At 44.8% G+C, this 138,361-nt stretch overlaps 3 long non-coding RNA genes across 5 annotated transcripts; 1 reads left to right on the forward strand and 2 right to left on the reverse strand.

Annotated features, from left to right (window-relative positions):
- Window positions 1-30,059: 30,059 nt before the first annotated feature.
- Window positions 30,060-45,585, reverse strand: LOC124176788. Of its 2 annotated transcripts, none has more exons than XR_006869464.1 (3): window positions 45,016-45,585; window positions 38,930-39,105; window positions 30,060-30,236 (listed from the first exon to the last, which is right to left on the reverse strand). It is a non-coding gene; the product is annotated as an uncharacterized LOC124176788 (long non-coding RNA). The 2 variants fall into 2 exon arrangements; XR_006869465.1 differs by lacking the exon at window positions 45,016-45,585 and adding an exon at window positions 39,361-39,440.
- Window positions 45,586-54,139: 8,554 nt separating this feature from the next.
- On the reverse strand, window positions 54,140-58,522 carry LOC124184027. 2 transcript variants are annotated; one of them, XR_006871114.1, is made up of 6 exons: window positions 57,951-58,522; window positions 57,583-57,798; window positions 57,013-57,387; window positions 56,379-56,576; window positions 55,301-56,161; window positions 54,140-54,382 (listed from the first exon to the last, which is right to left on the reverse strand). It is a non-coding gene; the product is annotated as an uncharacterized LOC124184027 (long non-coding RNA). The 2 variants fall into 2 exon arrangements; XR_006871115.1 differs by having other exon boundaries at window positions 56,223-56,576.
- A 943-nt stretch (window positions 58,523-59,465) lies between these two features.
- LOC124176229 lies at window positions 59,466-104,406 on the forward strand. The gene is made up of 3 exons (XR_006869334.1): window positions 59,466-59,612; window positions 64,801-64,839; window positions 104,275-104,406. It is a non-coding gene; the product is annotated as an uncharacterized LOC124176229 (long non-coding RNA).
- The last annotated feature ends 33,955 nt before the right edge of the window (window positions 104,407-138,361 follow it).

The following is a 138,361-nucleotide window of genomic DNA, read 5'->3' on the forward strand; positions in this document are numbered from 1 at the left end:
CTATATGTATAAATATAACAATACACCGATAATGTGCGATTGTGTTTGCGTGAATGTGTATATGTATCATACATAGGGCGAATAATGTTTTAGTGCGTGCGCGAGAGTGAGAGTGCGGGAAGGAGTATGAACAAAGAAAGAAAGAAAGTAAGAAAGAAAGAAAGAAAGAAAGAAAAGTTTAACAAGAATCACGAAGCAATCTGTCCAATCCGTAAATATTTGTATATGATGCATATACAATTCGTACATGTATAGGAGTAGTAGTTCCTTCGGTCTTTATAATATCCTGTACGACGAGAAAGAAAAATTTATCGCATTAAGTAATTAGTGTGATTAATTAGTGTTTCTTAACCATTCTCGTGTATTATCTGTAATTAATTAGGCAACTTCCGGTCGGGCAAATCCTCCACCCACATCCCCATTTTTCTTCTTCGGCGTATATGCAGGGTCTACATGATGTACCTTGTGATCAAGGATCACGAGTTTATATTTTCGCGGCTTTTAGGGGCAAGAAAGACAGACAAGAAATTAATTCAGCCCTGCACGGCAGGTTAAACGATATTATTATTATTATTATTATTATTATTATTGTTATTGTGTAATATTACCCCAAGTACGCTTTGTTGTTGAGTTTCACGTTGCGTCGATTTACGAACGGATCTTCGAGAATGAGAAATTGACGAGCTCGTGTTTCGAACAGATTTTTGATGTTTTTTTTTTTTTTTTTATTACAACAGACGAAGATTGAAAGAACTGTTTCCAAATTAAGAAAGGACAAAAAAAAAAAAAAATTCCCGCGCATTAGCTTCGCTTGAAAATTACCTTCGAATATCTTGCGAAATGTGATTTGATCTGATATAGACACGTAATTATTTTAAATATAATTTTGCCGCGTGCTTGTTGGTAATAATTGTCCCGGTGAATTTAAAATTCGTGTGATTTCTGGGAAAACGTCAAACCTCTGAGACTCGAGAGATCCGGGAGTAAGTCGCGTGTTTGATAGATTAATGATAGCAATGATAACAAACTATTGATTGAAAATCGTAAGGACGTGCAGGCGAATGTGTGCAGAGTTGGAGAGAAATTCTTTTTTTTCTTAGTGATAATAAAGTATGGGATGAAAGAGATGAGGTGTAGAATAAAGAAAAGTAAAATAAAATAATGTAAAATCAGGATTAATCGTTGGATGGAGAAGAAAAAAAAAAGAAAAGAAAAAAATAAGCAACAAACAAATACGGAGATATTATTCGTTATTGCTCCTGCTGCAGTCTCCGCGAAAAAGTAGAAAAAAAAAAAAGAATCGTCGTACTCATTGCCTACCAAGGATCGCAACTATCGTACCTACCTATGATTCTTATAATTATATTATGTAATAAAATTAAATGAAAGAAAAACGAGGAAAGAGAATAAGAGAAGAGACGCAAAGAAACAAAAAAAAAAAAATAATAAAAAATTTAGACTAAATTTAACCCTATGCAAAGTCATTCTCTGATACACATAACCCCAATCATAATAGTAATAATAATAGTATGATGATAATAATAACAATAATAATAATAATAACAATAGTAATAGCAATAGCAATAGCGACATAGAAAACATAATGAAAAATAAAACCGATCGTTCTAAATTCGAGGTAATTAACATGACATCGAAATTTATTTTGCAGAGTTATTAGCTATTATTATATTATACAATTAACCGAAACGTCATAGCTATTTATAATTATGTACATGTATAATACAGCAACGTGCATTTAGAAATCGGCGTTTTTTTCCCCCCACGTACGTTACGTTATCATTTACGGGTGAAATTCATTGCTCTGAAATGAAAAATTTTCATATGCGTATATTTGTTGAATTATTAAATGAACACAATTTTTATACGAAGCTATAATTTTGAAAATTAAGCGGATGGTATTTCGGTTGGTTTAACTGACGAGTAGGTAATTGATTTTTGAATTAATTACACATGACTTTTGACGAAGACGAAGGGACAAAAGAAGAGTAAATATATTAAATAAATATTTGCGAACATACGACGTGTGAAATAGATTCAATTTTTCCAATCAATTGGAATCCGCATCAATTGCCGCACCTTCGTTAAATCGGCACAGTTTAAAGACGTTGAAACGGCGTTTCTAACGCCAATTTATTTTCTTCAAGACCGCCGAGGAGCCGAGGAGAAGTAAGCACGCGTGATTATGTTCGTTTACTCGTGAGAAAAAGAGTGTGATAGAGAACGAATAGGAGCAAGGTGGAAAGATGAGCTCTGCACTCGGTTCCTCCAGCGTAACTGTACAATTCCGTCACGGTACCGAAGTGTGTATGAATGATGTAATAACTGTTATGTAATAATAATAATAATAATGATGCTAATAATAATATATCTATAAACGCAGTTTGTTTATGATCCGAGAATTGCGAGGAAAGAAGGGGAAACAAATTTCGAGGGAAATTACAACTGTAGTAATGATAATTAGTGATTACGTTAGACAAAAAATAAAAAAAAAAAAAACAGTCAACACTCAAATCATGCTGACCAAACTTGACGAAATAAAATTTCAACTTTGCAGGAATCGAAAATGTTTAAGAAAATTGTAAGCGTTGGTTGTTCTTCTTATTATTATTATTATTATTACTATTATTATTATTACTGTCATTATTATTGTATCGCATTGTATCGGAGATTATGATTATTAAGGTTATCATTATTATTAAAAGCATTATTATTGTGAGCGTCACGTTGATATTATATTATTATTGTTTTTGTTGTGTGTTGTTCTGTATAATGTATAACTCCATCACCTTATTATCATTATTATTATTATTATTCTTTTTATTATTATTATTATTATTATTATTATTATTATGAAAGTATAATCCAGTCGTAAAGAAGGGATGCGAAGAAAAAAAAAAAACCCAATGCAAAGAGGATTAAAAAAAGAATATAATGTTATTAAATGTGTACATAATTAACTCGATCCGTGCTCTGTGAGACGTTTTATGATATACCGGTGTGTAGTCACCAACTCCATCACCGCAAAGACGCTTCTCCATTCTCGATGATGTATCACTTTGAAATATTATGAAAAAACACGAAGACAACATCAACGAGGCATCGGAATCCAAATCCAAATCCAAATCCAAATCCAAGTCCAAGTCCTTGAACCCTCGTCACCGTCAATGTCGCAATCCTTATTGATAATGTATGTACAATAATCTAATTATTATGAGCTAATATTTCAAGCTAGACGTAGCATGTAATGTACTATACATGAATAATATTAGAACGCTATAGAAGTTACATAAAGTCCAAAGCTCGCGGGGGCAAACCCTCTAGAAATTCGAATTTACCGGTAAAAAGGAATATTAGGTATGTAATGGAACTTCGGTCAAGGCCGGGCAAATAAGAAACGTGTGCATTTTAACGTCCCGCGTAATTTCGCAGCAATTTTTTTTTTTTTTTTTTTTTCATTACATTATTTTTCATCATTTATCGCCCAATTAATACGTACCGCGATTCGCTTACAATTAGTTAGCATTTTTGTTACACTGTATAATTCGACACCACGCAGCTGATTAGAGATGACTGATTATAGAATCCAGTGGCAAAGGGCATGAGAAAAAATCAAAACGACATTAAAAAAAGAAACATTGACGGAATGAAAAAAATGTAAGAGATTTATTAGCTAGCTGCATCATCTTCCTCGTATTTTTTAAAAATGTCTAACAACTCCTGGTTAAAACCAGTCAAGTATAAAGAAATTTTCAAGAAATTAATCGTCGATTCGGTTTTCCTCTATATATATATTCATTCTTTTCACGAAGTGAACAATCGTACTAATTACAACAATAAAGAAACTGCAATGATACGTACTTAGTTTTTTCTGTGCCATTCTCATCTTTGAAATTTATACACAGATCTGTTAATTTGTGGTCAAGATTTCATTATTACACGATAATCGGTTTATTTCTGCAGAGAGGAAAGAGAAAATTTTAAATTAGATAAAATAACGATATTTCACGTGTGATCTCGGTTTGTTATGTTTGAAATAGAAACAAAAAAATAATAATTATTTCAGTTTTAATATTTTGATCCTTTTACTTCGTATGTTACGTATTTTCTGTTAATTTTTTATAATTAGCTTAAAATATTCAGGTACGGTATTGTTATACTGTGGCTAAACAGTTATTAATTCCTATTATACATACATATACTATACCTAATTACATACAATATCGAAGTGCAATAATAAGATATATGTATACTCGTATAATGTTGTTAAAATTAGTGCCAAAGCAAGCGCAAGCGTTGCAATATGAATCGTCGATGAATAAGATTGAATTATAAACGCGAGGAAGAAATCATTCGATATTTAACCCAGTTATTTTTGTTTCTGCATTTGTGTAACATTAGAAATGTCTCACGCATTCGTAAATTCTGTCATTTTAATAAACCGCGGCGAGTTATATACACTGCAAAAGGAAGTTCAAAATCGAAACGCATAAGCATTTCAGTTATTCGTACGTCGTTACTCACGATACGTTTTGCCGAAAATGCATATCCACGAAAAAAACTTGCCCAGCGTAAACATCATAATGTTAGAGAGGATAAAATTTGTGCCATAAACAAATATAAAACTGATATATCTATACAATACGAATAAAAATAAATCTGCGTAAAGATCAAACATCCGTAGATTATTATTACTGCATTATTATTGTCCATAATGTTATTATCATTATTACATACTATACGTTACACGGTATATGATTACATACATATATACAATGTACAATACGCCTGTACATTGGCTTGATCGTGACGAGAGACATTACGATAATTATTACGATAAAATGATGAAAATTTCGTAGACATTTTACATTCGTGCATTAAGAAATTCGAGGAGTCTTAAAACTTTGGCTCATTGTCAAGCGAATCTTCCTCTTTAACACCGTAATTTCATCTCTCCGCGAAATCAGGACACTCTTCGAGTTTCACGGCTGCTTTTTTCATTCGTCATTTTCACCGTCTACGCTGATGTTTGGAATAAAAAAAAAGAAATATTTATAGATTCCGCTTGCAGTCGTTGTTACGTATCATAGAGAGTTATTTGTATCTAAAACTAAGATAAAGCGAATACTCCAGTCTAGTACTTGATGTTGGCTTAGCTTGGTGGAAAAGAGAAGGAAAATAATTTAATCTATCTCTCTCTCTCTCTCTCTCTCTCTCTCTCTTTCTCTGATCACTGCAGTACTGAATTAGGTCGGTTAAAGCGCAGTTTATACGCAACGACGCAGATATAAAGAATAATATGTCAATTAGAAAAATTAATCTGTCCATACTTCGGTATATTCACAATTTTTCGCACCGTTTTAAAAAACGAATATGAAAGTTACTGAAATTGTTAGAGTTATCGCTGTTACATTAGTTCATAAATTTCATTGAACCGCTATTATTTTCAGTCAAAGACATATAATTGAGAAAGCTGGACTTGATTTGATTTCCAGTTCATTTTTCTTGATTGTATTTTCGAAAGTCCATCTCGGATCGATACCGCGATAGTAATACTTGTTTCTCAAATCGATTATCCGACGATTACTAAGATTGCCAGGTTGAAAATAAAAAAAAAAAAAAAACGAAAAATAGAAAGTGAAAAATGAAAATCGATTTTAAAAATAGAATTAAAAAGAAAAAAAAAAAACAACAGATTTAGTCACTTTGTAAATATATCGCAGGGTACATACAAAGAAGTTGTGTAGAAATCGTACTTAAATAACAAAAAAAAAAAATAAAATAAATAAAGAAACACTGTTGCATGTATATATTTATACATATATACATAACTACGTGTAAGACATACCAATATGCTATTCAAATCAGCGCATATATACATATATATATATGAACAATTAATTAAATAAATAAATAATGACGAGGTTGAGAACGCGAGTGTGACTGGAAGATTTTGAGTTTTTTTTATACGGTATAGCAGAAAATGAAAAGTACTATAATAGCTGAAAAAAAAAAAAAAAAAAAGAACAAAAAAGAAATATACGTGTAACGCGCCTATATGCATAACCGATCCATGTTCCCCGTTAAGTAGATATATAATAATAAAAAGATCAGTAAGATTAAAATTAATATTAAAAATATAATTGTAGCTGCCCAATTTGTGTATTATAACTGTATGTGTATCTCTGTAAATAAAGGCCTATCTTATTTACAAAATTGATCCTGCATCAACTGCGAAAGTGTATACATATAAAAAAAAAAAAAGAAAACAACCACAAGAAAAAGCGAAAAATATTAAAGTAAATAATTTAACTGTACGTGTAATATTTTGTACTCGAATAATCATCGGTAGAGCCTGTTTAATTATTTCTTGTGCATTGTTAACACGTTTCGCCATAATATTGCAGCTGTCAAGAGAAAATCGACGGCGTTGCACATCGCGGCAGCAAAAGGTGAGAGAAAATCTACGATACCTAGTGTTATACTTATACACGGTGAATTATATTAATTGCGTAAATTCTCCCGAAGCCTGGTATTATTATTATACGTTTAGAAATAACGTTGGTTAAATTTTATCGCCGTATATGTTACTTTATTGTTTGAGTTGAAAAATTCTTACTCCGACGATCCGATTCCGTTTGAAAAAGTTTTTTTCTTCTTACAAAAAATACTTTACCTACAAATATATCAACTAGATACGAAATTATTGATCAATTCCTGTTTCACCTCTTAGCTGGGCACCGACAGACTTTTAACTTCCCGACTCCCGAATGCAGATACGTCATCATCGGATTATATGCGAGATTTGGAGAAATATTTGACTTGCAAATCGAAATAATTAAAATAAAAATTTGAATCAATAGCTTTTCCGTTCCATGTATCGAAGAGGCTACCCTTGTTGTAAAATTTTTAAGCAAGCGATTATGGTTATCGAGTCCATCATCGACCCTGTAGGCTTGCAGACGGGCAACACCGGCTGCTTTCATCTCTCGTTTGGCTTAATCTGGGCGCAAACGACGCCTGACCTAAAACGTGGGAGATAAAGAGCTGGGTGGTCTGTAACAGGGCAGCAGCAGCAAACGGATATCGAAGGGCTGTCCGCCCTTAGGATGAATAAAAATTGTACGGATTTGGGTAATCAGCGTTAGATAATTGTTTGCAAATTCGACACCAGGAAGCGAAGCAATCACGAATACTTTGAAAATCGGCATAGAAATTCGTGTGTAACAAGGGGATTTGATTTCTCTTCTCACCGTGATATTTCCTCTCGTACATACACGTTTACGGTGTTTGACGGGAAGGTTTTTTTGGCGCGAGAAAACCGATCGATGCTCGAAATGTGGGACGACGCCGTCTCTCGGGCGTTACAGGGAATAATGGATAATTGCTGCAACTGTGGTGCGAGTCGGTGATTATAACGGTATTAAAACTGAGTGGATAATCGTCTGTGAGTGTCAATAGAGGAGCGGGCATTCGCTGTATATTCCGCTATAAGAAAATGTAATTACAGACGCCTGCTCGGCAGCACGGAACAGGTTGTAGGTATGTCTACGATATACCCGCTCGTAGAGATAATCGGCGCATCTACCGTTCCCTCGAGTTCGCGGATGCGCCGGGAATAAAGAAACGCGACGGCCACTGCGCCCATGGGGTTTCATTTTTGCAAGCATCTGCGTCATGTATTTTCGTCCTTCCTGTTTTACCCTGCATACGTAAATACGTATATACGTGTATTGTGACAAAGGTTGAAATCACCATTTTGGGGTCTCCCTTTCTGATCTAGTAATCGGTCGTTACAGACAAAAGACGCCGCTGTTAAAATTTATTATTAATTTAATACCCGTTTACTACACGAAAGATGAGTCGACGATTTATAATTTCGGCGTATTTGTCCTTAAATTTAAAACGAAAATAATTTATTTTACCAATATTGTGCAGTAAATTTATTGTGTTTTTAAATTAAATGAACGGTAAATGTATGGTGAATTCATTGAACCGTATCCGAATAAAACTTCCGATACAGTGTAGGAAGTTTCGTAGGGAAGTTTTTAACAGAGTGACATTATAAAAGCTTTCATATGTCAAAAGATAAATGAGGTTGCTGCGTTAACCAACATTATTCCAAAAACAGTCTTGTTTCTGACTCCTATCAAGGAGCACGGATCGCTAATAAAAGCATTTTGTTTTCTTTTTTTTTTTTTTTTGTTCAATTTATTTGTGCCTGTTGGATAATTTCTTTACTCGTACGGGACTTTCGACGCGGAATTCGATCCTTCGATCGAATTTCATTGCGATTATTCATTACCAACCGATAATTCTGTATGCTCACGGTTTTCTCATCTCCTTAAGTCGGACAACATCCGCAATTACTTATAGCGCTGTATTATTCATTTGCAAATACTTTTCCGACGTTATAATTATTTTCCACGAATTTGGGGTTATCGAAAGACCAACGGAATCCTTGGCCCTTGACTTTATTTTTCACTTCCCTTCTTCGACTTGTGGTTTTTCTTTTTTTCTCCTTTCTCTTCTACCTCTTGATTGTTTTTTTTTCTCTTCTCTCCATTTTTTCCTTTTGCTTTTTTCACAAATCCGGCGGATAAAGCGTGGGATTAGTCGAAGATTGTAATGACCAACCCGCCGAGTTCTTCGTTCGAAACGTTTTAATTCCATCCGCAGCAGGTATCCTTCCCCCCCTCCCCCGTGGGATATTCTCTGCACCGGATTTTTCACCTGAGAACTCTCCGCGGTGGTCTTCGTGCATTCGAGTGAGCTGAGCTTGATTATTGCAGCGGAACTTTGGAAGCATCGCGTCAGCCTCGGTCTCACAAACGTGATAACGTTTGAAAAACAGCACGGGAATTTCTGAAAATACTTTATAAGCTTACGCATACACCGAGGAATACGAGAGCCTCGGTTATTTTACGACGACGCGGACATCTACGCTTCGAAATTTAAACCTCGGGGTGATATTATAATACCGCGCGGATTAAAAGTCCAGGCTTGACGTTAACCGCCTCTCCAGAAGTCCGGCTGGATGCTAATTTTAAAATTATTCAACCATTTCACCAGTCGAATTGTATCCCTCGCAATGTTCTACCGCGTGTTTACACATCGTCGATTATTCTAACTCGCTACCGTACTTATCCGAGTCAATCAGCGAGCCGCGGTTCGATTTGGATGTGAGATAAATGCGGAATAGAGAGAACAAATGAAAAAAATAAAAAAACAAAAAAAAAAGAAATAAAATGAGAGAAAAATTCACAAGGACCAGGGAAGGTGGAATTCGGCAGAGAAATCGCTTTTGTGGCCACATAGACTCGGCGGTACTGGCTAGACAAATATCTAGGGGAGTGGCAGGCTGGACCCACGTGTGCGCAGCGCTGCGCACGCGCATTCACCGTCAAATTCTTCCGCATCTTGGCCACGATGAAACAAAATTCTAAGAAAAGAATTAAAAAACAACAAATCAAAAATTTGAGCACAGAATATCGAGGAAAACTGTTTTTTTTTTTTTTTCTCTGTATTCTATGAATACTTATTCGTCGCTTGGATTCATCCGTCAAATTTCAATTCTTCATTCTTCTCTTCAATTTTTCGCACTCTGTACGCTCGACTCAATAATTCCTCTCGCTTAGATCATACCTACTCGTATTGGCGAATATTTATTCCGGCGATTCAACGTCGCTCTGGATCGGCAGTCGAACTTTCCATTTTCGTAGGAAAAAAAATTGAGCCTCGACCTTAGACCGGGACAATGGTTTTACGGCGGTGGGTATGGTATATTAGGGATTCCCTGAAGGAAGCGAAGCGCAACCCTTCCGAGGGTTTCGAGCCCCGTGGCAGCCAGAAAAAAAAGGAGAGCACGGGTTTCCCTCAAACTTTCTAATCCGAATTTTGACTCGGTTGGATCGGCAGTCTGCCGCGGAAATCCTGAGAGAAATGTCGCCTCGCGTTTTGTCGAAGCTCTAACGCGTAAGAAGCGACAACCGAAGTGGAATCTGGATCGGGTGTGAAAGATTGTTAAGATTTTAAGTGCGCGACGGAGTAAATCGGTGATCGAGCTCGCCTACCAGGCGAGAAATTCAATCGGACAGCTTTACGATTGTTCTCAATAATTATCAACTACCGCAGCTTTCCGATAATTAACGTTGCACCGTTTCACAATATTGTAATCTCGTCGGTTTCTTATACGCGTTCAGCTGCAACGGAGCGATTGTTCGAGTCGGTGTAATTGCCGGATACATTGATCGATATATTTGAAAGTGGTACGACTGGTCCTGTCGCATTGGAGAACGTAAACGTAAAATATTAATAACACGTACGCGTATCGGTAAGCCGTGACTAATCGATTCTCGTACGACCGTGACTCGTATTCGCTCTTCATTCTTTACATTTTGCGAGCAAATCTAACTCCTTCGCATCGAGTATACACGCCTCGTCGATCCGACTTCCTGTCCTCATCCCCACACCTCGATCCTGAGAATCAGAGCGCGAAAATAACACGGCAGATTCTCGCCGTTTCCGTACAAATCGTGGCGAAGAATTTTCACGAAACCAGTAATAAACCCTCTTTGGCGTTAAACGCGTTGCGTGCAATACGATCGTGAAAAGGCGTTCGATCTAGAAACCTTGGCGCGTCGGATTTACATTTTTTTTTTTAAATTTTTTTTTTCTATTTTATGCCTACATGGTGTACGATATATACACTTACGACAGAGTATTAAAGTAGACACAACGGGTAATTGGAGATATGATTGTTATTATTGTTATAAATGAAACGCGGAACGAGGGATACTTTGCATACTCGCGAATGCAACGTCAGCTTGTTGCAAAGGCCGCATAAGCATACATACGCGCATTCACGCGAGCGAATCGCGTGTAGTTTGAATAATGAACGCTCTTAATTACGCGCTAGCCGCTACCGCGCGGCGTTTAACTTTGTGCGGTTTGTACGAACGCGCCTCCCTCGGCAATCGCTCCTATTTCCATACCGCTTATACACCTGTGAAACGCAGCCCGCCGACTCCTCGTAGGTACGGACTCTCGACGCCGGCTGCAGCGGTTCCTCCGCCTTTATACAGATAACCGGTTGCCGTCTCACCTCCATTACGATTCAACTAACTGACAAGGGTACCCGGTTGGCCGTCGCGGCTCGTGATCCTGGAGAAAATGAAAGATCGACACCCCGATTCGCTAATGAAAACGAGACGCCGACCGCTTTGCGGCCGCGGCGGGTTTCTTCACGCGTTGCCGCTTCTCCTTTTGTCTCGTGGCTGTAGCAGCGTTGTTGCACCTGAAACGGGAGTCAGATGATGGATAATAATAATTAGCTACACCTATTTCCGCGAAAAAACAGTACGATTATACGGTTCCTCCGGCAAAACTTCCGCAATCTCGTTTGGGAAACTAAAGCTCGCGTGCTTTTATCTCCAAGGGAGTAAAAGGAACGCGACGCGGTCCGCGCGCCTCATAATCTCATCCGCCGATTCGATCGACCCGAGTTATTTCATCGGGATTGAATTTCATCTCGGGCGAAGGATCGGTGCCTCCTCGGAGAGTCCTCGGGGCGCGGAGCTCTGACCCGGGAATCCCGCGAGCCGGAGCTCCGAGTCGACGGGCGGTCTGAGGAGGGATCGAGGGGACGAGGGGCAGAGGTTATACGGATTGTTGGGATAGAGTAGAGCAGCGAGTTTCTGCGGAGGATTACGCCGCACCGAACGGAGTGCCGAGGGGGATGAGAGAGGAGAGGGGAGGAGAGGAGAGGAGAGGAGAGAGCGGAGGGCAGCTCGTTTGCTTTTATTTAAGTTGCCCCATCCTCGCCGCTGCAGATATAGCCCAGCAATTCCATTAGGAGACAGACGCCAGGCGATTCGTACACGCGCGGGGCTATCTATCCGAAGATTATATATGTGTATGTATTTATTTATACGTGTATGTATACACAGACACGGTAATAACGCACGCGTGTCCGTGTCGTGCAGGTATTATGTGTATATGTATATATGTATATATGCCTGCGTAGGAATACGATGAATTAGCTATACGATTCGGGAGAAAGAAAATTTTTTTTCCCCCTCTCCATACCTCGAAACCGCCCTGGTTGCCGAAGAAAGTCACCCCCCGTTTTACTGCGACGTACTTATCGATACTCTGTTTCTGAAAAATAACGTTTCTTCTTTCTTGTTTCAACTCCATTCTCATGGGAATCAAACATGGCATATGAGCGTGTCTTACGCACAGTAAAAGATTGATGGGAGAAATTTTTGGTAAGAAGAAAGGAAGTTGAAGGAAATCCGTAATCCGCAATCGCGATGTAGTCGCAGACCGAATGCTGCTGTATATGTCTTGACGCGGAGTGGTTGAATGATCCCCGATAACGGCACGGAGTACGGAAGGTACCCGAGCTTGCGGATCCTCCTCGCCCCTCGCTTATCTCGCTGCACGGATTTAATTTTAATCGTAACACTAGCCGGCAGGCATCGTGAATCTTAAGGTTAGTCCAGACGAGGCCGGAAAATCGCGCCCGGTCGAACGATAATTCCAGGAAAACGGATATCGCGTCGGGTGATTCGCGGAAATCTACTCGAAAGCGAGTGTGCGTGGGTGTGTACAAAGGGTTGCACTAACGGAGGGTTAAATCCCGGGGGAAAGGGAGGAGGGAGCGCGGCGAGTCTCTCGCTAATGGATATTCCCGTACCCGGCGATCCTCCTCCACCTGGGAAGTTGATATCTTCCTTTGTGCCGGGCGAGGGAGATTCGAGGGGCGGAGGAGGATCGGTCCCGTCGTTTTTGGCCTTTAAGAAATCGCCCAAAGATCGGTCGGAGGACAGAGCGGAATATCGCCGAGCCTCGACGCTATTCTTAGAAAAGAGATCGGCACAAAGTATAACCCGGTATTTACAATGTAGGTGTACCGCATTTAAAATATTAACCATATAACACGGTGGCGATACACACACGCCGGAGTCCGTAAGGGGGGCCTTATTCCGCTTCTTCTGCTTCTTCTCCTCCCCCTCCGCCACCTCCTCGCCTTCGTCATCGCCGGTTCAAAATTACCTACCAGCTCCTCGCAGGCGGCGAAACGCGTGCGTGTGTGCCCCGGGTGTTTAATACGTTTTCGCGCATAAATTGGCGAGTATACGGGGCAATAAGGGGTGGGTGGGTGGCTGGCCCTCGGGTTCCGTTTGCGGAGTTCGCGTCTCGAGAGGTGGATCTCGCCGTCTCCCTCCCGCCCTGTCGATATCTCTCTTCGGTCGCAACGCGTACACGGATACAAAGATGTATGTATGTATATACATACACATAATATACAAATACACGCACACGTACGTATGCATGACACTCGAAGCGCAGCAGGCGTCACTTGTATTTCAGGTATATATACCGGCTATATTCTTCTGGGAAGATGGCCTCGAATTTATTTATTTCACCGGCAAATTCCACTCGCGTCTTAGTCCTCCTCGAAGGCCTTCCTCCCCTTACCGCCCCTCGTCTAACGCCTCTACGCACCGTCTCACGCACGCTTTCGAACACCTCGAAACATCCGGCAAAGCAACGCGAGACGACCGCGAAGTCAGCCTGCGATCGGAATTCCTCGTACAAGAGCCGATAACTGACGGCAATGCGAGCTGGAATTTTGGCGACGATGCATGAACCGTGCTCGTCGATGCTCGTACTCCCCGATCATCCCCGTCGGAGAGAATTGACCCCGGTTACTATCCCGCGGGATCAGGTGCGTCCGGGACGCAATCGTCTCGATAAGAGCGTCCGACTCGCGTCTCAATCGGGCGTATTTCCGTTCCCGGGGGTTCCTCTTGCGACAAAGGAAGAGGATCTCCGATCCTCGTCCCGTCCGGTGTAGTCCTTAATTATTACGCTCAAGACGCGCGTTCCGGGAGGAGATAATCAGCCCGGAGGGACGGAGCGAAGGTGAATCCCACGGCCTCTTCGCACCCCCGAATATTCCCTCGGGGTGAGAAATGGGATTGAGATTGACGCGAGGATCGGCCGCGATGGCGGCGGCGGCGCCACGTGACGGTCGTCGAAGGCGCCGCGCCCAGGAACCTGCGGGTGGTTTATCCTCCTCTTCGTCGATCCGTCGGAGCGAGATCCTTGCCGATGGTCGTCGGTCCATGTATCGCGAACGCACGAGGCACACGAGGAGGCGAGTAATGGCCGCGAGTCCGGGGTAGGAGGGTTGGGGGATGCAGGGGTCTGGGGGTGCACCGTCGCCCCTTCCTTCTCCCCTACGGGCGAGGGGAGCTAGGGGCGCCGACGGCGGGAAGGGACGACGGTCGACGTCGACGTCGAGGAGGGGAGGAAGGGAGGAGGAGGAGGAGGAGGAGGCCGGCGTGGAGGGTGTTCGCAAAGTGTCCCTAAAACTTTTACAATCGCTCGCTCGCGCTCCGCTAGGGCTATGCTTGATGGCGTATCTTCCAATGTGAGTTGCCCATAACACTAAGATGTACGGCTGCGCCGGCAGGGGCTCTCCTCGCTCTCTTACTACCTTATAGTATAGCAAAAGGCCCGGCTCGTATAGTGCCAAACGCCGATCCGTAGCATCGCGTCCGCTGCACACGACGCATCCGATTCTTCTCTAATATTCCAACGTCACGCGAGAGCAGCTCCCGCTTAACGCGAATTATCGTTCGTTTGCATTTCGCGCAACGCCCGACGATCCGCGTTACATCTTCGCACGCGACCGAATCCTTCGTTTCCGAGTTATCGTCGTCAGTGATGTGTGCAACGTGTCCGGGTACCGATTACTCCCTCCGTAATCACGCCCGTCGTCCTGTCGGATTTTCGAAACACCGGGACGCGGCTTCCTCTTCCCGATTCGCACGGTCGGATCGTGTGTTTCTTCCACGTTTTCGGGCAGCGCACCTCGGTCCGCACGTCAGTGAGTCTGTTTCGGATCCACGGCCGTCGCTGGGAGTCGAGATCCTGAGGAGAGCGTCGACCGGAATCTACAAGTGGTAAGCCAGATCGAGTTCCGATATTCTAAAACGCCGGAGGTCTGGCCCTCGCGAAAATCACCCGGTTACAGAGGGCGTCATCTGTGTCTTGGGCTTTTCCACCCTATCGAGGAGCTTTGCCCGAAACGGTATCAGAAAGCGCGCATCTCTGCGTCGCGGTCGAAAACCGTAACCCGCATGCGGCGTCTTCGTGATACCCGGCAGTTTCGCATTCACCCAAGGATCGAAGTCGGCAAAGGTTCGAGCTTGAAGCCAGAAATCGACTCCTCAAGACGTCGTCGATTACGCGAGAGCAAAAAACGAATCCCTTGCCACGCACTCTCTCTCTCTCTCGCTTGATACGGAGCTGTGAATTTTCCCCTCTAATTTAACCGCGTCCACGCGGCTCGCGATTATTTTTTGCACGCGATTTCGCAGACCGCGAACAAGGTGGGGAGGGGGGGGGGGGGGGGGGGGGGAAGGTGGAGGACGGGGTTATCGAAAATTCCTTCTCAGGATTAGGCTGCCCGAGGGATTTGGATTGACCCGTGAGTCGTATAGCGTGTATAAACTGCACGCTGCAGCGTCGCGATGCCGGGCGTCAGTCGCGTGGGAGAAAACCGGGATCGATTGGAGCAACGCTCGTAAAACTCTCGGGGGCGACGCCTACTTTTACCTAACAGCGCTGCAGCGAGTAAAGTCTCGGCTCCTCGGAGCGTTCCGTGTATCTCTATACATACCGCCATTTGACTCCGCTGCATCCGAATTATTATTGTGCCACGAATCTCTCCCGCCGCGGCCGAGCATCCCTGACTGCACTGCCGGATTATCGGAGACTGCTGATTTTATATTTTTATTTCAGAATATTTTTTTTTCCCCCTTCCTTGTTTCAACGCGATAAATATTTTCACCCTCCCTCCTCCTCCCCCACCTTCAGGGTCTCAGCCCAAGGATCGTTCAATTAGGGACTCGATTCTGCGCCTCGGAACAGACGCGTAGCTGTAATTTTTTTTCAAAAAAATTATTATTGCATCTATCTTTTTCGACACGCAGCTTGTATCTTCAAACAATATTATAAGAATTTTTCGTTACATTCTTTATATCGGAGACTGTAATTTTGATATTGATTGCGAATGTACATGAAATTTTTTTAGCTTCTTATCGTACGAGCAACACATAATTATTTCCACAAGGAACGATGGAAAGGGACATGATAAAATTAAAAGAAAAAAAAAAAAAAATTGTACGTCACGTGCATAATCACGAGCGCTTTGGGTTAGATGTCCGGGTTTTTTCTCCTTATAATTTTAATCTCGAGACTCCGTGTGGTCCGATCTAGTCTTAACGTGTAAGGGAGCGAGTCAAGGAGCAGGAATAAAGGGGAGAGTTTCTTCCATATAAATCAGCGTTTTTCAGCCGCGTAGAGGCTTATCTAAGCTGAAGGGGGAAATGGCTGCTATACGCGGCGCGTGAAACTGAGACGGGAATGCGATTGTCCGTGAGATTGTCGGACGGTGTTAACAAGATTCAACTATTTAGGCTTATAGAGGCCAGCGGACCAGTCTCTCCCTCGCCTTTTCGGGTCACGGAGTCCAGCGTCTTCTCCTCCGATTGTCTCACTCTTCCACTTTTATATAATTTCATACATTCGTTCATCTCGACGTTGATCGCACCGTTTGCCCAAGCAGCAGGGACTCGAAACGCACCTAGAAGAAATTTTTCTCTAGACAAACGAGAAATAAAATAAAAAGAAAAAAACCCCAACACTTGTTCGTTGTTTTTTCAATTCCAAAGAGAGAGAGAGAGAGAAGGGGGATTTCTCCGTGTTCGGAGTTACAAACGCCATCGGCCTACAAGTAATTGAGCATTCTTCATATTACTCTCCCTCGAATTCGACAGCGTTCACAAATCGGATGCTAAGCACGCTTATAGGCAGAATGCGAAGGGCGCGGATGCGCTTACAGGATCTATCTCATCGCTATGAAAAATTTCCGTGAACGTGACAAGCGAACGATTTCAAGTGTGTTTACACACACCCACGTGTACAGCAATAATAAAATCAAGCATACACGCGACGTGTGTTTAGGCAAAGTAGTCGTGCCTAGAAATAAACACAGCTCTTCCGGTTCCAACAATTTATTTACTATTTAGTCTCGCGTTTGTCTCCGGTGAATTATGTAGGCAGGGAAAAGCTGCGCAAAAGCTCTTCGCGGCAGACCCTTTGATAAGCGCGGCTCTAGCAGCCCGGGCGTGTTTAAATAAAGCGATTACAATCGTTCCCCTCACCTCTCGACTCCGAGACCAAGTCGGAGACGTCGTCGATTCCAATCTGATCCATACGTGATCTCAGCCTTCGACTTAAAAAAACGTCAAGTATTTTACGTTTTCTCTCAGGCCTGCGCAGCATTCGAGATCGGTAATTCACTCGCGTAATTATTTTAGTGAACCCACCGACGACTGCAGGCGTCGCCTAGAAACGAGTAGCAGGGGCGGAGGGGGGGGGGGGGGGGCAGGAAATTGGACGCATGACCAGTGATTTTATCCGTTTCATATACATACATATATGTATATATATATATATATATATACATACTTCCAACGCGTTCCTGCTCCGAATATTAACAACCCCCTGGGATTTTTCTGGCTCTCAATGCGTATAACAATATGAGCTGCGAGGTCTGTAAGCCTAAATTTTGAGTTCAAACTGGGTCTTAAAACCGCTGTATATAGAAACATTTGCAGCAGGGTCAGCTTTCTCTTTGATGTAACAATTCCCGGTCAACTCATCCGTCAACCGTGGGGTTGTTTTTTTTTCCACCACCGGTACGCTTCTCTCGAGTACGGTAGCCTTCAACGGATTGCTGCTCGGGACTTTGTTCAAACGTGAGGCAGTTTTCTCCCCGAAGTGAAAGTAGACCCGATTATAGTCCGCGGTAGTTCGAAAGCTCTAGTTTAAAACTAGCGTATTATACGTGAAAACCAGTTTTGCTTCGTTTCCGTTTCAGCTGCAATTTTCGATAATTGTAGGAGGATTTTTTCCCAGATCGACGTACGGATCACACGTTGAATTCTCGGTATTTATCTAATTCCAGGCGTACCGAACCCGGTGACGTATCGTTCGACGGAGAAATCTCCGCGTCGTTAAGATTTATCAGTTTGATTTGCATCCCTTGGTTCTCTAGTGGCGGCCGGTGCCTTGAGAAACAAGAAGGTGCGCGTGTAAATTATGCATAATCACGGCGATTGGTCCAGTGCCGCATTGCCGAAGAATTTACCGTTGAACTTGGAGCCGCAATAGAAATCGGAGGACCAAAACTCCTGCGTAGCTAGATAACGAAGCGAGGAGGAGGTGAGGAAATTTTCCGTTCATTTATCTCATTCCATTCAATGGGGCTTTTATATAATAGAACGTCTCGTAATCGTAAATTTCTTTATTAATAGTCGGACGAGATATTATATATAACATTATGTACACGTTGCGAAACCGGGTCTCGAAAATCTTTACACACGTGCTAGTTTTATTTTCAGTTCTGATCAATCGATCCAGTTCTATTCTCGTATTGGTAATCCTATACAGGCACAAGCCTGTCGAATGATGTTGCAGAAAAATTATAATGAGGGGAAAATTTTCAGTGAGATTTACACGTACGGTTGTTTTTGTGAGAGAAGGGAAGATTCCAATGAAATCCAGTGAAATAATCGTTTAGTTTGTTTATTCCTTGTACAGCTGATGATAATATTTACAATAACGTGTGATAATCGTACTATAAAAATTTCAAATCGACATTGACCTCTGTTCTGTAGTAACCCCGGTGCTGAAAGTTGTGAAAAAAAAACGTCGACTTAAAAGCTTTTAATTAGCCAGTTTAAGCAACGTCGGAAAAAATTTTGTCAATATTTATTTTTCTTCGTTATAAAAAAAGCGAAGAATGTTACGTAACGCAAGTCGACCGGAGCCGTCGGACCGACGTCGGGATGTCTTGGGACAAAATTTCTGTCTCATCGATCGACGCTGCGCAGCTGTCGGTGTTGAACGAAATCCAAGTCAAATAAAATAGAAAAAGTAAATAAATATCGGAAGTAAAACGTGTTTACGAAATGAAGAATAAAAGCAAACAATATGGCGGACGTTTTGAGAGATTCCTCGCACGGTATCGTGATCCACAATCATCGTACGTATGCGACAAACAGTTTATACCTGTCGCTGGGAATACATTTTCCGTACGATCAGTGCGTAACCATATAAATATAATTCATACCATTGAACGAGAATTCATTGCGACGAGTAGATTGTCGTGAAGTTTGTTTACATCGAGGTACATTGACGAGTCGAACAAGAGGCAAGCTTCAGACGTAAGTCGAGTCAGTTGTAAACATGGCACGTAAGCGCGTAAACACGAGCTGTTATAAATCGATATTATAGTCAAGGATCCGGGCGTTTCGGCTTCTGCAATTACGATCAAACGATTCGTTTCCGCGATCGGAAATAGCCGGCACCGATTCATTCCGAGCTTCGGATTTGCCGGCGAAGCGACAGATTTCGACGCTACGCGATTAGTCGAGAAGTTTTTCATCTTCGATCAGCGCGTCGAGCTCGTCGCTCGTCGCCATTTGCGCTTCGTTCGCCCGGTGAGATCGTTCGTGCTTACCTTTTCGGCCCTTATTTGTCGCGTGCGAAAAAAGTGTGTGTTTGTAATTGTTTCGGTGAAGGTTGCAGTGCAGTGTGCCAGTGGATCGTTGATCGTGCATCGGACCAGGACACCCATCGGCTCGTCTCGTCGCAGATCTCATCCCTGGTGAGTTTAACCTCTAAACTAGTTGCCGTTTTCTCGTCTCTGCGACGTTCTTTTTCACCGCTGAAAGCTGATCCGCCAGCCTTTTTTCTGTCAATCTAAGATGGCGTTGCGTCACAAAAATACGCGTGAATTCAGCGTTCGACGATCACTGATCGTTCTTTTTCTCCCTCTCTCTCTCTCTCTCTCTCTTTATCTCGTTATTATGATTCGGTTTGCCAGTTGCTATTATTTAGAGCTCGAGGAAGCAATTCCAGCCACGATGATGGACAAATTTCGGTGTATAGCCAGAAGACACGGACGAGCCTCGGTTGCGTTTAGTTTTCGCCCTGGTCCTCCCCTCCCTTGTCCCTGTAATATTCCTGATTTCGGGAGGGAAGCTATTACATCGGTCGCTCGTAAGATTCGGATTTTGTGATCAAGTTATCGCTTGACCTCCTTACGAATATAGACTGCATGAGATGGTCGAAGGAGAGAGAGAGAGAGGGAAAAAAAAAAACATCGAGGAATAAAACTTCGGAGCCACCACTCGGCTAGGATGGAATTTCGAAACGTACACATTGCATTGATTCTTCTACCGACAATAGATTCCACAAAAGCGATCTTGACGAGGCGGGAAGACCGACTTGTAGTAATTGATTGCCCCTCGGGCGAATGACGACGATAATAATTCAACTCTCGTTTCAAATTTACGAAAATATTTACGCACAGGCTAGAAGAATTCCGAATGATTTATTTCGGATGATGTTGGATGTTGGATATGTACCTATATTTTATACCCGTACCGGCTTACAGTGGAAAAATCCTCTTTATGATCGGGACTCGTGAAAGATTTATTTTACACGTGTATACAACGCGGGAACAAGTACACGCCGTGCATCGAATCTGCCTGATTATCGCACGCGGCAAATACACGCGAGTATTCACTAAAGCTCATCGGGAAGCGAATTATTTATTCGATCGAAATCGGAGGATCGATCGACGTTCGTTTTGCGACATTTTGTCATCCTTGGCCTGTGGCTAAAGCTCCACGAGGCATTCTTAATTTCCTTAAATAGAACAACATTATCTTATCTCACAGCTTACAGTTACACTCGTAACTGATTTTACCATATTTCATGCTGAGAAGTGTTAAATAATTACGTCACGGAGCGAGGCCCTCCAGTTCGATTAATTTTGTTTGCAACGACGAAAAGAGACAAAACACTCTTTGTTGATACGCAATTCGAGGGGAAATGGTTTACGTCTGCGGTGGGAGTTGCGTTGTTGCGTCGAGTCTGGGTGTTGTACGCAGGGATAATAACACCGCAGGGTCAACGGTGTGTTCGAAGGTGTCGAGCCGGTGATGTTGATGGTCGGAGGTGAATATTATCTGCACGTATCGGGTATTTATGCGTTTCGGTGCATATACGGGTACGATATATGTGTGAGCACCGGTACGTACGGTTCGCTTGAAATGAACCGGTATTCCAATTAATATTTCCACGTAATGAGTCTGGCCTCCGGGTTATTACAGAGCGGAGAGTACACTGAACCCCGAACCCGTTGTCGGGCTGTGAAAATTTAATTAAACCTCCAAACTTGCATCGGTGTTGTTCGAAACAGGGGTGGGAGAATTTCCGGCAAATTTTGTTGTTTTAGTCGACTCGATTAACGCGTCTAGTCTGGTAAATCGCGTCAGATTTCAATGCGTTGGATGTTTTGTATCGATACACGTGTGCTTTTAGCCTAGAGTGAATTTTTCATCTCATTCTTCCGGCGAGAGAAAAATATTCCCGGCAGTGTAAAATGTCAAACCAGTTTCTTTCATCCTTTCGAATCACTTGATTTTACTTTCATTGAACGCATGAATATTCAATCGATCATTCTACTTGTAGATGCATCAATGAAAGTCTTTCACTCTTTTCACTTTCCTGCGGCGGTTCGTTTCGTTCAAAATGTCTTTAATAGCTTCACTTTCGGATACGTAAGTTTTTCTTCCGAGAGTAAATTTGTTTGGATACTTGACTTGATTTTGCAACACATTTTTATCGCTTCTTAAATTTGCTTTCAAACTTCAAGCTAGAATGTTGATATTTGTCTTCTCGATTCAACCTCGATAACAATAAATTGCGGAACATTCGATCCATAAATCTAGTTTCCAACAAAACGCGCTTACATACGTAATCCATATAAATGTAAAAGTAAAACAAAAAGCGAAAAATTGGTACAACAGCGGCGCAATTAAAATTCCAAGATCACTAAAATAAATATTATACGCACAAGTAATTGAGACCAAATCACGAGGCGATTAGAGACGCGGGATAATCGACTCGATTAGAGGAGCACGTCCAATTAGTAACCGGCGTTGAAATCAGCTCGCGACATTAACGACATCGTCGTTGATATTTTCGGGTCCATCCGATCGGCGTTAATTATCCGAAGATTGCGAAGGCAAGAGAAGACGAATGAGGTGAAAAGAGGCGCGAGGTGAACGATTGACGCGGCAAAGGGAGGCAGCGAGGGGACGTCTTTGCGGGCATCGTCGGTCATGCGCATGTTTGCCAATATTCAGACACAGAAGCAGAGTGAACGAGGGACATGACAGCGGGGTACTGCAGTCGAACCGGCATGGCACCAAGTGCATCTCGGCGTTTATGACCACGGTACCTCGACGCAAAGTCGCGGAGTGCATCGGAGTAGCGAATCAACTCGACTCGATCCCGACGGCGTCTCGGTCGATCCGGTTCGCGAAGATGCCCGTGTCATCCAGGAAATATAGAATAATCGCGAAATGCAAGCTGATCCAGAAGCGAAGGGCGACGGAGAATCGGAAGTAAGTTTGTGCACGGCGACGTGTGTGGGTGCGGATTGAGATACTCGGCTGCGCAGGCGCAGAAAGGAACCTCTTTGCGAGGAAACGATGGAAGCACATGGTTCGCCTCGAGTCTATCCCGAAGCGATACTAGGATCGGATATACCCACCAGCCAAGGACCGCGGGGAACCTAACTGCGATTTTTATTCCTGCGCGTACAATGCGGTCGTCGATCCTTCCGACACGAATTTTTGTCACCCTCCCACCTCCACCCCCACCCCCACCCCTCGCCCCGTTACCCTTTCCGAGTTCCTCGCCCTGCTCCTGTCAAACTGACAAGGCGCGACGCGTGCATCGCGGGGGTTGAAAACTGCGAGCATCGACTTGGAGTGTCCCGTTCGTGATGCGGGAATTGTGTGCGCAGCTTTAACCTGTGATTTGTGACGTCGCGTGTTCCGGCTCGAGTACCTCCCTCTTCAAACGGAACGGTGAGTCTGTGTCTATATAATTATTTTCTCAAGCCCATTTTTACGTAACTAATACGAGTCTCACCGAGCAACGAGAGCAACTCTGTCTTTGCGTCTCGTGAGTGTTTTTCCACATCTCGATGTCTCCGCGTACTCGACTCCAATTTGCTCCGCGACAATCCTTCATCCCCTCTCCGAGAGGATATTACTTTTTTTTATTTGGTACCGGATCTTCGATCAGGGACCACCACACGCGTCTCTATTACCATCCCCAATTACACGTGTGTGGCACACGGTGTATGATACGTTTATATATATATTGTATATCCACATGCAAGCTACCGTGAGAGGCGCTCATTAGTCACTGACGTTAAGCAGCCTGCGGACTCTGCACCATTCCTTGGCCCTTATCGTCTGTCGTCGGTATCTCCTTCTTCGACTTGAACCCTCGTATCGTTTCTCAAGAACCAAGCATCCTGAGTATGTGTAACCCCAGGTATGCGCGATGTGTGCAAGGTGCCGATAGTTACGTGTGTCGTTAAAAGTTGTCCAGAATTTGACGATGAGATTCTTGAACGTCCCGACGACTTTACAGAGGATTTTTTCTCGTTCTTAGTCTCTGTCGCGGAATTTTTGCCAGTTGTAATTGTCTCACTAGTCGTCGTAATTAACAGGAGCTAGACGCCACGTGCGAGGGTCAACCCCTAATTACTTGCTCGTCGCGCGTGCCTTGCTTACCTCAGTTTATACATATATATATGTATGTAGCGTCGTGAAAACATTTATAGCAAAATCCGTTTTTTGGAAAGTTGAAAAAACATGGTTACCCCGACGACATAGCGTATAATTTTGTTCGAAAGCTCATCCATTATTCACGGACTCGCGAAATATTCAATTATGTGATAAAATATAAAGCAGTCCCAAATTGCTGGAGGTGAATAAATTTTGTCAAGGGTGAATATTATCGTTGTAAATTTAATAATAGCCGGTGGCATATTTTGCCGTGTAAACATCGTTGGTTAGTAGATTAATTATTGCGCTCGTTACGGTGGGTTGTAAAAGTCGTTTAGACGTTTGTCACGCGTCACTAAGGGACGAGCTAATGAGGGAATCGAAAAGACACCTCACCGTTCTAGGTACATCCCGCAATTACACGTCCAAAGTTGAACGCGGATGGAAGATAAGACGAACGCAACCGAAGTCTGCGTTCAACCCTACATTTATGGATTCAAAAAAAAAAAAAAAAAAAACTGAGCTTGCAACGATTAAACCTGTTGTAGGTACCCTAATCGAAGGATCGTATCGTTGACTCTGCGGAGAAACGTAACGTCAAGTGAGCTTTACGAATATTTTAATTCGCTGTGAACCGACGACTCTTCCGATTTCTCGATGATCAATGCGATCCATCAACGACACCTGATCCCCGATCAATCTCCCGGATATCTCTCGCTCCGGGATCCTCATCGCGTGGAAGGGGGTGAATCGGGTGAAAGGGTCAAAGGGTAACGGGGTGGTTCCGACCTTTTTGGAAAGACGAGAGAGGCGCGCAGCCACCGGGGCAACCGATCCGATACCCACCTACCCGACTCCTGTGGGAGTCGAGGGAGCAAGGGCGTCGGCTGCAGGAACGAACCCACCGCGGTTATTCGTTTTACGATTGAGCCACGGCAGTGAACGAGCGACTTCGGGCACGGAATAGAACGAGAGTGTGTAGCTAAGCGCATCTCGGTGGTGGTGGAGGTGGCGGCGGAGGTGGAAGGGGGGAGGTATGCATGCGGCACGGCGGCGGGTGTAACTGCCGCTTCGGCGATAAAACTTTTAACGTCTTTGCGTCCAATAAGCGTGACGTCCTTCGAGCTTTATACAGGGCGGCGTCCCGCGGCCATTATTCCGTAACGAGCCAGGGGCGCGTCCCATTGGTCCTACGGCCAATATGGCCGACCTCGAACCCAGACCCCCACTCCGCGGCGCCCTTCGACCCGCCAACAGGTCATCCCTCCGAGGGTGCAGGACAGGTCCTTCGGGTCCTTGGAGTGAGGCGGGCTTGCCTGCATTCAGGTGCAGTCGGAGCGAGATTCGTATTTCTAAACGAGGCCGCAATTCGCCCTGGTTTACCATTCGAGTTTCGCTTGATGTATTCATAGAATGATCCGTTTTTTCCATGTAACGATTCCATTCTAAATTCACCTCTCGTATCGCCTGACGTTGCAAGTATTAAACGTCTTTTCGAACGATAGAACCAAATAGGAAATGAATTGTCCCATAGAATCCGTCAGACTCCTTCCAATCCCCGATGGGATCCTATATTGTAATCCTGAAGATCCATAAGGACTTGGAACGAATTTGTACTGTAGAAATTATTAACAGGGCTAGCTTTGAAGATCGAAATAATGGTGTTTTGCACCGGTCGGTAACCGGTACGCGGACCCGCGTTGCAGGGTTACCGACGGAGCACGGAGGGAAGGGTCGGTTGCCAAGGAGCGCAAGGACTCCCAGGCGTCCCTAGCAACGGGGTCCACGTGGCTTTCGACTCGTGGTTGGAAGTCTTATTGGCTTGTTTATCGTGCGGCAATAAACGTCGTTCGAGCTCAATGATTACCAGCCTCTCTTGACGGCTCGACTCGACCCTCGCACATCTCCAACCCTGCCCGGGCAGCTTCTTTCTCTCTCCTTTTACACCTATGCGCACAGCCGTGCACGATCCTCCTGTACAATGACACGTATGTGGTCTCGACTGGCTCGGATGTGTGCGTAATCCACCTACCTACCTGCACCGGTGCACCAAAGTTCAACTCTGAGAGAGTCGGCAGCCCCAGCTGCTGCCCCTCGACGCACTGTGTACATAATATCCTGCAGCACCACGGCGAAGCTGTAAAATGTTGGTTGGTTACGAATCCATTAAAATGCTGAATAGTCTTTATTATAGACATAAAAGCTCCGTACATGTAACACGGCCGACCGACCCCGGCAACAATTTCACCCGTGCGGCCTCGAGCGCTAGTCTAGACTCTGTGTTCATACGTGAAGCATGATGTTACGTCGTGACAGAATCACGCGTGAATGCAGACTTGTACTTTGTCGCAATTACAATCGAGCCCGTGACGTTGTGCAATTTCATTTCTTATCATCCTCGTCGCTGATCTTGGATTACAAGATCCGTTCGTTCTCGTCGATGCATCCGCAGTGTCGGAAAGTGCATCCGATGCTCTGATATTTAAACTGCGTATCGATGGTTCTTCGGACTGCAGTGCTTCCGGTGAAACCTTGTCCTAGCATAATAACGCATCACGCACTATTCGTATGCTGGGAACTCGCTGCTGGCAGATCACGGTACGTTCATTTCGCGATACAAGTGTAATTATCACCCGACTTACTTTCTCTAATTACCCTTACGGATCGACGTTAATTGCAATCAATATCTAGCCACTTGACTATAAATTTATTCCACCTTACCCAGCCACACACGTTCACGGCGATTCGATAGCGCAACAGGTTGTACCTGCAACTTTGCGTTAATTACAGTACACCTAGTCATCCGTGAAACGAATAAAATCATGGGACGACTATTTTGCAATTGCATCGACACCTTGATTAGGTATAAAATAGGTCGATTTTGCGTGTATGGGAATAGCAGGTCAGTTGTTGCAGGAACTGGACCAAATTGCAAGTCGCAACGAATATACTTTATCGTTTTCGAATTTCAACGAGATTTTCGACACACGTATTGCGTCTATTTTGTAGGGTCGGATTTTAAGGCCAGTCTTCTCCAGGTGTCCTAGAAATAGACGTTTACTAGCAGCAACAGCAGCGCCTAACGCGCGGCGAGTCACCCAACTCGCAATACGCTCTTGATCACCTTTTGCCTATCATGGCTGCCACTGCTGGGTTTTTCTTTACTTTTTTGGCAAGGAAAAAATGTTGTTTGCACAAGTTTATTGACATACCCGAGGTGATTTACACCGGTAATACCTTACACGTGGTCGGTATGTTTGCAGTGTAATCAAGATTGGAAATGAAAATTTGCATCATGTATTTACTGCTCACGTTTATCGCGTAATTGATTGATTTGAATTTCTCAAAGGTCAAAGATCCCGCCCCGTCTGCATAAGCATACCGCTGTATTATCAATATTGATAATCTATAATTACAACATTGCGTAATTACACATTTCTTAGTGTACAACACATTGTCTCTTCAAGTTTTTTGCCGATATTTTTTTTTCTCACGGTCATGAGGTCGAGCATAGAAATACGTGAGTGACGACGTGAAAAAACATGCACATAATAAAAAAAAAAGCAAAAAAAAAGAATGCTCATTGCGACTCGCGAGTTGTTCCAACACTTCCTGTAATAACTTGCTGTCATTCGTTGCAACTTTGTACTGCAATCTCTAATAAGCGTGGCAAGGATGGTTATTATCGACACCTGTCTACCCGCCTAACATGATAACAATTCACGCTACTGCAGCGATGCGCAAGTTTATGCACGAAGATAAATGCCTGTACGTCAGTTTTCCGAACATGAAACAACGCGTAATTAGTCACGCTTTCGCGATGGTATTCAATATACACGATGCAGTGTGTACCTCATTCCGAATCTCCGTATATAAGCCGTGCGGTAAATCATCTTATTTAAAGGAGCAGAATTTATCATTAGCAACGTCTATTTTGTCATTTTGCAGCATGCCCAACAGGCTGTGTTAAAATTACCAATATCTGTGTATCGCATTCTTCAAAAAAAAAAAAACAATTTTATCAATAAATCTGCACCAAGCAATGGAATTTTTGTGTTGTGGAAAATTTCGAGATCCTGTAAAATAACGCCGATCAGAATTTAGTGCGAGTTTGTAACGTTGTAGAGTTTGAGGGTAGGGAGCTACGGAATGCCTGAGGTTTGTGCACAGCTGTCTTCCTGACGTCACTCCTCCTCAGACTGCGTCACTGGACGGGACACCATTACGGCTGACGAGGAGTGACGCAACTTCTCTTCCGTCCTTTACGCTCTCTCCATCTTTCTCTCCCTCTCTCTCTCTGTTGGGTTATGGCCGCCACAACCACTCGGGGACGATGGAATGTCGCCCATATAGAACCGCAGTGGGTTGCGTAGATAGAGCGACGATCAGGGTAACTTTCCACTAGTTTTTCCAATCCACGCATGAAACGGCTGACGAAAGTTGGCACGCCCCGAATATCCGCTTGGAAAAAATAGCGGACCATATCGCGCATCGACTGCGGACATCAGAGGGATGAAGCTCGGGGGTGGGGTGGATGGAAAGAGTGAAAAATGCATCGTGTCGAAGTTGGCAAGATTATCGCGACGATTTACGATGAGGGAAAATCTTTGTTGTGGAATTAGAAATTTTTGAACTGTTTTTAAATTCGGTAAATCGTAACGACAAGAAATAATTAATCATATTTTGCTGTCCCAGTTCTGTCAGAATCGTTGTAAAAATAAGAAAACAGCAGGGAACATTTTCTCAACGTATCGATGGTACAACGTTACTTGATTCAAACTCGTAAAAATGCAGGGGGAGAAACCTGGCCGAGAAACACATCGATACACCTGGTCGATTCGATGTTCGAGGGTTGGTTCTACCCACCCCGTGTTTGGGGGGAAGGGAGGAGGTCTCGTCGAGGAGACCATAACCGAGAAGGATACGGGCGAATGCAGGAGCACATAGGATGCAAACCCATAAACCGCGGGCCCCCACTTTATTCCAACGATGATGCAGAAGCCACCGGGCACTGCGAACCGCAGTCGCTTCCGCCGCCAGGTACTCGCTCTCCTGCACGTCACGCAGCCGTCCTTGCGATTCGGCAACTCCTGCGGGCCGCAGGACGAGCCTCGAAGGATCCTCGTCGCGACCTACCCTCACAGCCGACGCCTCTTCAACCCTGTTATCGAGGTTCGCGCCTTCGCCGCTATCGTCGCCACCGGCTTCTCCGTGCGTGAGCGAGTTAGCGAACGCGTGAGTGAGCCGTGCCGTGTATAGGAAAGTGCGTGTCCCGTGACTCGACGGCGTGCAGCAGCCATCATCCGGGTCGTTCTCCCCCCATCGACTTCAGGTTCGTCGCTCTTTTTCCTTCCTTCTCTCCGCAGCCTTCGCAGCTCGGTTCTCTCCTACTTGTCGGTAGGGCGGGGGGGGCTTCCGAACTGGTTTGTCGCCTCTCGTTCTTCTTCTTCTTCTTCGTCTTCTTTTTGTTGCTCGTCACTCGCCTCCCTCCTACTTATCCAAAAAAGTCATCCAGCCAGCGAGGAACCGAGATGGAAAACATCCCGACGAACAGCGCAGACGTCCGAAACTCGCCTCTTTGCAGAGGCTCTCTCACCTAAACGAGGACCCCCCCCTACGCTCTGCATCCTCGTCTTCGTCCTCGTTGAGGGTTATTAGCGATTCGCTGGTTTCGCCGACTGGCATTGAGCCACGGACGAAACTACCGTACACTTCGTCGGAGATGCTGCCGCGTATGGACGTGAGATTGATCGTAGAGTGTGAGAGTAGAAATTATACTCTTGGGGTTATTTTAGGCCTGACCCCTCCCCCTCACCACCCCACCCGCCGTATAGCTATGAATTACGACTTTTAATACGTACCTTCTCGCTTTTCGTGTCTCTCAATTGAATGAAAAAACTAACCATTTGCTCCGTTACAATTACGAAAGTATCGTCGTGATTTATAGAGACGTTTGAGATTATTCAATCAGATGTATAATAATAATAGTAATAATAATAACAATATTCTTACGCCACTGTACGTACGTAACGACCGTTTATATTTGGAACAAAAAATCTCGAGTGGGTGATATGAACTTTACGCTAAAAGGGTTATAATTCTCAACTAAATGTCTTCACGTTTTTTTTATATACTTACATAGATTCGATCGTTGGAACGTCAGCTGCTGCTGTTCGGAGTTGTTCTTATACCGTGTGTCGCATGTTATAGATTTTTGTAATACTGTATACCGAAGGCTTTTGTGAATTTAGGTTATTTATTTATTTTTTATCAATTATCAATATAACTTGCGTCTTAAATGTTATTACACGTGATTGTCGTAGTATAAAATATATTGAACGGAGTAACGAAATTCCTGCAAGATTCATTCAGATCCAAGTAGACCATCTTGCCAAGTTTGTGTCAGAATAATTGAGAAGCAAGAGTTTCATTAATCTTCTTTTTCATCGTCACATGCAGATATTATCATCGCTCCTGTAACAGATGGAAATATTCGTTCATTGTTAATTCCATGCAATTATCGTATACGCAATTAATTATATACAAAGAAACTTGCGATTAATTATTCAACTCTGATTCGGTGAAAAAATCTTTCGGTTCAATTATAATGCGAAAAAAGTTACGCTCAAATCGTCGTTTGAATCAGAGGATTATCAAACTGGACGAATCAAATCCTTATAACTTAATTAGCGTTGATTTGCGAGAATAATATCAAGTATACAGCCAAATTGTGTAATACGCCAAAACGATAAACATGTTCGAGAGGCTTAAAATATCTAAAAGTTAACGCCGCGCCGCGATTGCCGTTCAAATTCGGTGGCCCTTATACTTTATATATATATATATATATATATATATATATATATATATATATATATATACACGTAGGTACTTAATTCTGGCAAAGATTATACCTCAGCAGCTGAATCTTGATGCGGAGAGGAGGGAGAAGAATTTTAGACGAACAGACTACAATGTCGTCGCGACAGGATCAGAAACGGGATGACGATAATCCACCGTAAAGCGCACTGGCTTGCGTAAAATATTTCGTCGGCATGAATAAATCCCCTTGCATACCGCGTGAAACCGCGGACCTCGCAGACAAACAAAAACACACAGACGGACATGTCTCTCTGCCCTGAAAAATGCATGCGCCTCCCTCCTCCTCCTCTTCCTCCTCCTCCTCCCCGTCCCACAGTCTTCTGCATTTTCGGTGCCTTCGTCTGAACTGATCCTGTGCGGTGTGCAGCAGTTCGCAGAGAGACGGTCGAAGCTTTCATTTTATTGCAAAAGCTGGAGCTAGCTTTTCGACTCTCTCTCTCTCTCTCTCTCTCTTTCTAAGGATGGTTTTTCTCTTTTTTTTCTTTTTCTTCTTGGTCTTCTTCTTCTTCTTCCTTTTCTTGTTTTCTGGAAGAAGTCACCCTGCACCCACATGCAATGCAGTTCGCTTGTACAAAGAGCGATGCTGGAGGCGGTTTTGCACTCGCATATGACGCTGGTCGCACGTAAAACGGCGCAGACGGTTGCCATCCTCCCGTAGCCTTACACTTTACTTTGTGGGATCAAGACGCGTTCCCCGCCTCCGGTGGTATTACATACATTTTAGCAAACCGCCTTGAAGAAATGCGCTTACTCCTTGCTGCCGCTGCTGCTGCTGCAGTGCAGTTGCAATTCCAGTCACTGGGAAAGATATTGCATTCCTTACGCTTGAGTTAAACCGCGAGACACGACCAATGAAACGAGGCGATTTTCTGTTACGTTAAACCTCTCGTCGTTGCTGCTGCTGCTGCTTCTTCTTCTTCTTCTTCTTCTTCTTCTTCTTCGTCTTCTTCTTCTTCTTCTACCGCTACCTCCTACTTTTCTCCTAATTTAACCAGCTCGCCACGCGCTTTTGCAGTAAGCGTTCATAAGACACGGATATTTATTGTTTAACGTAAATTTTACTCAAACGAAATTAATACCTGCGTTTATATTCTCTTTGCATTCCTCTAGCAAGTACGCGTATTCTCATTTTAGAACCAACGCGCCGATTTCTCAATTTCAATTCTCTTTTTATCTCGACATATTTTTTCCTCATCGCGTTAATCACGCTTCACCCGCACTCGTAGAATTCATAACGCGGCAACAAAAGTAGCGTTTTCCGACTACCGACAACCGATTATTCCAAAAGAACCTTTAACCCAGCCCGAGTCGTCCAGTGTTTTTTTTTTCTTTCCTTACTCCATTTCTCCCAAATTCTTCCCGACGTTAGATTCCGACTCAATCAAGCCTCGCAAATTAGCTCCGCAACTATTCGCCGAAGAAGCAGATCGCACAACACGTGCCGAATACGTTCGTGCCACGGGTGTGTAAGGTATAGACATAAACCGTCCTGCTCTTGGTCCCTAATCTGGAAAAAATTACCCAGTGTACGTAATCAGCGGGGGGTAAACAGGCCGTTGAGATTCCCAAGTATCTCGTGTTAAGTACGGCTTCAACAACCCTGAGAACAATGTCCACTCGAGGGTTCACCGTTTCCTCTCTTTCTCTCTCTCTCTCTCTCTCTCTCTCTCTCTGTGTGCCAAGTGTCCATCACGAATGAGACCGACTCCGCATTTCGCGTGGGTTAACCGGCCTGTATCGGGTTTCACCTACCGATACACACCCCCGCCCCCGGGGGTGTTTTTGGGGCGCGCAGGGCGCAGGCAGATAGCTGCTATTTTCACGGGGAAGAAAAATCCAATCTGTGGTAATGCCCGCGGCCTCAGCGGGTCCAGCGATCGGCTCCATCAGCGGTAACAACAAACTCTCTCTCTCCGCCCGCCTCCCACCTCACCCTTTCACCCCTTCTATTTATACGGCCGTTCGGGGAGGGGGAGGAAAAAAACAGCCTCAACTTTTTCCGGACTACCCCAAACCAGCGCGGCAGCGGCCGAAACGCGACGGGCGTGCAGGCGGCCGGACCGGAGATTGAGTAAACTTTCCATTTAACCCCCCGACCCCCGTTTGGTCCCCTAGTCTTCCGGTGAACCTATTTATCTCCCTCTCCCTCGTTCCCTTGGGTCATCCAATCGGGTCCATTTTCTTCCGGGTGTGTCTTGGTGCGCCGATATACTGCAGGTGTGTACATGTTATACGTGGAACGATATCGACGGGTTTGAAACGCGGTATATCGATGCAAAGGAGGCGCGCGGATCGAGAAGAAGTGAAGTGAGCAAAGAAAGGGGATAAAAAACTGCGTGCCTTCTTCTCGGTCGGTTGGACCTCGTACCGAATATTCCGCTTTTACCCCCTTTTTTTTCTCTCTCTCCCTACGACTCTCGGCTATTGTCGTGAAATCGAAAAACGGGTTTTGCGACAAGCGAAGCAAAAAAAAAGAAAAGGGCAACAAGAACAAGGCAACGAAGATGGAGGAAAAAAAATTTGTGCGTGTGGGTGCTAGGTATATAACCCGACCATTTTTTCTATTCTATCTCTATCTCTATCTATTTCTCTCTCTCTCTCTCTTACTTACGGATACATTTTATACTATGATTTTATATTTTTATTTTTATTTTTATATTTATACTTTACATTTATATGATTTTATTTTATGATATACATGTATGCTCTGTAATTTGCCTGTGGCCCTTAGAGAGCATCGCTCCAGAGTCAAATAAATGTTCTCTCTCTCTCTCTCTCTCTCTCTTTTTCTTGTTGCGTGCAGTAGGTATATACTGTCCGGAGCTATGGGGTTTGGGGGTGAAAAAGAACCGTCCCACGGTGAACAGAAACGTTCGTGGATGCAACGGAGAATTCAAAAATTCAAGATATATATCCACCTTAATTATACACACGTATGTTACATACGTGAAAGCAGGTGTAAGAAGAAGCCATGGACTAATTGGACAAGTTAAGACCTTCTGGTATCAAAGAGTGTCGGTGGTAAAAAAAAATTTACCGGATATCGTAGCCGCTGGGAAATTTGTTTTGTACCCAACAACTCGTATTAATTGTCCAATTAATTACCCGCGTAATTACGTCTTGCGTAAGGCGCCGCATGCGGTCAATTTGTAATTGTATATATTTTAGTTTAAGCTCCGTCGATTCGCGTTACCCTTTCGCGATAAACCCGATCCACTTGCGAATACATAATCTTTCTCCCTCCCCCTCCCACCCCTCCCCCCTCGTGTTTACGTATGCCGCCGGCATACCCGCCACTCACTTAAGGAGTTTTTCCCTCTCATTTCTCGTTCCTCGCCTACCCTTGTAGATATATCGCCTCCAGAGAGCGACGAAACTCTTTCGGAAAATTGAATTTTAGAACGGCGAGGGGCGAGTCGGCCGAGTTAGCTTCGTGTGCCGTTTGAAAGCCGTACCTATTTCAAACAGTTTCTCTACACCTCTTCCCCCTACCCCCTTCCAGATGAAGGGATGAAGAGAAGGAGGGAGAGGTGGTTGTTCCCGCACAAACGTGTATCTATCCCTCCTACTTTTACGCCTACAATCAATTTTTGCAGTCGCGTTGTTCTTTTCTTTGACGTCTTTTTTTTTTTTCATTATCCTTCTTTCTTCGTTCTCCATCCGTATTTGTCACTAGCGTGGAAAACTGGATTCACGCGTTATCTACAATCCTAATAAATCGTGCAACCCGCTTTTACGTCACATTCAAAATATCCGCACAAAAGTTCTTGGTTCGGGTTTTTCGTTTTTTTTTCTCTTTTTTATTTGTTTCTTAAACTCTCTTCTTTTTCATCCGCATTAAAAATCGACGACGAATTAATAAACGTGATAGAAAAAGCAAAAAAATAAAAATAAAAAATTATTTCGATCCGTCCACTCCTCGGACCGTAACTATTACTATTATTATTATCATCATAATTACAACATTTTCTTCGGGCCTGTACCTACAAGGATCTCCGATCTCGCCGCCGGCAGTTTTCTTCCTACCCGTTTGGCTCGGTGCCCGGGTGAGCAAGGGTCGGTGATCATATTCTTCATTTTCCCCGACTCGAGATGCCATTCGGACGCGACAGAGTCTGCGGAGATGCCCCATTTTCCTCACCCATTCCTGATCCACCGTGCGTATCAAGGGGCGGGTGTCACGTGTGTGGACGGCGGAAAATATCACGTACCCAAACAACCATTCGCTGTGTACCGATCGCAAATCGCGCTAATAACGCGGACGGCTCTCGTCGTATGTAGAAAAACACCAATCAACAGGGTGGAGAACACGTATTTCACCCGATATCGTATACCCCGGGTACTCGCCTCACATCCTCCTCCCTCCTACGCCCTCCGGGATATACATAGTCGGGATTTCGTCTCGGATATAATATAGCGCATGACACACACGCACGATCATCGGTGCTTGTTTGCTCGGGTTTTGGTTACGTGCCAACGCTATTCGACGTGTGTAATCAACGCTTGTACTTGTTCAGGAATACCTTGTTACGCTACGAGGAGGCTTAATTATCGCCCCGTGTACTAAAATCACCGCAAAAATTGCCACATGTGTGTGTATACACGAAGTACGAAACGTCTCGTATATAACCCTGCGTTAACCGTTAAAAACATTCTCTCTCGTACAAAGTTTCCAAATTATTATTTTATACGTATGATTTTGTTCCTTTTTTCCACATATCTCCTTCAATACTTCATGTATAATACGGTTTGTAATATGCGCGGATGATGCGGAGAGGAGATTGTGAAAAAAAAATAAAATAAAAATTATTTCGCATGTACGACGTGTCCAACATCCGTGCGTATAATAATAACGTAAATACTGCGAATGTCGAGATTGCACCGACAGAATTCGACGTCCAGCAAATGCACCAACTGCGCGTATCGAAGCGCGGCGGTTGAGTTTGAAGCTTGCATCCATAACCGAACGCCACTCGGAACGGAGTTCTTAATTAGCCTGAAATCCTGCGCGAGAGAGGAAGAAGAAAAAAAAACGACGAGGATGCCGCGTCGTTCTCTTCGCTTCGAGCCCACTCAAAATCGTAAACAAATATATTTACGCCGGTCCCCCGTCCTCCACCTCTTCCTCCATCCTCGGCCCTCCTCTCTGCACCAATCGCAAAAAAGTTGATGGGATGACATTTTGCATACATTATACTATACATGTACTCCGTGATCCTTATAAGCTTTGCTCAATAGCGCCTGCACGCATTTTTGCACTGTCCACCTCGTACGTAATGCCATTTTTTAAGTCCATTTTTTGGTCCGTTTTTTGGTTTTTTTTTTCTTAACCGCATGTCCCTTTTGCGTATTTTATTGTCTTCCGAAGTTTCGTACTGAGAAAGAGAAACGGAAACGTTGAGGCGATTATTCTCGCAGAGGATCCGTTCAACCGAGTTTTCGTATAAGGATAACGATCGTTTTAACCTGGGAGTAAAATTTTTGCGATAAAAATGTCGGCGGAGTTGCAGTTTTGCGGCATCGGTAAATATACCAGTTTTCAGAGCTGACGATGTGCTTTCGGAATTCAGCTGTCGCCTACAGAAATGTTGCATCTGCGACGACGAGGACGATCTTCGCCGACATTAGACAAAGTTTCAAATGGATATGGGAAAAGTTTTAGAGTTCTACGAACTCCTTTATAACCCGTGCCTTTTGTCTAAACGGGAATTCCGAATTTCGTTTCTTCCACTTCTTCGTTTAGAATATTTAGATGTTCTGATAACGTTTGGAACTTTTACGCTCATGTAGCGAACGAAGCATCTTTCCCTTGATTGCAAGGCATCATAGCTAGATGACGCAACTGTTTTTCTAATGCCGCACGATTTTCTCTAATCAATTTTACTCGCTCGGTAAATTCCTACGTCAGTCTAGGTTTCTCATGCGGCATGGATGATCAGGCTTAAACCGATACGCCATACTCGTATATTAACTCTTGTTATAATCTCTCCATATTTTATGGTGAAATACTACCGATGCAGTACGAGTAAAGCGTGTACTTGTTGGTTATTTGCCTGTATGCAAATGCGGGATAAATTCGAGATTACAAACGATCGTTCAGAGAATAGAACAGCAGGAAGTGAAACGAGACAGAGAGAGAAAGATAGAGAGAGGAAAAAGAAAATACTTCCGTCGTCTAGGTATAATATAATATACTTGTTAATATTTGTGGATGCGGTTTCTTTGTTTGCAAGACAATGAATGTTTTATCCATCCTCGATAGGGGGATGACGGAAAAAAGGGTTGCCAAGCGACTTTTCTATTGTCAATTTCTTTTTAAGATAATCTATCAGCGTGGTGATATGAATATGTATACGTATGTCTATTGTTGCATCCGAAAGTCTTGCATGATGTTTGTATACCGCAGGTGCGCGAGGTTTGTGCAGTGTCAAAGACAGTTTATAATAAATTTGAAAATGTACAATCGCATCGATGATATACGGTATTTATCTATTATTTACAACCGAAAGCTTTACGGATTGTCGTTGGAATACGAATTGCTTTTTATACCGGATATACATACGTCACGAGGACTCGGCGTCTTCGACTCAGACTCGCGGTCGTCGATATTATCAACTGAATATAATGTTCGATGAAATGCCGGATACAAGACGCGGTCGGTGGGTTTTGAACGATTTATAGGAATTCACCTTGCCGGATAACACGTGCCTGAATTTCTGCCTAGGAGGATATTTTGAGAGATGGAAAAATTGCGGAAATATACGAAGGAAATGGAAGAAGAAGTGAAGGTGGTATTATGATACATATAAAAAAAAAAAAAAAAAAAAAAAAAACACCGAATACAACGCGCGCTTGGATACGTTGTCTTGTGAGGCTAGAATCTTCAGCAAGGTCACGTGCCTCGGGGTCAATTTAATACACTTTTCACGGGGGGGGGAGTGGCACGCGCATCGGGGAAAATAAAAAAGAAAAGGATAAAGGAAGCGAGGAAATCCCTAAAAGGAAGGAAAACCCGACTCGGGAGAAATTGAAGAACAGGAGGGTGGCGCGTTTAGGCCGGTGGTCAGGATTCTCTCCCGTATGGGAAGAGGAGGATTTGGAGTTTGATACCCGGGGCACGACGCGAGCCTCGGATGAAGATATGCTGCAATTTTGTGGATCGTTGGCCTCTAATAGAAACCGTCGTATAATAATAAAATAACCGCGGAGAGAGAGAGAGAGAGAAGGAGAAGAGGAGGGGCGGAAAGAACTCGAGATATCTGGTATACCTGCCTCAGGGTGGAGGAAAAACAACAACAACAACCGTACAAAGGATGAAACTTCATAAAGTTCCGCGGTACACCGTATCCTGCATCCTTCGTCCTTCGCGACGCGTGACGCGGTGTTTCCGTCCCTCCTTCCCGACAAATTTAATCTCGGAAAAAGTCTCCCGCCATCTCTCCGCGAGCGGAGTAATGTCCGTGTGTAAACGCGGAAGCCGAAGTGGCTTTCGCGATTTCGCGGGGTGAATATGCGCGCCTATTTCCTGCCCTGTATAAATATATATATATATATACGTATGTATATATAAACGGGCGGATCGTATCCTTCCGTTCCCCTTATAAAACCGGTGGCGCCGACTAACCGGGACCCAATTATTTCCCGGGGCTAATCAGCATTTAAAAAGTATTTTTCCCGACCAATTAACTTTTTGTCTTACTTATTACCGAGGAAGAGAAAGAGAGAGAGAGAGACAGAGCTCAAGGACTCATTATTTGAGCCTGAACGGGGATTGCGACGTAAAGGGTGCCACGGTTTTTTCACCAGCTATATTTTGTATCGTACCCCGCTTTCGCCAAGGGATGGTTTTAAGGGTTCAATCTTGGCACCGAGTCAAACATCGCGGAATTCGAGATATTCGGAGCAGCAGTATTTTTCCTTTCCTAACTAGCCTCGAGCATCTTGGGTCGGCTGTTTATGTGCCTTTCCTCGATGGTATTGCGAGCCGTGGCAGCTCCTTGCGTCGGTCTATAACCTAGCTGCGCTGTCCTCGGCTACGCCTGCACCCCTTTTAGTTAGCTGATTCTCATCAACGTTTAATTCTCACCTATTTCCCTGACTCGGCAGTTTGAATAATTTCAACCCATTCGCGCGCCCCCGAGGGTAAGAAATAAAATTTCTACGCCGGTATAATTTTTATGGGGAAAAAATTCTCGGAGGGTTCTGGTCTTTCAATAACTGGAGATAAAATCCTGCAGCTTGTTATGAAGTTAATGAAAATCTATCGATTTGCATCGTTATTTTACCGTTGAAACAGCGACTTGATCCAATCCAATTGAGATACGCTGCAGGAACGGCTAGGCTGGATGTGTAGTCAACTTTTGTCATCGCAGTTCCCGGCCATTTGGCAAAAAAAACTTTTCCTCTTTCCCGATCCATCGAATCAGAAACTTTCGCGTTTTCATCCACGGAGGATTTATATCTGGAACGTAAAAACGAAGCGATACCTGTAATATTGAAAGCCAGCTTATTTGTAGAGAAATCAGAGGATAGAAACATTCTCTTTATTTTCGCACAATACTGGCCGTATAAAAATCGCACGACAGCTGGTTTGCATCAAGAATTCGTTGAAAAATTCGTTAATTTTCTAAGGCCTAGCTATTCGTTAAAAATTAAGACTCTCCTCTCACGGGTACCGGGAAAAAAAATTTGTGCATTAACTTAAATTTTGTCTCACCACGAAAGTTTTCACTGCGAATTTTGCGCTCCGATCCGACGGCTGGGCGTCCCGACGCTCGCGTCGTTTACGCTTGCCGACGCCATGATGTCCGTCGGTCGGAGCTCCGGCACAAGTATAAACGCGAAACGCGCGGGCGCAGAATCCGATCGATAGCCACTCCGCCCCCGTTTCCAGTTTCCAGTTTCCAGTTTCCAGTTTCCACTTTCGAGTTTCAAGTTTCTCCTTTTCTCATCACGTCCCGCGACGTTTTCTACTTCTTTTCATATCGTTCTTTTCTTTTTTTGTGACGTCCCGCTGCTGATACGCACACTCCACACCCCAAAGCGTCGGCGTCTTCTTTGGAATTCGTTTATCCCGAAGGGTTTTTTTCCTGGTAATGAGACCGACGAAGAATATTCGAAAAGAATTTTCAACTTCCGTGGAACCTGCACATATCGATCTGAGACCCTTTTTCAAACAATCTTATCCGACGCTCAGCTTTGGCTTCAACTTATCTTCACCGTTGACCAGGAATTTGAAACTGTCAATTATCACTCTCTCTTCGATTTTGTCTTGATTAGCGAATTCGAGTTTGTATAACGCAAAACATGTTGAAGTATTTATGGACTTTAGTCATTTCTCTCCGTGATTCTTTTCTTCTCAATCGTTACGTTGTTTTTTGTTTTATTTTTTTCTGGGTGCGGTTTGGTTTTCGGAAAGCCAGCGATTCCGAAGTTTGGACGAAACTTCTTTTATCTACCTTCAAGGCACCGAAATCACTTACTTTACTCTCCGTTTGACGAGTCACTGCGCGATTCCCAATTGGTTGGGTATTATCCGCAATGCAGAAGGTATTATACGAGTGTCCCTTTGCCGGGCGTGTGTCTTTTTCATCGAGTCTCAGTCTCGAGTGGATGAGACATATCGCAAAGAGGTGCACTTCATCTTCTAAAACGTCCGGACGATTCATTTTTCCTATACGCTTCTCGAGGGATCAATTCGTCCGACGAATTGCTGCCAATCAAACAAATATGACGCTTGTTCCATTTTACGTCGCGACGGGATTCTTGCCCCCCCCCTCCCCCTCTTTTTCCATTTTAGGTTACGAAGAGAGAAACACTCGGATATTATATACCTACATAGATATGCCGTGTAATGCTTCGAAATTTTAACTTTCTCGTATTTTACGCATTATATTACGTACGCGGCTGTCTCAGGGTGAGTGGAAAATTCGACAATGGGGTCGAACGGATTTCGGACGAAATCTGTGCGCGTGTGTTACCCAAATTCTAAACCTTTCTCAATCGCACCTTCACCTCTATGGATACATTCGTCGCGCTCAGGTGGTTTGGTACACGTTTATGCCTCTCGTACCTTACACCCTACGCATTTCATTTCATGTCTATACGTAAAAAAGTATGAGAATTGTATATTCAAGGAGTCGACCCTTTCGCAGTGCAGTATAAGGTATGGAGGAAAGGGAAAATAGCATTAAAGGGGAGGCTTTTCATCGCGTTGTTTCCGCTATTGTTCTTAGGTAAGTTATACGTGTGTATAACGTTATATACGCAGCTTTTACTAGCCAACTCTCCAACCATAGAGCGAAGCGGCGGGAAATGAAAATTTTTATTTTAAACATACAATTTGTAAAACTCGTTCGCATCCGTCGTATTATAAGAAGGAAAAAAAAATAAAAATATGCGTACGGTTCCTGTCGAGATAAAAGAAGTGATATTCACGCATAGCTGTAGGTACTTGAACGCTACTTGACGCAAGCGCGAAGGAGACAAAAAAGACGAGAAAAAAAAAAAAAACTCTAAAATTAAGTTAAAATTAGCGAAACCGCAGATGATCCGGAGTTAATATTACGCGTACGGCAGACGCGGCTAAGGAAAGTCGAGGAGATCAGCCGTGGGCAGCAAGTTAGGTCCTATATCCTTCGTCCTTGTGATCAAGAGGGTTGCCGCAATTGAGGAGAGAGGAAAGCTTTTAATTCGCGAGAGTTTTGGATGCTAGTCGGTCCTAAAACTTGCGGGGAAAAGGCGACCCGAGCCGCTCGCGTTAGCCAGCCGGCTGATATAAGTTTCCAACTAATTTTAGGCTTACCCCTTTTTACGGTATGGCTTGTAATAACCATGGCGGGCGAGCGAGCGAGTCGGAGGATGGGCTGGGAATGGTTGAGGATGGGATGGAACGAGATGGGACGGGTCCCTCGGTCTAGGTATACCTACCGGGTCTAGCTCCGGCTACGCATTACACGACACGGGATGCCGAGGCGGAGGTGGAGTAAGTATAGACCCCGTAGGATAGACCTATAAGGTTTGAACAAGGTGCCGCCCTTCGACGGTCGAGAAGCCCGCGCCCTCTTCCCCCGGGATTTTTAAGCCGCGTTCACACCGCGGGTATTAAAAAAAAGGTCCGGGTCCGAAAATCGCACGAGTCTCAAGGCGGACGAGATAATCCGCATCGCCTTTAAAGAGCACTCGCATCACCGTCGTCGATGGAATTTTTATCGCCAAGTCAAATATTCGTCAAATATATTCGTTAGCCGTTTTTGTTTCTCGATGTTATTTTCATTCGTTCGTTAACTCGCTCGATTATTTTCACCATTTGCCTAATTGATCAGCTTCGTTTCGCACACCGGCATGCAAACGATGAAATTAATCCTTCTTCGGCGCTGTCGATTATTTAAATACCAGAGGAATAAACGAAGCGAAAGTTTTATCGAAAGGAATTTAAATCCGGATTTTTCGCGCGCGTCTTTGGTTCGTATGACTTGGCACGATGTGCACGGTACCTTATACGTATACGACGCGTCACGATCCCAGCTCGCTTAGCCCGTTTTACCCGTTTTGCCAGTCTCACCACCACCACCACCACCACCACCCCGACCTTCTCCTCTATCTACCCTGGGAGTTGCCCGGGGGCAGGATCGAGCGGGTGCTTCGCTCCTCCGGCGAGCCTGGTTCGCGGGAAATCGGCGAAGAACCCCATCAATGCAAATGAAGATATTACCACCCTGCTATACTACCGCGTATATACCCTCAACCAACGATCCCCCGTGACCTGCCCTCGAAACCTGCCGCCCACACCTCTCTCTTCACCTACATTTGCATTCACACACGTATGAATTAAAAAGAAAGAAAAAAACCCGAGCGACCATTAACCACCCTTACTCTTTGAACCCTTCGAGTTTGTTTCTTTCTTCTTTCATCGAAAATAAAATCTCTTGTACGGTACCGGAGAAATGAACGAAGCTCGTTTATCGAGTGACGCTGCAACCGAAATTATTTTTTGACACTGTCCAAAGGTGTATCGTATAACGCGCGTTTAATCAGGAAGTGAGAATGTCCTCGGAGGAATTTCCTACTGCGGTGAAATGGGACGTAATATAGCCTAAGAGGGTAAGTTGGTGAGTTAAGAGGGCTCGTTCAACGTTCCTCTGACACGTGTGGATAGTGATGGGAAAGTTGAAGTTTCGTTAAGATCGCTATACATGTATACCTTGGCGAGCTTTTACTCGACTACAAATTTCTGACACGGATTTGACACGCGCGTGGGACACTCGATGCGGAGAAGTTTATGTGCGGAGTCGCGCGTATGCGTGCGATGTACGCTTCACATCCACGGACGCTTTGACAGCAAAACCTGCGAATCCAACCCGACCCGACACGAACGAAATGGTGAACCAGCCGAAGTTCTGACGCTGGGGGTAGGCACACTTTGTACAAACTGCGAGCTCAGCCCGTTTCTCCAAAGTGGTATATGTACCCCTAATTTGCGTGTAACCCCTGAAATACAGTCGTCATGGGATTCGCGTTATTGAAGCCACCCCCGCGTGTATAACCGCGGAGTGCCGAGTCGCCGCCTAAATGCAAGGTTAATTATACTTCGCGTTGGAAATTGGACGAATTGTTGTTATGGTTGCTTTTCAAGACCTTGGCCCATATATCTAGTCTAGATTCGTGTCGCGCTGGTCACGTTTCGAATAAGGCAACTCTACCGGTTATTGACCATACGCTCAGACCCAATTATTGACCCCTTTACTTTTCAAATTGTAGACTTCTGAACGACTGAGACCAATTGCTCGAGAGTTAGGCGAAAGAAATGTATTTTTTGGAAATTTTAGAAGTAACGAGCAAACGGATGCAACAAAAAATCGTCAATAATTGGTACACTCACCTTAGTCACCAGATTCGTACACCCAACTGTTCGGCTTGTCAGGTTCTTTCTTTACTTTTAGTTCCATTTTCGAGAAAGCGGACAAATACGAGGGCGTGGCAAACGTACCCCAAGTATTGCACCGTTAGAAAAATTAATCAAAATTTAACTAAACACAATGTTCCAACAGATCTACTTCATGATTAAGTGATTTTTTACATTTCTCTTAGTAAATCTCAAACAAATTATTGTAATTTTAACATTTAAATTGTCATATTAACGTTTAATTCGTACTCTGTACTTTGTTTTTTTTGTCACTTACAATTAGTAATACGTTAAAAAGTGGTTGAGTCTATCCAAAAATTTTAGTCGACCTGCCGGGACATTTTTTTCCCAACCGCGTATACACCGATACTCGTGTTTGCATTTACGCGCGGGATTTAACGCGGGGATCGGGAAAACTTTTCCTGTACACGCCTAACTGACGAAGAGAAGGGCGTTATCGTGGCCCTCTACCTACCGCACAGAAATATCTCGGTGTGGGTGTAGCTTGTACGCATATCTGACTCCGTACTTCCGCGGTTATGGTCGCCATCATCGGGGTGGTGTATGGCGTTTGGGGTGCGATGCCGGACGCGGGGAGGGTGACAAAGCTTTGTATTCTATCGGGGAATTATGAAAATATAACGAGGACCCTTCAACACCAGCTTCTGCTTGCAACATTGTCGCCATTCGTAGCTAAAGGACCCCAGAATCTTAACTTGGTCGGATCACCGCGCGTTTACCGTCGTTATAACGACGCGCGTACATGTCTAATACCTGTAAACATTACACGTATACCACACTCGATGCTACGTAAATTTAACCCTCGACGTGCGGGGAGGGGATAAATTTCCCGAAGATTTTTTACTCCTCTATATTTTCCGCTAAACTCTTCTTCAACCCCGCGTTCGACTCGAAATTACGACGCGTCGCATCACAGGCTTGATTTAACACGAATTTGGGGTTCATAAGACACCGAAGTTGAGCGATCTTAAGGTTAGTATGATCGTTTGGATTTTTTTTTTTTCTTTTTTTGATCCGCTTCCAACGAGGTTTTTTTCTTCTTCACCGATCACGTTCTTCCGTTTCGCATCACGCGATGTACCTACCCGAGTTGTTTTTTTGAGTCTTCGACTACAGAACTCACTTTTTTTTTTTGGCACTCGAAACGAACGAGCACACAGACCGTCGGTATAGGAAGAAGGGAGAAAATAGTCGCCAATTTAATCAACCCGATGCCGAATAGGATGCGGTTAAGTCGAGCTAAGACTTTTAATCAACCGGTAGGCGTCGTATCGATCCGAAGTTTAAACTTTCCGCGGTATCGTAAGGATTAGGAAGTACTTATGCGCGTTAAGGACACCGAAAACTTGCACCAATCACGTCCCGGGCGTTGAACGAGAATCGCGTAACGATTACCGGAAGATTTTCCTCGAGTAAGTAAATATATCCATCACTGATTTATCGTACCTTGAGACACTCGCTGATCGGAAGTCACGGAGTCTGGGAGAATCGAGGCGTCGAGCGTTGACTGAGAAATGATGGGCATCCGCAGGAGGACGACGTCCTTAGGAGAGCCGATCTTACCTACCATCGACTTGTAACGGTATCCCGGGTCGTACCTCATTGCCTGACGCGATGGGCAGCCAGAGGAACGATGAACGAACGGAGGCGAAGGCTCAACCCTTTTTTTCCAGTGTTTTTTCTCCTCGTTTCGTACCTCGGCTTAACTCTTATTTTTTTTTTCTCTTCCTACCATGCGGCATACGGCAATCGTAAAAGTGCCGGTGGTCGCGTTTTGTACTACCAAGCACTGCGGACGCCTCGTGCACCCAGAGGTGTGAGTGCAATACCCGTACGAACATGCGTGTGTGAGAGAGCTTCGGGAAGAGAGGACGACGAAGAAGCACGCGGACAGAGAGCCGGCTAACGGCACTTTGTGTCCAAAGAAAGTAATCCTTTTGCCAAGAAGGTGGAGGCTGTCCTCGTAAAGTAAGGACCTGCGGGGGGACAATAAAATAAGCACCGAGGGCTGTTTTTGCTTCGGGCCTAAGCGGAAAATGATAGGAAAAAAAACAATGTAACGGGTTGCGGTAGACGATGCGGGGTCCTTTGACGATATGCACGGAGAGGAATAATATTCCAGTAGCTATTCGGCATACGTGCGTATGATGATGATACAAAGAAGAGAAGATTTTTCGGGGGTGCGAACGTCGGAGGAATTACTTTTTACGATCTAATTTACAACTTTTTGACTTTTCTTTTATTTTCTTTTTTCTTTTTTTTTTTCTTCTTCTTACTCAGACTATTTTTACCGCGCTTACAAAGTATCTCTATTTCCCTCACGATATTAACAAAAACGGTTTGAAACATGGTCGAGTCTGGAACTGAACCCAGAGAGGAAATAAATGGTGCCGAAACGACATCACATTTAATTATTCCCACACCTATAGCACTTTATAATAGTACAGGTAAACGCTTTACGGTTGTAACGTTTTAGTAAATTTGAGGTCTTCTGTTTTTGTTAGCTCATTAAACAAGAGGAATATATACATTTTTATTTATTTTTTTTTCTTCACCTTAAACCGAAATTTATCTTTACGGCGTAAAAATTACCGCGGCACGCTTAAATTGTACTAAAGTCGGGTTAAAAGCTGTTCCTATTATAATTATAATTAACTAAACTGTCGTTTATTGCTCCGTAACCGCGTTACTTTAGAACGTTTTAGTGTTACAGCGTGTGTAGATTTAATTTATAAACGCACGTACGTCTCACCTCTCCCCATACCTCGAAGGTTCAATGTTACCCGAGTCTAATAATTTATCCACGGCTTCGTTGGTGGTTACGGTTTGAAATTACCTTCCAGAATTTAGAACTTAATCGCTGTCAGTTTTAAACTTCCTTACCTGCCCACTTTGAATACACGGAAACACAGACGTTGTAGCAACTCGGACGCAACGCAAACGCGTTTTCAAACACCAGCTTATATACTCTCAGGGTAATAAAAGCTCGCCTGCAACACCGCGTGGCCCGTCAGAGAGCCAAAGGTCAGCCGGCAATCGCTGATCGCGATCTTAGACAGCGCCTTACGCTCCTATATTATATTTACTCTAATATTGTTATATGACGACTTGACCTTGTCACATGATGATAATTTCGAGCTACCGGACCGCGTCTCGTACACCTCGTTTGTATTACGCTCTACTACCGATCGACCACCCTGTCTTTGCCAGCAACAGGTGATACTCAGCTTTTTACCGCACGCAAACGATACTCGCTTTCTCGCACTTTTATTTTCATTGCTTCACGCTTTTTCTATGCTTCAATATTTATACTTTGAAACATTTTTTAACGTCACGATTCACACCCGTTATTGAAAATTTTTAATAATCAAAGTCAAACTGTATTCAATTAGTCGGAATACGGAATATAATATCCACAAGAAAATTCAGATAATTATAGGCAATGTACATCGTATGTATGTGGAATATTGCGGGATGAGGAGAGCGATATTATCTTCACATAATGGTCCCTGTTACCCGAGCTAATTTATATCCACCATTACCTAGTTAACGCGTGACATAATTCACAAAACAATCTGGAGCCTCTCTGCAGACACTTTGGAGAGACGAGAGGGTGGTCCTATCGTCTTTGAGTACGGTGAACTGTTTACTTGCGCGTGTAGATACACGGAGAGGATATCGTCTTATCAGCGAGAGACCCTCTGAGGTAGCCAAAACTGATAAACAAAAATTCGTGCCTGTGAGAAGCGTGAATTTCGACCATTGTAAATCCTCAAAATATTTCCACGACCGGCCTTTGAACAATTTTCCTTGAGTTTTTTTTTTCTGCCTTCTTGGGTTTTTCGTTATACCTACTGAAACTTGAGCTGCGCTGCAGAGTCTGACACAATGCTTCGATAGAAATAAAAAGGAGAAAAAAATTGGTGTCGGGTTGAATGCTGCAATGTTTGAGTAAAAAAATGGTTGTTGGTCTCTGGGCTGAGAATTTTACCGAAAACGCTGTGTCTTTGGGTTCGGTAAACCAACCGTAACGAAAGAGTTTTCTCAACGTTTTCGTTCAGGGTCTATCGCTCACGTATACTCAGCCTGTCAATATGTTATGGAACCACGTGTTTGATACGCATGGTCTCCGATGGTTTAACGGATAGTTGTTTTATTACATGAAAAATGAAGTCATTGGGTCAAGTGCCTTTTTTCGTGATACTTTGTCAGATCTGTAATTTTTGACGCCGATCATTCCACCCTCATTCTCGCTTGATAAACGGTGGAATATAAACAAGTGTTTTATGTTTTGGAAAATTTAATAGGCAATATCGCCTCCTGATCTGATGCGTTTCCTTGTTCACGAATAAGGTAATATGTTAGGCTAAACTTATCGTTAAAACAAGTCTCGCTGTACCAGAAAGGAGCGACGATACTGAGAAAAAAGAATGCTTTTGTATTCAACTCGAATCACCCTTGACAGGTTAATGACACCCAAGTTAATGAAAACGTATTTCTTTAGTGTCCTGAGTTTAGATTGGTGCTCAGCACAGGTATTGCTCGAAACTTTTCTTTAATTCGTTTTGTTACCCTCTCTCTCGTTCCAAAGTCACGGTCTGACATCCTCGAGTATCGCAACCTTTGATTCCTTTCTTGAAACTGACCAAAAAAATTTTTCTTCATTATCAATGAACGCTTATGAATTGATAAATTTTCATTAAAATGTACCATCACAAAAGTTCTTGGCTACCGTGAGTCGAAAATCGGTATTTCGTCTCCTGGTTCGTAGTGAGGTTTGAAATTCAATGGTACATATGAATAATTCCTTCACCTTCTCCGATGAAATTTATGGGATTCGGTTCAACTAATGCGAAGAATTTAAACACGTCGGACAAATTTATGCCCAATAAAGCTCATTTTTTGGTATCAACACCAGTCGCGATTGATCCCGAATATTTCACTGACTTATAATTAAAATAATTGCAGCAAATCAATGAACGTATTGCTACAATACCGAAATCACGCTTATCTTGAAAGAACTATTTAAAAAAATAAATAAATAAGAGTAAAAAAACAACAACGAGAATCACGGAGAAAATAACATGTCGGTAAATCGATGGTTCAAAGAAGTGCTTCGTCATAACTATGTTTAAAACAAGCGCGTGGCTTAAAAATCGAAACACCGTTAGCGTAATCCCGGCAATTTGCGACTGTAAAAAATTCCTCGGGTTGTTTATACGTATAATGCAACGTAATACCCCTACAGTAGCGAAGTCATATAGCGGCCATAAGCGGCGACCGCTTTACTCGTCCTCTGGCATCATTACGGAGCTCCGACTTTACGATGTCTCACCATTGGCTGCACGAGTCCGACGACAATCTTGCATACAATTTATATAAATTATGTTGCCGAGACGGAGTGTCTGTCACAATGGCAGAGGGGGAGGAAGAGGAGAGGTGTGGCGGCTTGTTAACCGACGTGGTGCATGTTCGGCTCGTTGATGCTGTCTCTAATTTCAACTATGTAGCAGTACGTCGTATCGACTCTCGGGAGACAGCAAGGGTGCCGTACTCCGTTCCGACGCGAGATCGCAAGGATCTTCATCGAGTTTCGTTGTTTCAATTTATCAAATTATTCGCGAGGTTAGATCGGTCCGCGAGAATATCGACACCGAATACCGATCCTGCTGTGCAAAGGTGCCCGTCTTTTTATACTCAGCTCGAGGTGAACGCTCGCTCAACGTTGATCCAAGGTAATTATCCAACCCATCTTGTATACTCTGCGTTAAACGTTCGACCACCCAGGTGCAGGATTCTTCTTGCTTCGCTTGCAAGTCGTCCGCCTGCATCCTTTCCACTTGTCTCTCACGTGAGGTACGAGGAAAAGCAAGGTGGTCGGCCAGCCGAGTAACCGGGCACGTCGAATTGCACCTCCGTATTCGAATTCTACCCTGTGCGATGCTCCGGATGACTAAAGTGCCCGATCATCGAGTCTGATGAGCTCAGAGTTCGTTAAGCTCTAGCTTGTTGCGAAGTCCTGGAAGTCGCTCTTTCTCATTTTCGAACCGAGATCCTCTCTGCGCCCTCGGCTCGTTTCGGCCCTGGTGGTACTACGATTCCGGTCAGACGGGGTGGGTTCCCTATTCCATGGTTCTGGAGAGTAGGAAATGGAAAATCGATCGGTATGTCGGTAATAATGCTAGCAGCCTCGGTTCCCTGTTCGTGGAAGTGGAACTTACCGACGAGGCTGCGGAGGAGTCTTTGAATAGCTTCTGCAAGAAACGACCCCCTTGGAAAGGACGCTGTAGACCACGCGTCTTATTGCCCTGTGATAAATGCCGATTTTAATTAAATTCATTAGTCATTTATCGGCCTACGGAACGGCTAGATAAGTCGGTTTGTTACAGTCGTGGAAAGTTGGACCAGAAGCAGCCAGCATTAAGTTGATAAGAATTATCGCCTTTTTTATTTACACAGTCGTTGGTATACATTTGGATGTGAAATAATTATTCGGCGACCTTTGCTTTTAATTCAATAAACTCTGCAGCGATAAATAACGAAAATCAACTCACGCTGGAAGGAAAAAACGAGATATACGTACAACGATTAATGATAAATTACAGCGTTCGCGGAATGCCAGAAACGGTCTGTTACAACATCGAATCATAGTACGTCGGTGTGCGTCGGTCCGACTCCGCAGGCGACGAAACGCGATGGAGAATAACCGAAACTTGCTGGGGAGAAAAGGGGGCCTTTACACGCATGCTCCGGCCTTAGAAAGGCTCAGCAGCCACGCCTGAGTCATTTTCAGGTTTAGCAGAGACTCAAACCCCGAGGGCTGCCGTTACCGTTAGCAGAATGGACCAGTCAACCGGCCATACCTTCGACACTACCTATTTCCATGACCGGCATACAGATGCCGCTGCGATAATGATTGAACCGGGGGCTGTTTCTCGAAGGAATTACATTTTTTTTCACGTATCCAATACGAAGACGACCCCACCTTACGGCCTTACTCTCCGCAACTAGTGTGTGCAATTGTACCGCCCGTTAACATTCAGTGATTATACTTATCCGTAACTCCGGGATGCGTTGAAAAGAGCTTGTTCGAACAATCGAATCGCAAAGTACAGGAAGAGAAAAACAGGACGCGAGGAAGAGGAAACTCCTAAAGAGAAAAACCTGAGTAACCAAGTCGAATTACTCGCATCGGCAGTCAGCTTCACACTGTGAGCAGTTTCTAATCACTTTTTGTACAACGCGGCATCTTTGCAGGCAACGAATTAATTCTGTTGTATAACGTGTAAAAGCTTAACGCGTTTATATGCCCAGAAATGCAGTAACATTTTAACCGCAACGGATGAGCTTCTTGGTTCCATTTGATGCAAAAAAAACAACCTGGACTTTTTGGTCTGAATTGAATGAATAAATAAAATTCGATGACTCGGTAATCTACTGGCAGATTAAGCTTGGACCGAAGAGCTTTGAGCTTGCATTGATTCTAGAAAATTGTTACGATTGTAAGACTGCTGTGAATTTTCGCTGATACAGATGGATCGAAGACGTTCTAACCGTAACGCAAAAGTCTAAATGGAAATATACGTTACGGTGAAATTGATTAAATAAGGTAAAAGAGAGAAAGAGAGAGAGAGAGAGACTAGATTTGAGGGAGACGGAAAGCTTGCGCCGCGAGTTGGGAATGAATTTTCTGCGGTAGAGTGGGAATTTATATTATTACAGATCACAATGTGGCCACAAAGTTTTCGAACCTGAGCACCGGCTCCCGGGTATATATGAGGAGGCGTCGCGACGCGGTCGTCCTCCGTGCTCTTCCAATTCCATAAATATCACTGAGTTTTATTATTTTCTAGGGGGAACAGGGGGAGGTTGGAATGGTATGGGAACGGGTATTACTCCGAGTCATGTTTGCGCCGATGTGTACTCAGGTCCCCAAGTACAGAGTCTGGAGTCTGGAACATTCCGTCTCCTTTCCCTTTCCTTTCGACTTTAGCTTGAGGCTCCTCCACGTTTATCAAGGGGATGCTATACTCGAATTTGACGCAAGGGTAGATATCTTCAAGTATCCAAGTCCACGGATAACGAACGCAAAAATGGATTCGTGTGTTTTTGCCATTAATTTCAATTGCATTTGCATTTTTGCGTTGCAATGCAGAGCCTCTTATGTCGGCAGGAATTTACCGTATATACTCGGCATCGCCTCGAAGGCTTTCTTCTCGCGTAGGGAGGATCTCGATACGCGGAACTGTTCCTGATTTCCAAACGGTCGGGAACGCCTGGAACGACATTGCGCCTTGGGGAAGAAGACGAGGGCGCATCACCTCCGCTGTTGCTCCTAAAATGGCGACTTACACAGACCTTCCGCACCGTGCTCCGGGTATACGTTATCACTAAAACCTGCACGATCTCTGCTCCCGATACATTTCGCCCTGAAAATGTTTCATGGATGTCACGACGCCGGGTACTCGCCTATACGCGCCCACCTTTCGTCGTAAGACTTACCGGCGCTTTCCTTTCGTCTCCTCCGTGAGTGGATTTTCTACTCAGTTATACATACCGACATGTATTTATTCATTTTTATCTTATCTCCGGCTGCAGCCTCGAGTTCTTTGCTTTTGCAGTCCTGTCGCGTAGCGATCAACCGGAAGGCGGTGTCTCTATTGGTTTTAACGGCGGCTTGCGTCTTTCCGATAAATAGTACATTTTTTTATCGTGTAGCTCGTAGTCTGGAAGTTTTATTTCCTGACAAACTTGACCTGCGCTATAATTACAGTTGAACGCTAATCTCGACACTCGGAATATCTTTTCGCGCTGACTGTAACATTGTTTTTTTTTTTTTATTTTTTTTTATTCTGATCTTTGGGAGGGGGAAGGGGAGGTATTAAAAAATTTTCAGGCCTAGAAGTATTTTTTATTATGCCATAATGAGTCGACGAATACTATTTCCAACAATTCCGTCCAACGCAACGCCAGAATTGAAGCGTGCGGAATTGCGAAATAATAAGGATCTGGGTCGTGCTAAAATTGGCATAAAAATCAAGTACATTGTTTGCGAGACCGCGTTATTTTCGAGGGGAGCACGATTCAACGAATATTATACACCAGAAGGCTCGAGTCACATTTTAAATTGAAGAACATAACACGTGGAGAAGAAAAATAAGCGTATAATAATAGTGTAAAATGTAATTATATATTTATCATACGTTATTTCGCACTGTTACAAGACCTTGACCAATTAAGCCGTTTTTTTTTTTTTTTTTCCTCATTCCCCAATTTAAAACAAATTGACTTCAATACACGGAGCATAATATGATAGACCACAGAATATAAATTATCTGTTCATTAATTTCTATCGTATTTATTATAAAGTGAACAATTCGTACTGCGACGAATAACAATTAATTCTGTGAAAAAAGTAAAGGTAAATAGATAATCAGTGATTCAATTTTGAAAGACGAAGATTGAAGGATTGATTTCAGAAGTGAATCTTCGAAGACGTAGCTACGTCCGCTCATCTATCAGCGACGACGCGTTGATTAAGATATTTAAATTTTCATCACGGATAGAATTCCTTTCTCCTTTTTACGTCTTCTTCCTTTCGATCCAACCTTTTTCTCGCCTCCTCTCTTTCTTTCTTTCCCCTTTTTTTTTTCCTGACGTCTGAACCGGTATATGAAATTGTGAGGCAGGGATCGAAATGGCTCCCGCACCATGGCTTAGCACGGGAGTTCGTCGATGGGGCGGGGAGGGGGGAGGGGGGCGTTACAGGACCCAGGGGGGTTCGTTGTCCGATTTCCTCTCGGAGCCATAGCCAGCCGGCTAGCCAGCGGTGGCCATGACTGTCGTTGGGCAGGGCTTTGGGAGGTTTTTTGTCCGATACCTAGAGAGAAAGAAAGAGTGTCAGGTGTCAAACACCATTGGCCGCCGGGGCTAATCTAAACGCCGGAGGCCATTACCGCCCCAAACAAACTCTAAACTGCAGACTTGGTATACATATATATATATATATATATATAAAACGAGCGGGTGAACCGGGTTCGTTACTCGTTTCGAATGTCGCGAAAAAAGTCAACGAAAAAACGGTAGAGTTATTCCGATAGGGTTTCCAATTCTCGACAGAATTTCAACGAATACGCCAGTCAGTCGAGATGATTGAAAGCTCCGATCTGCAGATCATCAGGATTAAGCAGGCATTATTTTTACGATAGAGTTAAGAACACCACGCGGCAGATCCTTGGACGATAAGTTTCAGGACGTACCGCATCGGCTGTAGCTGTACGATGGTTTGTAACCAGGATCAGACCGATTTCAGCGATTAGCCGATTTGCGGCTGCCCCGCAGGTCGGTGATATATAGCGGGTCGTAAAACACGATCATTGGTTTACTGCCGGTTGTCTGTCATGCGCTAATTGTTGAGCACGAAAACGCTTATCTACCACTTTGCTCGTCCTTCCTACATACGACGTTTTAATTGTCAGATTTTGCCAGGTGCTATAACTACACGTTTTATCCGTTGTTTAACAATTTACATCATTTTAATTACACTCCAATAATTTTACACCATCGTGTATTAACTACTAAAAAATTTATCCATCTCTCGCATGATTTTCACTACCGATTATTCTTGGGCGACAAGTGCTCGGAACCAAGGATTCAAAAATATGGATTTTGATCAGAGATAGATGATGATTTATTTCGTGTTACAAATGTTTAATACCATTTAACAGTCTGGTATTTTCAAACATGCTGCTTTCGTTATCAGGTGTTCGAACATCTCTCGAAGATTTTTCTTTTCTCACAAAATATTCTGGATCTGTAAAAAATGTGGATAGAAAAAGATTAATTTGTGTACCTATAGTTGCGGCTCGTGCAGCGTTGTCGATTAGTTCAAGGCAGCTGTTATACACGTGCGTAAAGATTTTATTCCCTGTTAATGTACGAGATGCGATATATTTATCGATTCTTTTGGCTTGTTTTTTTTTCTCTCTCTCTCTGTCTCTCTTTCTCTGTTTGCTACTAATCCTCTCAGCGAGAAATATGGCGAGTTATTCTAATTTCAGAGCGTAACGAAGTTTAAACGGTTGAATTCTTGCCAGATTTTACGGACCGTCGTCTTACAGCTCGGGAAAGTTCGATGCATTAATTTGAAACCTCGTGGAAAAAAGCACGATGCGTGAACTTTGTACACCTACCGTGCGAAAGAAAATCCCATAACTTATTCCCAGCTTGAAGCTGCAGCTTGTGCTACGCGTCAGGAAAAGGCTGAGTTCGGACTCACAAATCGGCTGTTGCTTCGACGAGCGACGGTGACATCGTATTATTTGTTGGTTTCCGCTCCGTGTTGACGACTAATTTGTTTCTTTTTCCCAAAACTAATGAAGAACGAACGGAAAAAAAAATGGAAAAATTTGTCCGCGGCATTCTACAAACCGCACTGCGTTAATACGTTATTTGCCTCTTTGAAACCGGACGCCCATTCATTAGTTTTCAGACACCGCAACGCGTTTCCTTCGAAGTTTATAAAGAATGTCTCATTGTCAATCTCACTCTAACGATATTCTCGACGACAAATTTACTCTTTTTTTTTTCTACATCTTGGAACCAATTTGTGTCACAATTTAGTCGAGTAGGTTTTTAGCGTAACGTAAATTTTTATTCTTTTTTTTCTATCACATTAAATTAGTTATCCAAATGAAATCAACTACTGTATTGTATAAATATATGTACATACCTAACTGCGGTAGCTTTAGCACGTATTTAAGTGCGGCTACTGAAATTACGACGGTTAGTGTTTTTACGGCAGTCAAGGCTGTAACCCGGGCGTAACATTCGGCCGGTGCTATTAGCGCGGTAATAATTATATCCTCAGTCTCGTTCCCGACATTCAAAATGCTGCCGAAGCGCCGTTGCGACGATATTCAGAGTCGAAGTTCTTACGGTCCCGCCTCGATTTCCTCTCGGCATGATTTTCACGTATCGAAAAAAAATGGAAAATAGTTACAAGGGAGTAAAAGAAACTGTGAAAAATAGAGAAAGGAACAAAGCGTAGTCGCGGTGCATCGAGCGGCAGCTGCATCTGTACTATCGATTGACTTGACTTGAAAAGCAGTGTTGGTAGGCAACGCGACGCGTGACTCGAACTTTATATGAGTCCCACCTTGAGGCGCACCACCAGCCACATTTCGGTGTCCTTGGCGCAGATACCATCGTCTTCATGTCCGCATGCTTCTTGCGCGAGACCTCCTTATGTAGGAGTAGAAAATAAGGTAAATGGGTAGTACCTACACGGTTGCCTCGGCGCAGGTACCCACCCATCCCGGATTCACCCTGGATTCACCCTCGCGTCAGTAGTCACGTAGAAATTTTCGTATTTGGTAGAGATCACGTATGGATAAAATGGCGTCACGAAAACCCTGCTGACTCCGATATCCTCCCCGAGCAACGAAAGACCAGAAACCACCACCTCGAGCCCTTCTATTCGGTCCCTCGGCCCCGTTCCTTACTTTCTTCCTTCCTTCCTTCCTTCCTTCCTTCCTTCGGTCACGTCTCGCCGGGTCTGAAGACCTAAAAGGAAAGGTAGCACACGAAGGTGCTGCGCCGAGGGGATCAGCCTACGTATCGTTGTGTGTTCCACTAACGATTCGGTCGTTTACCTGCCCGGACGTACTGTCCGTGAGATTTTTCCACCGCTTGGTTATCGTGGATCCAGGATAGTCCTAAACGCGTATCATGGAAAATTCCCGCGGGAAGGAGAGGACAAGTTTTCTCGGTATTTTTCGGAGTCCAGATATGCAACCAAGTGCGCTTACCTCTTACAAAGTAGAGGCTGAACGGCGTCTTCCTATCTTTTTGTCGCGGCCTTCGCTCGGCGCCAGAGTCTCGGTCTTAACCGAGACGAGATACGACCACACTGTATATCCTGGCGCGATGTGTGCACGCCGTTTTTACTCGTCTCCTTCCTGCCCGGATCCACCCTCCTTTCCGTGCCGAAAACGACCACGACTTGTCTGCGAAATTTGTTTCAGCTATACGTACGCATCTGCACCCCTCATATATATTCGGTTTGCCTAGGCCTACTTTTGCAAAAACGGTGAAGGAGTATGAAGGAAAAAGAAAAAAAAAAGAAATTTAGGTTCACTCGCTCTTACGTCATGCTTTATGCATTGAGCCTGTGAGGCTGAAAAAATTCCAGTTCTCCGTAAGGTTTTCAGGAGGAAGAAGAAAAAAAAAGAGAGAAAAAGAAGAAGGAGAAAATGGATGAAGAATTCATGCGCGTGTCGATAGACGCATCTTTTCTTCACCGAGCACAGGTGCAGAAGCATAGTGATAAAAAATTGAGCTTCAACGTTCCTCGTGTCGCGGCAAACGTTACGGAAATCCACGCTGGTTGGTACATTTCACCCTACGATGGTACCTAGGTGGATGAAAAGATGTACGACGTACATGTACCCAAGTCGCGTTGCGCAGTATACTGACTGCAGAGGTACAATTTATACGGGTGAACCAACGTGCAGGCAACATCCTCCTCTTCCTCCTTCGCCAATATCATATCACTCCGTATTTCCCGAGGGACAAAAGCTGCCGAGCTGATACGGTGCAGATGAGGATACGTTGCAAGCGTGGCTCGACGGCGTAACGTCCAGGAGCCGGAAACCTGCGCCGGCATTACGCATCGGTGAAACGTGGAGGATGAGGTGGAGGTTTGCGGAGACGAATAGCCATCGTCAACCAGCATCCTCTCCGCGGAATGAACGTACTTGTTATATTCTGCCTCCGAATGGACTCGTCAGAGAATTTCTCCACGGCTTCCGTTATCACCTGCGATAATTACGAGCAGCGGAACATTAGCGTGGAACAACATTAATTACGTATTTCTATGTATTCGCTAACTTCTCGGAATACAGATTCCTTCGCAGCGTGTATATGAATTATGTCAGCGTTACAAGTTTTTCCATTTTTGTTGCTTCGCGGTAACGATCGGTGAATTTTAGAACCAAGGTGTTATCGAAGTACCGTGTCTTAGCTGTTAGTCCGGCGTATTGGAACCGCTGATCTCATGCACTCTGTGTTTTCCTTCGTACACACTGGTCCAAGATTAGCTCGACACGTTTTCGGGTCTCTCCCTCACTCTCCGCCCACTTTTCTCCCTTCCCGACTCGATTGGTTGCCAGGCTGCTTCTGTTTGTCTTTTAGTCCTGCACGGACACTCTCGTTTCTTCTATCAGAGATCTGTAATCAGTTTTATTCAAATACAAGTTCTACGACAAAACAAGTTTGGACGTATTAATATATGCAGAGAAGTGTGTTATCCACATTCTGATGTCATCGCTGTTTATTTTTTTACCAAACGAACGATTCCACTTCAATTTAATTATAATTACCGCGATTTGTTATTAAATGTGTAGGTTCATCGTAATCTGGGGCATAGAATTTTATCGAAACTACTATTCGACACTTTAACCGTCGGATTTCTCGTTATTCACATCTGACGACGTATATATCAAACTACTTTCAGCTCTGCGATGAAACAGTGATCGTTGAAAAATTTTGAGATTTAGAGAGGAAAAATGAAGTAGATACGGTCGCTGGTTGGCGTAGGTCAGTTGACCCTCCCAGTCAGCTGTCCGCGACGACGAATGCGGACGGGTTTTATTCGTTGTTGATTTATCGCTTCATCGGAGGAAGAGGATTAAAAAGAAGTGGCAATAAAAAGTCACTCCTCTCCATCGATCAACGTGAGCTTATTTTTGTCGACAGGTGATCGAATCCACTTCGAGCCGGTAAGTAAACGGCGACAGTTAATCAGCGCCGGTGTTACAACCCTTTTGGACGACATTGCGCACCGTCGCGTCGGGCCAATATTCGACTTAGGTCAATGGGTCATTGGTATAAACCCGAACGGGGAATCGAAGAAACGAACGAATAACGTGCGGTGCAATAACGGTCACTACGCAGTGCGAGAAAAATCTGAAACTAGGTTTACGGTGCGCAGCTCTTGCCGCGGTGTAAGTCGAGTCTAATTAAATTGCCTTTTCGATGCGGCAAGAAATTACTTTTCAATCATCGCTCGTGCCGCTCGAGGTGGTTTTACAGGTATTAGCACTAGCCTTCGCGCCGATCAGCAATCGATATTGGACTTACACACCGCGTGTCATTCCATGGTCCACCCGATCCCGTTATCGGTTCGATATCGGTGCCTTGGCTACAGGCTTCGGTCTCCGACTATCGGAGTTTTCGCCTGTCCGTGAAAACAATCATGGAAAAATGGAAGAAAATAAAATAATAATAAGAATTCATTCCCCGTCGCATAAAGTCCCGATGATGTTTTTGTTGTTTTTGTTTTTCCCTGTATTCGCGCGAAACTTTCTCTCATCTCAGAGAATCGCTATGTATACTCATACCTTCGCGTATAACATTTTTCTACGACAGATTAGATAAGGTGAAAAAGTTTTATCAATACCCTAATTCGTTTCCAACTCCCTTCGAACACGATGTTCATACTCGCGACTGCCTGGCTCCGGATCGCGATCGGAGTAACGTAACGAGCGGGGACCAATAAGGGGGCATGGATTAATTATCCCGGGCAGATATCGGCGGCCCCTCATTCGATTGTTTATTTTAATTCAATCTTTGCTCACAATGGATACTTTCCACGGCTTACTTGCAAACGGTTTATCGAGTCGGACGTTTCTTGGGAGGTAAGAAGGCAAGGGAATAGGGGGAAGAGGAAATGAAAATAAGAACAGGCCAAGGAAACAAAGCGGTTGTAGGGTAAATCTCTCTCTCTCTCTCTCTCTTTCTCTCTCTCCTCTTTGTACGATAAGAACCTATACGAGTTTGTAAACGGCGTATGCGTTACCAATAAGACTTAGGCACACACGTTACTCGATTAGTTTACCTGCCACCATAACTGCATATAAGAACTCCAACTCGACCCTGAGTTCTCGCAGTTAGTTCTGAACTTCCGTCTGCTCTCGACTATACCGGGAATCGTCTATTTTCCCGGATTCCCAGGCCTTATAAATCGTCTCACCTCTGCAGGGGTAAGTCGAACGAAGATCAGCTCCGAAGTGTTGTATTATACTATTACACCGACCATATATATATATATATCTCCTATCTTTGCCTGGAATCTTATCTTCTTCTCTCTTGAGCTCGGCTCTGGAGGTGCGTGCTGGCGGCATATATATTTTCACCTTTTTTTTCCATCTCTCTACCTTGCTCTCTTTTGTCCCAGTTAGAGCCGTTCGACAATTAGACTGGTCAGTCGACTCAGTCGTGTCCAGTCCTTCGTGACCTAACGGTACACGCATCGAGACTTGCCCGATGGTTTATGGGCATAAAAAAAAAAAGAAAAAAAGAAAGGGATGCTACCGGACGCATTGTGGCTTACGGACCTCTGACGATGCGGTTCTACGCCTCTGACGATTTTTTGCTCCATTTTTGACGCTGATCCTTTTTCCGAACGGTCAACTGCACCTTTTCGAACGGGGTTGGTTATGCCGCTCGGTTCTCTCCGAAGGTATTTTTCCGAAATTGTTCGCGCAGCTGCGGATCTTACATTTCGACCAAGTGTTGGAAACCCGTTTGGCTCTGTATAGGTATCGCAATATTCTTGGGAAATCGAAGGGACTATTTTCCATTCGTTCAATTTCCCATCTCACATTGAATTGTAAATTTGAAACTCTGTTTTTTTTTTGTTTTTTGTTTTTATTTGTTCTACTCGTATACCTCAAAATCAACGATCGATAATTTTTTTTTTTTCCCTGTTTCTCTTTATCAACCAGCTGCTCAGCCCGTAGGATTTGCTCGTAAAAGTAGCTGAGGATACGTTTTCAAGTCTTATTATATACTTAGGAGCCACTGCGGTAAGCTAAAAGGCGAATAAAGGAACCTCTACTCGTCCGATAGAGAGGTCGAGAGTGATCAGTGTAAAGACAGAAACCACGGCCGAAGCTTCGCTACATATACCTTACGAAGAATGAGAACGGGGTACAGATAAAGAGAAATACCGAATGCGGGTGGGTATATTCGTTTCGGTGCCGCCCATACGAATAACGACGAACATGAGACCGCGGACCCTTATTTATCTGCTCGAGAATAAATTGCCATACACGTTTGATACAAGCGCTGTATGTCTGCAGTTTTTTCGCATTTCACAATAGGAATGTTTCATCCATCTTTGCACAATTCAACGAATGCCGTGTAATTTCGACGGAATTTCGATATCCGAATTATCGGTAGTTTCGCGTTACTTTGACGTGTGCCAGATTCTACATGCACGAAAATCGAGCAGAGGTTGGATTTTACGGCTTTCCCACGAAGAGGTACAAAGAGCTTCTCGAAGGCAAGCTTCCGGGGCGTGTTGAAAATCAAGGAACTTAATTTCGAGAATATATCGTTCGCTCTGAGGATTCTTCACTTTCGTCGTATTTTGAGCGTGGATCGAATCAGAGAGACGTTTTACCATCGATGTTGCACCACTGCAAGCTCTCTCGTGTCTTTGGTTTTATTTCATTTTTTCGCGGTATATACGACCGGATGGGGGATCGTTCTTTGCCCGAGATGAAACACGTGTAGGTAGGGTCTATTCCATTTTCTATACTTGGGGGAGTGTACGAGGAGGCTTGCGGTGGCGCCATAAGGTGTGTAATGAAGGTGATACTGCAGGGGATGACACGGCCGCAGAGCGAGAACGGCTCTCCCATCTCACCGAGACTGGGTTAGAGTCACGGCTCCAGGAGGTCGGGATTTGATCCTAGGTAGGCCGTTCATCTCACGGGATGTGATTTCATCTCGGCAGACAACACCCGTCTTACGCGGCATTGCCATACACGTATAATACGCTTCTTCCCATCGTCTGCGAGAGACGCACAGCCAGCTGCTGGATCGGTGCCGGTGTCCACATAAAACCACATCGTGGACCAGACACGCGTCTCCATCTCTTCCTCCATTTTCTTGGACAAATTTTCCCTTCCCCCTCGCCCTTTATCCAGCCTAAGGAACTCGAACGATGTTCGTTATCTTCCGGGGAAGAAAATTGTTCCATATTTTTTTTAGTCTCCTCTTCTTCGCTTCCTCTCGAATGATTGACCATAATTATCGATATAATTATCGCCTACGTGGTCATCAATTCTTAACAAGGCAATCGCAATGCTGTCTGAAGGTTATATCGAGTGTAATTTCAGGTACGTTTCGTCATTCGTGTTTTACACCCGCATCATCGTGTGTTGCGCACAACGGATTATTTTCTACGAATGTGTTTAATATCGCTCAGCGTAATAAACCTCAACAGGCGATGTTGGCCTTTCGCTATTTTGGAGTAACCGATCTTTGCGGGATCTTTGATCTACCTCGTCATTTACACATTTATGCATTCACCACGTATATCGTGATGTTTACCGACGACAGATCGTAAATCGAAACTGCATATTTTTGCTGTCTGCAGAAAGCCGCGGGAAGAAGTTGAAACCGTGCGTGTGTAATATTATCTTTATTTACCTACATATGTGCGCTTAACCGATCCTATCAAGGTTCTAGACATCGCAGAGCCACGTAACCTGGACATAAATCTTGGTATTATTTGAATATATGCCACGATATATTTGGAATAAATCGATACGTTGATAACCGGACCTTGACGGTAATCGAAGAAGTATAAAGGTGTACATATATTGTGCAGAGAATGCACGATGACAAGTTATTGAACGTAAAATCATGCTTACAGAGAAAAATCTCTATTAATTTTTGTCCATCGACGTGAATTTGTGTACACTTAGGCAATTCAACGGGCTGCAATTAGTGTGTCTACAAATTGCGAAATTATCACACATTGGAATAAAGATACAGGGAGGCATTATATTTGTGCAATAAGTTGCGAAATAGAAGCGCGACACGCCATCCGAGACTTTCTCTCCGCCTCTTCGATCCTGTACACTGCACAATTTCAACTCAGGAATTTTCTTATACTTACAAATATTTTTCTTACTAGTATTCGTGCGAAATATGTGAAAATTTTTACTTATTCACACTTTCGGGGTAACGTGATTCGTCTATTTGTACGCATGTACACTGAGAAAAATTTAATTTGTTGCAGTAACTAAAAATGAAAAATAAAAAATGAAAATAGTTTAGGACCGAGCGGTAACCGGAACTAAAAATTTCTCTCAGTGTAGTATCGACGACCAGATTTTTAAGGCTGGTGCAGCAGGTAGAGCCGATTGGAACTGGGCGGCGCCTGGAAAATAAGGAAAACAGGGCGTCGAGCTGCAGACCGCTTGTATAAACCGTGTGTATTTTCCTCGGTTATACGCTGGTATTTTTACGCCGCGTCGCAGCTCGGGAAACGCAATGTCAGTTTTGATTTTCCTAAAACTCTTAGCAGCAATACGATATCGTGAATTTTTCTTCCCTCATCAGTATATTTCATATCAGTAACTAAAGGATACCGAGTACTTTTCACTGCGCAAATTATTTTCAGTTTTTGAAAATGCGACGGATTTAAATCCGCCGTAAAGTTTTTCGTACCGTGTTACCGTTGCTTTGTGGATAAATCGTCAGGATGCTCGGAAGCATAGAGTGTTGAAAAAACTAGCCGTAACTGATACCGTTCGGTAAAGTGTCGTGAACCGTTTTCCAGAGATTCCCTCTTGAGTTTCTAACGGGAAACGGGATCGCGAGTGAAGACGACCTATACTTACACCATCAACCCCGAGTATTCGTCGAGCCAGTCCGAAGTCATTTGCCTTGGATGAAAATCGAATAGATGAAAATCACGGAATATCCCTAATCCGGTGAAAAAGTCGTTCGAGGCCTCTCGCCGCTGATCTACAACCTACACGCATCCGTCCATCCTTCCGTTGATCCAAAATTCCGAGCTCGACCCTCGGCTAAATTCGAGGGATGGAAATAGTCGGGTTAGATTGCAAATCGCGAAAATCAAATCGTTCCGGTAAATACGTTCGGGCGCTCTTCCGCCACCAATATACGCACATGGATCTGTATGCTCACCGTTGCGTACATACATACACATACCGATATGTACCTATGAGGTATCGTGTGTATCCACTGCCCTAGGCAAAGAACCGCATAAAATCCTGCTTGCCTTGCTCGTATATATCCGGCATTCGTATACCTCTGTACCCGTAATACCTCTTCACTCGGTGCCGATGCCACATATTGTACCCATCGGAACTATCTCCGCATGTATCGCAGCGAAATTTTTCTGTAACCAATGCGTTGCATCAACCTGCTGATATTTCGCCAGCGCGGTTAGGTCACCCGGTTATCCCGTCAAGTTTCTTCACCTTCCACAGCTGGAAACGAGGACGACTTTTTCTGGGTTGACTTAATCAGATCGTTTTCTAATTAAACGAATCTGAATTGGTCGGTCACTTAACGCGTGATTTACATTAGTTACATTCTAAACAAGAAACTTGAGGAATAACTAATCGTTTGAAAATGTTTTTATCACTATGACCATGATTCACGATTCTAAATACGTAACGTGTAACGCTTCGGGGAACTGTACGATCCTTTTCCATTTGTCGACGTTCTCCTGATCAGTGCAATCCGGTTTTCGTTGGATTTTCACTGGTAAAATCGTCGAGAAAAGGCGAGGGAAGTCTTGAGTGTTACTTTTGCATCGAGCGATTATCTCTCCAGGTAATGAGAAAATTAATGGGCCTCAACGAGGAGCTGGAATGGCTTACAGTTGGCGGCTCGTATCAGAGCCGAACAAGGGGTACAATTTTGTCCACCCGTTATGCAGTGTTTAACTGTTGTTCACGTTCTTGCGTATGCGTGTGAAGCGAGTAGATTTTGCGATTAAAAGTTCCGCCAATCATCCAATCTCCGTTAAGAGAGAAAGAGAGAGAGAGAGAGAGAGAAAATGACCGTGCAGCGTCGCTCATGCTTCGAATCCGTCACGCGCACCATGAATTCGTTCCGTATTTCATAAAATCATAATTTATCCCTCTGCAGTCACGGTCTCCTTTTATTCAGCACGGCAGTTTCATTGCTCGAGGCGGCCAAGAGCCGATAAGCCTTATCGGCTGTGCTGAGAACAACCGAGCGAAGCTTCTCCTTCAGCCTTTTTCATAGTCTCTTTATCGAATCTTGGCCCCTTTGATGTACCTCGTTTCTTTGCTGTTCATTTATCGTTATACTTTTCTTATGTACCACACACCGCGGATTGTTTTACCTGTTTTAATTTATCTTCTTGTTTTACAGATGCGGAAGAAGGCGCAACGGCGGCCCGTCGCTCCTTGGGTGAGTGATAATTCCTTACAGCTACTTCAATTACTTCAATTCCTCCACTGTTTCGCCTCACTTTTGTCTACCATTCGTATTTGTCTCGAGATTTTCTGCGCTCCGGAGGAGCCGATGGTACCTTCTATATTGGGCCGAAATTAGTAGTGTGTGAAAATTTGAGCGTTAATTGGTACGCTCTTGGCGTCGATGTAATTAAAACCGTCTATCTCTAGTCTTATTAAACGCCAGAAGTCTAGGCCGCGGTCTAATTGTACCAATCAAAAATATTACATGCAGTCAATGTATTGCGAATGAAGCTTTACCAATTCCCACGGTAACTTAAGGCCGCGACAAAATTCTCCTGCGAATCATCTTCCTGCCTACCTTCATTTCTCACCAATCGCACGACGGAAACTGACAAGCAGACACACACGTATGACAAATGGACATCAAAGTTTATGAAAGTAGGACAAAGAAGCTGGGGAAGGGGGGCTAGGGCTGCTAAAGAAATTGAGTGAAAACTTCAAACTGCAAACTGTACGGGTGGGTATATATGTATGTACCTATACTGCAGTCGAGTTTCATCCGATACGCGTAAAACTTCCGAAGCTTTTAACTTTCCGTGTGTACATCGATACATCGGTGTGTACGTACCGTATCCCCTTCTTTCAAACTGCTAACAAGTTTCCGAAGCTGCAAAATTTTTACGGGACTCCGAGATGAACCCGTACACCGGACGTCACCGTATAACATATTGACGGCGAAAATCCATACAACATCTATTCGTTGTGACTATAATCGTGCCGGAGGAAAATGTTTTTCCTTACGATTCACTTCGTTTTTAAGAGATTCAAAATACCGCGGAACGAAAACTTTATACTACGCGATTGTAATTAAGTGGAACTGACTTCTCCCCTTCGACGATTGGAAGTTGTGGTAAATTGGTGCTACCAATTGAGGAGGAAAGAGTTCGTCTCAGTCTTGATTTTTCGACGCCTTAACCGCGGCACGCCATGATATTTCCCATAGTTTTGGGGTGGTTCGTGCTGAGGGTTTCCGGCAGGTGGATTTATACCCTTCGCATCTAAGGTGGCTAAGGCCAAAATCGTCGGGGACTTTGGTACAGGGTCGAAACAACGAAAGAGAGAGGTTCGAGTGTACGCGCGGAGTAATTGGACGGAAGAGAGGATGAATAGTAAGGGGGGGGGGGGGGGGGGGGAGGGGTGAGGAAAGATACGGGGGATGAGCGGAGAAACACTGGCTCTGCTCTAAAACGTCTGGAAGAGACGACCGACACAGATCCGTATCTTAATTTAATTTGCTTTTAACGCTCGCTATTCTCTCGCTCTCTTTCGAGGCTGAAACGGGAACGCGGCGGGAGTAAATTTTGAACATCGCTTCTTCGCACTCTGGTTCGTGGACGCTTTTATACCGTACTCGAAGGTAAGAAGACGAAGGGGCGAATTAAGGAAGAGTACAGAGGAAAGGAAAATGGAGATGAGCCCGACGAGGAGGAGACGCGACTTACGGGCGATATTCTACTTTCGGATTAATTAATCCGATTATCGTGATCGGCTCGACGCGACGTGCGGACGACGAATCGTTCTCTGTATCCGTAAAGGCATACCGAAAGCTCGGCTGAAACCCAACCCCGACTCTCACGGTTCGTGTCTTGGGGTTCGGCCCACCCGACCTAAGGGACAATCAAAGGGAAGCGAAGAACCCTTCGGAAGCCCGAATGGAAGGAGCCACTCTTCTCGATGGAGTTCACAAAATGAAGAATGAAACTCCAGAGACATCTTATACCTACCGGTAATTCCCAACCCCTCAGGCCCTCTCGGCATCTATATAACCCGCCCTTTATAAAACGTGCCACTCTCCGCCCGAAATTCGACCTTGATGGTTACCTGCCTGTAGGATTAATTTAACCTTAATGAAAATCCATTACTCTCGAACCTCTCGACTCGCCTACGTGCGATCCGACTTGGGCTTTTTGCCCGAAAGTATCGATATCAGTTCATTATCCATGCACGAAGAATTGAAATTAAAGAAATATCATTTTATTCATGATCAATCGTTAGCTGCAATTGGGTCGCAGGATTGTAGAAAATTTTTAGATTTTTCTCGTGATTTTCAGTCGTCTCATTGGATCGAAATTTGCGTCGATTGTTTAGTTACAACTTGGGTATAGATGCACAAAAATGTTTCAACGATGGAACTACACTAAGAGAAATTTTTAGTTTCGGTTACCGCTCGATCCTTAACTATATTCAATTTTTACCACAACCGAAAAATACAGTTCCAGGTAGAGAATGAAAATTCGTTTTCTAGCTGTTACCAGAAAGTCTAGTATCCGTTACTATTCTTTCTCATTACGATCACGGTTACTATATTTTCTTGTAACTCTTGCGAAAATTTAATGCTCGTGCAATGATAAATTGACGTTAAAGTCTTGTTTAACTAAAAATGTAGAGTAAACCTCACACACTGATTTTGCGTTGCAATTACCAAAAAAGGATCGACAATAGCGGAAAATGGTTGCGGTGTACCTCGTTTTTCGCAATTCCAACAATGTTCGAACAGTGTTTTTAACGATATCTGTTTTACTGAATTTTTCTAGTTACTCTAACAAATGAAATTTTACTCAGTGTGGATGAGACTTGGACAATTTTAAAAAGATCCAAGCTCAATTAAAAAGCGTGAGACTTGATGGAGTCGGTAAAAGACAGGCGCGCGTTCTTCTTCCGTCGGGTGCGACTCGTGGATCACGATGGTTGGGTTGGGTTGGGTTGGGTCGGAACTTCCGTATGCGGTGCATGTCGGTACAGAGAGCTCCGCATTGATCGACCGCGTCGGAGAAAAGCTGGGCTCCGATTGGCCCTCGCGATTCTGGGTTCTCATTTGTTTTTTCTTCATCCCTTACTTCGCCCCGTTTCCCCGTATCCTGCACAGACTCTCCGAAAGATAGGACGGCCGAAACAGAGGTTGGTGTACGTACGGTGCACCGGAGAGAGACGGATTCAAAGAAAAATATCGTATCTCTTTGCAACTTACGCGAAATCCGTACAACGAGACAAAATCTTGTTTCGAAGGATCGTCGCGCGCCACTGATTTTGTCGGGGGTGAGAAGAGACGCGCACATCATCCCCCAATCACTCGTACCTTCGAACGAACCCTTTCAAACGTCACGGTTTCTTTCCTTCCCTCGTGTAACCAGTATCGCGTATATATATATATATATTGGTTAATTTTCCTCGACGCGGAATTAGTCGACGAGTTTCCTGCGGTTTTTTATTGGGCGTATCTCAGCGTCTTTCAGCAAATTTCGCGCAGATCTTCTCCTTTTTCTTGCTTCAGCGTGGTCGCTTTAATTCCGTGACTCTGTACATCCAACGATTTATTTTCTTTACGTATATATACGTAGGTTCTAGTGTTCGTTTGCCTGGAAGAGAAACAGGCGAATCGGGTATAATAGCGAGGCACGATTAACTGGTTGAACATCTTCGGCTAGCTCGAAGCTCTGGCAATTTCCTCGAGTCGTGGCTTCGTCGCGAATACATGTACCTTGTACAGTGTGCGTTGGTGTGTAAAGGTATACATATACCTGTGCACATCGACGGTTATTCGCATTACCGACGTTTACGTGTATTTTAAGTATTACCTAAGGCGTAGGTATGCTAATCAGGAAGACTGCTCGTCGGCGCTCTTTGTTTCTTCTGTAATCGGCTTATTTTATCTCGTCGTTATGCATGCCTGGCTCCGCCACCCCAATTTACTATTTCTTCTCTTTAGCCGAGACTTGTGATAAGTATCGATCACTATCTTCCGCGTATTTTATACGGTTATTGGTAACTCGGTACCGGTTATACGGATAATGTCGAGTTTTTTGTTCTTTTTTTTCTCCTTCGAGCACTCAGCTGAAACTATATCGATAGTGTATAGAGTAGTTTATCATTAGCCGTAGTCTGAGTGGAGAAAAAATTCCTCATTGTTTTTTCCGCGATTAAAATATGCTCACGTAATATCGTAAATATTGTGACGATTGTGGTTAATCTTTGATTTTAACATGCAATTTTTCTCACGCTAATTACTCGTTGTTTCTTTCACCCGAGAGTAACGAGATCGGTACTTGTGCACACGTAGCTTTTATGGTGATGATATTTTAAGAATTTTTCAAGTAGATACAGGAAAGTTGCGTTTTAAGAAATTATGGTTTATTCCTAATCTCATGTGATTTAGTGCGCGCCAGTGAAGAGGTACTCGAATTAAACAGACCGAACTTTATATTCCTCGTTATATGTGTACACTCAAGTTACTCGGAGTGGCTACTTGTACGCTGCACGTTGTGAGTAATGGAAAACGCGTGTCTGCATTACGCGTTACGGGATAGAATTACTCGACATAATTAATTAATCAATTCGATACTACAGTTGACGAGAAATAGCGAAGAGTGCAATCGGTTCTTTACATCTCGATTTAGATCATAAAAAAGAGATCGTTGAACGATTGTCACTACCGTGATGTCACGCATATTTTATTACACACGTTTAAAAATTCTCCGTACTTGGGAGCTACCGTGCTGGCGCATGCACTTCTCTCCCCTCCCCCATACTTCACGAATCACCAAAGGTAAGAGCAAGGCTCTTCCGGTCTAATGGAAATATACACTTCGTAACGATACGAAGAAGCTCCGATACAGGAGCGATCATTCCCGGGTCGTTAACCCTACGTGTATCCGAGGTCTTCTTTCCCACATAAAATTCGAAAGCTCACACTACCGAAGATGAATAAGAGGATATAATACACGTGAGGAAAATATGCCGAGAAATCAGATGAAGAAGAAAAATATTCTTTTCGGTATACGAAGAATTTCGAAAGTCTTTTAAATTTTCGGAACAATTAAAAACAGGCATCGATGTACCGGATTCCACGAGCAATTCGATGCACCGCCCGGTGATTCAACAGCAGAAATAAATCGTCAACGATAGTGAGAGTATTTTTATTTTTTTTCAGTAGCTATCCCCTTACATTACGTTTAATTCCCATGTACGTGTATATTATGGCACATAAAATTTGATTGTACAAATAATAAATAAAAGCACCTAAGCTTAGGTTGCCTAATCGTGGTAGGTAAAAGATGGAGGAGATACGGTGCGGCAGATGAAAAATAAAAAGCAGCGGAGGAATTCTATTGATTGGTCGTGGTTGAAGATGCGAGGATTCGGTGGCGCCATCTCTGAGTAAAGGTTCAACTCGATTTACTCGCTCCGAGTTGCCGGAGGGCGGGGGCGGTGGCGGGGGTCGGGATCGAGGGCAGTCGTGGGTGGTCCAGGGGGTGAGGGAGAGGACGAGTCGTCTTTGCCCAACCCCTCCACCCACCAACGTCGGAGCCGAGCCGAGACTCGAGAGGTAGGGGTTGTCCATTGGGGGTCGTTTCGGCGTATCGACCCAAAGGAAACGTTACACGATGCCGGGGCTCTCTCGTTCACAGACACAGAGGCAAAAGGGCACGGATACCTTCGCCCATGCAGGTGGCGAGGTTCTACCTGAGGGACCGCAGCGGACTTTTAGCCTCCGCTTTAGGCGACTCCTCCACTACCTGGCCATTTATCCGTATCGTGGGATATATAGGCGTTCCTTCGTTTCGTACACAACAGATCCTATGTACTCGGGCAAGTGGATACACTCCGTAATGTTCGGACCGCCGAAACGGACCCCAACGTTCCTTTTTATCTTGGACTGTACGAACTGACCAAGGAATCTTTCTGCGGCTCGATACCCTGACCGTGAAAATATTTTACTCCGCTCCAGTGACGCGTTGATTTTACGAGTCACGTCGATTTTTGTCGGACGAGAATTTTGTAAATAACTTATCATGTACGTGTATTGCGATTTTTAGTTTTTTTTTTTTTTTTGTGCTCGGTCGTATTTCGTTGAGATAAATCGACCTGCGATACCGTGTATGGTTCTTCTTTTTTAACCAGTTAGTATAAATTTATTCTACGTTCAAAGATCAGGATTAATTGCAACGCGAATCGAGATGCTGATTGAATTGACGATGAATAATGAAGACTGAGAGGAAGGTTAACGTCTCGTGCTTGTGTGACATGTCTGAGTATAGGTGAATAAATTTGATTACCAAAGACGAACTTCTGTCGTATCAGATGTATTTACAAGTTGAAACATCTGACATTTTGGTTTTTCTCTAGAGTTCTGTATCTATTCGTCTTTTCTGTTAAATAATTTGAGATGTCGAATCTGGGCTGTAATACCTGGTGAAGAAAAATGTTGACGACTGTATGAAACTATTTGACTTAGTGATATTTAAAAACTGAATTTTGCCTGTACCGGACAGAGAGATGTTCAAAATTTATATCCATACCGTACAAGCCACTAGAAAATTAATTCTGTCATCAGGACTTGAGCGAAACCGAAGAAACCGAGTTTTAAAACCAATGTTGCTGAATGTTGACGGAAGTTTGATTGCATAAGTGAGCAAGTGTGAACCGCGAAGACCGCGATGTTGCCTTGAAACTATTTCTCGCATAAAAAGCTAACGCGGTAATGGCGAGAGAATGAAATAAAACAAAAATACGATGGTGCGTATAATGTTGGTCGATTGGCTTGGCCGGCACTAAGTAAATGCGTGGTCAAAAAGCGGAGCAAGGACGTCGTAAAGCTTGCGTGAGGTGTAATAATAATTGTTGATAGGACCGTGTCGGGGTCCGACGACGGAGATGTGGAGTGGGCGTACTTAACGCGTCCAACATCATGTGGCATGGACTTTACATCCAAGAGCTTTGGCCACGTACCAGAGATGGCGCCATCGACAGACCGGCCTCGTGAATGGCTCTGTTCTCATCGAATCAACCGTACAGCCAACTCTCGCCGCTCACTTGCCGTCGGCAAACATCGCATCGTCCAGTATGGCCACGGACTTTGCGTGTACACCAATGCCCGGGCACTGCCATCCATCCACCGGCGACTCTCCTCTCTCACCAAAAACGTATTTCTCGTTTATTTTAACTGGGGACGTGGGGGAGAAGCGGAGAGAGAGAGAGTAAGGAGATGTATTTATACCTTGGGTACCTAAGAGTACTCTCAAAAACAACGTCCTTCCACACTCGGCGACGCCACGAGGCAAGCTTCAAATTTATACTCTGCTCAAAACACACGGAATCGAAACTCGTATGCTGCGGATAACCGTTGGGTTCGGAAGAGGTTGACAATTTTCTCAGAGATTATGATGATGATGAATATTGTTGAAAAAAATTTCTGCTGATTAGGTTAAACGAGTGTTGGGAAGAAGTGGCTGGCAGCCTCTCAAGTATGGTTGTCCTCTCTCTTTTTTCTCTTCCTCCTTTTTTAGGAATAAGTTTTCTTGTCACACGCCAAGCCGCAGTACAGAACGTCGATAAAAGATGTGGGTATACTCGAAGATATCGGAACGACTCACGCGATAATAAAGAGAAGAAGAAGAAGACGGAGGAGGAGGAGGAGGAGGAGGAGGAGTAGTAGGAACCTGTGTATCGTGGCCTGTCTCGGTTCAAACGGAAAGATACGATACGACGGTGTGTAAGAGGACGATGCGCATAAATTAGACTCACTTCAACTCTGCAGCATCATATTTACGACTATAGGACAACGGGTAAGAACGATAAACTAATCGGCTGTCAGCACACCGTTGATAATCGTTTCTTTTACCCGACTGCATCGCGTATCCAAAAGTCAATGGACGGGGTCGATCCCACGATAACAATCGTACTGTATCAATTTTGAAAAACACCGTGCAAATGATACCGCAGGGAACGCGGAATGCCGCCGGAAAAGGAGTCATTCATTTTGAATTAAAAAGTTCACCCATAGCGTTACGAATTCAGGCTGAGGATCATGGGTTGAAGCTGCTGGAATACCTGGTAGGAAACCTTGGTTGCGAAAAAGTTTGCGAAACTCGTCTATTTCTGGTAAAAAAGTAGGAAAGAAATCTAGAGAGTAGCTAAGAGAGAGACAGGGGGAGGGGAAGGAGTGAGGGGAAGCAAAAAAAAACACGAGGAACTAAAAATAAATGAAAAATGCAAAGAAAAAGAAACATGAACCTCCAAAGCCTCTTGGCTGAAAACGAGTTGCGCATAACTGATGTTCCTTGGCTCTGCCCCAGCTGCTGGTTGAGTATACTCGTGTACATTACTCCGCAGATATAGGTACTTCATCGAGCAGCTAGGCGAGCCAAAAGATTTTCCAACAAAATTTTCGCCGCTCAAACATATACATGATACAGCCATTCGGTGGGACGGGGGAAATACTTTGATCGCATCTGCGGCCGCGATCTCCGATATTTCGTAACCCTGTTTCATTTTGGCGTTTCTGGTCAAACGTGTATATATATATATAGGTGGATGAATGTGGTTGAAAAAATTGCTATTGATACCGGGCCAGAAAGTGTCGAGGCTAACAATTTTGTTCTCCGTTTGAACTAAGAGGCTGAAATCGAGGAAGAAGGGAGGGAGAAAGAAAGGAAGAAAAAATTTGGGGAAAAATTTTAAGTCGACGATTTTCACCCAAGTCATGGATATCCGACAAGCCAACGCATATAGCGTTCGTTGAGGGGATTTCCGGGAATATATCAGGAGGTAAGTTTCACCGTGCGATGAGGCATCCACCTCGCTCCTCCCCCCTACCTGCCCCCCTACAACCCTTCTTATTCCAACTAGCGCTAAAATCACGAACGCTCGACTTCCCGGCAACATCCATCCATCTTTACGTTGGAAAAGGAAGTATACATGTCCGGGTTCTATACACACCTATGCTGGTATTCTACCTACGATGTACCTTATACCTTGTATTACAGTCGTGTCGTGTAGTTTGCGTCGGGATGAAAAGACGTCTGAGCTTCTCCTATCTTGGCTCGGATGCCAGGACGCCGAATTAGTCTCCAGGGTATTTTTGCCGTTGCACCGTCCCGTCAGTGGTAGTACCATGCTCTCTGCATCCGTACTCTAACCTCTACCGCCACATACCGAGACTCTGGGGATCGCCTCTTCCCTCTCATTCCCAGAGCCGGCATGTACAAGTGTATGCATGCATCAGCGAGCGTATGTACATGCACCATGGATCGAGTAGGTAGAGCAGACACTGGCTGGATCTGAAACCTCTTTCGACCCCGGTTTGACCTCTGAATATAAGCTGGTGCAGATGCGGCTTCTTGTTCCGTATGTTGCGTGGAATATTCTACGCCTATTCATGCAACCTCGTGAATCTCGGATGTAGATCCTGTGCAGCATCGTATGAGCGAAAAACTAATATACATAAAGGTGTGCCCATCTCACCCAACTACGCGCGAATAACCGACCGGCGAAAAACTAAGCTGGTTCGGAGGTGTGGGCACGGATCATTCTACCCTCCTCCTACCCATATGGGGCAAAGATTTTCCTCGTCATTCCTCGAAATTGAACTTTTGTTGTTCCAGCCTCTTCCACTCCCCTCCCTATCGTTCTCTCTTTCTCCCTCTCTGTCTCTCCCTCTCTGTCTCTATGCCGTATATTCTCCGTAGTACCTTCTGTTATTTTATTTCATCTCTCTGCCGTGGAAATATCTTGTCTGATACGCCCCATGCTTCGGAGTTTTCGCAATTTTTGTCTGTCGCGGATAATAGGGACCCCCTCCCACCCCCTCACCTGGCTGTGTGTATTACGTACGGCTATAAGGTCCGTGTAGAACTCTGTTATATACGCCCCTGCACGTACGAACTCCCTCGCACAAAATTCTTTCCAACTTTGTATGGTTCGCAAATTCACCAAATACCGAGCGCTCAGTCTACCGCTCGCGTTAAAATCGTCCCTCCCAAAAACGGCGTTTATATCCACCTACAGATGCTGGGTCGGAACCAACCGAAAGTGAGAAACATTCGAACATTTATCTTCCGATACTACCGGTGCTATTTTCAAATCGTAGCTCTGATCGTAAGTTGACCGGTCAACGTGATTAGGTACAATGATCGGTAAAAGAATGACTTGATAAACCCATCAACGAATCAATCCTCCGGTCTCATTACTGTTTTGCAAGCATACAAGTAGTACGATCGAGCGCAAACACTAAAGTGTGACAGTCACGCCGGGACGCGGGTTCTTAGCCTGCAGGACGGTGACACCCACGTATAACTCGAGCATAAGTTACTCTCCCCAAGGTACGGACGCCGTCTGGACGTGATCAGATCGTGGGTGGACATGTAGTACCAGCGGGTTCTACGTGAGTTCGCACTTACCACCCGTTCGGTACAATTTCAATATACTATCCGGTGGAGCCAAGAGGACGGTTCGAAAGTGGACGGGAGAGGAGACGGTGGTTGACGGCGTGTGCACGCGGGTATCAATGACATCGTTTTCATCTCCCGGTCTCGCGTGTATACATATCGAGTTTCATTCCACCCACCTGCACGAGCGGCTATAGTTCGAAAGCACGGCACAGCGGAAGAGGATCGGTACGTGGGTTGGAAGCAATGTTAACCTTACCTTGTCTGACATGAGATGAGGACACACGTGGAACGCGCAGCTTGGCTGAGAATTTTGCGGCCTTGGAAGATCGTGTCGTTGAACGAGAAAAACACATCCTGCAACCTTGAATTTTCTAGACACTCGCGGAGGATCGTTTTCAGCTAGGACGACTGACCTCGACTAAGTCCGAGGTCTTCTCACCTGCTGCAGGTTCTCCTGCGGTTTTTTTTCCCCTTTAGTCTCTATCTTCTTTTCTCTCCCTCTCGTTTACCTCGAGGACATTTCTTATTTGCTGAGACGATAACGGTAAAACGGTCTCCAACTCTTTACTTACCCCTTTCCACGGATTCTGTAAACCCTTTTTAACGCCCTGGACGGTACCTTGGACGTTGATTCTTTCACCTTTCGAGCGTTTCAATCGGTTTATGACACCGCCGGGGACTCGGCAAGACCTTAAGCCTTTTTTCGCATGTTTTATTATACCAAGGTGCATGACGAGATGTGTCCTTTTACAGGACTCAGACGACAGGTAAACACAATTACCGACGGAGCTACGACTTCGGAAAAGGGTTATAAAAAAAGGGTTCACGATCTTTGGGGGTTATATATGGCGAGGTTATGAGGACCCCGGATTTCTTGACCGTTTCACATTTTTTCTTGTCTCCTCTTCCTCGTCTTTTTTTTTTTTTGTTTTTTTTCTACCCTACGCCCTACAGAAACAGTCGTCCTGCAGTCAAGCTCGTCCGCAGTCTGTTGCAGGGAAGTCGAATCGCGGTGAAATTCAGTATAACTTTGACACAAACCACCTACCAGTTTATTCACGTATATCGTATACAATCATTTCTTACGTTCTCTCATTTTCGCGCGCTGAGACGTGACTCGGGTTTCAGTGTTATATGTTTTTTTACTTTCAATTTTTTTTTCCTCCCCCGTTCTTTCGAATCATTTTCTTGTAAACAACGAACTCCCTTCCCTCGTGCCGGTTAAACGGGAATAATCAGAGGGGCTGGCCTCGACGGGTGGGTAAACAACGAATATCAATTTGTTGTTCCGGTGACTTTGCGTCCGTTGTTTGAATCCCTGAAATTCGACTGGAATACCGGAGCATATTGCGAAACTTCCCTTCCGCACGCGAGCCAATAACAAGTGAATCGCAGACTCGCGGGATCTTGCTGGAAGAAATCTGCAAATGCAAATATCCAACTCGCCTCGCTGGACAACCTCCGCATTTTCAATTTGCATATCCTTAGCCCCAAGAGTTACCGGCTTCGCCGGATGGCCACCGCGGCAAACGCCCCGTATCTTCATAAACCTACGTTTCGTCCTGTATACGTTCGTTCATTCAGGTTGATCGTAACGACTCGGTATAACGAAAATTATACGGGGTTGCATTCTGCGCTGCGGAAGATTGCCTTTTGCTTATACGGATCAGGTCAGCCGATTTCACGTAAGGATCGGTGAATTAGAAAATAAAACAGTCTTCACGCGATGCTCTTCGTGCTTCTGTTTATATATTCTGCAACGCACAAGAACAGCGATAAATACTCCAACGTTTTTCAAACAATGTATCGAAGGACTCTCGAATAAGTGTTGCAGAAACACGTATCCTCTATACAACTTGATCTTATGTTTATAACATCTATTGCGATAAAAGTTAGATTTTTCATCCGCGCATACACGTTTCATGTATAAATCGCACGCGTATATGTAAAATGTTTGCCGTAAATTATCGTCCACGGTTCGCTTCACAAGATTTTTTCAAACACTTGGATCAAACCTTTTCTACACAATCGAACGATAAAATTTAACGATAATTTATCCGACTTTGAATATACATAATTAAAAAAAAGAAGCAAATAATTAATAATTCAATTCGTACAGGTATTCAATTCCGGTATTATGTATCGGGTGGTAAAAATATTATACCATCCGCAGGGAGGTGAAAATCGGGGAGGGAAAAAGTGAGCCGTTCCACCTGCTGGTCACCCGGCACGCCACTGCCCTCGATAAAATCTCGCTGTGTATAAAAGAAAAAACGTCGGTGTTTCCGTTGTTTTTATACATGCCTACACATCGTCGGAAAATGACAATGGGAAAAAAGGGGGAGCGTGAAGTGTTTCAATCGTGAATGCTGTCTCCGGGATTATCTCCCGCCCGCGATCGGGTTGGGAATTTTTTTCGAAGAGGGTGAAATTCGCCGGCTGAGGTCAGGGGGACGAGAAAGAAAAACCGAAGATGACCTTGGGGAGAAATTGCATCCGAATGCAGCCTCCCTGCGTGTCACCATGGAAACTTAATGCATCCATGGCGATCCTTCCGACGGATGGCGAGACGGGGATGCGCGCGCATCTGTTCAATACTCGCTCCAGACTCCGGTCCATACGACCCAGCCTATGTGGGGACCTCTTGGCCTCGCCGACCCGGCCACGGGGGTGCATGGGAGACCCCCTTCGTCGGGCGAAATGCACTTTGTCGGGAACGCTCCGAGTTACAAATGGCTGATTACACTCGGTACTCGCCTCTCGCCTCTCGCTGCAGACTTTCATTAGAAAAAAATCCCAGTTGCGGGTAAAATTACGCCAACTTTTCCAGATCTGGGATAACAAGTTTTAGTCACCCCGATGATTTGTTCACGTTTTCTTGATTTCTGGAGCCAACTTTCCGTTTCGACGAAACGTATAATATACGAGTCCGGAGAGGGCGTGATGGGGAGGAGAATCATTCCGTGTGTGGGATAAGGAGGAGTCGAGATTCTTCCAGAGAACTCCAGGGAACACCGAGGAACACCCGGGAGGGTAATTACCCCTTCCATTTATCCCAGCGCCGCGTGGCTCTGAGAGTTTTTCTTTTCTTTCCTTTTATCATATTCTTTTCTCTCTGTCGTTTGATTTTTTTTTTCTTTTCTGTTGTAATTTTTTTCTTTTTTCCACGTGCCAGACCGTGACTAGCGCACATATATCTACCGACTATACCCACTCAACGCCCTCCGTCTTCTCCATATACCTTCGCGGATGAGACCATTTTTCAAGATTAGCGAGAGATGAGAAAAGTTTTAACGCAATCGCGATAAAGGGGCCGCCGTCGTCGCCGCTGTCGCGATTCCTCGTACCTATTGCACGATGTTACTAGGTACGTAATATACCTTATTCACCTTCGCCATACCGTATTCCCATACGTTCACTCTTCCATGCGCAGGTATACTCTTTACATGATTTTGGGCAGTATATCACTGCACGCCTTACGCAACATTCGGTCTCACCATAAACCACCAGGGGATTTTCACTCGTCTTCAACGATCATTGAATTCAGTTTTATATTCCTCATTTAAATTGATCGTTCATGAAGGGGTAATTTCAAGTGTCTTGCCCGTAATTAATTCGCAACGATCACCGGACAAAAACAATTTCCAAACGTCTCTCCGCACGATGAAGATATCAAATTCGTGCTCGGGTACTATTTGCCTGAAAACACTTTTCGACGTCTTGCGAAACTTACATCATCACGTGCTTGCACGTGCAGGGATCTTGCAAAGTGTTTGAGACGACGCGGTTAAACAGCTTTACCCGCCCCTCGCGTATCCCTGATACATGAAGCACTTGACAACATGTCAAGTTTCGCGAACCCGATTACGAGGAGTGCGTACCTTTGCGCAATCGTCGCTATCGCGGTCGTTTGTTCGTCGCTAAATATCCTGGGTCGAAGATAACTCGGCGATGGGTCAGTGGGTAGACAAAAGCTTTCCGGATGCATCGGACCAGACATTCGTCTCGTCTCGGAAGCCGCAGACAGGGGCTTGCTTCGCTCGCCGTTTATACTGCCTGTAAACCTATACATACACGTCTCGACATATTTAACCTAGCTGTTTATATCACGTGTGTTCGAGAGTAGCCTCGTAAATCTTGTCCTGCTTCGCCGCGAAGCACGGTAAACGTTCGTATATACTGTTTTGAGCACATGCTTTATTCATCCATAATTCTCGCCCCCGCACCGCTGCACCAAATCCACCGTGACCCGAGAACATCGTGTCTGTATAACTCGAGAATCGGTCTAGTAGCATTATTTGATGTACGGTTATTTACGTTATTCAATAACGAACACGATGCATCCGATCTTGGGATCAGTTATTAATCTCGAGCAATCCTGCACTCGCTAGATTACAGATTGGACAAAATTTTCAATTGCACTTTCAAACTCGTCCACCTAATTCAACGATCAGTCGGCTCGAAGGGCATTAGTATTGAATTGAAAAATTATACCACAGTTGCATCGTCGATATTTACGAGGATTTTTTTTTTGTCTACCGATTTAGACGCAAGATGATTCAAGGTACACATACTAGCTTCTGTGGGGAGCTTACCTGAGGGATTCCAGTAACTCGTTACGGTATTTCGTTATACCCGTGGTTGCATGCGGAATGTTGCCACCAACGGTAACGGCAATAACAACGACGATGGTAATCGGGACAACAATAATGATTATACGTAATGAACTGTCTCGTGTGCGCTTGTCGAAAGTGTCGTGTCCGCCGCATATATGTCGGATGTCAGCAGAATGTAGTTAAACTTGGGATCTCGGGGATCCTGGACGACGGCTCGGTCCGTTACTCAAAATATTACAACTCGGCGTCATCGACCCCGCAGTAATAACAAGCTGTGAACACCGACGTCTCTGAGGATACTTCCGTCACCGGGGTGAGAGTTCATCCCCCAATTTTACCAAATTTGACGTCTTTAGATGGAAATACAGGAGCACTCTGTCCCTGCTTATCCACAACGATAATTGCCCTAATTCCTCGTCAACGTGCTTTAACCGATTACGTGACAACGGCCTGCGACGAAATTTCGCAAATCGTCTCATACAGTATGTCCTGTATATTCCAGTCGGGGAAAACAACGTTCAACTTGTGCAAAATACGTCTGTGCAACAGACACTCGTGAACAAGAATCAGGAGAATTCTAACCGTGTAACGTATACTTGCAATTTGCAAAGTGTTTCAGCGACGTCGACTCTCATGAAAATTGGCTGTACATGTATCTGTTTTATTCAATCGTTCTTTGCCGCAGGATTTTCGGCACTTGAGAGAGGAGAAAATCCACCGGCCTTACATATAATTTCGCGTGGTTGAAACGGTTGAAGAAATTTTCCTGCCGAGAGACGTAGAGGTCAGATGAAATGCGACGAATTAACGGTGTAAAATAAATTCGCGGTGGAACTTGGAGGATTGAGAATTATATATCTACTCCTTTACATCGAGGTGAGGTTAGCGCAGCGCGAACGGAAGCTGCGGTGGTAACGGTGGCGGACCGTAACGCGTTCGCGAAAACGGCCCTAGCTCTGCAACGAGAGAGGAAGGGCCAATCAAGCTCTAATTAGCCGAGCTGCGGGGCTCGAGGCTGAAATTTGCCAGCCCGACTGCCGCACTTAAGCATACCTGCGGGCTGCGGCCAACTCCGTTTGAAAATGGTCCTGCAGGTTCAGAGGGGGAGTCTCGCAGCGTGGGAATGTGTGTGTGTGCGAAGGTGAAACGAACCACCTCGCAGGAATAGCAGCATCTGAGCCAGCAGCTCTCGTTCTCCTCCTTCTTTTCCATGGCGTGGTTGGCGCTCGTTTCTGTCTCTCTGTTTAACCAACCTCCGTTGCCTTGGTAGGTATATAACGTAACCCTAATAGTGCGGGGAAAACTTAGCAAATTGGTTGGTAATCGTCGGGCTATATATATTTTTTTCTAATTAAATTTCCTCGCCCCCGCAAACCGTGAAAGCACGTCAGGAGCGAATTAGAATCCTGGGAACAGACGCCCCGTTTTACAAGCACCCTTTTATACTTCCAAACGGGAGTCGCGTACAGAAGCGTCTGTCTTACTTATATTAGCACACTTTGATTCGCGGTCATCCACTTCTCTCGCTTCTTCGAATACCGCGTTGCCCTTCAATTCTGATATTTTCTACAACCGTCGAATAATTAAGCATTTCGCGAATTGTATGTCGAAGAAAGATGAACTGGGGATGAAAAAGGTGAGGAATCATTTTGCTTACCAGAGGAATCTCCGGATCAATTTAATCGTAGCCTGTCTAATTACAGGGAATTAATTCACGGGAATTGTACCTCAATGTCAAGACACGGAAATTTTCGATGTCGTATCTTCAGGTATCGCCATTTTCGAGTCGACTTTGATATGCGACTCAGGGTAATTGAATTTTCAACTCCTGCCTAGGGGCTTTGCGTCATGCTATTCGCATCTGTACGTACATACACCCAAGCCTCGAATATTTCCAACCCTGCAGGTGGGTGAGAAGTTTATCCGTCCACGACGAGTAGACGAAGGGTGTAGAAATACGGTGTGAATGGATTTAATACGAAACTTTTTTCCTCACCCTATCCATTTATCCAGCTTGAATACGGGCATATTTATGCTCGTGAGCTTCTAGCTCCTCTGTGAAAAAAAAAAAGTAAAATAAACGAAAAGAACGCTAGGAATTCATGCGTTCACGCAGGAAGCTCCGGTCCCGTCGCGCCGTTTGACCAATTTTCAAGCAATTTTGTTTCAGAGGATGTTCTTACACGTGTAAGACCTGTTTTTACATGTATCTATACACGTGTGTATTTCTGGCAAAGAAAAAACCGGAGGGTTTGAAATATTTCCGGTATAAAATTTGTAGCTATTTTCCGTGGAAATTATTATCATTTTTTCTTTTCATTCTCACACGACAGAGAGTTTAATCTTGATTTCTGAATTGAAAATAAAAAATGTCCTTTGATCGTGGTTGGATAATTTGAAGGAGGAGTAGGTATAGGTATAACCTTCCCGTCACCGATCCACGAGGATCGGATAAACGGCAGCGTGAAACAACTCGACATAAAAATGGCCGAGAAATGTTAATATTTATATTGTAGAATCATCTAATCATTGAGATATCACAGCCAGTCTCAAGTGCTCAGGTCGTTTCGAAGGCATTAAGGAAATTCTTTAAGCGTTCGTATAATGACGGGGGGCGATGATGAACGTTTATAAATAAACATTTCACACCTACGTTTATTCATCGTATCAAAATATTTGTCCGCATGCCTCATGATTCTCGCTCGGTAGCACTTGGGGGAAAAAATAGATTTTTTTTTTTTACTCCCGGTTTCCGTACACGTATATACCACACATCTGTCCAACCGTAGTTGAATTTAAAACGCTTTGTATGTATAACGATTCATAGAATCGAATTATGTATTATTGAAAAGGTGAAAGGTATATCAATAAGATAAGAATGCATTACTGCTGCGTCGATAATAAGGAGAAATATACGAAGATAAAAAAGCTTTTAAAATTTCTCGCAACAAATGTTCGCTGCATACATATACATATATACTCGTATATATATAGTTATATATGCATATATCTAGACGTACGGGCAGTCGTGGATGCTTAATTTAAGGTTATTATCATACCGCCACTGCAATAAGGTACAAACGAGCGGCAGCTGCAGGTAGGAATCAAGTCATTAATTAGATTACCGAGAACGTATACGAGCTGCCCATCAAAAAGTTCGATACACCTCGGTAGCGATAACGAAATAATCGCCGGTTAGCGCACTGCAAAACTTGAATACCGCGGTCAGTCAATTACCCATCTTAATACCTCTTGGTCATGATAATTCCTGCTCTTTAGTGCAAAGCCGGATTACACGTTATACCCATGCTGGCAAACGCTGTCGCTGCAGCATCGCGATCGTTATCATTCTCGTCGAATTGAAACAGGGAGGGGAAAAAAGCGCTCGTGAATACGTAGGAAACAAAACAGACGTATTATATCTGGATACATTTTGCAAATAAATATCGTCACAGTTGTGATGCTAAATGGCCGGCAGCCTTACAGAGCACGTGTTTGTTTGATCCTCCTAATCGCGGATCGTGCGGGCAGAAGAAAAGAAAAGAAGAAATATCCAATTACGTCGCTGACATCGGCGCGACGTGCAAAATTGGCACGGAAACGGCGAGTTGTATCAGAATTTTGCGACAAAGACTATGTGGAACGAAAGGAAGTGGCCGAAGCCACCTTCTGTCGGGACTCGGGACTCCGACTTTTAACTCGAGCCCGGCTCGGAATGGCCGCACAGTAACAAAGAGCCGCGCCTCCGGCTTCGGCCAGCATCTCGATCTTACTCTCTTCCCCGTCTCATCGTCTCGGCATCCCGACGGTATAATTAGGCGGTTCCCGACGCCAACCGCCATCGCCGGCACTCTTGACGTCGAGTACGTTGGCCTCCGGAGCTGTGAGGCGTCGTTACAACATCGACCGAAATTCGTTACGTTATACATGCATTGAAAAATCTCTCATCGTTTCCTATCGGTTACGGGCTTGTATCGAATTCGAGGAAGCGTATTGATTCTCTCGATGCGAGGGCGGCGGAATCGAAGAAGAATAATTTATTTCATCGTTGAAATCGGCGTTTAATCGCCTTCGCGATTTATCGATGTTTGCGTAAAGTCGATAAAGCTCGTTTTATTTTTTTTTTATTCTTCTTAGAAAGTAGATTCTAAAAGTGGGAAAAAAACGTGGCATACATTGGTACCCGATCTTTCCAAGTTTTCACAAATTACTTTGACCGATATTACAATGATATTTCCGAAATGTCCTTGTGAATTGTAATACAGGTAAAAGTTGTTCAACAAACTGGTGGAAAATCGTATATCATCAATTTTGGACTAATGCCCCAATTCGAGGTTACTTCCACGTTCGAAATACCTATTTTGGTTTCCTCGTAGATATTACGGGAGCTCGTGACTCACGGTGACCTGCACGGAGTTCCGGTATGACGAACGGTTTAAATCAATTTCATAGCATCCGAAATACACCGCGTTGATATTGCTTATCAAAAGTCTCCGATCAATCGAAACGGTTCCTCCATATTACCGCGGTTCAGTGTAGCTATGAAACCGAGAGAAATAAGAAAAGAAAAACGCCGAGCGTGACAATTTTCGAATGAGAATCGTCGCGCGTTTCCTCAACCTTCGTACTAATTTTCGAAATGAGTTTTGTTGCGGGAAGTATCCTCGAAGGTCGCAGATTTTTTACACGTGGATAGTCTAACCCTTCAATTTTTGTCACTGGTCGGTCCGCGTACCTGGCCTACCAGCGGTCGTATTCCTTTCAACCCTTTAGTCCCATGTTTCCCATTTTTTCCCTTGTTTTTATTTTATTTCAACTCCTCTTCTACGCTCACTTTTTTTTCTTTCTTTCGACAGGCAAACTCCTGAAAAATGTCATTTACCTCACGGACACCCGCGTCTTACCCATCAGGTCCTGTAGCCTCCGTGTCGCATACCAAAACGTCCTTCCGGAATTCCTCGCATCGATTGCCTTCTTCGGGCTTACTCCTCACCTCGCTTGGCTTGTACGCGATACGCGTCAAGTGTTTTTTTATTTTTGAAAATAAGAGAAGACGCCCACCACCTCTCTTGCATTCGTACACCATCACCGATACCTGCTCCGAATCGATCCCTCCGCGATTCAGACACGGTGCAAGCTTTAAGTGCAAAAGTTCATTTGCACGTGAGCAACTCGAACGAACGAACCTCGCGGCATTTCGTTGGCAACTCTGGTCGTTCGGTACAACAGGGACGAGAAAAGTGTTTCGAATGTGTTGGTCAACGAAGAATCGCGGTGGTCCTGTTTTGCAGTCACGTGCCCTTTACACAAGCAACTCCCAGTGAGTAGAAAAGCGAGCACAACCCCTGAGCGACCGTAAAGTCTCGTTTAAACGCTCGTAAAACCGACGGGAGCTGCAGGTCGGCTCAACCCTTTCCATCTTGCGCTTCGCGTCCTTCTATCGCGGTCTGTCTCACCGCCGTGCACGGTGTCATTATAGCTATCCGCGTAAAACTGGACACTCCATAAGGTGGCGCAACATCATACTAAACACTGGATACGTGATGTTATAGCCTGAACTATTTGGCGTCGAGTGAAATCTAACCGTGGAAGTTATCGATTTCCAGTCTCTGTGGAAGTTGCATATCAGCTTATCTCTTCGAATTTATACGTGACTGCGGTGTTTTATCTTTTTGGTTCATGTTTTTTTCGGACTCTGACGCGGAGTCGAGCATGCAGCTTTATTCTGTTCTGTCTTCTACCATTTCTTCTTTTTCTCCTTTTATATATCTATGTATATATGTATGCATGTCTTGAACAAAAAATTAACCCTTCGGTCCTGCCTGCGGCTATTCTTTATGGGTTTAACTTCGAGGAATATTTACGAACAGACGACTCAGACCGTGCTGAGCCTTCCAGCGTCTGGCCGCAGTTCGGTTATAATAGAAGCGCCTGAAGAGTTTTGAGCTTTGGGTGCAACCAGACAACTCTGGTGACTAATCAGCCAGAAGTTGTAATTTGCTCGTTTTGTATGTTCGTTTCTTGGCCTGTTCACGCAACGCTTACACACTGAAGTACCGAAGCAAATAACAACTAACCTAGTACCTATCGTCTCTTGCCTTGAAGTTTCTTGCGATGTTTTTCATGGTCGGTAATTACGATGTACGTATACATTTTTTCATCAATCTTCAATGATATATTTACACGTAACAGTACAAAGTTGCAGCAAATTGCTTCTTACGCTATTGATCTTTGACTGGTATAACGTATACAGTTTAACAAACACGCGGTCAGAGTTGTACGTCGGAGGAATATTTTATTAGATTATAATTGCGCGGTAATTATTTTCAGCAAGCTATATAACCGCGGCTTCCGCTCGGTGTATAATAATCGGTTCGATCGTTCATCCGTTTAGCATATGTATATACCGCTAGAGACGCGTGAGGAATTATAATAAATCGATTATTTACGATCGGGCGGTAAAAACATGAATAAAAACAACAAAAAAAATTCTCTTTCTCGCTATCTCTCTTTATCTCTCTCCCTCTCTCTCTCTCTCTCTAGCAGCGATCGTATATCTACCCGCACAGTCACGCGTGCCTGTGCCTGTGTAATTAAACTTTAGACACGGGAACGGGTTTCTCGACTGGCGGCCATATTGGACTCCATCAAACACTTATACTCGAGTACGAAGTAAGCTTGAGCGAGCGCTGCAAGTGGCTCGAATCGTGATCCTTGGCGTTGTTCACCAGGCACACCTACCCTTCGGCCAAGCTCGAGATGTTTGTTTAAACGAGTAAAGCGAGTAAATATTTAAACCAGTCCTTCGTTGTGCGTGTATACGTGCAAGAGCGAGATTTACCGCGAACGTGACTCTTGCGGACGGGAATTTAAGGGGAGGAGGAGGAGGAGGAAGGAATCAGACGCTTTGAAACGCTGGCATCGCGAGACACGTTTTCCAGTCGAAACGAATATACGTCTCCGATTCTTCTTCGTTACCGTGACTTTCGGATGAAACTTTTCAGACGGCTAAAAAGGCGATATCTGTTTTTTAAACCCGGGTATTTTAAGGCTTGATCAAAGCCGTAGCTGGCTCCGGGTTTTTTAAATCCAGTTTATCGGGAAAAATAAACGCGTCTTGGAATCACAATGCCGAGAGTCGAGGGACCGCGCCGATTTTAACACCTTATATTCCCCGACCGACAAAAGCCTCCCCCACGTACTTACCTAACTTTTCCATTTGTTCGTCTCACTCGATTCCCTTTTTAGCTCGCCTTCTTCCCCACCGGCTCCGATATTCATCGGGATCTTGGAGTAAGTGGCAATCTTCCGTTTCACATTACTTGCCCCGGATCATGCGCTGCAGTCTACACGTTATCTTTACCGATCTTGACTCGGGACCGCCGCTGATCGGTTACTCGGAATTCGTTGGCCATGCTGCCTCGCAATTTCATTCCGGCTTCGCTCCTACACCCCGAATAACAGTGATATTGTTGTCACTTTTTCAGGGGGCTCACCAATTTTTACATCGTGTCGAGAAGTCTGAACATTCGGTGCTTGGGACTTATCGCGATCGATTAATCTGCTGGAACAATTCGAAAGTGACTGACCATTGAAAATAGTACAGGCTAGTTCCCTTTATGCGATCTATTTCTGAAAGAAAAATAAAAAAAAAAAAAACAACGTGACACGGTCCCTTTCCAACCTTGACGGATCATCAAGTGGGCGGAATGTAAAAATGGGGAATTCACAACCGTCGTGGTCCACTTTAAATTCATTCCGGATGCTGCAGGGGATGAAGACAGGGATGAATGAGCACACCGAAGACGACGATACCTAGTTGTTGTGGGTTGTTATATACCTACGGCGCGAGGATATATAATACCAACGCGTATACACCCGGCTGACTCTCTTTAAGTAAAGCTAAACGCTCTCTCGCCTTTTATGACCGCCAATAAACTTTTTAGAGTGAATGAAACGAGGTAGGTATAGTAGCGGTTGGTCGTTCGGGTTACGCGATGTACATAAAACACGAGTAGGATAGTCCCTCTCACGTTTATGTACACGCTCTGCACATACGTATTACGGCAGTGGGTCAAGCCACCGTACAGGTTATTGTAGGTCAGTGTCAAGGCCAGCTAGGGTCTACCCTTCGACAACGAATCGGGAACGCTTCACCGCGTAGGTGATCATATTAGCTTCAGGTCCACCATTCGGACCTTTTCATTAACGACGAGTGGACCCAGAGATTGCGTCTTATAATTTAGACCGTTGACCGCGGTCCATGATCGTCGTGTGAAGATTCGATCGTACTGAGAAATTACGTCGTTATTTCAATTGTCGATCGATGCTACGTGTACAGTGCACAACGTTACTCTTCAGGACGACGTTCAGGTGTGAATGTTGGAAACGTCGAACAAGGACCGCGAAGAAATTGGCTACCGGTGATGACGTGACGTGCGAGCGGATCCAAGGGGACCACGACCTGTCTCAATGCGAGCAAAAGCGGGTGTAAAAGCGAGGCAATATAAACGACCGTTTACAGGCTCGTTACATTTTTATGAGCGCAACGGCACTGCCGCACCTATACCTAACCGGCGTACGCGTAGCTGGTGGTTAGAGTGTCTTTTTTACACGTGGAGAGTCGATGCCGCGACTGGTGTCTTGGCGGTGAAGCGGTTTGTTGTGGGTATGCGAGCGTGGGTGGATGGGCGGTGGTGTTGGCCGGTTGTTTTCTGCGCCTATATCCACATCCGTTCAGCCACCGAAGACTACAACCGCACGTTACCTGTAAGACCAAACGGACCATCAAGAGTCTCGTAAACCATCGTTCATCGTTCATCCTCTTCCACCTTTTCAAGGTCTCCTGTACACATATATCAGTTCGGCCCGTTCGCGGGGCAGTTGTGATACCTAGTCCAGTCTGGAGGTAAAAAAGAGAAGCAACGGAGAGTGAGAGTGACCGAGACTTCCGCCTCGTGCCGTCACGTTGCCTCACACGTCGACTCGCTCAACCTTACGGTCCACTTAAATGACGCAATTTTATTACCGCTTTCATCATAAAATCTTTTACGAGGAGATATTATTCCCCGGTACCGTTCACTGTCCTCCAGTCAGTCAACTCCGATGTACCCTTTTCTTGTTTCGCACGTACCGATCAAGTTATTCGATTATATTGCAACCCGTTAAAGGTATCGTTTCCGGACGTAAGGGATAGTTAGTGATTTTTTTCACGATTCGGCATCGTCTACACATTCCTTCACAGATCAATTCGAGATACATACAAATGGAAGTAGGTATCGTGAGACGATCGCGTGTGACGAGCGACGCGAATAATTGCGAAACAGGATCCGAAACCGGAATTGCAGTTTTATTTATTTTTTATTTATTTTTCTTTTGTCGAATCTGCAATACGTATCACGTAACATTTTTTTAGAAATCATCGCACAGAAATTGGAAATGAACAGCAATAAAAATACATGCGTAGATCGATCGGTTCATTTTACAATATCAATTATTCAATATTTCTTTTTCGTATCGGGATTACAAAGCTCGATGTACAAGCAGCATACAACTGAAAGCTCATATTACTACATTTCGGAGCGAAGCATGGCGATGTGGAGTCTGGTTGGAAAGGGGCGTATCTCGGGGCCGTTGGCCGTAGGGTCGAACTCCTCCTCGGAGTGACGTAATTGGTCGCAGCGCCAGCCATGGTGGCGATCATTATGCAAACTATTCTAGGAATCCATAATGGCCGCCTCTCTCCTGGCCAATCGGGATGGCCGAAGGGTCGGCCATCTTTGTCGTGACTCGGGGCGCCATCTCGTGGCGGATTGACGAACTCTGCGACTCACCGGCTGCCCGCTAGATGCTGCGGGTGATCCAAACGCGGTCGAACCCCCTTAAAAACACGACGACTAGACTAACCGCGTGGCCTGGGATACTCGGTGATGCCAGGGGTCGTCTGGACTCGGCTTAAAATGCTCCCAACGGTAATTACTTCCGTGGCTTTACGACGCCGAAACGCGTTCCTCGATTTTATTTCCACCGCCACGAATGAAACACTTGTACGGTAAGAGTACCTACCTGAAAATTTTGCAACGCAAGTATCACGCTGATGTCGACAGGCGGTCTTCCGGGGCCTAGGAATTCGCTATGCCCACCCCTTTCTCCACTTCTAATTCACATCTCATTTTGCCCTCTGACCGACGGGTCAGAGAGTCCCTGGAGGAGGCCAACGGCCAAGTCGTTTACACGGAATTCTCGATCCCCTAAGAAAACCCTGCCATACATGATGTCATTTTTTTCTCGTCTACTTTTAGAGACTCGAGCTTAATACTCGTCGAACAGATTATATGCACAGCTGAATTTCGGTATCAGAACTTTTACTCCAAGACTGAAGCTTCTATTTCTCATCGTTCTAGACGAAACGTGGAAAAATATGCTTGTACGATAAATCGATGAAATATTCAGACTCTCTCTGTTCTTTCACACTTGTTTCGAATTAAACTGCTCTATTAAAACCCTGAGACAAAATCTATATACGTTATATACGTTTTAGCTCGAGCGGATCTTGATGAGCGTGATATTAGACGTTGGTGTGTGCATTGAGTCATTATCTTGGAGCGAGGCGGATGTTGTTAAACTTCGTTTAACCTTTGGAGCATGATAAATGTACGAATAGAAATATTACGACGTGATATATTACATGTAATAAAATTTTTATATCAACCGCGATTCGGTTCAAACTCACATTATAACTTATAAATCTGACATACAGTTATTCTGACACACATACAGTTCAACGGTGATTGACTCGGTCTGCACGTGACGGTTATGCTTCTGCACCAGCTGATATATCATCTACAAGTACTGACCTTACTCACAGATCTTTGCGTTGGCAAAGTTTCGCTGGCTTCGATGCTGCATTTACATCGTTGGCTGGGTAGAATCACACCAGCAATTTACATGTGAGATAAACTGATTTTGATTTTTATCCGACTATCAATAACCCGGAGGAATGTCAATGAATGATCAGTACCACAGGAAAAGAGAAACACACATACTTATCTTTATTAATTTACAATTCACAGTATTTATAGACTTATATTATACATATTTACAATTTCCGTTACCTTGTTTCGTGATCGAATTACCGACGTTTCGAAACGGTATTTCCTGCATTTTCATACAGACGTAAAGTATACATCTGTATTGTGTAATCGCAACATTATGCTGTGATTAGAGCGACACAAGACTCTCCAGGCAAATTGCGGTATACATATTTATGCCAGACACGAACGCCACGTTGTCGTTTTGCCGCGTCGTAATATGTTACGCTATTGCTTCTAAATTGATGATTACAGTGCTAAAGATGTAATTTCTCGTTTTGCTTGGCGTTGAGAATTACGCGCGCCCGTTTCACCTATAATTTAGGTATAAATGAAACAAGCTGAATACCAAACCCACGCGATTATACATCATACGTGATGACAAGGTCGAGAACAATAGGTGGCCGCCTAATCGGGTCTGAATTATGCAAACCTTGGAGTAATTTTTAGGCGTAATCGCGGCGCCAGCGTAGCGATAAAGTTAAAAATATTACCGGCATTAATCCGCACGGCTTTTACAAGTATATCCCGATGCGGGTACAGTTTCAGTTTTCACGGTAATTGAATGTGATTTTTTTACCAGTAAAAATCGTGTTCGCGCGTTCTTGCTGAAAATTGTGTGCGATTATGGAGAATCTCGATGGTCGCGTAACGTGATATTTTCGGCCTCGAATTGGAATGGCTCTGATCCTCATTGGCTGTATTGTCAAAAAACAAAAAAAAATAAATAAATAAATAAATAAATAAAATGAATAAATAAAAAACGAAATTCTGCTTCGTCTCTTTTCACCGGGTTTCAGAGAGTATGTACGTAGGTACTTAATTGACCGTAAAAACGAATGTTTACTGCCCGCAAGCAGGCCGTTCCTTTTGCACACCGTACACGCCACCTTACCCCGTATTTTATCCTCTCCTTATCTCTTTCCCTCTCGCCATAAGCATATACGCACTGACCATATTACAAAAATATTTTTCCACGCAGGGTAAACTCTCCAAGCCTCGCGCGTAATATAACGTTTTAATGAATTAACTGTAAAACTGTCGACCGACAACACGCAGCACCGCAGCGCACTTTGATCCCGAAGCTGGTTGTAAAGTGCATATAGAATTTTTATCTTATTACCAATGACAGGGTGCAGCTACTTGCGTAATTATTTTTCAAAGTCAATATCATCAATTGTCTAATTAACGAGTTACACAATTAATCCCTTATTCTTCCTTTTTTTTTTTTCGCACGAAAAATATTCAACTCCGCGGTGAATAAGTTGGCGGAAATTATCGTCGATGTTTATTTTACTCTTCTTATTGGCGAGGGAAATCGATGCGACGAGGAGGAGGGCGAGAAAATTCTTTCTTGTACGTTCGTTTCATCGTTTTCCAACGGGATTGCCAAAGTGACGAAACGAGGCGGCGGCTTTCGGGTCGACTCTGACGACCAGACGACGGGTTGACTGCATCGGTATTACGGGGTAGGGACTAATAAATTTGTCAAACGAGTTGTCGTCCCTCCAAAACGCTCGGTTCAACGATGCTCCTCCGTTTATCTCCTCGTTAGTGACAACCCAAGGATATTAAGGTCGTCGATCCTCCGGGGAGTCGCTCAATCGCCTGTCGAAAACACGGAATGATGTTTAATCCGTTTCTCTGTAATTAATTATTATATGTATACTCATTCGGAATTACCGCTTGTTCATTCGTGTAAGCTTGACGTAATCGAACGATCATCCGGTGATCGGATCGGGTCGTTAAAAATTGACATTCGATCAGGGACTCGCTGTATTCCTGTTCTACATCTGCGGTTATACACGATTAAGCAGGTATAGTCGGATTAACGATCCTACTTACGGACCCCCAGCATTTCACGCATCGCGAATCCTCGCGAAATTCCGTCGGACAACGAACGACTGATCCTATTTACGAGGCTGTAAAGACACCTAGCCGATGCATTAAACCGTCATAAATCAAACGCCCGCGCTCAACCAGTCGTAAGCCACTCAACAACACTCGACTCATAGATCCTTTTAACCGATCGCATCTCAAGTCGACTTATTACGCCGGGCAATCTGCGTCTTCGTTACTATCAATTAGGAAACACAATTTTTAAATAGGATAAAAAAGAAGGAGCATAAAACAAAAAAAAAAATAAATAAATAAACATATCAACGAAAGGAGCCGCCCTACGATGCTGATCGAGATCAATTGAAAGAAGTAGAAAGAAAGAGACGTTAAACACGATTAAAATTTTTTTCTCACTCGTATATTCTAATCGGTGAATGCAGCCGGCGTTGGAACTGCCGCGTTGATTACTATTCGGGTTAATTGATTTCCGGGCATGAGACGCGTGAGTGTGCAATGAAAATTCTCTATTCGTGATTGGTGGAATGCGTTGCCCAACTCGAGCACTTACTTCCAGCGGTTCAGATAACGATATCGGATCGGTACTCTCGGGAGCGCATTTACAAACCGTTGACGTTCAGCCGTCGTCCATTGCACAACGATCTTGGGAACGCCTCGAAAGCTTGGTAAGTGTTACCCAATCAATTCCCCCCCCCCCCCCCCCCCCCGCAAACACTTTACACATAACAGAAACTTACAAGTAACTCAATATACCTGTTCGTTCATTTGAGCCGAGCGAGAAGCTGGACCGAATGAATTCTACATTCTGGCATTTCAAATGTGTGTCTGCACAAGCGTTCAAACTTTCGTCGAATGAATTACAGTAACTTTAATAAGAAATTGTTATCCGCCGAGTTTTCGACAATCCGCCGTAGAAATCTTGATAGGAAGAAGAGAATGAATTGCTTGGATTTGATACATACAGTTGGAAAACGTCGAATTTGCTTTCTGGGTCGCGCTCTGAATTTTCTCGTACCTCCAGTTCCCCGCCGTGTCTGAGAAAAGAGCTAATTTACAAAAGCCCCGCGTAGTTGGATGGCGGTGTAGGTGTATACGCTACCTACACCCAGATATATAATCCCGCGAGAGAATTCTAGGGGCGAGTGAATGCATCGTTGGAGGTGAAGCCGAGTCCCGCAGAGAGACGCTCGGCCACCCGGGAGCGTTTATAATTCGCGAGTTGAACAAAGTTTGAGCAGCATGCACAATGACTTCGTCTGTTCTGATCTTGCGTCGCGAATATTAACCGCTGCACTTCCAAGTAATCCGACATCGATGTGGGGTCGTTTAGTAACGCAAAACGGCGATGCTCGATACGAATGCTCATGCGTACGACGAGAAGTTCCTCGGCGTAACGCGTGGTTCCTGACCATCGGCATTTGGGGGATTCAATTTTGTCGCAAGCGGTGTTGACGCTTCGTTTTGATGACTTTATTAGCCACTCTGCATCGCGTTTAATTCCACCCGACAACGTACGGGTATAATTTACGCATGTACCTACCACCTACGAGGTACGCTACTCACGCTGGGTTACCCGACGCAGGAAATACCGGGGTCTCTGCTTTTCCTAACGACATATCTCTGGCCTGATCTTTGGACGGTTGACCGAGTCCTGCCCAGTGGGTTGTAACCCGTCCATATGTAGGTAATTGTTGAACGACCGTTTAGGATTATTGGGTGGAAAATGTCGTCGCATTACCGAGTCCCTTAAGCATCGTCCAAGTCTAATTGTTAACGTAGTTTGTTTATAATGCAGACATAAATAGGGCTGGGATAATATTTTTCATAGGTTCTTACGGCGGTTTTCATGTAGCTTAAATCCTGTCCTCGTTTTCTCTCCTTTTCATCCAGTCACTCATTACATTTTCACCGAGACAAAACGACGGGGGTACGCAATGTCGGCTGAGTGAGTAAAGGATCAAAACTGCATGAGGAAGAAATACACTCCGGGAACCTTCATCTGGTAGATAAGCTGTGGTTCGCACGTGGATACGCGTACTCGGGCCTTGGTATCCATAGGCGGTGGAGCGTTACAGGCGATGTTTGCTTGGCATGTCCCCCACAGAGAGGGAAAAGCGAACCCTCGTATATTCAGGTAAACAAACGAGTCGATTTGGAAGTTCTTTCGTTCTTTCTCTCGCACTCGCCGACTCACTCACTCGCTCGCTCACTTCGAGTCCTCCTAGTACGGCTCTATTTCATTCCCTCTTCCTCTTAACCCTTCCTCTGAGTCACCCTGTACCGGCACAGCATCCGAATTTCACCTGCGACATAGAACAAAATCGAAATATTTAATTGCGATCCATGCGTTGCGAATCAAGGTTAGATGATAATACTATCTTTCATTGATATAATATAACTGAAGTAAGAAAAAGATGAAGTCTGGCGCAATTGTATGCCGTATACTTTAACAACCCCCGTAGAAGCAACGTGACTAAAAGAAGTAAAAACTCGCGGCGGCACGAGGGGCATATTTTTATCGCCGAAACCCGGAAGAAGGTTAGGGGTTGCCTCTTTGTCCTCGTATAAGAGAGCCGAGAAAATTGGCTGCCGGATATCGCCGGTGCCTCGCAAAATCCCTGCGCCTATCAGAGAGCGTCGGGCTTTCGGTATTCTCGCAACCCTTCTTCTTCGTTCATTCACCGGCAGCAGCGCAACGTGTATAAGGGATGGAACAAGACCTTATAACTGTGGCGGCTGGATGGTGGTGGTGGTGGTGGTGGTGGTACTCTCAGGAAGTCTAATTAGTTGAGAACACGCGCCGCCTACACCTATACACCTATACACCAGGCTCACTATATTCCGAAATGTCTTACGCACCTATCTCAGTTCGCAGGGAAAGCTCGCTTCGCGGTCCCTTCGGCTAGACGTAAATTGCCGACGAATTGAACGTCGAACTAATTAAAACAACGATATTGTTTCACCCCAAAATTTTCCTGCTCCCTTCTTCTTATCGTCTTAATGTTCTGACTATTTTCATTCTTCTTCTTCTCGAATGGTTATTTCATCTGACAGAAAAATAAGAAAAAACAAAACGGACTTGACAGTTTTTCATGCTCTGCTGCAGATAACATCATACGTTGATTTCTCTGCTACTGAATGAGAGATTTAATAACGTACAATTCTCTTATGGAGCTATAATTTTTTTGTTTCAGTCATTTAATCAAAGACCGTGCAACGAAACTTATCCGAAATCCTTGCTGTATTCGCAATTTGTTTTTTTTTTAACTTCTTCATTTCTAGTTAGACGAAGAAAGTCTCGAGATAAGTTTGTTTGCTTCAATCTTAGTTCCAATTTCGCTACTGCTAGACACAGACTCATCGCGTATAAGATATATATGCTATCGATCTGCTCGATAGTTTGCGTGATTTTTCGAGAAGTAGAAGACAAAAAAAAAACCTCAGACAAAGAAAAAAATTATGAAAAACACTGGCGAGCAGACACGTAGAGTCGGGGGTTGCAGCATCGATGGCGCGAGTGCAGGCAGAATAGAACGAAGGGAGTGTCTCGACCACAGAGAGTGCGAGCTCGGAGGCAGCAGTATCGATCCATGGGGATGCCACGGAGCGAACCAGGCGGTCGGCGAATTTCAGCATCGAATCGGGCAGCGCACGGTTTCACAAACACAAGCCAAGCTGGCCCTCACAGACCGCTCGAACACAGCCCTGAAAAGTTTCGATGCCATTTCGGTGCCGTCGAGACCTCTTCCCTTATTTCTCTACCCAGCCCAATACGTATAAGGTAGGTAGGTAGGCACACAACGCGAACACCATACGCACGGGTATACGTGGACGTTTATTTTCCCATGCGGGTGTGGATCCACGGACACGCGTACACGACTGGCGAAATGGGAATGCAGGGGGATGAAGGGCGTCTCGCAATGGTAGAGGGAAAGGGCACGCGAGGCACAGCTGTGGCTGCATCAACCGGCGGGGGTGATCGCAGCGACCTGTGCCTTCGACCTCGGGCTTTTCGCTTATACCCCTTCGGAGGAACTTTTACCATTTCACCGTCTGGCGAGGCAATCTTGTTACCTCGCCTCGTTCCCCGTCCCGATGCTGCTGCTGCTGCTGCTGCTGCTGCAGGTTGGGCTTATTTTATTTCGCCGGAAACCGGAAGCGCAGGGGTATTATTTAGCGGGTTTATTTTTGGCTGCGGTGTTGCTTTCTTTGCAACTTATTTGGGCTCGGTTCGATCGATCGATCGACAGATCGATCGGGGTAGCAATTAGGCGATTCGGATGTCTGCGGGTATAACGATAACAGTAAAATTTTCCGATACTATCGGGAATCTAAGATATTTTGGTGAACGAACAGCTCGCTCGGTTTAGTGTCTATTTGTGGACCCCGCGAACTGGGGAAGGCACTTCGACCTATATATCGGCTGAACTCGAGCGTTGTTTTGCTCTATAAGCAAAGATGTATCGAAGGGAGAGAAGCGAATCGGGAATAATTTATCAGTGCGAAACTGCCGGAAAGTGGGGGGGGGGGGGGGGGGGGGGGAGGGGGGGGGGAGATAAAAGAAATATTTTTATTAGTTTCTTTCATTTTTATCGCGGCTCTCATTCTCCTCGTGACGTTCTGCGTTTGCATATTACGTTTATTCGGCAGAGGCAGTACCGGGGTTTCACAACGACATTATGATGTTCGTGGTTTCTTGTACTAAAAATATCTCATCGAACAAGTATGGCTCGGGGTTTCTCGTTTCAGAAAGAATATTATACCCTTGTGCTTTAATTCCTCGATTCTCACACCTCGGTCCTGTAGGTATATCGGGAGTTAGGGGTATAATATTTATACCGCGGTGAAATTCACCGCATTATTTTAAAGGCTGGCGATTTATCCTCCATCGTTCAATTTCACCCCCGCTTTCCACCCAGTAATGGTGACACGGCTACACCCACCATCCATGGCCGCCTTGTAACCCGGCGGAAACTTGAGTCCTGTATGAAATTGCTCATACTTTATAAGAGAGAAAAAAAAAAAAAAAATAGCAGGTATCGCGGAGGAGGCACGCGGATGGTCCGGGTCGAAATTGACGCATGAATAAAAGAAGTTGACATTTTGCTCGTGAATAAACAACGCGAGTGGGAAATTGAGGCGGATGCGTGAGCCGCGACGAGGAGAAGGTGAATTCCCGAAAGGTGAGCCGTGTGCGGACCTTCGTCGATGGTGTGGCTTCGAGGAGGCTCCGTCTTGATACAAGGTACTGGTAACCCGAAAGGGGGGGGGGGGGGGGGGGAGAGAGAGAGAGAGAGAGATACAGAGAGAAGGAAGAGAGTGCGAAGAAAAAATTGAGAGAGCAAGTTGCACAGGCGTGGGCGAAGCCGATCCGATCCCCGTCCCCCTAATCCCGCAGGACCGGCAAGAAAATAATACCTATATATACCAGGACGTGCGTGTCCGTGTAGGAGGAAATTCTCGGCGAGTTACCCGTCGTGTTTTTTTCCTCACGGAACTCCTCCTCTTTCCTTCCTTCATCTCGCACCCTGGCGAGAATACCGGGCCAATAGACCGGCATGTTTACGCGACGATTGTCACATATTGCATGTTTGTTCCGTAGTAATGAGATTTGAGTGAGCGGGTCTTGCCCGTCTTATATCCCGCAGGAGCGACTCGGCTCTTTTTCCCTCCTTCCATTTCTGTGTACCCTAGACCCTGCAGATCTCCCCCACACTCCGCCCGCAAACTCGTTCTCGCCTCTAGAATCCACACGATCTCTAGGCACCCTCTTGCTCGATGTATCCGACTCTGTGTCTATTTTCATTATTCCTTAATTTATATCGAGAGAAAACACGCTCGGTCGTCCGTTGATTTGTAAACACGAAACTTTTTCAGTAATTTAGTAACTTTTGCCTACAAATAAAATTACGGTGTAATCGATTCTAATTTTTTTTTTTCTCTTCTTCAAAATATAAATCTTTATCCGAGTTTAGAATCACAGTCAACAAAAATCAGACGATTCCTACAAAAGTACGGACTGGATACCAAAGGTTTGAAATCCTTCCGTGTCTAACCACCGTCTAACGGTAGTGTCGAAAAAATTCTTTCTGGAAAGAAACGGGTTTCAAGATTGAGCCGCAACGTCCGTTCGACATTCTAGTCCTTCAGCAGCCGTTTACATGGTATTCAAAAACACGTCTACGATTTTTGGACCGGTTCCCAGAGCTGTGAGAATTATCGTGGAAGTGTGGAAAGAATCGAGATTGATTAACGCGACGCGCGATGTCAGATAAAGCGGTGTAAAAATACCTCTGCAAACTCATACGAGATCGCAGGATTCTTAAAGAAATTCAGTGGTAAAATCCGTGCAATTTTTCATCGAAATGATCTAGACTAGCTATGAATTGTTGCGCACGGTCCGCGTCTGAAATGAGCATGCATTTCGATGCACATCCTCCCCCAGACGAGGAACATGTGCGACGGGAACGATCCTTTTCCCCCACCCCCGCCCCTCTCTCTTATTCTCCTTTATTGCGCCCTCCTCGGCTCCTCGGTCTCGGCCATGTCCCTCCGACAATCCAATTTATACGCTGGATTATTCCAGGGATACCGAGTCCCGGGGGTTGCGCGGCTGGGGTGACTGAGGGTTGGGGGCAGGGAACATGGCCGATCAGCCCGCCGCCTTGGCCTCGGTTAAACCCACGATATTACGTTCCGCGCGTTCCTCGTCCGCCCCCCTCCTCCTCCTCCTCCTCCTCCTCTTCGGGGACGGCCGCCCTCGCCGTCCTGATTATGTAAACACGTAGATGGTCCCCCAAATTGCCAGGGTCTCTTCAGGTCCGCGCGTACGACCCGCCATTCCGCACCTGTACGACGCGTTATAAGTCGAGGCTGAGTAGCCCTGCGTCATTACCCTGATCACCTCTGAATTGCTGCAGGGTTGGTCCCCACGGCTATTTTCGTTCTTCGACACTCGCGGGTATTTAGCGATGACCTTTAGGGTACTTCGTCAGAATCGTCATAACGTAGTGGGTGAATGTCGATGCTATTGACATAACGCCAGAGGGGATGAATGGACCGTTGCGGTGCATAAAGCAACCCCTAATTCTTTTTATCCGACATTTATACTGAACTTTATACGCGATTTTTTTTTACCTGTATTCACTGATCGAGGAATGCCGAAAGAGTAGTGAATGGAAAAATCTTCGAGAAGACTTGCTTACGAACCCTGTGCATGGATTACTCGGGGAAGGAAAAAAGAGAGAAGAAAAAATAAATAGATAAAAGAAAAAAGCTTTGGTCAGAAACAAAAGAGATGAAAACGACATGTTCCGTTCAAGAATTTATTAAGACGTATCTGTGTGCAGAGAGGTACGCGGGGTGCATCGTGCTTCTTTTTTATACCCGTTTCCTTCCGAGGTCCACTTTCTCTCTGTCCAACCTAAGGATATCCCGAGAAGATTTATTCGCTTCCGTGATGCTCGCATGCATATGTATGGATATTAAAAACCCAAGAGAAGCGAAGTGGATAGAGAAAAAAGGCAATATATTATACAGCCAAGATGACTTATGATTTTTCTTGTCCTGCACGTAGACATGCGGAAATTGATTCTGAGACAGCTAATTTTTTCTCCACTGCCAAGGTAACTCGCTGAGGAGAAAAATTACTCGTCTCAGAATTAATTTCAGCATGGGTACCTTGGTAAGAAACTCAAATCTTAAAGCCTACGCGGAAAAATTACTTAATTGCGAACTAAGGTAGAGTATTCCGGAAATTTGGGATTAGTGTTACGGTCCCAGCTTATATTTACAAGAATTTTTGTACACTACTACCCCGCTTGCAAAAATAGAATTTGAGTTTGAAAAACGGTTTTTGCAATTAATATTCAGTATCGAAAGCAAGAAACGACAATTTAGCCTTGCGTCTAGAATTAACACTTTCCTGCAGATTATACTGAAGCAAGTGCCAATTCACTCAATTCACCTAAACAAGAACAGTTTTATCATCCGAATCGTTTTTAGGGTAGAATAATCGCCGAGGTGAAATGGTCCGTGGACGCTGGATGAACATGCGCGAATCGTTGCTACGCAAGGGTAAATGGATTGAGGGAGTCTGCAAGCTCGCTCGAAGATCTCTGCGTTACACGTATCCCAGTGATTGGAGCAGAAGCGGGTCATGACCTAGGTATTACGAGGGATAAGGAGGGTTGTAAGCAGAGGCATATAATACACAGATACATAGACCTCGTACATCGCCTACCGTCACTCTCGGCTAGACGTAAACAATGCCGTAGGCGCGTAAATCGGGTCTCGAGAACGTACCAGGCGGTAGGCAGGATACGGCGAGCCATGCGTACCCCGTATACGCCATGGTATGGTGCCCTCCGTCATGGTGTTCCAAGCATACACGAGGTCGTGTACGGCACCCCGAGGCGGTCGAATGGCTAGGAAATGGTCGCTTACCACCGCTTACCGCCACGTTACCTAACCCACCCTGATAAGCCCCATTACCTTCACTTACCCCCGCACAACTCGCTTCGCTTGTACCGTCGACCGCATACGCGGCATACGTAGGTACCAACGTCTGGGTAACCAGTATTGGGTTAGCCTAGGGTGAGACTGGATTTCCATTTCGTTTTCGAGAGTTTCTCTCGATGCGCCAGTTTCTCTTGATATAAGAAAGGACCCAGACTCGATCACACCAAAGTGAGTTATCCTAACGTTTTTCACAGACGATCAGCGGTTTTTGAACTCCATGGTTATGATTCGATCAAACTTGGTTCAAAGGAGAATGCTTTACCATTGTCTGAACACGGAATTTACCTGTATCACTACACGTGGATGGTTCGATGCGTATTTGACTTACGCACGTAAGGGTGCTTTTGACGCTTGTAACTGCCGGTGGTCACTGAACCGACACCGAATGGGTAATTCTTTGTCACGGGACTGAAGAATCTTCTTTTCCACAAACGGATTAACTGCTACATGTATCGTTGAACGTCGCTGCGGGTATAATTTTACCCATGAATTTGTCAAAGTCTGAGCTCCTGTTGTTGAGGATGACAAGGAAGTTGGGTCTAAGGTGGATCATCGCCGTGCACGCGAGTGTGTTGGAACCGAGGTATACGCGGGGTGGACGGAGGACAGACCGCAGGCCCCATATGTGTTTATGTACACACACGGTTGGGAGGGACTCAAATGAATTATACGAACCGCGATAAAACGAGTTTAATTTATTTTAACTGCCTCGTATAATCTGGCCGCATAAATTTTCACGAGTACCTTATACTTCAGCCTACGCAATCTTGTACGAGAGGATCGAGGCGCGTTCCGAGTCCGCGACTGCACGCCCGGATATATGCAAGAGGGCCCTTTTACCACCCCGATATAATTCGAATCTGGAGCATAGCCGGCCTCGCAGCCTCCGTTCTATGGCTAATTGCCGCCGAAAGCCCCGCCCGGTGTAATTTATTCGGCTTAGGTTTTTTCCACCGGCTTTATTCCGCGCACTTTTGGTAATCGCGAGCTTCAGACTCCGGCCCATTATCCAGGTTACGCACTTTTTATTAATCCTTCGCATCGCCGCGGCGGCGAACTCGCGATAATTTACTTCGATAACGAAGTGTTCGAAATAGTCAACAACGCTGCCGTTGTGCTTCCCTGTTTCACCTTATTTTATTTCTGGCTGGTTACTTTTTTCGTTGGAACGAAGTGCTCTCCGAACGAGCGTAATAAATTATGGGGAAATCCGCTCCTCGAACGATCTTCTTTTAGTGCTGTGCTGCAGCAGGGTCGACGAAGCTAGATTCGATCCTACGCAATTAGCCTGAGTATTTCGATGGGATTGAGGTGAGCTCTTGCTGCTGACGCTGCTGTGTTGTCTTACTCTTCATGCTTCTCCGTTATTTTCTTTCTTTGCTTCTTCTTATCCTCGCTCCTCTCTGTTTCTTTTTTTCTTCGTTTTTTTCTTAACCTTTCTTAAATTTCATTACCCCTAAATTGTTATTGCTGCAAATAAGAAGCTCTGCCTACACCGATCACTCCGACCAACCGTTTCGGCCTGCTCTGCTCTACTCGAAGAGTTCATTTCGTTCGGGTAATTGACTCGAAATAATTTCCGGTACGTTTTTCTAACCGACGCTGCGGGAAGAAGCTTAAATACCCTTCGTGACAGTCTGCTGCTCTCCTTTCTTCCCTACTCTATTCTTCCTCGATGTAGGTATATGTTAATGTACAGATATAATACCGGGGGTCGCAAAGTTTCGCGAAACGACTCGAGCAATTACTCATCACGCCCGCGGAGTTTCACCCTCCGCTCTGACAATCGCTGATAATATGTATATATATATATATATATATATTTTTTTTTTTCGAGGTTAAAAAATTTGTCCCCCATGATGCGAGACGTGACGTAATTTAGCTTGACACGTGTCCGCGCACTTACACGTCGTAGTTACGACAAGCGACGGAGCGTTTCTTTTCTCTCCTTGAGCCTGGTAATTTTCTTTTTCCCGCCAGCTGGCCTCGGCATAAGTATGCAAATTTCTTTGACCTCGTCTAGTAAAAAAGACGAAAAAAATAAACGATCGCGCGAGATTGGAAAATGGACGTAAAAAAAAATTTCAACCGCCAACTTTTTCACGACCCGCAATTCTCCGACGCTCCTCTCTCACTTTTTCCCCGACTTATTTACGCCGCGTCGCGGACTGATGACATAATCATCGCCCTCCGAATGGCTCACAAAATATATAAACCTTTGTCATTTTCTCTATCATGCCTACGGTCTAGTCGCTGTCTAGCTGTTTTATGTCCCCAGGCGAGGCCGCGCGTTACGCGCATTATGATCGTTAACAGTCATGTGTGTATAACTAAGCGACTCGCACGCCTCCGACAAGCATCTCTTCGTACGATTGACAGTAAGTGCCAGGAAGTTACCGAGGTCTACCGACTGTCTTCTAACTCATGTTTACATATATGTATATGCCGAGGGTAAAATTGGCAGCCCAAAACTTGCTGATTATTTCTCGTTCGATGTGCGAGCTCAAAGCCGTCAATTATGTTCAAAGTTCACGCGACCTGAGAATTTTTACTCATCGGATGTAACGGTGGGAATATTTTTGCAGCTTTAAATAAGTGTACAAACTGAGGATGAGAATCCCCAAGAAGGAAATTGACGACGAATAATCCTCGGCGAAGAGATCAGATTCAGATATATATATATATATATATATATACATATATATATAGATACCCTGCATATCCGTATCTCGAAAGAGTTTATAAAAGCTTCGACTCGGCGAACCTCTTCTAGTTTCTTTTACGGCGAGCAATAAATAAGAGACTTTCTCCCAACCCTTTTTACAACCGCCCCGTCGAGTGTACAGCGTGCCGTTCGGACGTTTTTCTTTCCATCCTTTTTACCGTGTTTTGATATATATATATATATTTGTATTTCTCCGAGCTTGTCCGGCGCTTCAGCCCTTTCATTTTTATCGCGTTCCGCTGCAGCTAGCTGTGCGATGTACAACCGTTGCGTTTTCTCTTTTTCGGAAACCCTGCGCAAAAAAGAAACTTTCACCTGTAGAAATTCTTATAAACGCTGTCAAAAACCACGATATTAATTTCTGATGTTTTTTTTTTTTTCACTCTGTTTCAGATTAATAGCACAAGCGCGGGTCGCCGATTTCGCAATCCCTTGCAGAGGTGAGTTGATATAAAAATAATTATGACATGAAAATATATATACATATACAGATGCTTTAACTCCGATGGTGGAGGTTTTCAGATGCTTTGATTTGTTTTTTCAACCCGATCATCGCCCGCGTATCCAAAATCCGTAAGAAATCGTTCATTCCGACTTTGAATATTCTGGGATAATTGCGTACGATCTATACGATCGTATTTACGTACAGTAGCGAAAAATTACTTCTCCTGTAATAACTGGTAGCACGGTTGTATTGGTATGCGAAATTCTTTTACCGTGCAACAGGTGGTAAGTACAATACATTAGGGAGAAAGAAGTACAAATTGTTGACGTTAGCTGGGGGAAGAAATGCTTATTTTTGTGAAGAATTTACGACGGGGTTTACCGAAGAGAGTGAAAATACCTAGTTGATTAACACTTCCGACGATCGAGGAAGCCACGTAGGTATAAAACACCAGCGGCCTAACTTTCACTTGACACGCACAAACTAAACTCACAAAGTAAAATTCTCGCAATGAAAATATGTGATATTTCTTTTTCCGCGTTCATCTACATCATTGGAAAACTTCGAGGGCTTGTTTCGAATCACTTATGTAACGAGAAATCGACGATCGATTCAACCGTTAAATCTTATCGCGGCCTGACGTGGTGCAAGTTAAATTTACTCGAGCGATTTATTGAAAATTGTCGAAGAGCGTAAACGAAGAAAAATTTATAACCAGCATCCGCTTGCAGGTGTAAATCTATACGTATATATAAATGTATATATATATATACGTATACATGTATACATCCTTCGCTCCCTTTTTTTTCCTACACGCGTCTTGAATATTCTATAAGAAACACTAGGATTATAATTTAATTATACATTTTCATCCGCACCTGGGCGTTAAATTTCAAATTAATTACTCGGGGCTTTGTTTAATTAAAACCTGCTGGTTTCTTACGACTCTCAAAAAGTTTGTATTAAACCTGCGATATAACGTAACACCGGTACACGGTCTTCCAAGACGGAAACGCAACTCTTTCCGTGCACTTTGTCATACAGAGAGATAGAGAAAGCCGAAGAGAATCAAGATTCTTTTGGACACGGATCTGCAGTAAGAACGAATTTCTCCTCCAATTGAATAATGCCACGATTAGGTTTAAACTCTCCAAATTTTTACCTCTTCGGTGGAACGTGGAAGCGATGCTTGAGGTCCACGTCTAGTCCCGTCGATAGTTTCCCACAACAGGAAAACCCGCAGAGGCGAGATACCGTCGGTATGCGTCGGAGAAACCATCGTGGAAACGCGAGAATGCGGCGATTCAAAATTCCAAGTGTCTGACAAGCTGTTCGGTGATATAAAACAGTCGCGAAGAATTTCCCAGCGTAGCGTTAGGTAATAATCGTGCAATTAGAGGGTGCGAGACGAGTGAATTCTCGAAATATCTAACGGGGTTATAAATCGAGGGGTATTTAGAATGGGGGTAAAAAATGGGAAAGATATACATGTATATGTATATATATATGTATATATGTATATATATATATATCCAGTTACCTGTGCTCAAGATCGCTATTCGCCTCTGTTCACTCTCCCGTTCCACATCATCCGGCCTTATACGTATTTATTTTACGATCTACGGTCACGCGTGCGCGGTTGTGGAAAAATCTGCGTAAGCGTTATATCCCGACGGAGACGTTACTTTACATTATATACACATACATACGTGTATATACTTATTAACGATTCGGAGGCGCAAGGTGCGATAATCTCGGCATGTATACGCACCGCAGTCTTATCTCGCTCGCGACGGAGACGCCATTCTCTCTCTCCTCGGATTGCACTTCCCGCAGCATCCCATGATGGCCGCCGCCACCGCCTGCGCGGCTTTCTCTCTCCGTCGGTTCTTCCCTCTCTCTCTCTCTTTCTCTCTCTCCCACGGACGCCCGGAGCATCGTTCCTCAGGGAGTAAGCCTAGCCTCACCCGGTCTAACCCCTATATTTAAGCTCCCTTTGCCACCTCGCGGCCATCTTTGACGAGGGTTGGGCCACCCGAAGGCATCTCGCCAGTCATTGGCCGGATGTCTGCTCCCTCACTCTCTCTCTCTCTCTCTCTCTCTCTCTACATATATATCTCCTTCGCTCTCCGTTTTTCTCTTTCTTTTTCACCACGACCTTTTTCGATTCACCTCGCAAGCTCGTCGTTCCCTCTCCTTCGCTCTCTGTCCGCCTCTCTCTCGCTCTCGTGTCATTGACGCACCGCCTCAGAGCCATCTAGGGGACCGGCCAACGTCGTGATAACGAACAGGTATTACTCGCGGGATTTTTTCTTGAAAGGATTTTTTTATGCGCTGATTTGGATATCGGCCCTTCACGATGCTCCTCGATCCCCTTTGATCGTCGTTTCGCAATATATTTACCGACGTACGTCTTATTAAACTCACGTATGGAAATTTGCATGGTACCTAATTCAAGGCACGAGCTACGGCCCTGAGAGTGCAATCGCGAAATTGAACGATTTCGCCCGCAGCTTATTTTAGCGACCTCGATTCGATCGGACCTGAAGTAATTTCTGCGTAAAAGGTGTACATAATTTACGATTTCTCTCGGTATAATTTCACCTACGGTTTTTATCGATTTGTAATATTTTTTAACGGATACAAATTCTGCCACAATAAACGTATATCATTATCCGACAGTTATACACGACTTGTCAATTGATTACTTAAATCAGTAAGCTCGACAGTTAATGCAAATTACTTTTCAATTCATTTTCACGGTCAATTTGGCGATAATTATACCGCGAGAATTACATATTTAGGAACCGAGTGCGTGCTGCTGATGGATATTCACTGTTACCGATAAACTGGTTGTACGACGTCCAATTCATAATACACCATTCAAATTCAAGCCACAAATATATTATCGCATATTTTCACAGCATGAGAAGATTAAAATATAACAGAGATCCAATGGGACGATAAAATTGTTTTAATTAATTAATCGGACACTGATATTTTCAAATTAGCCATCAGCTGTCACCTCGACGCTCCCAGCTAGGTCTTGGATAAAAATAGGGCAATGTGTCATAGATCGAGGATCTCGAGGAGACGATTCTAAGGATATGTACCGACAGTACGCGGATGCCAAGTCTCAAGGAAAGCCCCGAGAAGGTGTGTATAAATTTTCATTTACGAGCCGGAATGTTGGAACGTTGTGATAACCCGGAGATTAACCGTAATATATTTTACTACCGGCTATAAAGTAATCGACTTATCTCTTACCTCGGAGAGTAACGAGTGTTCGAGAAGCACTATTCGAACTTTGGCGAAGAGAGCTGGAGCTGGTTCGCGTTTGAGAGTAGAAAAAAAACTGAACCATTTACGCTCGGGACGGTTTGAAAAAAGTGAAATTTTTCTTTCCCCTTCCCCACGAGCCGAAGGGTTGACTTTACGCAACCCTTTTCACCGCTTTCTAATTTTTATTACACTCTTATTGTTCGCGTCTGCACTTTCGAAAACCCTTTTACCAATCGCCACCCCGCCTCCCCCTCTTTCCTGGCCCTCCACCTCACCTCGGATTTTTTCTTTTCAACCCTTTTTTCGTTTTTTTATTTTTTTTTTTACGAACGTCAACATTCCCTTCAAGAACTCCCCCTCCCCCTCTAAAAGAAAGTTTTACGGACATTCCTTCTGGCCGTGTTCCAGCGAGACTTTACGATCGCGCTGGTTCTTACACTAAAAATTTCCCATCAGCACAGCTCCAGCTCCTTTCCTCATCAGAGATTCATAAGCTTTACCTAGCGGCATAATTTTCTACTGTCTAATTTTAACTCTATAACGTTGAAAGGATCGTGATTTACGATCGGAGGCTCTCTTGAAACGATTTGTGTGCTGCAGTTGCCTCATTCGAATAGAACGTACAACGTGTGACAAAGCAACAGAATTCGAAATTAATATTATTCAAGAAATATTCGTTTATTCAATTCATTGGCAAGTACGTGAGTCTTATTTTCTTTTCACATCGAATGATACGGTTACAATTATTCAGTGTTGTTTCTTTACTATAAATGCACTATCTCTAGTGTCTTGATCCGACTTTATCCCCAAGGCTATACGTATATAATAATATAAATACTCCATGCACACACTACTTAAATATCCGATCGTTACAAATAGTCATCCTAAAGGTAATACCAGTACCAGTCGAGCTACTGATACAAATGATGATACATCGTAGTCGTTGAGGTCCGAACCGTGACGGAGAAGACGAGATCCACCGAAGAAGACGAGATTTCATCGTAGATCGGTGTGGCCTCCTGTTACGTATACTGAAGGTATACCGGACAGGAATACACTCAGGATACATTCAGTATACGTACAGGGGGTTTCACATTCCTCAACGAGACCATCAAAGCGTTGAAACAGGGTGGAAATTATTTCTCGAATTAACGAATCGCAGCTGGCGTAGAAGCAGAAGCCAAAAGGTCGTCCGGCACTGCGTGCAGAAGTCCTTTACGCATAAATTTCCAAGGACTGCCTATCACCGTGCTCCCGACGACCCGCTCTCTCTTATCCAAATTCAAGTAGCCTCCCGGTTCGATATTCCTCGGTACCTCGAACGAATCGATGCCTCCTCCTTATCGTCCTTATCCTCCTTATCCTCCGCGACCAGAGAGACTCGTTGAGTAGAAAAATTTTCCCAGTCCTGTTTACCTTGCTCTCCGTATATTCATTTATGCAAGCCCACGCCATTCTCTCTCTCTCTTTCTCTCTCGAGTCTGGCCTTTCCCGGTTAACTGGAGAACCGCATCTGCACCCTGTGAACATAAATCAAACTAGAATTACCAACGGCTCTCGGTTTATGCGCGCTCTTCGCGGTGCGCGTATATGTACGGATATCGGTACGTGCATGCGATACGTGTGGTCCGTGAACATGCGTTTGTCGAGGGGAGAAACGGGCTCGATAAAACGGGCGAGGGAGGGGCGGGGGGAGGGAGAGGGATGAAACGGGCGGTAGAGGAAAAATCGAGATTAACAATTTCGGACGGGGGATGACGATACTCGCGATCTGCGAGGGCTGCCGCGGAACTTTCGCGTCGCGAGTAATAAAAAAATAAAAAAATAAAAAAAAAACACAATCCGATTACGAAGTGCGGCCATCGTGGGACTTGTAACACACTTGCGGGAGTTCCGCCTGGCGCCCCATGAGACTTGTGCATCCGCTGTACTCCCAGGTTTGACCAGTTGCCTATCCCCCGGAGTAAACGGGTCCGTGATTCCGAAAACAAAAAAAAAAAAGAAGAAAAAAAGAAAAAACACCTCTGTAACACGAAGATTGTACAAGATTTTTTTATCCGATTTTTGCTGTCCGTAGGATTTTCTTATTTTTTTTTTTTTTTTCTACCCCTCTTCATTGCCAGTTAATATTGCCACTACTGACCTTACGATGATCCTCGACGAATGGACGTAGAGTCCTTTACGACTTCCTCGTGCACTGCCGGAGCTTTAGGACCTCGGTAATATCGATCACGTCATCCACCGGAGTCGGCGACACGTTCTGAAAATATTACGTTTTCATTAGGTAGATGCTCGATGAAAGATGTGAGTAGATGCGAATTAGCGACACTTTTTGGAAAAAATAAGAATAAACAAATAAATAAATCAAACGAATAAAATAAAATAAAAATAATAGAAAACACCCGACGATCGAGGGTCGCTGCGTCGACTCGACGACTTCTCTCCGCGTAGCTCCGTATCGTTTATCCCTGACATCCCCACCTTGCCGGGTGACAGGTGCGTGTAGTAGTTTCGTGTCGCGTAGCGGGTGACAGCCGGGTTACAAATTTCCTCGAGGTTATAAGGGTGACTGAGCGCGGGTTCGTGTGTCGGTTGTGAGCAACGTTCCAGGTTCGCGGCCCGCGTCCAACTGGCGACGTCCGCCGCCGCGGCGCTGCTTCGACGCACCACGTCGCGTAGATAAAAGAAGAAGAGGAATAACAAGTGCGGTAAAGAGGAAGAAGAAGGAAAAAAAAAACAAAATAAAACAAACAAATAAATAAATAATCCAGAGAATAAATGTGAAAAAAAAGAGAAAAATAAAAATAAAGAAAAGAACCGACGCGAAACAAAGAAAAGCAAATCGTAAAAAGTAAAGAGTAAAATTATTCCAAGAGAAAACAAACCGAGAACTCGTCGTTACGCGTATCCCTACGTACGATAGTATCGGGTGGAAACTTCTACGGACGCTCGTTGTATACGGTACGAGTTTGTGTATAAGATTACTAAGGACGTCGACGCCGACGCCGACGCCATGCGGCCCCTCGGATCTCCGCCGCGGTTACATCGCTTCTGGTTCTCCGGTCGCTGCCGCGGTGGCTGCCAGGGTTACTCGCGCGCGGACGCAGGGATTGTGCGGGGAACTCGGCGCCGCCGTCGGGGGGATGCGGCTCGGTTCGTTTCGGGGGGTGGGGGTGGGGAAGGCTGATAACAACGCGCAGGGTCGCGCAGCCCCTACCGCGAGCCTTCTCCGGCCGGCGGTCCGTCCAGCTTCCCTTCCACCCTTCTCGACGCCCTCGTCGTCTCCTTTCGCATCCTCGTGCGCGCGTGTGTCTGAATCCGGGGGTTTCGTGCGCGGAGGGTTTGATTCACGGACGCGTGCGATGCGCGCGCCGAACTTGCATGCACAAGGGACGGATTTCAACCCCGTTGAGGATGTTCGGCTCTCTCGGCGGTCCGTGGCGCCATCGGGTGCACGATCCGCGAAACTGCTTCGGGTACGAAGACACGGACTTCGGGGCGTTTTTAACACCCGAGTCGCAGGAAGCTTACGTCGTCGTTACGTATTTCCGTTTTTTGAACCCGGATGTAACGTTAATTTTACAGGTACCTGCGGAAATTAAACGGAAAATTATATGCTCCACGATTTTATACAGGTATATATATATATAGGTGCGTATGTGTATATACGCGATCCGGGGCGAGTGATTATACTCGTTTGAAAATAGTCGCGAAATTTTTTTGACCGTTTTTTTTTTTCCTCAGACCGAAACGGAATCTCAATAATTTAACCTCGTCAATCTTATCAGTTTTCCGGATACCTACATCTGCACAACTTTCCGACGATTTGACGCCCACGAGTATTATTCGGGGGTGTGGTATGTATAAAAATTCAGGCGTCAAGATTGGAATGAATATTTAACACCCCACGTAAGGTAATATATGCGTCAGATTTTGAGAAGAGGCTCTGAATCCCCTCCCTCTCGGAAGTAGTGAGATTCCAGACGTTAATAATAGATTTCTGTGAAAGTATAGCGGCATAGGTACGAAGGGGCTCGTGATATTACACTTTTGGCCATTGGCTGATAAATCGTGCAGTATTAAGTTAAAACGGGTCGCGTGGATAAGAGCTTTCATAAATTGCCCAGAACTATTTCTGAAGCAAGTTACGTAGAAGACGGGTAAGAAAGACGAATCGACTAAGGATGATATCGACTCTGAATGAAAAGTACAATTTTTTTTTTTTATTTTTTTTAAATTCGGAAAAACGAGAGGTTAGCTAAAAGATTTAAAAAACAAAAAAATCAATATTGTATCAAGAGGCCCAATAAATTACCGTAAGCTCTGAAAAGCTCGTTCGCCTCTCCGACCGTAAGATCAACACTCTGACCGAGGCTCACCTAAATATTTTTTTCCAATCCCTCCACCGCCTTCCCGTCCGTGTCGGTCTTAAGGCGTGTAGAAAAAGCTCGTCTCGTGTTATGCTGCCATCTGTCGAGGGAACTCGGAACCTTGGAGAAGTCGAGGAGCGTCGGCTGGCACCCTGGACAAACATAGTGTTAAAGTGTTGCGGTCTGCCCGAACGACTGGCCGCTCCCCTGTCGCTCGTTATCCGAGTAATTTTCGAAGGAGAAATTTCCGTACATATCCTGTCCTCCAGCTACCGTCGCCGACGGGCGTAACGCACGTGGACGCATTCCAGCTCCGCGTATGGCCAATGAAAACTTGAAATCACGACGACTGTAATTCGTTCGTGTCCGTGCGTCGGTCCGTCGGTCCGTCGGCCCGTCGTTATCGTTTTCAAACGAAAGAAGTGCGCCGCCAATAGTCTTATAACGGCTATTTTATTACCGATGTACTTCTACGGGTCAGAAATTTCCGAAATTCCGAAATTCCGAATACATTACATAGTTACCCCTCGAACCGCTACTATTAAGGTGCAGTCAAACTTTTTATCTCAACGATTTATCAAACGTTACCGTTTTATCACTTATCTCTTTTTTTTTTTCATCGTTCATTACACCCTACTTTTTTCTTTGAAACTTTCGTATTAACAATATCTCCTCTATTTTCAAACGACAAATATGCGTTCGGTCCAATGCTGGACTATTTATATCGATACAATTCGCGCGAAACAGTCAGTGGTATGTTTGTGTCAGAATTTTGATTTTTTTTTTTTTTTTGCTACTGAAATCTTGTTGTCTGTAAGAAAAGTATAGACACACGCGTTGCTACACATGTGTGTATATATATGTATGTATGCACTTAAACTTGACTCGGTAACGATTTTCTAATGGTGTTTCTTTACGACTGAACGTGACCGACGTATTTTTTATACTACTGCCAATCGTTCGGAGTAGATGTACCTTGTCGAGAAAATAAACATCTCAGGAGAAAAAGAAGAAAAAAAAAACAAAAACGGAAAAAGATGAGACGAAAACGTTCGGTTTTACCTTTGGCTCGTATACTTTTAACCCGCAATGCGACAGTGAACTTCGATGGGTATTTTATAACCCTCCTAAGTAGAGGGTTTAACGGTTTGTTGCCACTTTTTAAAGAAGATTTCAACCCGAGCATTTATAACTCCATGCCTCTGTATACCTGTGCGTATTGTTTGGTAATAGAATTTTATGTCGTTAAGTATTACAGCAGGGATAAAAGTTTTTGGCCTTAGGTGGATAATCAGGGTGAGGTATAAACAGACACCTATAGCTGGTAAAAATCAAGGGCTTACCGTAATACACGTTGTTAACGAACGTAGATACATATCCACGATGTCACCGAACGATTCCTCACAGTTTGCACTGTACGCGTGGATTCAGAATGCTGTAAAATAATTTCCCGAGCCGTAAAACCCTTCTCTCCGTCCGTTTGTAGGTTTCTTATTGCATGCCGAGCGGGTATCCTGAGGAAAAAAATATGAAGATGTATCTAGACAGACGTGATAGTTGAAAATTGTGAAAGAGATGAAAACGTTCCAGTATATAAATATCTTTTAGGAGAAAGAATAGTTGAATTTTCGTAACTGTCTTGGGGAAGTTTGAGAAATGTTATACCTTATTTTTTACACGCATCTCAGTAGTCTCGGTCTTCGGAGTCCAATTTCACACCGTTTTTGTAAGGTAATCGGTCTTGTCCCAATTATTGAACGTTTTCGTTTGTATCCGTTTAATAAATTTGTAATATAGAACCCTCTAGAAATTGTTTTTAGTCGTCCAGAAATGCAACGTTTGTGCCGTCAATTTATAATTTTGTAAAATGAAAGGGTCAATAATCGGGTCTAAGCGTATCGATAACCGGTATAACCTTAACTCACAACGGACAGTCGTATTGTGATTCAGGTTGTCGGACATACTTCGTATTAATACACTGCACTAATCCGTACACGATACCGTATATTAGTCATCCTTGCATTATTATATCGGAGGGTCGATGTATCATGTCTGCTTAAATCCATCCGCCGTCTTTACCACGGGCTTAATCGATATCATTCCCCTTCCCCCACCGCTAAGCCTTGACGTTACCTAGAGAATTATTGTCAACCTCGCCCCATCGACGAGGGATGATGTTAGTATCATCGATGGAGCGGCATGTACACGCATAAGTATATACTCGTATATATACGTGTACAGTACATGCATAACTGTATATACTCGAGGAAAATTCTATCAATACGAGATCAGAGTCTGACCCATCGTGCATACGAGGCATAATATTACGTATATCTTCAATTTTATTATGGTCGAGTAAGGGCGATTCGCACAGATAGATACAGCCGGATTTTTGTACCTATCCCTGGAGAGTGGGTCAAAAAAGAAAAACAACAATAACAAAAGGAAAGGAAAATGCAAATAATAGGAGAAACGTACGGAAACACTGTAGTCTGTGCTTCGGCAATCGTTTTACCAGATTTCTACGATGAGGAAATAGGTTCGAAGTCAACATGCAGCAGAAAGTGATTTCACAGAGCGATCGAAACGCTGCACGAGATCCGGGATGCTGCAGCGCGTAAAGTAGGCGGTATCTCAGGTGGTCCATGCCGGAGCGTTATAAGTTTGCATAACAGGTTTCGAGGATTCCGCGTGTAATAACCGATCGGAGATATACGTACGGTGCAGCTCGGATATCAAACGATCGTATGGGTTTGGCAGCGCCGAGACTGTCATACGCGTTTCTTAATGCACGAGATAGGGAGTAAACCGAATCGCAGCAATTGCGGAATATCATCTCAATAACGCAAATCACACTCTGCGCGTAACTTCCTTGCAATACGAGCATCAGGTATACGTTATACGTACGAGTACGTACATACGTACGTATACCTACGTATATCTATCCGCGACGAGGAAACCGCAAGATTCGAGCATCCGATGGGGGGGCTTTTTCGCCGATAGGTTGCGAGCGCGCTGCAAGAAGAAGAGGGCTTATTACGCAATTACTCGAGTAATTTCGGTCGCATTATACGCTGGGATAAGCGTCCGCCTCTCTCTCTTTCTCTCTCTCTCTCTCTCGTTCTCACTGTCCTTTTCCTCTGTTCTTTTCTCCCTCCCACCCGCTCCCGGCCCAACCATCATGGGCATGGCCGCCACCCAGCGCAGCAGCACCAGCACCAGCAGAGCACCATGGCCCACGCGGTCGGTCGACCAGGCGGCAGGGAACGGCGGCCATCATGAATGCCTGTAAAATATGTATTCTGCCCGAGGTGGAAGCGGGATGGTGGGGAGGGGTTGATGCCTGAGAGGAAAGGAGAGAGAAAGGGCGATGCCGAGGGCGAAGGGGATCGAGAGAGACGGAGGGACGAAGGGGAAACGGGAAGACTGAGAAAGAGAGAGAGAGAGACCCTGGAAGAGCGTCGAAGGGGGAAAATATCCCGGCGGATAACCGGCCAGCCGCAGTTTCATTTCACGGGGAGATAGGCAAAAATTTGCTATCGAACTCCTCTCGGCACACGTAGCATAGAGATGATCGCCTCCCGCTTGCACATGCCGACATTGCTGCAGCTCCACGCACGTGCATATTCCGAATTTTTCATACGCTGCATTCTTTTTTCATCAGCTCTCCTTTTTATTTTCACCCTTTTCACCCTTTCGCGTCCCGCAGGCACTTTATGTACGTATCTACCTGCAGTCGGGACGCGATGGTCTTGGTTACATCGTGTATTATACATACACCGGCGAATATGGATACAGGGACGATATGAATATAGATTGTTTGTTACTCGGGGCGCAGACGTGCAGTCGAGTCTCGATTCCATCTCGATTGCATATCTTTGCGGAATTTTGTACTACCGCGTGCGTGATGCGATGTATCTGAATAAAATAAGAGCGCTTGTCGCGATCGAGGTTTACGCTACACGTCAAAAATTCCCCCTTCTTCACTCGCTGAGTCCGTGTATATGTTGCGTATACATATACGGTTATTAATTCTTGATACGTGTAATGCCGATAGTCGCACTGCAACGATTTATTCGAAGGCTAGAAAATTGACGAATTGTACGCCTTGACTGAGCTAGGAACAGCACGGACATCGATAGTGGAAGGAAGGAGATTAAAGGAAAGAAAAATTTCAACTTTGTTAATTCGCCACCTAGTTACAGGGTCGAGCTTTTTTTGCACGAGGAAAATGAATTAATCTACGTGAAACGAGTGTCTCTCGTTATCTCTCTTCGCGTACGTAACGGTCCTCCTTCTCCCTTCCTCGTTCCCTCTCACGGCAGCTTAATCGCGTAATGCCTTAATTAGACCAGCGTAATCGGGAGATCAACATAATATTTATAGTCGAAGATAAGAGTTGGGACACGCGGAGCGGCGCCGCGGGACGCAGGGCTAGAGAAAATGCGGCGTAAAATAGCGTCTAGGAGTCTCCTAGCTCCGAGAAGGATATCATAAAGGCACAGCCGAGAGGCGAGGACGAGGGGTTAAATTCGACCGCACAACGTGTCTATGATTTTACAGCTCGGTGAATCGCGGACGTCGCCTACGAATACTTATCGTCAGATTCGAGACTCGAATTACCTTCGCGCGTTACAATCGAGCAAATGAAACGCGCGTGGGCCGAGGATCAGAGGGATTACGGTGTAACAGGATATTCGCAAATTATTCACTTCGCATCGCGGAATCGCACACGCGGGACATTAAGATATCCTTTTCTTCTTGCTGCACCCTTCGGCGGATGTAAAAAACTCGCGATCATTGTACGACCCACGCGATTTCCTTTCCTCTTTTCAATTCGGTAAATACGAGAAGCTGGAATAATTTTAAATGGTATCAATTATCTGGTTACGACTGACGTACCACGTGAGTGTGTGTGTGTGTGTGTGTGTATATGTATAAATTACGTCCCTACTCGGGAATATACAACAATAACGGTACAATGGCTAATTGGAAAGCCATGGACCACCGCCCGACGCAATAAGCAGCCTTTAATTTCGCCTGCAGCTAATCATCGACGCCCGCGTCTATCTACCAATATACGGTTATTAAGACACCATGTAGGGATATCACGTAGGGTCGGAGATAGGCTACCGCGATACAGGTAGCTCGGCCCTATCCGCAGCTCCTTATTTTTATTCCCCCCCCAACCACCCCGCGCTCCTCCTTTAATCCCCGAACCAATCTCCGGGCCTGCGCCCCCCTCGACGCTCCGTTTTCCACCCCTGACTTTACGCCCCATCCCTGCGGGCGCCGCGTCTCTACCATCTTCACACGCTCTTCCACTTAGAGACCTCGCCGATTCCTTGGAAACCACCGCCTCGCCCTCCACTCACTTACTTTGACCCCCAGAGTTGGCGGCGCGGATATTTTCCCCCGGACGGTGTATACTACACCCCCTGGACTGCACTACGTTTCACGGGATGCGAGGGTCAAACGATCCGCGATACAACGTCCACCGACTGTCCGTCCGCATCGTTTCGCCCGACCCATTTAATTCTCACGCCAGAAAGTTGGGTGGTATTTATACTCTCTGCTCGTTCCTCGGGGATTGTCGCAATCTATGCGGATCGAGCCGCCTCTTTTTCAACGGTCGATGCATCGACCCGATCGTTTCGATCGGGATGTTTTCCGGCTATTCTCACGCGCCGCTGCAACTCGTGAACTTTTCAGAAGTAAGAGCTGGGAGCCGACAGTAAACTGGTTGAAACTTTCGTGATTTCCGACGGTGATGTTGTACAATAGACGTTTGTTCAAATTGCTCGGGTAACCGTTAGATCTGGTTTATTAGACCGACTGGCTTTACGGTATCTCGCTTACAAAGAAGAAAAACAATTTTATAGTCGCGGGTTCATTGAGTTTTATGCTGAAACATGGTGAACCTATTAATTCTCCGTGCGTGCAACCCACTCACGAAGTACTTCAAGGTACTCTGAAACGATTTCCCGTTTTCACGCTCAAGGAAAGTCTCGCATTGCTCTAATAATAACTCCTCGACAATCGTAGCAATCGTTCACGGTACCTTCCGATCTTGATCATCTCCAGATTGAGGGAGAGCCGGGAGAAATGAAACTCTGGAAACAAACTGGTCGCGCCGTGTTTAGAACCAAGATCTGGCGAGGCCGCCGATGCTGGAAGCACTCAGGGTCGTTTGGAAAAACTACGGCCGGTATTACCCCGTGCCTATTTCGAGGCGTGACATTTAATTCGAATCAACTCCCTGGATGACAAGCCTCTCACGTTTCCGAGAGTCCGTTTAATGGGCTGATTAGCTCTACCGAAGTTCAGCTGCCTCACCTCACCTGATCGGGGCGGTTCGACCTCCGGTTTTAATTAAAACGAGGACAAGAAAGACGGCCGGAATTCGAACAGGGCGTTGGGGTATTTTCTTTGCTATAGGTATCCCATGTTTCGATCTCCGACAAATTGCGCCTGATGAATGAACAACGGCCTGTAGTTTAGGGCCTGAACTTCGGCTGCTGAAGCGTAGTCACTGGTTTTGTTCCCGCACGATACGGACGCTGATTCTAGCGTTATTATCGTGTGGTTATGTTTCTGGGTAGACAGATTTGGTATGGCGATGGTGATTCGATGGGGCGACAAGGGGACAGGAAAGACTTGGCTTGGCTTGGGAATGACGACGGAGAAACTCTCGAAACGGGGGGGTTGATTAATCCGTTTATTATGCGGTAGTCGATACGTGACAACGCGAGTATAATCGATCGAATCGCATCATCGTCATTAGGCCAACAAACAACAAGTCTCGTCGTAACTGCGTCTTGTATATTATCGTAACTTCTGTTCGCCAGGTTTGCCCGACTATGTGTGTGTGTGTGTGTGTGCGTTGTATACAATCGCACCTGTGTACGAGCACCAGCTAAGAGGCCTGCATCGTGCCTGTGTAACTTCCCGGCGAAAAGCCTTTTTTATATGTTCTCCCCGATCATTTCAGGCCGCAAATTGGCCCGCGAATTTATCCAATTTACATATTTCTCACGTTTCTCGCCCTGCTACCGTCTGAACAAGCCGCAAACTTTTTCCTTCACTTTTAAGCTACACGTTTCGAGGTAGCGAAGTATATACCGCGGAAAGGAAATAACCGCGAAAGAAAATTTACGAAACCCCTCGAGGCTGAGAAAATTACAACAAACGTAGGTAAGAAAAGGCAATTTCTTTTTTCTACAAATTGGGAGGATCGTTGTTTAAAATTCTCATTTTGCGCCTGTAAGTGCACACTCAGAGCCGTTCGCCCAAGAGAGATAACGAGCGTTACGGAAAAATACCATTCGCTATGCCTGCTGCAAGTTTTCTTCTGCACTTCGATTCGCCAAGGCTCCGCGTAGCAAAAAGAGCTGCGGCAAGACGTGTGAGCTTTTTCCGTTGATAATTCCACGTCCTGTGCTATCAATTCAGGATCTTCTCAGTCCTTGCGGAAAGCTGCGCGTTATCCTGCAGCGGACGATAGATGATTCGAGTGTAATTTTGTTTTGGAAAATCTTGTACCAGAGTGGAAAAATAGAGAACAAAGAAGTCCAGGTATCCAGACCGCTGTGATCCACGGCGGGAACGAGTTCGCGAGACTTGCATACTAAAAATATACTTCGTTAAATTGCAATTAAGGTGTAGTATTCCGCAGGGTGGGCGGTTTGCGCCCCCCTTTTTTCCCCCCAATTAAACTGTTCGCCGTTTCACTCGAGAGCCAACGAGCTTGCGAACTTTAAACGACTCCGCGGATCTCGTTTATACGTTGTTGGTTAGTATATCGGTGTAATTCTAACCTGTTATTTTAATCCCCTCGATCCCCTAGGTTTGACTGTTTTATGCATACCGCGCCGGACATATACCGGCATTAATACACGGTCGTAAGAATTCATAATTCACTATTTACGATCGGATGGTTAAGTTACGACTTTTGTCATAATACACCGGTTATCGTAGATCACACCGTATTCCTTCGTCGAAATATTCACTCTCGGATTATAGCTGAATTACGAATATTCCGAGCCGCGAAATGCTGTGCCGATTTTTTTTTTTTTCATCTCTTCTCTCTCCTAGTTATTTATCGGCGGAGATCGTTTTCGAAATCGCTCCAGATACAGCCTGTATTCGTGCCGCATGATTGACGCTTGAAGGATAACCAAACATGCCAACGTCATGCGTGTGCAAGAATTTTACAAACGAGGTTAAGCATTTCGTACGTGTAATAAGCAGGATGCGAACCGTGGCATAATAAAGTTTAAAACTTCATTTGAATCGTTAGTTCATTAGCAGTGTGGTGCTTTAACAGGTAACGTTTTCACTTAACCATTCCTTTAATTAATCCAGACCGAACACCTTATACATATACTCCCTTATACCTGCGCGTAAGCGTTTAAACACACGAAGGGGGCGGCCACCGAGTAAATATAGCTAGATAGAGTAAATTTGCCCGGACTTTTAAGACGTAAAAATTACACAGAATCGTGGCGGAACCGAACGGCAGCCTAGGTATTTTCACCCGAAGCTATGGCAAAATCTGTACTGTAATTCCGATCGTTCGGCAATTGAGCAATTGAGCAATTTTCAACCGGCGTTTTATCCGCACTAGGAGGAATGTTCGGTCCTTACAACCAAGATTGTGTTACCGCTTGAGTAAGTTTTAGCATCAATATTATACAACTCGCTGAGCGTTCTATCGACGCAACTGGAAAAAAATTACTCAAACATTTTGCACCGGGTATAAAATTTTTTTCTAGTATATTTTGGGAAGAATTTTGGTATACCAGCATAATACCAAAGATTCTGTTTCGATTGCGAGATTAGATATGGACAGTAAAATATATGTTGTAAAAATTTCGAAATGATTTCAAGAATGTAGCGTATGAAATCGAAGATTATAGCTCAAATTTTTTGACGATTCGTTCAATTTTCGCAGCGGTTTATTCTGCGCCGTTCTGCCTGTATTTTTCGAATTCCCAAGGTGCTAATCAGTTCCGTAAAGTAGCTACAAATCGATCGCAAGTAAAAAATGTTGTGTTTTGCAATCTGAGGTTAATTATTTAATCGATTTTCACATGTATTTGCAACGAAATATACCGTGTTGTTTGAAAAAATTGTTTGGTTTGTCTGGAAATTCAGTTCGTTAAGAATGAAAAAGTTTTCTCATTACTGCGCGTATAATTTCTCACACATTCAATGAGTGGTTCAGGTATGTACCTGAAATTGCTTTTTACCAGACTAGCAGAAACTTCCGTGACCGTTCTCCGCGCTTGCTCTCCATACCATGCATAAGTTGTACGCTGCATGGGCGATCACTCGAGTTATTTTAGAACAATTTTAAGGCCAGTTGCAGCTGCCGCGAGCGTTTATTCCGTGCGAAACGGAAAGTAGCAGCGGGCCGAGAGAGCTCGGCGTTTTACGAATTCAATTTTCCTTTCGACGAATCCTCGACGGATCGCCGTCGCGTCGACGTACATCGCCCGTTATCGCTGCCTCTGATAGCCGTTTTACGACCACTTCGCTGTATCAGCTCTCGGCGACCGTCAGAGCTCCTCCGACTCTGGACCACGTGTAAGATTCCCTCGTCCCTCTCTTTCCTCCTCTATTTTTCGTATCCGTGTCCCTTACCCGTTATCCTGCGGGTGCATCTGCCCGCTTGCAGTCTGCTATTACGCGCTTGTCGCTGCAACGGAAGAAAGAAAAACCGAGAAGAGAGGAGAGGAGAGGAGAGGAGAGGAGAGGAGAGGAGAGGCGCGTCGACTTGCACGGAAATAAAAATAAACCGTCCGTGTACCAACACAACTCGCTGCTGAATAACGTGATCCGGCCAGCTAGGAACTCCCGAGGTGCGACCTCGGGATAATATATTTGTGAAACGCCTTATAAACTCTTTGACTTTGCTACCTGCCTTCACAGGATGTGTCCCTCCCGTGGGAGCAGCTCGGGATAGGTGCGGGCGCCTTGTGCCTTTCCGAGCGACTCCTCCTCGCCCAGCTTTATAGATCAGAAAGGACCGCGCCTCCTTGAGATTTCTCCGATTTTGCGTGCGTAAATTATCGCGTGTCCTGAAAGTTCTCGAACAGTTCGCCTCGAACGAGCCCGGCTCTCGAGAACCGGGATCGATTATAGTTCATCGAATTCGGGGCCTTCGACGCGGTTCGTCTTCGAATCCAACGCCATTCGGTGGAACCAATATCGCCGACGCCTGTAAGGCTGGTCCGTAATTTCTCTAATCGAGTCGTGGAAGGAAGCCTGGATTTTTATTTATCTCTTACAACATACTTTTTTATTCCCTATTCTATTCTCTTCCCTTTTTCCGCAGCGTCGTTCTTCTCTCGATCACAGTTTTTAATTAAATTTTTTTCGTACAAAGAAACGCCGCCGTACATGGTCGGCGTACTCCGTCCGTTACTACGAATTTTCTCGCTCCTCGACCTCTCTTCTCTCTCTCTCTCTCCTTACCGGTAGTAAATATACCCCGCAGAACTGGGTCTTAGAAAACTTTCCGTGCAACGCACGAAACGTATTTTCGCGAGGGCAAACTTATAACCCGAATTAGCAGCTAGCTGATATTGGAATTCCAATAAGATCGGTAAACGCGGGCAAAGTGTCGAGAGGCATCGCACGGCTTTGCTTCCATTTTCAAACTTTAATCCGACTACGATCCAACGGAGATTTTATCTTTTCTTTTTTTTTTTTTTTTTCAACTTCACACGTCTCGACTAATCCGTGACGCTGCCGCCGCTGGCGGATCTCGAGTTTAATAGAAACCGTTTTTCGCACCCTGTTCCTGCAGCGCGATCGTTGCAACAACATGGCACCCCATGATTCCCAGCAGTGGATGAGTATTCCACGCGTACTGCACTTTGTACCGTAAAGCCATGCAGTTACGCTGCAAATCGTGCAACGTTAATCCTTCTGAAATTTCCCTGCATCGAACAACGAGATATACGCGAGTCCGGGCACCGATCATATAAATGAATATAGGTACCAGTCAAACGGAAGTTGGAGATTGTTTTTTTTTTTATTTTTTTTTGTTTCTTTTTTCATCGATCGCTTTTCCTGCCCCCGGAGACATCAGGTAGCTGATGCAGCTCCATTGTTCCGTCCTGTCTCCGGCCGCGTGGACATAATTTTTACCAGGTATCCCCCTCGCCTCCCCTCGGCTTCATTTCGAATCCACTTTATATGCCGGTCTGCAACCCTCCACGCCCTCCCCCTCCCCCGTCCCCCTTCAGAACCACCAAGTACATGCATCCGTGTACGTGTGTACAACAGCAGTACGGTGTACGTATACCAGATATTACATGTTATACAGACATATAGCGTGTACCCCAACGGCCCCGAGCTCCCCGTCCGCCTTCTCCTTTTTCTTCTTCCTCTTCTTCTTCCTTGATTCTCCCGGAGGAGGGCGAAAAGGAAGAGGCGAGCGGGATATGTATTTCTAAGTGTACACCTACTCGAGCAAGAAGGTGAGTGTTGTTCCACCGCGTGCAGCTCGAAGGCTTCTCGCGAGCACACCTTTCCATCCCCTTTCCATCCCCTCCTTCATCACACCGCCCTTCGGAACTTTGTTCCTTTGTTTAATCTCGCGAGTCTCCGCACACACAGAGATCGCGGGTTGCTCGTTTTCGCCGCCACCACCCCCCGCCGCCCCTTTCCTTCCTTGCTTCCTTGCCGCGGCAGTCGAACTAGACGGTTTTGTACCTTGACGAGGGGCGAGTTTAACCTACCCTATCGCGTTTAACACTGTACCTACGTATAACGGCGAAGAGGAGGAGGAGGAGAAGCCTGCGCGTATGTATAATCGCGATACTTTGCAGGTATATATTATATCTATATTCCACGTTGAAACCACTCGGTACCAGGGATATGACTGTATATAATGCATGTGCATGTGTATATATGTAGGTGTATTATATGTATTTGCATACATATACGGGTATATAGGTACGTGGAGAAAACAGTGCCAAGCTCACTCAGCCTCCCCCCCACCCCCCTCCTCCTTTTCCCTTTACCCGGCGTCGCTCCTCTCTGCTTTCCGAGTTTCTTAATGTAATTTTCCTTTTTTGCTTCCATTCGCTTTACGACTCAAACTTTTGCTCTCTCGCGTCTCTCCGTATCGGACTAACCCTCTGGCAGACCTCTCTCTTTCTGTTTCGCATTGAGGAGGAGGAGGAGGAGGAACGCTTTCGTCGTCCACCCCGTGCCATTTTCGCACGAGAATATCGCGTATCTTATGCCATTTTACGCTTCGTTCAACTCGAAATTTTCTATCTCACAATCAGACTCGACTGCACAGTCTACTACATGTGGGGTCTTTTAATATTGCACCGGCTCTAGGCGCAGCGTTATACGCAGAGACAGGCAGCCCGATCCGGGATATAATTATACCGGATGAGAAACACCTCGCTGCTGCAGGTACCGTCATGCGTTAATTATATGTATACCTACATCTACCCGGTATACAACAAAATTACCGGTTATTCGGACTCTATACACCGTTTGTTGTTAGTCTTGCTCTTACTTGCCCGACGTAGTTTTATTCGACTGCAGACGCCTTGTATACCTGCCTTATATACACCCGAGGCCGTTATCCGGCCTCTATAACATCGGGATAATTTACCCGTTGTTCACCGTCGCCTCCTTCGCGTTCAGGCAATTTTCCTTTCGCGAACGCGAAACGAGGAGTAGGTACGTTTTCCCCGCGGGGGACGACGCGATGGCCGGAGGGGGGTGAATAGATCCGCGAAGAAAAAGCGCCGTGGCTTTCAGAGGACGAGCTGGAAGACCGGCGAGAGAGCACGAGAGTGAGAGAGAGAGAGAGAGAGAGAGCGAGGAGCTTGTTCCGGAAGTAATCTCAGGTGGAGATTAGGGTTCTTTATTTAAATTAGGCTCGTCATTACCTGAGAGGGTTGTATAAGTCAACTTAACCACGCGACACCCGCGCGCCTTAACCTATAGGACGTAGGTACCATAGTTATGTATGTATTTTTGTGATGTACCACATACACCTATCGTTAACCTCTTTCTGGCCCCAACTTGTGTTTCGTACGCGTAATACACGCTTTGAAAAAGTTACGAATTCCGTACGTCGTTGGTTTTTTTTCTTTTTTTTTCCCTTTATTTCCTCTTTCAAATTAAACTTGTGGCCGGTATTTCACCAGCTGCATTTCTATTTTTGAGATGTTGGTATTTTTGAAAGTTCGAAAAACAGTTTCCCGTTTTAAAGGCACGCCTTTGGTGTTTAATATAACGGTTCCGCGCTAAGTGAATTCGGCGGTACGTCAAACGTATAATACGATACTGACGAAATATATCCGATAAGTGCGATTTCCATTAACCGCGATCAATTCCCGACGGTGTTTTCGTTTCCTTGTCGATATTCAATTCTACTATCTCGAATCCATTTCATCCGGGATCGGTAGACGATTTCGATGGGGCCAATGTTAAGATCTGATTCCATTAGCTGGCCGCGTGTAAGATCGGGACGTGTTGCGAGCTACGAGCGTATGCCTGGGTATACGTATATGTATACCTATACTATACCCGGTTGATACGGCGATTATAGAGATAACGAAAATAGGTACGGCCCATCGAAATTTTAAATATTTGGTAAGCTCATAGAGTATAAACTTGAGGTAAATATATCTATATATATATGTGTGTTGAAACGGGGCCGAGTGGTCGAATCAGAGGAGAGTTGATTATTATTTTAACGGCATGCGAACGCTCGGATCAAAACTAATTTTTCATTTTTTATCCTCCCCTTCTTCCTCAACCCTTCTTCCTTCCGTCGTCTCTCTATTACTATTTCGTTTTCTTTCACGCTCTCTAATCGGCGTTTACGCTCCGACTATACGTAGCTACGGGGTACCGATGTATAAATTTTCATCATATCCAGTCCAACACTCCGCATACTTACGACTCGCAGCTGAGCGATCGCTGATCACGCCCCTGTTTTACGCGCATGGACTTTGAGGGCTATTCCGAACATGATCCTTCTCAACTCCTTCGGCTTTTATTGCGGCGAACACCCCTTCTCACTGCACGAAGCCTCCCCCCAACCCCCACACAGCTTAACCTATTCCAACTTACCCCTATTGTACACGACTATGCTGTGTAGGTATCGTGCACGAAGGCTAAATTCGCGTGCCCTAATTATGCCGTACTTAATTGAGCAGTGTTGTACGTATAATATACTGGGTATTATACCGTATTACAGGCTACGTACTTTCCGCACAGTTTATATTCACACCCTGCGCAATAACGAGACGAGCATCGTTACGAAGCACGCGAACGGCAGATTCGGTCCGAGGAATGTAACGCGTAAGGACTCGAGAAAATGCAGCTGCAAGACGGAAGTAGATTCGCGTCTAAAAGTTGAACATTTCTTTACAAATCTCGATGTACGTATGCACGAGTCGACAAGTCTGCAGAATCTATCATCGCCATTTGCAGGATCTGTAAGTGGATCCTTGGCTCGGCTCAATGAACCAAGAATATATATATATATAGGATTCCGTTGATCCTTGAGCCTTGCATGTAGGATTTGCGAAAGGGATAAATCGCCGGCTGCGCCTCGCCTCGCCTCTCAGCCATAGCCTCGCTTCGTACACACCCTTCCAGTGCTAATTGCTACCCCGTTATTTACGACGCTTCGGTGCGCCGCCGTGTTTTGCCCGTCGCGACGCTGAACGCCTCCTTCTCAGCCTAGCTAGAGCTGGGATGCGGTTAACCTCTGTACGGGTGTGCAAGTTGGCGCACACGCGTGCCTTTGTCACCAACGGCGAAATGCCTTCTCTTGCCCAGCTATTTCTAGCCGAATTATATCCACATTATCCACCCTCCGTCGCGACAGACGTCGACGTCAAACGGTATTTATGTCGGTAACGAAAATTGGTTATTTATTGAGTTATTCGGACGTTATTGAAATTTGTCGAACGATGTTCACTGACGAAACAAGACGACTTTCGAGCTGTCGTCTCGAACGAAAAAATTTAAGTAAATATTCAAGTTACGTTTGAATTAGGAGAGCAGCGTTTATTCTCTCACAACTCTGAGTTAAGTTTGTCTTATTTAAATTCTCATTCTACAATTAGCTATACACAATCAATAGGTATCTGTGCCTCTCAACTCTGTATGGAATCGATAGGCGTAAACTAAATTTTGACTAGAAAAAAGAAGAAACGTAGCGAAGTAGGTATATACCTAGATCTGAACCGGCCCGAGAGCAAGGGGGCTAAAAATGACGGGGGTAGACGAAGGGTGCAATCATTGCGGGATCTGAACGTCGAAGATAAAGCTTGAGAAACATTCGTGGAACGGTATCGTTTTGGTAATTGTGGGGTACTAATCGGGACCAACGGGCTCGCAGAATCAGGGTGCACGGCTATTTCACTCGAAGAGAGCTACATCGCCACATGCACGTATATGTGTATACGCGTGGCCGTGGCATGAAATACACGGAGTAGATATGATATTGAAACCGGCGGTAAAAATGAATGAGACAAAAAAAAAGAGGCGAATTAAACACGCGCCGCAAAGACAAGGAAAAACGAAAAACGAGGCGAACGAAGCGAATAAAAATGTAGACGAGTAGAATCGCGGCGCAACGATGCATTTGAGTTACACGACGGTTTGCCCACCCGTTCTTTCGCTCTTTCGTCCGTTGCCTTTACCCTCATCAACATTCTGTGCACTGCGAGCTGGACCTGAGCCACAAGCAACGCGTGTGCGTGAAACTATCATGGCCACTGTGCGTGTGGGGAACGTACGTGCGGCATTCCATCGGCGCCATGTGAGTATCCTCGAGGCTCGAGGCGTTGAGAAGAGAGGGGAAGATGGCGTCCAACAAGTGAAGATCCACAGAGCCTGGGTTAACGCCTGCTCGCAGGACCGGTTAGTCGACTCGCAAATGGGGAGACGGATGGATTGTCACCTGGACTCGACGGGAGTGAACGGGATTACGGACCTCCCCGTCTTTCATCCCTCAGATTTTCACGGCCCCAGGTCATTTCGCTCCCCGTCTAGGGCGCCATGTGGGTGAGTTAAGCCTCGGAAACATGGCGTCCAACAAGTGACGTTTCCGGAACGAAATCTAGCCTGTTTTATAACCGCGAGGACTGTCTCTTTCGCATCGATTAAACTCCGGGTTTGGATCGAACCGAATCGGATGAAAACTCTACTCAACTATCGCGTTCGTCGCATGTATATTATATTCGAGTGCCGAGCGTGTCACAGATATTGTTTTATCGTAGACACTCGTGTGGGTTAAATATAACCGGCTTGTGTTAGACGGAATTAAGTCTAATCGCCCTCGAGCAATGAACAGCGAATTATCGACGTCGGGTAACTGTTGACCTTGTCGTTAAGGGGACTAGAATTATATAATCTTGGTCTGATAAACACAGGGGAAATGATTCCATGAAAAAGGTTCCAAGCTACCGAAGCTTGTTTCAGTTTATTGGTGAGAAGGGTTTTTTTTTTATCAAGGGTGATCTAGGCTCTTTGATAATTTCAGCTTACGCTCACAGACGCAGGTTCGAATCGAAAGAAAATAGTGGTACGTTCATTTCTAACGACTGAAAGATCGGATGAAGCTTTGTACAAGAACGCGCGCTGGAAGAAAGTGTGATGTTTTTCTGTGCTCGGGGAAATTTTGGTAGGCACGTTGATACCGGGCTTACCTTACCAGTTATTGGGTCAGGCTGGCAGCTGCACGTGCTGGATAAGAGAGGAGAATTTCGCTTCCGTATAACGAACGCCGTAACTGGTGGTTAACAATAGTTATTTTGAGACGTGGTCCAAGTCTAGGTACGCGGCCGGTCATAAACAAAGTTTGCTGCGACGTGAGGCCCAACCTGTAAACGATCGCACTTATTGTAAATTGGCCATTGTTATGGAACTCGACTGGTCTACAGTACAGAGCTTCGTACCGTATTGCGGCGTGTATAAGCACCGCCTTAAACCATGAGCTGAGAGTATAAGAGAGAGAGAGAGAGGAATAGCGAGTGGGCAGCGATAATTCATTTGTAAACGGTGTCGTTATGCAACTACATTGCTTCTTCGGATACCAATAGATTATCGACTGTATACGTCTGCTCGAATACACGTTGTATAAGCGCACAGACGGAAGCACCAATTACCTCGAGTGATCGGCTGAGACAGCTGATAATTGTAAATTATAAGAAACGCAGGCCCGCTAATTGCCAGCCGATGTACATCCGCAACTATACTTGTTATCCTTCGATCGGCAATCGATGGGCATTCATAAATGTCGTCAACTTCCCGCGGGCGGTTATTTCTCGTCAGTTAGAATCGCGAGAGAGTCTCTTATTTTACAAGTCAGCGGATAAGATCGCTGATCGGCGATTTAAAGAAACTCTGAAAACGTTTCGAGGACTTTGTATACCTACCTACACCAGGTATCGTACACGTTGAACTTTTTTCAAACCATTTTCACCCTCTGCACGACTCTGGTACTCATCAACGAATAATTCCGACATCCGCACGCGTCGCGGTGACGAGGTCAAAGCACCACAATACACAACGACGCATGTGTTTATAATTAGAAGTCGTATGCACGTTATTTTTACTCCCGATATCACACTCGGGTATAAATGCATAATGGACAGATAGTTAGAGTCGTAAAATGGCAGTAAAAATGGTATTAAAATCGGTATATACACGCGCCTTTAACCAACTGTGGGACGCGTATAATCTTGGACCGGGCCAGTTTCACATGGTACATTGAAGGAGAAACAGACTTCGACCGCGTCGATGTTACACCACTTTGTATCTGAAACGCGTTGCACGTACGTATTGGATAGATTTGAACACAGGCACTGATTACACGGGTAATAAAACTGGACGTAAAATTTATATATTGAAAAAAACAAAACACATACACTCGCGCATCACGTATCGTTCGTCTTTTAGTACAGGCAGAGAAACCCCGCGCACAGTCACATATTCGGCAGGACGATTTTTTTTCCTCTTTGAAAACTTTCTTTCACCTTCCGCCCTCTCATCCGCATCAACGAACGATCGAAAGACCTCCAGGCAGCTCCGAGACTCCGGCGCGGGAACTTGCATCGGTCACAAAATTTGGTCCGAAAGTGAGGCGGAAGCGTCGCTCACCCCGCAGGTTACGGACCTCGCGGTCGTAACGGATATACCTAGAGTTGAAAAATAATAAAAAAGAAAAAGAGTTTACGCAGGGGTGACAATGCGGGCAGAGCCAAGGTCTTCCGGCTTTCGGGGAACGGGGGAGGCGAGGCACTGATTACCCCTTTACGACCCGCCAGCGAAGGCCTCGAGAGCCTGTTACGCTGCATTCCCCATGGCTGGTTGCCCCAGTGCGCCATCCCCCATAAAAAGTCAGAGCCCGCTCGTTCTCGGCCGTTTCTTTACTACCTGAAAAAAAGATTCGGCCCAGTAGGAACGGGGAAAATACGAAGCGCGGGGGAGCAGCTCGAAGACGGAGACAAGTATGTCGTATAATTCGAAAACGCACCGGCGGGCAGTTAACCCTTCGCGACAGCGGTTAGTCCAAGGCCAACGCGCCTTGACTCTTTGCGGAATCGGAAGGAGCGACACTGGCAAGGGTTGCTCGGGCCCTGCCATAAACCGCACAAAACAACCCTTTTCTCACGGTCCCCTTTTTTACTATCCTTGCGCGTCCTTGGCGCGGCCTTTTTCGTTTTTTAAACTGCGGTTGCCGCGGTTCGGACGGCACGGCGGAATTCGAGGTTCAAACTGTCGCGTCACGGTGATGCTGACCGTCTCGTAGAGATAACAGAGCTCTGACCTTACGCCGTGCCGCCGGTCGGAGATCGAAGAATTTTTCAGCCCGTCTAACACGTCGTGCTCTGTAGATCATTCCGGTACGTGTAGCTATGTAGGTACGGGATCTTTCGAGTGTCGGCTAATTCGAATCGCTCAGCTTGGTTATAGCAATTAACTTCTGCTGTCCGTAACCGTGCCGGGGCTCTAAACGTGATTAACAGGTTATTTAAATTATTTTTACGAGTTTTTAAATCCCGCTGCGGCTGTCCGTCAACGCCTGGACGAAAATCGAGAAGGAAAGAAGACGAAAACGAATCGCAACAAGCAGGAATTATTGGCACCTCTATTCCAGTGGGGCAGGTTCAAAAAACATTACGACTCGCTCCTCTGCACCTAACTAACTATATTACCTATAACCCTGACTTCGAAGGTGGAACCCATAGTTTTTTTACGGCAGGGTGAGTAGAATTTTATTGGCTACTCGGAGGCCCGGGAAGGATAGGCTTGTATTCTTTCTTTCAAAGGGTTGTTATTTTGACAAGGTCGCTTGGACAAGGCTGTTCGGATTTTCGTCCCGTCGTGCTACCTGAGCAAACCACGCAACTAATCGCGTTTTTTTGCGTCCGCCGGTACAAGTGCCGAGTTTTTTCGTTCAGTCTCTCTTCGCCAAAACAATCGTGCCCGTCTGCGGAGACGGAGAGAAGAAATGCAATCTTGATAAAATTCTTGCAAATCCGGCTGCGAAGGAACGCCGCCGTGTATCGCCGGCGTCGCGACGCTCGCGACCCGACGCAAGCCAAGTCCGTTTCACCGGATGATTTACGTTCGTTTGATAGTTTGTGTGTGCAGTCGCGAGTTTTATGTGAGCGTTTTAAATGGGAGATAGACATAAACAGGTCTTTTATGATCCCATCAAATAAACAACTTGACTCCTTCGCGTATTTCGCGACCGGCCCACAGCACCAGGAGCTAGACTGGCTGACTTTAAAGCAGCTGATGCGTACGCACAAGCTGTTTGTCATGTTCGTTCGCATCGCGGAAATCGTGAGGTAAATTAGCGAGTGACCCTAGAGCCAATTACAACTCACCTGAGCTAATCGTTCGTTTTTTTTTTTTTTTTTTTTCTTGAGATTGAATTTTCTACCACGCTTCACTCGCTGCCTCTTATATCGTAAAGTCAAATATTAAACCCAATATTTTACCCCTGCAGCACAGTGCCAATTTCTCGGACTTAATTAACCCTCCGGCGTATATAACTCTTTTACGCTTCGTACAATTGAAACTTCAGTGAAATTGATGTCACGGACGTTGATTCGCTTCGCGGATTCTAGACAATTAGTTGAATACATCGAGTCGATGTCTCGCGCGATTATAATTGTTACGGCAATTTACACGTTTCCAAGCAATTCGCATCAACTTCTGGAGTGTTCCAGTTATTTATTGGATATGTGCGATGATACAACAACGAGTGTTTGAACGATAATTCCACGTGGTAACACTTTTTTTTTTCTCTCTCCGCAAATAAATGTCCATATGTTTTTTTTTCCTCTTCAAAGTATTTTTACCGCCACGTGGCCAAGGTGGCAAAGTACGCACGCTATCTGAGACGCCAAAGTAGTACATATACGTCGAACATGTGGGACGAATGAAACGAAATTTCGTAATTTAATTTATTCGTTAGACACTTAAAGTCACGGTTGTGGTAGTTTAAAAAATATGAAGTTTCGTTTGACTGGCTGCTTATTATATTACACAATGTTTACCATCGCTGTTAGAGTTTCTAGCGAATCGGTTGAAATACTGATTCGCTGATCAAAATGTCAGATTCAATTTACCGCGTTTTTGGAGATAAAAGTTTCGACAAGATTCTTACCTGTCTGTCTGAATATTAGTCCGGCGTCTCGCATAGTTGAAATATCAACTTTTTGTAAGGAATAATAAAAAAGAAGAAAAAGAGGAATTGTTAAAAGCAATATGAAGTAAAACAAAATTGATGCAGTATTCGACCTGACCACTTAAATTCTCTATAAATAATCTCCGAAACTTGGACAACACGTCTCCAACGTCACGGAATAATCGATGGAAGAAAAAGAGGATCAAAATTTGGGAGAAATCGATAAACAAAAAAGTAAAAAAAAAAAGAAAAACCATCAACGTACCTTCTTACTCCGTATGTAAATTTATCGTCGAAAAAATTGGATCCGTCGATCAATTAGTCGATCCGTGCAGTCTCGTGGAATATTTCACAGGTTATCAGCGTTAAAAATAACGATTACGCGGCCTCGACGCATAGCTCGGATCCACCGAAACGTCGGTGGTAAAATAATGAAGCGATATCCACTCACCTCAGGCGAAATTCGACGGAAATGCAGCCGGCAAAGTTTTTGTTCACGGGGTGGCGGAGCACTAGGAGGCAGCCATGACGGTCGCAGAGCGTCGCGTCTCGCTGTCAGGCACGCGGTCTCGGAATATCGACCAACGGTTGGGGTTCCTACCACGCCCAACCCCCAGCTAGCGATCGCAACCCCCGAACAGAGCCACCCCCATTTTCCCCAAACATTATCATATATTACGTTTTTACGTCCCCTTTTAGAACTGCACGGGGCTTCGCGGAGGGGGGAAAGGGGGGCGGAAAGGAAGGGGGTCGGATCTGGTCCAGGGCCGTCCAGCCGGAGGTCGAATCTCTTTCCTCGACGGCCGCAATATCTAGCAGGAATTAAGCCAATGCCCGATCTCGGGGCTTCTTTTCCTCCTTTCCCTCCACCTCGATGGTACGTATTCGCCGTTTCGCCGCGCTTCCTTAATACGATCAAACGGACGCTTCGCGGGATTTTTTTCCTTCTCAGGGAAACACGGGAATAGAGGGAGAGCTCAATTTGTTTTCCCCCGATTTAATGTACCCTACGCGTTTCGGTATACGTATATGTACATGTGTTCGTACACGCACCGTCAGGATTTAGTGGAAAACGATTTTCGAGAGCTGTACCTCGGACCGTATGTGCTTGTCTCATCGAGTTTCGTTGAGCATCTCGCTGTTTCTGGGGAGAAAATATTAAGTACGCGTACAGTCGTTAATCAGACGATCACTTTTACATCGTACGACACGACTACAGAACTCGGAATGAAAATTCCTCAACCTCGAAGTGTCCAAATTCGTCGTTTTACGACCTTTGGAAATTAGCATCCGCGTTATTCAGGCCCACAAATTAACCCAAGTTGACGCTCGCTCAGCCTTGTCCAAGTATTGCCTCACTTTGGTGAGAAAATTCATCGAATGACTTGCGCTGCGAGCGATGGTACGATTTTATCGAAAGTTAAGCAAGAGTCGAATGTGGAAACAAAGTGCACGAACGACACCTAAACCCGTCTTCATCTAAATCTGATTCCCGGAGCGAGCTCGTTGCGCCTCTGGAATGGTTTCTGAGCTTTCCGAATGGGTTTTTTTACCGCGGCGTAGCTGACCTGCCTCATCCTTTGCAAAACAGTTTCGATGCTCGAGTGGATGTTCATAATTCCCGATGTCCATAAACCCGGACGTCTACAACTAGAGCTGCAGCTCAGCGAATTACGTGGTGATAATGGGACCCGTGGTTGGTTTAAATTGTCGACTACGGTGGCTTGCGACGGTGCCGGCATGGCATCAACTCATCCGTTACGCGGTGTAGACGAACCTTCAAAGGACCTCGACGGATCCTCCGCGGGTCGCCCCGGCAGCTTCGCCGTTCCACCTCGGGGTTTGATGGACTGTAAACAAGGATCTGTTTCCCGCCCCCCACGTACCGCCAACGTCGCGTCGCAGACGGCCCGGAGAGCACAATTTCCCGTCTTGAGACCCTTCTCCTCTTCACCTCTCCGCCTCTGTAACTTTGTGGATACACGCACGTGCTCCATCCGTCTCTCTCGCTCTGCGTATACGACTTACGCACGCATCTCCTATGTACATACACACATCGGACCATAACCGCGACGTAACCGTCTCCGCTACGTCACTGGGATCCGGACTTTACGAGGCAAGGCCGTCCATTATGCGCCAATCACAAGCAATCATCCTCCACCCTGCCTCGTAAATTTCCGTGGCTCTCAACCGCCCCGCGTTTTCAACCCTCCGATCTTGCAAGCTCCGCTTGTGTACTCCTGTCGTGTGTTCACCGGTACTTCGTCTGTCACGCGGCGATTGTTATCCGAACAATCGAAACGATCATGGAGTTGGATGTAATTCAGTGAAACATGATACCGCGGGGCCTTCACTCGCTGCTGCAAGCCATCCTCCGGATGATTGAGGAGACCTTGTGGAGAACTGGTTTATTCATATACTGCAGCCGCAAAGTCGAAACGATATCGAGGTTTTATTATTATTGTTGGTAAGCACAGAAAAAAAGCTCGATGCGTGAATTATACGATCTGAAAGATTTTATCGCACAAACATCGCGGCATGTGAATCAACTCTCTTCTCTCTCTTTTCAAAAATAATTTATACCTCGAATCGTGCGACGTGTGTGTTATTAGTTATACCACTTCATGAAATATCGAGTGGACGGAAAAATTGTCTTCCAAACCGGAAGAAACGCTTCGCAATCTCATCACGTTAATGGATCCTTGTCTAGGAGTAATAAAAGTTGATGTCAGGTCGTCTGAAGAAGCCGGCAACGAGTGTTCGTCGTCTTTGGATATTCAGTCATCGATTTTGAATAGCTGATCGAAACGCGATGATTCGATTACACCGATGAACGTTGCGCCCCTGAAGAGCCTCGACGAAGGTTGTTGTTGGGCGTTGTTCAGCCGTTTTGTAGTGTGGTCACGGAGCAATGCTAATCAGTTCGCGTTTAATATCAGCCGAATTTGACGCGGACAGGATGCAGCGGCAAAGCTCACCGTGCGGAATCAGCGCACGTTGGCTCGTACACCGTAAAGCCACCTCCGTACACTCGGGTCAAGTCAAACCTTGGCGTGCAGTACGGGTACCCATATCCTATCCGAGTCCCGGTGGCTGCATTCCACAATGAGAATCCAGCCGAGGGAGGAGGGATCGCAGAAGGACTGCGAGAGGAAGGAACGAACCAACGACCACAGAGCTCTGGTGCAAATGGCCCTCCAAGGCCAACGGACCCCAACCCTTCTCCTGCACGCTTGTCCTCCCGGCTAAACTTGTCTTTTTAGTATCACCGTCGCGGCCTTCGAGTCGCCGAGCGAAAAAGCGCAGAATGCTTTGATGCGATTCCATCTACGATAGGTCTAAGGCATAGGTATATGTATGTGTTGGTAACTACGGGGTTTTTCTTGGCGATCACCGTATTGACCGTTCCGTCGTCGAGAGGACGGTTTGCCGTTTACCTACCTACTCCGCAGATTCAGCCTTTTTCTAAACGAGTCGTTGCATATGCCGTGTCACCGCTATTTCGTGTCGATGGTTTTCCGTTCCAGCACGATTTTTGCCCCTTCTTCAAATCATAGAACTGATTTTGAATTCGTGGAAGTGATGCGGATAATAAATGGCACTTCTTGTTCAGTTATTTGTTCGTCACAGTCTCGTGATGAACGATTCGTCACCTCTGGTACGTAATTTGTACAAAGAAATTCAAGAGCTTTGCGATTGCGGTACATTCATACAGAGTTGTGGATACATTGTAGGTATCGTGAAATTTTGAATATCGAAATTTAGTGCAAGTCTTTTATTCCGAGAAACGACGCTTAATTACGGGTAAGCCGTATCGATTTTATGTATGCTGTAATAAATTTCAGTAGGGAATTAAATCTCGGAAGCCCCTTTGTTCCTGTTTCGGTCGTTTTTTTTTTTTATTTTCAACCTCGTCCAAAATCTCCTGACTTTACGACCTTTTAACAGCTCGTTTCGAAGATAAGAAGTCTAGCCCAGCTGGAGATAAACAACAGCAAACACATACCAATCAGTCCACCCGTCACGTCGTCTCGGGTCGCTCACTGCGGGCAACAAGATCGGTTGATTTTCCAAAGTCGTTCGGCTTTCCTTGAGATCGGGTATTATTTCCGACGTAAAACAAAATGCGGGTTCGGTTCTTCGTCTTCGAGACTGTGGGACATCGGAAGAACGAATCACTGTCGAAGGTTGGCAAGCTGAAGGAACGTTTTCTCAAACCTTGGGATTAAATTGTTTTCTAGCACTCTTTCCGGTATACTTATATTGTACGTACACGCGATGAGACCACGCAAAGTCCGCGATAGAGTATTTTAACTAGAGGAAGCCGACGCTTGGTAGTCGTTCATAGAACAATCGCAGTGCCAAGCCATAAAAGTCTTCGCTATCGTTCAGCGACTTTTGAACGATATCCTTTATCTGTTATTTATTTATTCTTTTTTCTTGTGTTACTCCTCACCAACGACAAGTTGGTCAAAACGTTATTTAAAACGCACTCAGTGAAGATTAAAGGTCTACGACCTTTCTCTGACTAATACAAACTGGTGGTTGTATATCTTCTTTATTTAAGTACCATACATATGTATTGCTAAAGCATCACGCAACCGGAGCATATTTAGTAACGGACCGACGCGACGGCTCGAAGTTCCTGACGATCACTCGACTTCTTGTACAGTGAACTGAAATGAGAAAATTTCAGAAATAAGGACAAAACGCGTGCTGTTCCGCGCTACACATTAAGCAGAAATATTTGCGCAATGGATTTACTACGTTTGAGCTTGCAAAAATGTCCGTCAGTTAATTAGTCCGCAGATTGCGTTTGAAAATGAAAGATATAAGAGAAGACGGAAATTAACGGGACCCCCTACTTTTGTGTCATTTCCCATTACCCAGTTGTCTGAAATAATTTGAATATACAGAGCGGCTCTCGGTTGTCGGGTCGAGATGTAAGAACGTATATAAAATATCACCTCAGACTCTCGGCCCGGCGGTGTAGTGCTCGTCCGTGTGATAATGGGTCATAACGTTTTTATTAGGCAATTACAGTTTTATGATTGTGTCGGCGGCTACCGCACGCGCTCTGTATTGTTGACTAAGCAGAGGTGTCCGACTCCGCGTTTCGGCCACCCAACGGGAGATGTCGGCGAGTGTCTCGAACCCTCCGAACTTCGATAACCCTTTCATTTTTTAACCCACGTCATGGACGGGGATGAAATACGCGTTCCAACCCCCGTCGATCGAACCCTCATCATTCGTAGATTGGATCAGGAAAGCTCCAAATTTGGCGGAAATATCCGACAATCGGAAAACAGTCATCTTCCGTTAATATCGAATTAAACGATCGTTGTTCGATCCGGAAATACGGCATTTCGATTTTCTTTGGCTTGAGAAAGATACGCAGGGACGAACCCTGCGAAATGCGGGATCTTGTTGTGGTTCGCGGTTTCGAACCCACCGGTTTTTTAAATTCCCGTTAGGGTACGACCCTGGTGTCGGTTTTGGGAACTGATTGCATTTGCGGACGATGCTCCCTGGGTTTGCTACCCTCTTTGCGTCGCTACGGGGTGCGAGGTAAGGGAGGGTCTTGCCAATCGTCTGAAACCTTTACTCTCTCCTTCGTCGGTCGGTCGGTCTTGCAGGGATGTGATCGCGACGTGCCCGACAGCGCAACGGAAGTTGTTGGCC

This window comes from Neodiprion fabricii, chromosome 1 (assembly GCF_021155785.1).
Source record: "Neodiprion fabricii isolate iyNeoFabr1 chromosome 1, iyNeoFabr1.1, whole genome shotgun sequence".
Classification (NCBI taxonomy): domain Eukaryota; kingdom Metazoa; phylum Arthropoda; class Insecta; order Hymenoptera; family Diprionidae; genus Neodiprion; species Neodiprion fabricii.